The 142,374-nt window shown below is 37.9% G+C and overlaps 2 protein-coding genes and 1 pseudogene across 6 annotated transcripts; 2 read left to right on the top strand and 1 right to left on the bottom strand.

Annotated features, from left to right (window-relative positions):
- Positions 1–21,124: 21,124 nt before the first annotated feature.
- Positions 21,125–28,796, bottom strand: LOC123645723 (annotated as a pseudogene). The gene is made up of 2 exons (XR_006737689.1): positions 28,769–28,796; positions 21,125–22,091 (listed from the first exon to the last, which is right to left on the bottom strand). The product of XR_006737689.1 is annotated as a glyceraldehyde-3-phosphate dehydrogenase-like (transcript).
- Positions 28,797–29,464: 668 nt separating this feature from the next.
- MFSD14B (major facilitator superfamily domain containing 14B) lies at positions 29,465–85,237 on the top strand. Of its 3 annotated transcripts, none has more exons than XM_045562281.1 (12): positions 29,465–29,873; positions 37,417–37,512; positions 58,641–58,703; positions 63,905–64,032; positions 66,835–66,949; positions 71,720–71,938; positions 73,928–74,041; positions 77,579–77,650; positions 79,108–79,220; positions 80,666–80,763; positions 82,643–82,785; positions 83,490–85,237. In XM_045562281.1, exons 1-12 carry the CDS (start codon positions 29,745–29,747, stop codon positions 83,736–83,738), a joined length of 1,539 nt encoding a protein of 512 aa, XP_045418237.1. In that variant the 5' UTR covers positions 29,465–29,744; the 3' UTR covers positions 83,739–85,237. The 3 variants fall into 3 exon arrangements, with proteins under 3 accessions (XP_045418237.1, XP_045418238.1, XP_045418239.1); XM_045562282.1 differs by lacking the exon at positions 29,465–29,873 and adding an exon at positions 29,910–29,999; XM_045562283.1 differs by lacking the exon at positions 29,465–29,873 and adding an exon at positions 30,104–30,117.
- Positions 85,238–100,223: 14,986 nt separating this feature from the next.
- On the top strand, positions 100,224–125,976 carry LOC123645920 (zinc finger protein 383-like). Of its 2 annotated transcripts, XM_045562444.1 has the most exons (5): positions 100,224–100,584; positions 100,933–101,005; positions 107,104–107,230; positions 108,448–108,543; positions 124,583–125,976. In XM_045562444.1, exons 2-5 carry the CDS (start codon positions 100,973–100,975, stop codon positions 125,770–125,772), a joined length of 1,446 nt encoding a protein of 481 aa, XP_045418400.1. In that variant the 5' UTR covers positions 100,224–100,584; positions 100,933–100,972; the 3' UTR covers positions 125,773–125,976. The 2 variants fall into 2 exon arrangements, with proteins under 2 accessions (XP_045418400.1, XP_045418401.1); XM_045562445.1 differs by lacking the exon at positions 100,933–101,005.
- The last annotated feature ends 16,398 nt before the right edge of the window (positions 125,977–142,374 follow it).

The raw sequence follows: 142,374 nt of genomic DNA, 5'->3' as shown, positions 1-142,374 counted from the left end.
TCCGGAAGAGAGGTGACTTGCTCAAACCACAAACTGATTTGGGAGATAGCAGGTGGAACCTTGAATCCTTGTTCATAAAGCCCTACTTAGAATTGGTTTTTCATCTTAATGCAAATTCTGTAGAAAAAAAGGAATACACACCTGGAAAAATTGAGCTATTTGTAAATACTTTGAAGATGAGAGAAGACAGTAGTTTAAAATGTAAACTGTATCCTTATCATCATCATCATCAGAATCAGAATCACTCAGTCAACGGTGGCACTTCATTAATGTGAATAGGGTCGATATCAAAAGACAAAGTGTAGGGAAGTCACCACACCCAAATAAATGATGTGCAGAATTTCCGTGTCATACTTCCCTGTTTCATTTTAATATTCCTTGAGCTTTTCCCCCATTCTAAGTAACACTTCTATGGAAATTTTTGACTATGTATTCTTTGTAGTGTATACTTGAAAATATTCTGTGTCCTCAAATTTACAAGACTGCTTCTACGTTTTTTGTTTCTTTGTTTTTGTTTTTTGAGACAGGGTCTTGCTCTGTCGCCCAGGCTGGAGTGCAGTGGCGTGATCATAGTTCACTGCAACCTTGAATTCCTCGGTTCAAGCAAACCTCCTGCCTCAGCCTCCTGAGTTGCTGGGACTACAGTTGTGTGCTACCACAACCTGGCTAATTTTTATTTATTTATTTATTTTGTAGAGACAGGGTCTCACTCTGTTGCCCGGGCTGGCCTCAAACTCATGGCCTCAAGTGATCCTCCCACCTTGGCCTCCAAAAGTGCTGGGATTACGGGCATGAGCCACCATACCTGGCCTGCTTCTACTTTTAATATTCCATAACTTCTCTCACATTTGAGCTGCAGTGGGTAAAGTAGTATCTCTATTCCTTTATCAAAAATGTATTGAGTGGTTACTCCATGCTAGGCACAGGCCTGGGCACTGGGAAACAGATGAATATAATCATGGCTCCATCTTCCTCAACATGAAGTTTATAAGACAGGGTCTACTGTGTTTAAGAATATATTTACTGGTGGTTCTGTTTACAGCTGTTCATCTTACCTCACCCTTTCTCCAAATAAAAAATAAGCACTGTTCAATTTTAAGACTTACTGTAAAGCCACAGAAATCAGGCAGTGTGGTATTGGAGAAGAGATACACACATAGATCTATGGAACAGAATAAAGTCCAGGCATGAATTCTCACAAATTGGCCAATTGATTTTTTAAATTGTGGTAAAATACACATAACATAACATACGCATAACATAAATACACATAACATAAAATTTACCATCTTAACCATTTTGTTAAATATAGTCACGTTGTCATACAGCTAATATCCAGAACTTTCTCATCTTGCAAAACAAACCCTATACCCATTAAACACCAACTTCCCATTTCTCCTCCCCCTACTCCCTGGCAACCCCCATTCTAATTTCTGTTTCTATGAGCTTGACTATTTTAGGCACATTATACAAGTGGAATCATACAGCATTTGTCTTTTTGTGATTTGGTTTATTTCTCCCAGCATAATATTCTCAAAGTTCATCCATGTTGTAGCGTGTGTCAGAATTTCCTTCTGTTTTAAGGCTGAATAATATCCCATTGTATGTACATATCGTGTTTTGTTTATCCATTCATCAGTTGATGGACACTTGGGTTGCTTCTACCTTTTGGCTGTTGTAATGCCTCTATGAACATGGGTGTACGAATATCTGTTCAAATTCTCTGATTTTAATTCTTTTGGATATTGTGATATTGTAAAATATATATTTGGTCTTTTTTTCCTATTTCCTGGCATACAACTCCTAAAATCCTTTGACTCTCCAAAGTGATGTCTTTTTGTATGTAATATGTTATGCTAATAAGTTGACTTGATGGATTGCTGGAGGCTTAGGGGGCGAGGGGGTAGGGGTGGGTAGCTGGTCATTTGAAAAGATTAGAGGATTTTTGGCCTCACCTCCAACTTCTGGGGAGGGAAGAGAGGCTGAAGGTTAAGTTGATTGGATGGCCAATGGCTTAATCAATCATGCCTACATAATGAAGTATCTATAAAAACACAAAGGACAGTATTCGAGTATCTTCTAAATAGCTGAATTCGTGGAGGTTCCTGGAGGGTGGTGCACCTGGGGAGAGCATGGAAGCTCTTCCCATACCTCACCCTATGCATCTCTTCATCTGGGTCCTTTGTAATCTTCTTTATAATAAATTGGTAAATGTCTGTTAAGTGTTTCCCTGAGTTCTGTGAGCCATTCCAGCAAATTATGCAAACCGAAGGAGGAAGGGGTCATGGGAATCCCAATTTATAGCCAGTAGGTCAGAAGCACAGGTAAAGCAACCTGGGACTTGCAAATAGCATCGAAAGTGGAGGGCAGTCCTGTGGGACTGAGCCCTCAACCTGTGAGATCTGACACTATCTCTGGGTAGATAGTGTCCAGGTAGATAGTGTCGGAACTGAACTGAATTAGAGGACACCCAGCTACAGAATGGGTTGCTTACTTGATATGTGGAGAAACGCCCCACCCCCACCCACTCACATCTGGCATCAGAAGTATTCTGTGTTGTGAGAGTATAATAGGAGGAACTGGGTTTGGTTTTTTTCCTCAATGTGATTACATGTATATACCCAGAAGAAGAAGAATTCTATTTTTAATTTTTTGAGGAACCACCTACTGTTTTCCTTAGTGGCTATACCATTTTCCATTCCCACCAATAGTGCACAAGGGTTACAGTTTCTCCACATGCTCACTGACACTTGTTATTTTCTGTCTTTTGTTTTGTAGTAGCCATTCTTATGGTATGAGGTGATGGCCAATTATTTTTTGACAAATGTACAAAAGCAATTCAGGGGAGAAAAGACAGTCTTTCTGAAAATAGTGTTGGAACAAACACCTGGAAATCCTGCAGAAAAATGAACCTCGACCTAAGTCTCACCTTGTACAAAAAGTAACTGAAAATTGATCATATATGTAAATGTAAGAAGTAAAACTATAACATTTTAAAAATAAAACACAGAAGAAAATCTTTACAAACTGAGGTTAGGCAGAAAGTTCTTAGATGTGACATAAAAAGCATGATCAATTCAAAAAATGAAAAATTGGAATTCATAAAATTAACAATTTGTTCTGCAAAATACAATGTTAAGAGAATAAAAATGCAAGCCACAGACTTGAAGAAAATGTTGGCAAATCATTATCCGACAAAGACTAGCATCCAGAGTATATAAAGAAAAGAACTCTCAAACAGAAAGAAAACAAAGTGCTTTTAAAAATGGGCAAAAGACTTGAGCAGGCACTTCAAAGAAATTGTATGGATGGCAAATAAGCATGTAACAAGATTTAAACATCATTAGCCATTGAGGAAGTGTAAATAAAAACCAGAGTGAGATACCACCATTGGAAGGGCTAAAATAGAAAACGCTGGCATGACCAAGTGACATCAAGAATGTGAAGCAACTGGAACTTGCATGCATTGCTGGTGGGAATGGAAATGGTGCGGTTACTCTGGAAAAAAATTTGGTGGTTTCTTATAAAGTTAAACATACCGTTACTATATGACTCACCAGTCCAATTCTAGATATTTATCTAGGGAATATGAAAACTTATGTTCACACAAAGACCTATACAGCAATGTTTCATAAAGCTTTATTTGTAATACACAAAAATGCAAAACAAAACTTCACCTGATGAACAGATAAACACTTTCTGGCACATCCGTATGAGGAATGGAATACTACTCAGCAATAAAAAGGACCCAACAGCTTGGTTAGATGTGAAAGGCGTTATGCTGAGTGAAAGAAGCCCATCTCAAAGGTTTACATCTGGTATGATTTCATTTATATGACAATCTCAAAAAGACAAAACTATAGTGATGGAGAACAGATCAGTGGGTGCCAAAAGTCAGGGTGAAGGGCAAGACCACCAGGGAGCAACACAGGGCATTTCTTAGGGTGATGGAGCTGTTCTGGATTGCAGTGGTGGCTACAGGAATCTATATTTTTCAAAACTTACAGAACTATACACCAAAAAAGTCAATTTTACTGTGAGTTAGCTTAAAATTAAAATATATAAAATAACAGTAATAAGTTCATTACATGTTAATATGAATAACATAGTTTTGTGAAAAATAACTATATTTCCAGAGGAAAAAAATTATTTTTATAATTGTTTTATAATTTTACAAATCTCTTTAATGTCTGCCTTAGTAGGATACAATGGATTCTCATATCTGCTTCTGCATTTAATCTATTTTGTTTTACATGTCTTGTAGCCCCAGGAAAACTTTACTCATGAGACAATGAGAACGAATTAGGCAAATCATTCCTAGTCTTGTCTTGTCCTTTTCTTTTCTTTTCTTTTCTTTTCTTTTCTTTTCTTTTCTTTTCTTTTCTTTTCTTTTCTTTTCTCTTCTTTTCTTTTCTTTTCCTTTCTTTTCTTTTCTTTTATTTTTTCTTTTCTTTTCTTTCCTTTTCTTGAGACAAGGTCTTGCTCTGTAATCCAGGCATCCAGGCTGGAGAGAAGTGGTGCAATCATACTTCACTACAACCTCAAACACCTGGGTTCATGCGATCCTCCAGCTTCAACCTCCCAAATAGTTAAGACTACAGGTGTATGCCACTGTATCTGGCTAATTTTTTACCTTTTTTTTTTTTTTTGGTAGAGACAGGGTTCTCACTGTGTTGCCCAGGCTGGTCTCAAACTCCTGGCTTCAAGCAGTCCTCTCGCCTCTGCCTCCCAAAATGCCAGGATTACAGGCATGAGCCACCATGCTTGGCTGTTGAGAATACTTTTGACCTCAGGGAACCACCCCCTAAAAAAAGGTTTGGTGATTCCCCAGGGTTCCCTAGACCACACTTTGAGAACCACTGGCCTGTGTTATAATTTGACATTAAAGGAAGTGTTTTTCTTCTTATGATTGGTATTAGAAAAAAAATACTACTTTATTCTCCACATAAATAAAATCATCTTACATATCTATTGCTTGAATTATGATATACAGTCATAATTTTTAAAGATAATTTCAAATGTTTAGTATAGTTAAATGGTCACTTTGTTTATGATTTCTGGCAATAACCAGTCCTAGGGACATATCAAAAATGTTGTTTTCATTATATGGAGTAGGAATATTAATTATTAACTGTCAAAACCTTTCCATTTCTTTTTTTAAGTGACTAATATGATTCCTTGTGAGGAGTGACCCTCCATGGTTGAAAAGATGCTTCCATGTCCCATTTCAGGTCATGTTGCAATGTTACAGAAGCAGCACTGTTCCTCTTGGAAGCCACTTACAGTCTATAAGGCAGAAAATTTTACTTCCTCAGAAACTACATGAAATCTATAAGCAGCTTAGTTGAGGATGGCCTTTTGTAATCTGCATGTGTAATCTGAAATTGTGACCAGGACCGATTGCAGCATCAGGAAAGAATTTCCTGCCTCTGTGGTTGGGCAATGCAGAGGGTGGGGCAGAGGCCAACGCCTTGGGGCTGCAGCTCAGTGAGTTTGCCTGGAACCCAGCTCTGTGAGCTAAACCAGTATCTCAGGTGATAAAGGCTGTTACAGAGGACAATTTGATCTGGTCTAAGCTTTCTTTGGAGTTGGCTGTGTTTCCCCAGTAAGCAGTCTCATTCTCCAGACTTGGAGGGTTATCATCTAGCAAACATTTGTGGGTAGTTAGAATACTTTTCCCAGCCAGTCTATTGGAAACAGTTAAGGCAACCAGGGCTTTGGTGGATAAAGGAAAGAATCTCCTTTGTCCTAGGGAATTGTGAATAAAGGGAAAGTTTTTCTACCTTCAAAAGGCCTTGTGGAGACACTTGGGGAGTCTGGCCTTTCAGTGAGCACATGCTATGGTTTGAATGTCCTCTTCAAAACTCATGTTGATACTTGATACCCAATGTGGTGTTGAGAGGTGATTGGACAAGGAGGGCTCTGCCCCTATGAATGGATTAATCTATTAATGGATTGATGGATTAAAGGGTTAATGGATTAATGGGTTGTCATAGGAGTGGCTTTAAAAGAAGAGAGAGACCTGAGGCAGCACATTAGCACACTCAGCCCCCTCCTTGTGATGCCCTGCACTGCCTGAGGTCTCTTCTGGGAGTCCCCACCAGCAAGAAGACTCTCAACAGATGCAGCTCCTCAACCTCGGGCTTCTCAGCCTCCATAACTGTAAGAAATAACTCCTTCTTACCCAGTTTCATGTATTCTGACATAACTAACAGAAAACGGACTAATATAGTACCCATGGTCCAAGATTTCCTTTACAGGGAGATCTTGGGTCTAATATCCAGAATTATAACTCAACAACAAAAACATTAAAATATGGGTGGTAAAGAACTTGAATAGACATTTCTCCAAAGAAGATACACCAATAGTCAACAAACACATGAAAAGATGTTTAACATCATTAGTTAGGGAAATGCAAATCAAAACCACAATGAGATACCACACCATACCCAGAAGGATAACTCTTAATATAATACTTTTTTAAGAATGGAAAATAAATGAGGATGTGGGGAAATTGGAACCCTCTACACTGCTGGTGAAAAACAATTCCACTCCTAATATACCCAAAGAATTGAAAGCAACATTCAAGCAAAAACTTGTACATGAATTTCCATAGCAGCACTGTTCATAGTAGTCAGAAGGTAGAAACACCCCGAATGTCCATCAAATAATACATGGACAAACAAATGTGACATATACATATAATAGAATATTACTCAGCTTAAAAAAGAAGAAAATTTTGACATATGGATGAACCTTGAAGACATTATGCTAAGCAAGTCAGTCACAAAAGGATAAATACCATATAATTCCACTTATATGAGGTGCCTGGAGCACTTGTGATCAGAGAGACAGAGAGTAGAATGTTGGTGGCCGGGGGCTGGGGCTGGGGCTGGGGAGTCCATCTTTAACTGATTCAGAGTTTCAGTTTGGGAAGATGAAAAAGTTGAGATGGACAGTGGAGATGGTTGTCCAAACATGCCAATGAGCTTAAATGCCACAAAACTGTACACTTGAGAATGGTTAAAATAGTAAATTTTGTTATGTATATTTTATCACAATTTAAAAGGAAGAAATGAAGTACTGATACATACTACAATGTGGGTGAACCCAGGAAATACTATGCTAAATGAAAGAAGCCAGACACTGAAGGTCATACATTGTATGATTCCATTTACAAGAAACATCCAGGATAGGTAAATCCATACAAACAGAAAGCAGATTGGTGGTTGCCAGAGCTGGGGAGGAGGGAACAGGTGGTGACTGCTTGATGGGTACAGGAGTCGATCTCCTCTGGTGTGATGAAATGTTTTGGAACTAGATAGAGGTGATGGTTGCCACAACCTTGTGAATATACTAAATGCCACTAAAATGTGTACTTTAAGATGGTTAATTTTATGTTATATAAATTTCACTTCAGTTTTTTGCAGGAGAGTCTCCTTCAGGGTGAGCAAAGGCCTACAGACCAGCATGCAAATCAAAAAAAGAAATAAAAAGAGAGAGACCATCAGTGCATGTGGGTGTCAGCTGGCTGGGAGCTGAGAACAGGCACCTGTGGAGGCACCTGGTCTTTGACCCCAGCCTTCCCTTACAAGGCGGGCATTAACCTTATCGTCCTTATCTGAAGCTTGGATTTTATTTTGTTCTTTTCTTATCTTAAGTATGTAGTGCTTTCCCTAAGCCTGTACTAATATTTTCTTAATTAACAACAGCCAGTATCTCACCTTCAGAACTGAGATGCTCAGGAAACCAAGGCAAGGAAGAGTGTGTTGCAAATAGCATCACCCTGCAGAGAATGGAGCAATAGCTGAGAGCAAGAAGCAGAACGAAAGAGAGCCAGAAAGTTAGGCAACGTCCTGGAAAGACCCACGGACAAGCGCATATTCAGAGGCTTGATAAAAAGCTAGACTTCCAGCCCCACTCAGATGGGGCTAGATGCATTCGTATATGGAAATTAAAGACTCGAGAACTCAGGGACATCTTACTTATACTGAGAAACACACACACAGCAGACGTCTGCCTGTGGAGTGGAGTTTTGGAAAGGCTCACGGCCCAGAACATAAAGCAGACTCCCCCAGCCACAGCACCTTCCAATCCTGAGAAGAGTGTTGATTCTCCATTTGGGCACCCACTTTCCCATAACATCAGGGGAGACGAATTCACATAAGGGTCAGACCAATGTCTCCAAATCAAGCTCTGCAATCCTTGCCTCTTGGTGGTGCTTGTGAGTGAAGAGTGAAATTCCCAAAGTTGCTGGTGAGGGGGTATGAAAAGACCCACCTGGGCAGGTGGGCTTGGTGGAAGCTGTCATGTGGTCTTTTGGGAGGCAAATGTGAGGTTTGGCATCTTGCCCTGGCATCAGGAACATGAACCTCTCCAGTGTCCAGGACTGTTGACAATGACTTCAAATTACAGCTGGGAGACCCACGCCGCCCAGGCCCCATGCAGGCAGAGCTCAGCTTTAGTTATAGCAGGGTTCCTGGTGCCAAGAACACCATCGGCACATAGCCGGTGATCAAAATCACTGTGTGTAGCTGAATGAGTGAGAGGTAGGAGAGAGGACTTGAACCCAGCTGCACACTAAGAGACCTGATTAAAACCTAACTTGCGAGTCTACTAGGTAGAGTTGAAAAGAAAGCTAGTCTTATTGAGTTGGGATCCAACTCCACCTCCATCCAAGGTGGGAGCATCCGTACAGCTCCTTCATTACAACCCACTCAAGGTTTTTTTGGTTTGTTTTGTTTTAATCCTTTTATTTTCTGATACTGGTTTATTACTTAATGATCTATAAAAATTCCCTTCACACACAGACACAAAATAGGAATCAGAAAAATGACTTAAGAAGATTTATGTTGTGTTTCTTGGACACTCAACAAACTGCAACAACAGGTCCTCTTTTAATATTGGATAAGTTCTAGCTGTGGAAATTGAATTCTAAGTACAACCTCACTGTCCACACACCATGAAGGCCAAAGCTGGGTTGAGAAAATTATGTGTGTCACAGGTGCTGTATGCTATGAGCTCACCACAGCCCCACAGGATTACTCCTGCTTTGCACATGAATGAGGACCATCAGGGAGGGTGAGAAATTCCTTTAAGTGGTAGTGAAGTAGGGAAGTCTGCCTGACTCTCCTACCCCATCTGTCAGCTTTGCCACCCAGTGATGTGGGATCCTGTGTAGTCTTCCATTCTAGAACATCTTCTGCTCATTTCTCAGACAAAGGTCTACATTTTCATTGTTAAACACTGTACATGCATATTGGCAAGTCTATAAGAGTTCCATGACTACATTTTTGGGAAGGCAACTTGGCACTATTAATGAATTACACTTGATAACAGACCTTTATCCCAGACACCATGCCAGGAACTCTGAAAGTGATAGTACCTGAGGATATGTGCAGTCTGATTGACTATGGCAAAACAACCAAAAAAGCAAACAAACAATTAGGAACAAGTTAATGCTGACAGATGGGATAAAGATGAGCAAGCGATGATCTAAGCATAATGTGAGATAAATGGACACTGACAAAGATCCTCTGCTTGGTCAAACTTTAGTCAGGCTCTTGAATTTTCTCCTAGACCCAAATGTGCACATTGTGTAAAATCCAGTTTTAGCAAAGAATCTTGCTTGGTCAGTTTGCCAAGAATCCTCCACTCTTGATATCTGATTACCTGCCATATCTGTGTGGGTTCCGCATCCCCACCCTCCCCCATGTGATGTCTGGCCACCCTAGCCTGTCTTCAGCAAGAACCTGTCAGGTCAGTTGAGCCAGAATCCCCCTTAGCCCTGTTGTTTCCTTTTAATCACTTTCCGTCCCCTGACCCTGTGCCCAGCTCCTTGGCTATCAATTCCCCCTTGCCCCATGCTGCATTTGGAGCTGAGCCCCATCTCTCTCCACCACTGCAAGACCCCATTGCCGTGGTCCCTACAGCTCTCACAATGGTCCTGAATAAAGGCTGCCTTACTGTGCTTTAACAGGTATCACTGAATAATTTTTTTTTTCTCTAACAACTCTCACAAGAATGGATTGGGACCCAAGGTTAGCTCTTGAGAGGATAACTAGACTAGGCTTTCAGATGACTTGGTGCCTGCTCTCTTGCTGAGCCCATCCTGCTCTGACATCCATAACCGTCCCTTGTGTCCCTTGCCTACCTCTGTCACCACCAGAGGAACCACGTCCAGCATCTTCACACGTGCAAATCCACATACTCTGCTCGCTCCGGTCTGACTCTGACTCACATCCCATCCATCAGGCTCTTCCTCCACACACTTTCAGAAGTCAGTGCTCAGCCAGCCACTGCCACTCCTCGCCTGGACCCTGGTGTCATCTCCCAACAGGTCTCCTTATGTCCACTCTAGCCCCCGCATCCTATTCTCCCCACTAGAATTGAAGAGATTCTGCAAAGTACAAATCAGTACGTCGTTCCTGAAGCCTTGGAAGGTCTCCGGCACACATGGCGAGAAGCCGGCTCCCCTTGTGGAGGTCACTCCTCTTGGCCTTGTCTTCCTCTGCATGGCACTCGGTCACGATTTGACAGCCATACTGGCCTTTGTCCGTCTCTCAGCCTCCCCAAACTTATTCCCTTTCTGGGCCTCGGGCGAGCTGTTCCTTCAGTTCTGGATGCTTTTCCAACCCCCGTCTCCCCCAGGTCCTCCCTCATCCTCATTCAGATCTTAACTAAAACATCTGCCCTTTGGAGAGGTCGTTTCAAACACCACGGAAAACCACGCCACAGACTGCTTTAGCTATTGCGTGATACTTATCAGTGCCTGTAGTGATCTTATTTCTTTGTTCAAATGTTTAGTCCCATCTCAGCCGAGTACAACCTCCTTGTAGGCATACTCTATCTGGCTTGTGTTTAGAACAATGCCCAGCTCACAGCAGGGAATCAATACATAGAGGAATAAACAAAAAGTAACACATCAAATTGTTCACGTTGGTTTTCCTGATCATGGAGAGGGCAGAGGAGATGAGAAAAATAAGACTGTAAAACAAAAAGAATGATAAGAATGCATGCATAGTGATAAACGTTTTGCACACACATAAAATGGAGTATGTATGAGTGTGAGTATGTGTGTGTATGTATTTATTAAGAAATAAACCAAAAGATGATCCAAAAATGTCAGTCGTGCTTACTATGGTGCTGAGATTGCAGTTGATATCTATTTCCTTAGTTATATTCTATGATAGCAGAAAAAGAAAAAAACGCAGTGCAGTTCTATATTCATTGTGGGGAAAAAACAGCATGACTTTTGAGATATACATGACTGTCGGGTGTCGGGTTCAAATACAGGCTCTGCTCTTTCTGGCTATGTAATATGGGGCAGGTAAGGTGACCAAGCTCAGCCTCAGCTTCTCCATCTGTGAAATGGGCTCATTTCAGTATCTACCACATAGGGCTGCCGTAGGAATATATGAATTCATGTTTGTGAAACATTTAGCACAGTGCCTAACACATGGTTTTCAGTAAAAAACTACTGTTATTATTATAAAGTGCTTTGCAGTTTGGTTTTTGCAAAGCTAACAATGATTGCTATCTGTCTTTGAAGTTCTCTTGAGCTCTGAGAATGAGGAATGCCCTTTTAAAACATCAACACTCCTGGAAGAGGTCACACCTTGAGCTTTAATAGGTGGCATGTTTGTCAATTAGTTAACAGTATGCTGAGAGCAAATCCCTGTAGGGGAATGTCCTTGCGCACAAGTCACAGGGAATACAATGTAAGGGCCTATGGGGGTAGGAGCTGAGAGGGTCAACAGGGAATGGACAGAGGACCATAGACAAAAGTCACCCAGGATGGCCCTGCCTCAGCTGCCTGGCAGCAATCTGATCATCCGGAGACAGAGTTGGTGACATCTCTATTGCAAGTGGTGGATGCCCCAAAGACGCGGCTGATTCCCCTTCATCATGCAGCTCCATGACTGCGTGGAGAGCCTTACATGAAAGCAGGAAAATCCCAGGATAAAGAACATGCAGATCTTCTGTTTAAAAACAAACTAGGGGGGTGGAGAGGACCAGCCGCCCTGGTATGTCAGGGGCTGCCCTGGTTTTAATGCTGAAGGTCCCACACCCTGATAACCCTTAGTCCCAGACAAATCAGACCAGTTGGTCATCAAATTGGAGGTCATGAGACAGGAGGTGGATTTCAGCATCCCCTTGCCCTCCCTGTTATACTGATACCATGAGATGCAATTGAATAAACATGATTTAGTTTCTGCAACAAAGCCAGCTGTAATTAAAGTGGACTATATACAGCTTGCATGTTTACCTTATTTTCCATCATGTGATGATACCAAATATCACAATCATTTTTAAAAACTAATATATTTACTAGTGCATTACTAGATGTTGAAATCCTTTATAATATACTTATGAAAACATTTGCACAAAGAACTTATCCTCCACTAATATTTAGGAAAGTTTACTCTGAAATTCCTCTACTGAGAGTTCTTGGGGATGGAGGAGTGGGCGGCAGTATCTTTCGGCTGTTACATTTCTTATACTGCAGTGTCAGTGAAACTATATCATCCTTTGTAAAATCAATAAAATCCCTAATAATTTCTCTGTCCATTTAATATCTTACCATCTTTCATCTTTCAAGACATCTATTTGGTTGAAGTGTATTCACCAATTGATGGACTTTACATCTGTCTGATTTGGCAGTTTACATTGTGTTTTCCTCCAAGTTTATCTAGTCTGTTGTATGGGCTTCAACAGGGCCAATGTTTGTCAAGTTGAATTAAAAGAAACCCCAGCTTTCCAGGCAGGGTAAAATTGGTGATTGGTCTTAACTCAGGTCATGGCAGAGCAATTGCATTTCTATGGAAACAAAGCTAAACTTGGGGTTGCACTCTGACCAAAGACTCACTAACATCAAATAAGTCGTAACATGATATGTAAGGTCTTAGAGGCAAAAATCAATAGTAATCCACTTTGAGCATTTAAAGGGTCATGCTCCCAGTCACTGTCTTTGAGGTTATGAAAGGATAATAGAAAACAGTGCATCCAACTACCTTATTTAATAGATGAGCCCGTGGAGATGAAGTTACTCTGTCAGAGTGACATTGGTTTCAGTGGCTGAACCTGCAGGAACTGGACAAGAATGGGAGTATTGTCAGAGCTTTACAGTAGTATTGAAATCTGGTTTCAAGCCACTGAATCAAGTAGGAGGGTATTAGCTTCATAAACTCAACAGAAAACATACCCTAAGAGGAAAAGAAAGATAATTTTACTTAGCACTACTTTTTTTTTTTGAAAAGATTTAAGATAAGACTAGATTAAAAAAATGGAGAACTATGGAATACTTCCATAAATTCCTGAAGAACTGTGGTGAAACCAGGGTATCCCAAGCTTCCTCAACCTAAGTGACAGTGCTACCACAAGAACATGAAGCTGCAAGCTCACAGCTCTGAGCCACTTCCCTGATCACATCTGCTCATGCTGGCATTCAGTCCCTCCCAAAGTGTGGCTAAATACCCCAGGACTCGCCCAGAGGACTCAAGTGTAAGTCCACCCATACACTTGGACCTCTCTCTAGTGATGGTGTCCCTTTGCTGCGATGTTCCTGTGCCCTTTGAGCGCGGGACACAAGGCCAAGTTGCCCACAGCCCCTAGCTGCTGCTGCAGTTCTCCACCCTGCAGATGGGAAGAATGCCCCTCTCCCATGCTGGTTCACAATAGGTCACTTGGGCCCTGGTTGTCTGAAAGCCTGTTGAATCCAAGTTAGTAATATGAGGCTGTTTTGTTCACTACTCATCTAATTTGACAAATCTGATTTATGAGACAGTATTGACTTGTGATCAAAAACTTGGGGTCATTCTGCCCTGGCTTGAATCCTGGCACCACCACTTACTGGCTGTGTGGTCTTGGAGGCTGTAACTAACCTCTTTTATTCTGTTTCCCTGCGTTTAAAATGTAGACAATGCCCACAGGGGTGTCCTAACGACTCAATGACTGCATATTAAAGGGCTTACTTAGTATAGGCCTGGCTTGAAGTTAGCTCTCAATAAATGTGCTACTATTCTTTCTCTGTGTTGACACTAGGTATACAATTGCAAATAAGACACATACTTGTCCTTGAGATGCTTGTGGTCTAGTGGGCCAGCTGGATTTATTTCAATTCAATTATTTGTTGACAGATAAATGATAAAAAGTATTGTTCTCAGAAAGATGCAAGTCTACAAAGAAACAGAGACTGTCTGGTACACAAATAACTGCAATAAGTACAACAAAAAAGAACTATGTACAAGGTAAGAAGTCACAGGGAGAATGACCAGGAAGGCAGAATGACCAGGAAACTTAAAACAATAGCAATGTGATCCAGGCCACACTGACCTGTGTTTCCCATGCACTCTCCACAGGGGAACCAGGAGGGGCCCAATGCTAGGACCTTCCCACTCATCCAACTAGAGGTAGTGAGGAATGGGAACACACAGAAAGTGAGTTTTGAGCCAACACTCAGTGTTAAAATCGAATTAGTGGAAAAAGATCACCTGCTCAGGCTGTAGGGAGAGGAGGCACTAAAGAAAGGAGGCACCACAGTGCTCAGCAAGACGACATCGAAAAGATGAGGGTCTTGCCTGTGGCTTCAACTGGAGTTCAGATGTCCAGAATTTTCCTCCCATGCAGTGGTCTTCAGTTTTTTGTTTGCTGACCTTTAAAAAAATGTTTAAAAAAGCAGAACTATTTAATCCTCCAGGCACTTTTAAGTTGACATTTAAATTTCTTTATCATTAGTTCATAGATGCAAAGAATGTATTTTCCAGGATATTGCAGACAGGCTTTCAATATATTTATTTTTAGACTTTTTTTTTTTTTTTAGAGACAGGGTCTCCGTCTGTCGCCCAGGCTGGAGTGCAGTGGCCTGGTCACAGCTCACTGCAACCTCAAACTCCTGGGCTCAAGTGATCCTCCTGCCTCAGCCTTCCAAATAGCTGGGACTGCAGGAATGCACCACTTGCCCGGCTAATTTTTGTCAGACTCCTGAGGCCCATTTGGCTCTTTCACTTAATGGAAAATAAGCACCGTTTAACCTACTTTCCAAAGGCAGTCCTTATTGTCAGCCAGTCTGCCAAATCCAGGTTACATTCTGACAGAAAATTCTTATTTTATAGTTTAATCTAAATAAACATGGCATTAGGAGTCTCTGTGCCTACGAACTTGCCAAGAGTCTATTGCTTAGATGAAAGGAGGCTCTCAGGGCAATGCTTTCTCACACTGTCCCTTTTCTGGCACTCTGGAGGTGTTTAGATCCCTGGGTGCACTCCCTGATCAGGCTGGGATAGGTGGGAGGCTTTGATGAGGTGGCAGAAGGGTGACTACATGGGGAGGTGGGAAAGAACTTGCAGAACAGAGACACTTTTGAGTGAAAGTTTGCTATAAGACAGAGTAATGCCTAGGGGGAGGACCTGGAGATTTGTCATCTAAAAGCTATCCATGGCTATGCAACCCCTGAAAAAAAGTCTTCCCACAACCCAAGGGGTATCCATACTCCGTTCAAACACCAATTCTTAAGTTCCCTCAAGTTCACAGTGTGTGCCAGAATGAGTGAACTAACAAGTACAGCATCAGGGCAGACAATGATAATGCTGGGAAAAAGTACTCAAAACTTGGAAATAAAGAAAAAAGATGCCATTTCCATCAATGTCGTCTAGAAGACAATTGTCCAACAAGCCCACCCAAGGGTCATTTGACTCTAGGAAAAAGTTTTGACAAGTTATTATTGATTAGGCCCAGATATTTTAAAGATATATGTAAAGTTAGAAATTATCTCATAAGAAACTGATGAGGTGATTTTCTTTTCTGTGATGGAGAAATGAGATAACCCAAATGCTACATTTTAATTGGCCTATAGGACATTAACTAGGGTGACATCTAATTTAGCAATCTTAATTCATCATTCCATTTTGTTCACATTCATTGTAATAATCCTCATTTTTTCAAATTCTCTTTTGGACCCACTTTATGGGTTCCCTTATTAATGAGATAAATAAAACGTTGGCATGTGCTCACTCTTTGGGTAAGAATTATGTTTTTAACATTTAGAGAATTATGTGTTGGCAGAGAAATATACACAAAGTGCACAGAAGGTGCAAGGACAGGGTATGTGATGCAGAAGAGGGGACATGGAGAAGACCTGGCGGAGACGATGCCTGAGCTGAGTCTTGACGTATAAATAGGAGTTGGATCAGTGGCTGGAGGTGAGGGAGAAGGAGACTATTCCGGACAGAGGGAGCCTCACAGGAATGGAGGCACAGTGACATGGGTGCAGGATGTGACAGGAGATGAGGCTGAGAGGTGGGGTGAGGCCAGAATGTGACCCACGCATGCATGCAGGAAGAGAGCTGGACCCTTATCCTGCATGGGAACCGGAGACCTTGAAGAATTGTTAGCAAGGCAGTAACATAATAAGATGAATTTGTGTTTTAGAAAGACTTATTTTGTGTGAGGAGTACATACACAGGTGGAAGTGAACCCAAAGCTAAAGACATATGCTACTGAGCCACAAGAAGGCAGTGGCAGTAGGAATGAGCAGCCATTGAGTGATGGAACAAATAGGGCAGGGCAGTTGCTAGGATGTAGGAGTGGGGAAAGAGAGGTAGGAGGTGAGAGAGGGTGTAAGTCAGATTTGATCATTGATTATGAGGGAGTGGCAAGGAAAAAGAAGGGCTGACCTACATCAGCAACAATTCCTGCTTCAGGCGTAGAGATCACATCACTTCTGTTGGCACTGACTGATCGACACTAAGGTGCTCACACAGCAGTAACATTCTTTGGGGGTAGGGAGCTTAGGGGTGGGTAAACTCACAACTAATGGACGCGATGAGCATTGTAGGGGGGAAAGGGCATGCCTCAAATCATGGTCTGGATGTGGCAAAGTCATAACATGTAACCAAAATGTTTGTACCCCCATAACATCCTGAAATAAAAAAAAAAAAAAAAGGAGTGCAGGGAGAGCTGGGCAGCAGCACATATTTTCAGCATGTGAAACAGGGAGATGTAGGGCAAGGAAAAAGATCCTCAAATTCCTAACTTTTTACAGGGTTCACCCACATTGTAGAATAAAACTTTTATCTGCCTGAGTTACTCAAAATTCCACCCTTTCTTATAAAACATTTGGACAATAAATCTGATTCTGAATCCTCTGGGTATGTATAACATACCTAACATACTTTTTTTCCAGAAGGTCAGTCACATCTGCCTTTTAGCCTGGTGCTGGGTGAAATGCAAAGCACTGAGGAGATGCAGTAAGGACAGTTCTTCATTAAAAAAAAAAAGCCAGCCTAAGTGAATCCTCTCAAACAGTTTGTGGTAAATATAGAAAATAAGTTTGGATTACAACTTATCTTTAATTAAAATTCATTAAAATAAGTTTGACACATTAGGCTATAATTGCAATTATGAACCAATTGCTGGATCCTCCCCCATGAGTAAAGTGTGTTTTTATTTTATTTTAAAATTTTATTTATTTATCTATTTACAGAGTTTTCCTCTGTTGCCTAGGCTAGGGTGCAGTGGTGTCATCTTAGTTCACTGCAGCCTCAAACTGTTGAGCTCAACGTATCCTCCTGCCTCAGCCTCCCGAGTAGCTGGGACTACAGGCACATGCCACCATGGCCAGCTAAACTTTAAAGTTTTTTGTAGTGACAGGGTCACAGTATGTTGCTCAGGCTGGTTTCAAACTCCTGGGCTCAAGTGATCCTCCTGCCTCACCCTCCCAAAGTGCTAGGATTACAGGTATGAGCCACCATGCCCAGCCTAAAGCGTGTTTTAAATATGGTAAGACAGTTTGATATCACCTTACACAGGGGATGGTAGGGGGTAGAGAAATAGACCAACAAAGGCCAGGTGTAGCTTCATAAACTTTGGCTTGGATCTGAGCTGTGCAGGTGTCACCTGTGAATTTACTTCCCAGCAGACATTTGGCAATGTCAGGAGACTCCTAGACATTACTGAACAAGCCAATTACATTATACTTTTAAAAAGATTCAAATTATATAGAAAATGATAAATTGAATAAAATGTTCTCCTTTCTGTTAATTACAAAGTGACCACACAGGGGAATTTTTAGGGTGAATGAATTATTCTGTAGGGTCTTGTGGTTGTGGACGTGTAACTCTAGCCATTTATCAAAACCTACAAAACTATATACCACAAAGCGTTAACCGTACTGTATGCAAATTAATGAGGGATGCCAGGATAGAATGATCACTGTGACAAATGAACATAATTATATTACAAAGGTATGGCATAACATCACCAAAGGGAGTGGTGAAAAAACAAGCTGATTCAAATAACTTTGGAGAACTGTTTTGATTGGATACTATAAGGATAAGACAAAAAGAACTGTATATAAACACTACAGTTGGTAAATTTGTTGCCACAGAGTTAGAATTTCTGAAACTACTTTACATGTATACTAGGGTGAAGAAAGAAGTTAAATATATACATATGTGTGCATATATATGTGTATATATATATATATAGAGAGAGAGAGAGACAGAGAGAGAGAGAGAGAGAGAGAGAGAGAGGCAGAGAGAGCATGTCAGATTTCTCCCCCTCAAAGAAGTTACAAATACGCAAGGGGGGAGGATTCAATGAATCTTATGGTACTGGATTAGGGACAGAGACATGAGCTGACATTTATACACACACAGACACAGAAATAAATGTTTATGAGTATACATGACAGAGTCTAGAAGCATTGACATCTCATTAAGCAGAAACACACCCAGCACCCAAATCTTGGTGTCTAAATATCATTCTTTAATAATGGGAACCAAAAATGCTGATTGTAAGGCTGGTCTAAGAATATAGAAGATGACCCTGGAGCATCTTATAGTGTCAGAAAGCAAAAAGTTCTAAAAAAGAAAGTAAATTATCAAATAGACACAGGAGAAAACCTGAAAGAACTCACAATGGCCAAAGATAGAACTTGAACAACAGAGCAACAAAATAGAACTTAAACAACAAAATAAATAATGATGTAATTCTAGGTTGACCTTATTTTTAGTTTTAAGACTCTAAAAGATGTTGCTCAATTGTCTTTTTATTTGCATTGTTTTTATGGAAAAATATGCTGTCAACTTTATCTTTGTTGCCCCATAAAGAATGTGTCTTTTTTCTTGGGCTGCTAGTTTTAAGCAATTTGATTATGATGTGCTTTGGTGTTTTCTTCATGTTTCTTGTGCTTGGGGACTACTGAACTTCTTGGATCTATGCGTTTATAGTTTTTGTCAAGTTTGCAAAATTTTGGCCATTATTCCTTCGAACACTTTCTATCCCCCACTCCATTCTCCCTTCGATATTCAAATTATGTATTAGGCTGCTTAAAGTTGTCACACACTGAGGTGCTCTTCACTTTTTTCCAGTCTTCTTTCACTGTTTCATTTTGCAAAGTTTCTATTGCTATGTTTTTAAGTTCACTAATCTTTTCTTTCAAGTCTAAGCTGTGATTATTTCCATCCAGTGTAATTTTCATCTTAGATATTATATTATATATTAATAACAACTCCAATAAAAATCACAGCAGGATTTCTTTGTGTAACTTGAAAGGCTGATTTTATGATTCTTCTTAGAAAAGACCTGGTGTTTTTTTCAGCACTGGTGTTTTCCCAGCAGCTTTGCCTTTGAATAAGAAGGAAGACTGCAGGCCTGTGTATGAGGGTGCGGAAGTATGTTTGGGTGGCTGTGTATGTGTTTGTTTGTCTGTTAAAGAGCAGGTGGTGGGGAGTGGGGAGACACGCTGGGGTACCAAAGGAAGGGGAACCACGCTTACTCTAGGGTGGTGGAACCCTAGTGTGTTTGCCTCTGCACTCCTGTGTACAGCTCCTTTTAGTTTTTACTTTTTTTTTTAATTTGAAAATATTACGGGGGTACAAATTTTTGGTTACATGGATAGCTTTTGTAATGAGTCAAAGTTAAAAGTGTACCTGCCACCCAGGTATTGTTCATTATACTTCTTAGGTAGGTTTTCGCCCATCTCCTCCTCCCCCATTTCTCACTTGATTTCCATTAAGTTTTATTTCCCTCTATGCACATGAGGGCTCATCAGTTAGTTCCAACTTAATAGTGAGTACTCCTTTTACTTTAAATTTTTTTCTCAATGTCTGTCATGGCAGCTCACTCATCAAATCTCAGTAACTTCCCTGTTTCTCCTTCAAGCCCTGGGATTCCACTAGCAGCACCACTGTCATTAGTGAGCAGTTCCCACACTTTAGCCTCAGTGCACATGCCGCTGTTCTAGGTATTCCACTCTACACAGAGGGACTGAGCAACCTGGCTGTTCTGAGTGTACTTTCATTAATGCTCCCACATCCAATCCACAACCAGCCCTCTTGTTCTGTCTCCAGTTGTTCCTTTCTTTCCATGCCCATTGCCATCGCCCTGTTCAAGTCACCATACCTTACTGGGACTGCGGAAGTAGCCTTGTGTATGGCTCTTCTTTCTGCTCTTGCTCTCCTCCAACCCATTCCCTACAAAGCTACCAAATGAGATTTTAAATATAGATCATATTGTGTTATTCTTTTGCTTTATGCTCTTTTATGATTTTTTATTATAATTAAAATGGCCTATATGAACCTATAATTAAAATGGCCCTATACAAACCAGCCCCTGTTTAATTCTCCAGTATCATTTGCTCTCAATCTCCTGCCAACTCACTCTTCTTTATCTACACTACCCTTTCTGTCCTTGAACAGAGGGTCTTTAACATACCTTCTTCTGCCTGGAACATCCTTTTCTCTCTGCTAATACCTCTCATTCTTTAGGTCTCTGCTTAGTTGTCATGTATTGAGAAGGATTCCTCAACTACCCTATACAAAATGACACAATTTATCCCCGTCATATCCTGTTCATTTTCTTCATAGCACTAATTACAATCTATAATCATATTCTTTAAAAAATATTTATTACTTTAGTTATGATTTTGGGGGGTATAGAAGACTTCATTGATGGTGTATCACAATATGGGGCTCCCAAGGCCACTCCCATTCTTCAGGCATGGAAACCATATGGAGGGGAGATTCTCAGTGTGGTGGAGGACTGAGTTGTGCAGGGACTCCCCAGCAGCTGAGGGCCACTCTCTTTCTCTTGTGCTCTCATTGAGGCTGGTGGTCCAGAGGCTCTACTCCTTGGAGGCCATGTGGACCATAATTTGCTATAGCCAAATTCATTGGCATACCAGGGAATGAGCTTGACAAAGTGGTTGTTGATGGCAATGCCAGTCCCAGCCTTGAAGGCAGAAGAGTGGGTGTTGCTGTTAAAGTCAGAGGAGACAACCTGGTGCTCTGTGTAGCCCAGTATGCTCTTCAGCCTTCTAATGTCTGCTTCACTACCTTCTTGATGTAATCATATTTGACAGGTCTTTCTGGATGGCAGGTCAGGTCCATAACTGACAGGTTGGCAGTGGGGACACAGAACGCCATGCCAGTGAGCTTCCCATTCAGCTCAGGGACGACCTTGCCCACAGCCTTGGCAGTGCCAGTAGATGCAAGGATGATGTTCTGGAGAGCCCCGTGTCATGCCACAGTCTCCCAGAGGGCCTGCCCACAGTGCTCTGGGGTGGTATGGTCTATGGTCATGGGTCCTCCCATGATGCGAAAGTTGTCATGGATGACCTTGGCCCCGGGGGGCTGAGTGGCTGGTGGTGCAGGAGGCATTGCTGAGGATTGTGAGGTTGTTTCCATACTTCTCATGGGTCACACCCATCACAAACATGGGGCATCAGCAGAGAGGGCAGAGATGATGACCCTTTTGGCTCCCCTTCTAGGGAGCCCCAGCCTTCTCCAAGGTAGTGAAGACACCTGTGGACTCTACAACATAATCAGCACCAGCATCCCCCCCCATTTGATTTTGGTAGGATCTTGCTTACGGAAAATGTATGCAGGATGTCCATTGATGATAAGCTTCCCACTCTCAGCCTTGACTGCACTATGGAACTTGCCATGGGTGGAATCATACTGGAACACTGTAGACCATACAGTTGAGGTCAATGATAACAACAATATCCACCTTGCTGGAGTTAAAAGCAGCGCTGGTGACCAGGTGTCCAATATGGCCAAATCTGTTTACTCTGGCCTTCACTTGCACCACTGTGTCTCAGGGACATTGCTGGTGCTGCACAAGAATATGTGGCTGTCTGTGGAACAGGAAGAGCACAGCAGTCATGATTTTGTTTTATTCACATAAATTTAAGTATCATGAAGGCGAGGACCTTGTCTGTTTTATTCTTGTATTGCCAGTGGTCCTCATCATCCCTCTGCTTTTGTTTCCCTGTGCTCGAGTGATCCTACCCCCTTAGGCTCCCAAAGTACTGGGATTGTAGGCATGAGCCACTGTGTCTGGCCTCCTATTTGTTGTACATTATTATCATTAGTCCACACAAAGCCCTTGCCTTGTATTATTTTCTTTTTCAGCCCTAGTCCTTACTGCAGTTGCCCTCCCTACTGGCATCCACTCTAAGGACATGCTGGATATATGTCTTTAATATATCTTACATTTACCTTTGTAAAACACCTAATGTGGGTTTTCTTTTAGTGTATGTATTCTCTGTTTACTCTTTCTTATTTATGATCTACTCACATTATTGTATTAATATGTACATAGTGTGCTGCTTCTTACTGTTGTGTAGTGTTCCAAGTATACATCTATCACATTAAATTTATCCATCCTGCTTCTCATGGAGATTTAAATTGTCTCCAACACCCTCCTCCCACAAATACTGTCACAACAAGAATTCTTGTTAATGTCCTTTTATGGATTGGCATGACACTATCTCTGGGATTCATAAGCATGGGATATTGTGGTCACTGGGCAATGTACTTTTACTTCACTAAGTACTGACTGATTGCATTCCAGATAGGCCTTATCAGCTTAAATTCCCACCAGTATAAGAGTACACTATTGAGACTTGTGTCTTGTTTGGGTACTTACTGGCAGTAAAGCCCAAGCAAGTTTCTTAATATGTCTTACTGAGTTTTCTCTGTACATAAAATGGAGATAAAATACCTACCTTATAATGTTGAAGTAAGGAGTAAAGATAATATAACATGTAAATCACTTAGCACCAATCACTCACTGCATGCTAGCTAGCATTATTATTATATTTCTCTTATTAGATTGTATACTTTTTAATGGTATGCATAAGGCTTCAACTGCTTTTGCCGCTCTCCCTTCTCCCATCCCTAATTGCCATGAGAGTATCCTTAGCCACCGATGATGTGAGTCTAGTAGGGGAGGCAGCTGAACTTGTCTTGACAAATACAGTAGCAAGAGTCTTGATTCTAGAACACATCTTAAAACATTTTGGTAAAAACAAATCACATTTAAGTAGTTTATTTTATTAAACTCTGTGCAGGAAAGGATTTTTTTATTAGATTCTGTGCAGTAAAGGATTAACTTAGCAGGCCAGAGTTAAAACCCTGCATATTTTAAAGAAAGGTCGGGCTGTTGACCAGTTCCTGGGAGATAACCTCTAAGTTCTTTGAAATATCCTGCCTGATAAGTATGTCCTTGTTTACCTGTGGCCTTATGCTAACAATGTGATTTATGTTGGAGGCTTTGGGCCACATGGCACCAGTTTGCTCTTTGGAGGGCCTAAAGTTAAGCTACATGACTGCTCCATGCCTACATGACTGACCCCCAATAAAAACCCTGGACACTAAGTCTCAGGTGAGTTTCCTTGTTGACAGTACTTGTCTGTATTGTTGCATATCATTGCTGGGAGAATTAAGTGCTGTCCATAGATTCCCTTCAGAGTGAACAACTGGAAGCTTGTGCATGGTCTCTCCTGGACTCTGCCCTATGTGACTTTTACTATTGCTGATTTTAATTTGTATTATTTCATTGTAATAAGCCATAACTATGATAGCTTTTCTGAGTTTTTCTAGAAAATCATTAAACCTGAGGGTTGTCTTGGGGACTCCTGACTGTAGACTCAGAATCATTACATATCTGATTTGAGCATAATGCAACATTAAATTTTCCCCAATCTGGCCAGGACATGGTCACTTGAGGCTAGGAGCTTGAGACCATCCTGAGAAACATATTGAGACCCTGTATCTATAAAAATAAAAAATTTAGCCAGGCATGGTGGCATGCATCAGTAACCCCCGCTACTTGGGAGGCTGAGGCAGGAGGATAGCTTGAGCCCAGGAGTTCGAGACTGCAGTGAGCTATGATGGTGCCACTGTACTCTGGTCTGGGCAACAGAGTGAGACTCTGTTTCAAAACAAAAGATAAAAAAATTTTACCCCCATCTTAAAATCTATCTATTAGACTACATGATTATTTAAATGAATAAAACTCAACAAAAATATGAAATAGAAATTAGCAAACTTCTTGAATTCTTCCTTTCAGGAAAAAGAACTGTATTAGCACATATTTCTCTAAAATGACAATATCAATCATCAAAATATAATGGCATCATTATCTTGTAATAATTTTTAAAATTGCTTTAGTAGAATCATACCTTCTTCTACAGTTAAAAACATATACTGCTAATGTTATAGCAAATTTTAGTGGGTGTTGTGATAAAGAAAAATAAACTTCAAAAATCTCCATTGTTCCCTCTATAGCAACTCCACTGTGACTCTATTTAAGAAAACAGTGTACAAAATTTTCTATTTTATAGACCTTAGAATCAGAAAATAATACCCTAGCTCTTAAGTGATGTAAACATGATAATCAAACAGCATTATATAATGCATGTATTTTCTTTTGTGTTTTGACAACTATTTGTTGGAATAAGACATTCATTGAGGAAAGTAGACAAATTGTAAGCATATAACTGATTAATTTTCACCAATGTATACATCTGTGTAAGTAGGACCCAGCTCCAGAAACAGCATCATCAGCCCTTGAGAGACCTTCAGGGTAGTGATTACGTTGATACCTAACACCAGAAATTAATTTTTCCTAGTTTTGATTGTCTTGTAAGAGGAATCACATTGTCTATATTCTTTTATGTTTCTCTTCTCTTGCTCAACATTTTCTTTGTGAGATTTAGCCATGTTGTTGCAAATAGTTATAGTTCATTTATTTTCATTGCTGTATGGTATTCTATTGCATACACATATCATGATTTATAAGAAAACACATATCTTTTATTTCTAAAACAATATACTGACTGCATTACACTGTACAAATTTCTTTATAAAGAAGGGCTTCTCAACCTTTGAACTACTGACATTTTGGAGCAGATAATTCTTTGCTATGGGGAACTATTCTGTGCATTGAAGGGTGTTTAGCAGCACCCTGCCCTGTTAACACTCCTCCTTGCCCTCCACCATGCTCACGCCCCTCGCAGGTCACAATAATAAAAAAAAATGTTCAGATATTGTCAAGTGCCTCCTGGGAAGCAAAATCACCCCTGGTTGAGAGCCACTAGTTTGAAGAATGGGACAATATTAGAACTTTGAGATTTGTACATGTGCCACTGGAGAGAACCTCATCTTAATAAAAAGGTTTCCTCTTGTTCTTGTTTTTGCTTAAATTTAAGCATGTGACCATATGTAGACCACCCACACATCGGTAATGAAACAAATAGCAAAAGTCAAGGCTATTTCAACAAAGGAGGAAATGTAATAGCACATTAAAAGAGGAAACAAAGTCAAAGACTTCTGCAAAGTGTGCATGTGCGTGTGGGTGTGTGTGAGAGAGTGAAATAGAGAGAGAGTTTCACATGCTATTCAACTCTTCTCATAGTTACTAGGTGGGAACAGAGAATATCCAGGAAGAAATAAAAAATAATAGCAAACACACTGTGGGCATACTCTGCTAAGAGCTTTACATTATCTCACTTAACCATGATAATAGCCTTATAAGATAGATACTTTCTCCATTTTATAGATGAGAAACTGATATTTAGAATGATTAGAAAGCTCAAACATTAGATAGGGAATTGTAGAAAATTCACTGAAGCAGAGAACATTTCCTTGGTTTCTAGCTCAGAATAATTCTATCAAGATGAAAATTAGAAACTGATAAATAGGACTACAGAAATATACTTGATAAAGTCTTGTAGATCAATAAAGACTTTCTACCACTGCAAATAGAGAGGACGAGAGTTCAATTGAAATACAAACTCAGATACAAGGAGGTGATGAGGTGTGTAAATACAGAAGAGGAGCCACAGACAGTGATGAATGAGGTTGATGTAGAGAGAGAATTCTAACAGGACCAGCACTTGGAAATAGCTGAGTAAGACATCAGTGCCGTTTAGGGACTGGAAATCAACTTCAGAACCACTTTATGTCGCTTATAATTGCAGCATATATTTGCATACATAAAATCACTGGTATTGACTTTATAAAAATAGTAAATAATAACTATGTAAATATAATTACGTGATATGTTTTATGTAATTAATCTTCACAACAATCTTAAAAAGCTAGGTGTTAATATCTCAAATATATAAATGAGAAGAGCAAAGATTAGGGAGGTAAAGTAACTTTCCCAAGGTTATACAACCCTGTATCTCACACACACACACACACACACACACACACACACACACACACAAGTGTACATACCTTGTATAATCATCTACATTTGGGTGTGGCAAGACCAGTGAATCTGATGGGATATCACTTCTGTGATTAGGTCTCTAATCAGTTAACTTTGACTTAATCAAAATGGAGATTATCCTGAATGGGCCTGACCTAATCATGGGAGCCCTTTAATAAAAGGTGAAATGTCAGACAGACATTTGAAGTAGCAAACTTCCATGTCGTGGAGAGAACCATGTAGCAAGGACCTCAGTGTGGCCTGTAGGAAGTCAAAGCAGTGGCTGACAGGTAGCAAGAATATGGGGACCTGAGTCATAGGACCACAAGGAAGTGAATTCTGGCAGTAACTTGAGGGAGCTTTGAAGTGGATCTTTACTTAGTCAAGTCTCCAGATGAGTATGTAGTCAGCAGACACCTGAATTTCAGTCTCATGAGACCCTCAGTGGAGAATGCAAGTAAAATTGTGTGAGACTCTTGACCTACCAGCACTGAGGTGATACATTTGTGTGATTTAAACCACTACACTTGTTGTAGTAATTTGCCATATAATAATAGGAAACACAAAGTATATAATTTGTTATGTTTTTCAACATCTTTTGTAAGCTGGAAAATAATTTATTTTCTTTTTCTGATTATAAAGGTACATTATTACATATTCATAGCAAAATCAGACATTTCAGAAATCTATATGAAAAATATTCTTACTTCTAGAACCACTGTAGATAGAAACACTTTCATTCTTTTCTATTAATGTTTTTAAAAAGATCAAAATAGATTTTTGTTTTATAGTAAACAATACTATATGCTTCAGTAGTAAATGCTTTCAAATTCAATAAATATAAAAAGGCAACACTTTCCAAACCGTGTTCTACACATTCTGCAAGATATTAATCAATGTTTCAAGAATAAAAACTGCTCTGTTCAAGTAGGTTTGGGAAATAATGCTTATTATATTCTTCTTTTCTTGGAAAATTATACAAAAACTTGAGGAAATCTGGCAACAAATAAAACATTTTAATTTTATTATTTAACATGAAGTTATTTCCCACCAGGGGACTCTACCATTTTTCATTAATAACATAAATTCAAACGATGGATAGATTTAAACTACCCCTGGATGAAACAAGGTAACACACATATCTTCAGTGAGTGCCATTACTTTCCTAGAGCCTAGGATGTTGAATTAAATTATGTGGAATCCCATGTCTTTGACTTCAATTAATGCATAATTACTTAGAAGGTAAGGGTAAAAGTCTATTTAATTCCTATGGTATAGTTGTCAACATAATGCAATAAACAACCTCTTAAAAATTACTTTTATGACTCTAAATCAAGGGACCAGACCTCATAGTACAATCATCAAATATTTAGTGTTATATTTTTTGCACTGCATTTTAATTGGAATTTACACAAACTGGCATGTGTTTGGAGGCTAATCAGAGAAGATGACAGGCTCACCTTGGCATTTTAAACAGGTGGAATTAGACATTTTTGTAAAGTCAGGAAAGGCAGAACCAGAATCAAAGCATGGCTGAAATAGTCTTTGGCTCAATAAAAGGATATACTGTAATTCCAAAAAATGACAGCTACCCTTACGTGCGGGCCAAACCAATGTATGCCTTCCAAGTATTGACTTATGACTACCTGTAACCTGTCCCCCTGAAAAGTATAAAACCAAACTATAACCCAGCCACAGCGAGTCCACTTGCTCAAGCCTTCTTGGGCGTTGCTCTGAGTCATGGTCCTCAAATTTGGCTCAAAATAAATTTCTTTAACATTATTTTACAGAGTTTGGTCTTTTTTCCGTTAACAAGGATAGGGGACAACCTCCTTGAGGTATTGTTGGGGGAATTTCCTGCTCTCAATGCAAGGCTTGTGGCGTCTAGAATCCTATCAGTTGCTCTCCTGCTGTGGACTAGAGCGTCCTCAACCAGGGCCAAGTAGCAGTAAAGTCTCTGCAATAGCAGGCAGTCTAGGCAGATTACCTAAACTCAAGAAAGCAATATCTGTGTTTTTACAGAATGGCCTTTGGACAGCAATGTACTTTGGGAAGAAATGTGTGAACAATGAGTATAAACTGTAACTCTGTACACCAGTCCAAGGCTTGGGCGGATGCGTTATAACACAGCACATAACTATTTGAGATTCTTGTGCACAACTTGTGTGGAAGGACAACAGTACAATATGCAAATCAACAGTGGACTGATCGGACTTAACAGGATATGGTATCTCACGAGGTCCTTTTGGGCTAGTAATAATACCGTTTATGGAGCCAAGATTTCTGTACATCATCACCTTATCCAAAGTAGGTTATTGTCCTCATTTTACAGATGAGGGTCATAATTCACACTATTGGTACGAACAAGTGGCTCTTGACTGAAACAAGCGCCTGTCTGTTTCTAAGATTGTGCCCTTCCCCGGCATCTCACGGCTAAGATAAGCTCTCCGTCACTTTTTCTTTGGATTTTGGAAAGGAGCGGAATGTTACAGTTACGAGCATATGCCGCTTTCCCAGTTCAGGATTCCAGACCCAGGGGCTCTCCTTCTGTGTTAGGACGTGCACATCTTTATAACTGCTGAGGGCATCAAGAATCGTTCACTTGCTGGGTTGGCATCAGACCAAGACCAGAGCTGTAGTCACTACAAAATCCCAGCATAACTACCCCTAATCGCTCACTACCCGCGGCTCAGTTCGGCTCTGTAGGCTCTCAATCTCCTAAAAAAGAAAACAGAGCCGAGAGGCGCTGGGCGATGACGTGTTCCCGGCGCGCCGCGAAGTCCGGAAGCCAGGGCGGCGGGCGCGAGGTGGAGGCGGGGCCTGAGGTGGGCGGGGCGTCGTCGGAGGCGCCCCCGGCGAGGCACGTGAGCTGGAGGCGGGAGCTGAAGCGGGGGGGCGGGGCCTCTAAGCCGGCGCCGGCCTGTGGTGAAGCGGGGCGGGCCGAGGCGCAGCCTCCTCGCCGCCCAGCCCGCCGCTGACGCTGTTGCCGGCAGCCGGTAGAGCCCGTTTCTGTCCGGTCCGCGCGGCTGCCGGCTCCCGGAGCTGTGGTTCTCTCCCTGCCTCCTCCCCGGCTTCAGCCTCGGCCACCCCGTCAGCCCTCAGCGCCGCAGCTGGCGCCGCCGCCCGACCCGCAGGCCGCCGCGGGCCGCGGAGCCCATGAAGGCGCGGGCCCCGCCGCCGCCTTCGCGGCGTCGCTGTCCTCCCGGAGCTCCCCTGGCTGGCGCGGGTATGGCCACGGCATGAGCGTGCAGCTGCCGAAGGAGCCGGAGGAGAAGGCGGTGTCGGAGTCCGAGGCGGGAGCCATGCCGGAGAAACGCGCGGGCGCGCAGGCCGCGGGCGGCGGCGGCGGCGGCAGCAGCAGCAGCTGGGTGAGCGCGGGCGCGGCGTGGGATCGCCTGAGTCCCAGGCAGGCTGGGTGGGGTCGCGACTGGGGCCCGCGGACCCAGTGCGCCGGGCAGGGGACTCCGGCTCTCGGGAAGCCAGTCTTTTTCTGGGTGAGCCTAATTCATCACTAATACAGGTTTCCTAGCGACTCCACACCGCTAGACAAAACTTCAGGTGATTTGCTTATTGTTTCAAAAGGCGCCATACATATGACTATATGCAGTGAATGTAAGTAGTAATTTGGTTATTTCACAGTTCTCCATCCCTGTGACAGTTGATGCAGTTTTCATGGCGCAGTTGCGCCCAAAGCTATGCAGACAACCGGTAGGGAGTCTTTTGAACCAGATTCGGTCCTACACTACCAAATAGTAGGCTGGGAAGTTGGCAGTGAAGGTTGGGAAGCGCCTTCCTGCTCCTTCCGCGTTCTCCAGGCGTCCGAGGAGCCGTCGCGCCAATGGGGAGCAGTTTCAGGGAAAGCCACCGATCCCAGGATCCGCTAAGGAGTGAGTTCAGGCTGGTCTGTTTCTCCAGTTTTCCTTGAAATTGAAATGGTTTCTGAGAGCAGTACAGGGAAGCCCTCACATAACTGGCCTGGATTCAGCAGAACAGGCCTTGCCGGTAGTGCTTTGGTTTCAAATAGTGGAATACTAAGCATAGAGTGTCTGTCGTTTCTTCAAGGCCTAAACTTAAGGATTTGTTGGGGTTTATTTAGGACCTGCAATATAGAAAATGTTACAGTGAATAGAAACTGACACCATGGAAAAGTTTTTCCAGAGATAAATATAAATTTTATGAAAAATATATGCGATCAGCTTTAGGTTTTTAGCTTGCATATCTGATTTTGCTTTAATGCAAAATATGCATTAAATGTGCGTATTTGGAGATGTGAATCCGCGTTAGTAGAATTGGGAAGGAGTGTGAAATAGAAGGAGCAGTAAGTAATATGGAGCCAGCCGAGCTAGTTTCTAGTCCTGGTTCTACCGAAATAATGCCCACTACGGGAAGGGTATTCACATACCCTTGCCACTCAGTGCTTAAACTGTGAAATGAGCACTTAGTAATCTTAAAGACCCCTCCCAGCCCAAATGACTCCTTATTTTTGAAAAAGCCTTAGGGGCCCTTCATTTCGAAGATAAAATCTCTGTAATGTAGAAAGTATATCTTGTTAGGGGGAGAGAAATTGTATAGAATTGGTTTCTCTCATTTTGATTTTGATTAGGTAGACTTGTCCTCTTCTTGCCCCTAAACAAAATTAAACCACCAAATCCTTCTTTCTGTCTTTCTTAAATTGATGGACAGCAATTAGTAACCAGTGGCAAGCTAGTAATTGGAGAGGTAGCTTCCTTCATCCCTTCCCATACATATAACAACCAGCAAGTCCAGCTAAGTTTACCAGGTACAGATTTTAGGTTTTTATCCTATCCTTTGCATTCCTGTGGTTCATTTCTTCAGCATTTTTGACCTAGGCTTTGACTATCTCTTTTGAGACTCTTGCTTACCCTTCTACTTTGCTGACTAATGTGATCTAACATGAAAATGATCATTATTGCTGTTCTTAATTTTTTTCATTGGCTCCCTATGTCTCACAGAATAAAAAATAAACTGGCAGGTTGAAGCATTGTTAGCATAGTGATTAGGTGAGCATGCTTGTAATCCCAGTTTCCACCTTCATTACTGGTGCAACTTTGGGTAAGTTGCATACCTTCTAATTAAAAAGGTTATTTACCTTATGGAATTGTGAGGGTTGCTGTAAGCTGACACCTAGTAAGCCCTTACATATTATCTGTTATTACTTATCAGTGTTTTTTGCATGTATAAATTGAATGATCACAATCTATAGGTGGTCCCCTGACTGTGATAAAAGAATTTGTTCTCTCCCATTTCTTAATCTAGACAGGAACTAGACCCCTACCTAAAATTTAAAGTTGCTTATTTTATGTGCTTGGAGCAGGAACTTTTGAGAGATGTTTACTCAAAGAAATCTAGGCTTAATTTATTCTCCAGTTTCTTCTCCTTTGTATCCTGGTGCTAATCTGCTAATTTTGGGCACAAGTAGATTCCTGCCCAGTCTTCCCTTGTCTCTCAAAGTATGGAGTCGGTATTGATAAACTGCAGTGAATACTGAGAAAGTTTTCTTGGTGTTTGCTGTAGTTAGTGAGATAACTAGCATGGACAGGTGGCAGTGCTTTCCTGAGTGTGTGGAAGCTGGGAAAGCAGTGAATGCCTTTAATCATATATGTTCATGTCATATACGAGTACCCTCAAATTATGCATTTTTCCCACTTGCGGTTTCTGTCTGATATCACTTCCAGGTGCCTGTCCTACAGTCCCCATGACTGTATTTGTTTTTAATGTGTTGGAATTTCCTTATAGCTTGGTTCCAGTGACACTCAATGGTTTTCAGATGCTACCAACAGTCACAGGGATGACTGCCCATGTGCAGGGAATCAGCTGACAACTTTTGTCTACCTTGTTTGGCAAAGAGATGTATTGACTTGAAAAAGATACTGGCAAAGAGATGTTATGATCTCTTATTAGGGTGTCAACTCTGAAATCATTTCCCTCTACAATAGGGAGGTGTGTATCAAGAAGCTCTTATTTTATCATACTCTCTTTGCTCTAGCCCTCCCTAAATGCACATGCACACTTTCAGATGTTCTATCAGAATTATTTGTATATCATTGAATGTAGATTTGCCAGTACACTTATCCTTCACAACCAAGTGAAGGAAAAGTCCTTAATGGAGTTATTTACCCTTCAGCATTTGATGAGAATTAAGGATTTGTTGCAAAGACATACATTTCAGATTGTTTATGGACTCTCAGAAGCCAATACTTGGAGACCAGTTAAGGGCACTGATGTGGGGCCTCAGAGAATCAGTGTCTCTCTTAAGACATTTGATGTCTCTTGAGTTCATTTTCCTTAGACTGTTTCAGAGGAGACCCTGTGAAGGTTAATGTTGACTTTTGAGAACAAGGTTATTATATAGGCAAAATGGAAATAATACTGAGGGGTAGCTTCTGTTTACAAAAAGGCTAAAATGACTAGGTATGTTTTGTTTGTAAAGAGTGAAAGGACTTAGGGACATATTAGGGGAAAAAATTGTAATGATCATTTTTTCAGTTTTTCCTTAACACTGTTAGGAACCAGTATGATCATTTCAATAAAAATAAAATAGTACTGGGACATTGGCATAGCCAAACTCTGTTAAGTAAATTATAGCAGATAAGGGGAGAAAGGAAAAGCATTTATAAGCAGTCGGTATGTTGCAGTTTATAAGAGCAAATATGTCATGCATTTATGGCAGGAACATTTGTATTTCCTGTTTAGAGTTATGCAGCTCTTTAGTTAATTCATCATCTTTAAGCCCAGCCTTTGTCATGACAAAGACTTGTTGCTGTTGTGTTGTTCTTAGGCCTGGTATAGGCAAAATTTTGTAGACCTTGCTTCTTAGGATATTTGAGCATCCTTTCTCACCATTTTTCTTAACTAGATTAAGTGTTTCTAGACAGGGACTACAGCTGTGCATCTTTGAATCTGAAATAGTCCTTTAGGAGGTGATCAATAAATATTTGTTAATGAAGAAATAAATCAATCGAGCCTTAAATCAGTAATTATGCTTATCAGTGAGATTTAAGGTGTTCGCTTACTTTTGTATAATGTGCTTTGGTTGGCCTTATTAAACAAATTGGAGAGTTCTGGTTTCTTCTATTCTCTGGAAGAATTTGTATAAGATTGGTAAAACAGTTCCAGAACTTTATAGTTCTTGACCTTTGGGGGGTTATTTAGTTCTGAAACCATTCAGGTTTTCTATTTGATTTTTGGTTTTTTTCCGTTAGTTTTAGTCAGTTGTATTTTGCTAGGAATTCTGTCTTTTTTATCTAAAATTTCAAATTAATTGGCATAAACTTGTCCAGAATAACCTTCTCTTAGATTCTTTTTACCTTCTGTAAGATCCTTAGTCTACTTTTTTATTGCTGACATTGGTAATTTGTGCCTTATCTTTTAAAAAAATATTTAATTCTTGAGGATCCTTTGGATGAATATTCACAAATATTACAAGTGATGATAATTTTATGTCTTATTTCTATATTACATGAACTAGAATATCCAGGAAAATGTTTAGTAATAATAGTAAAACTGCACACAACGTTCTCTGCATTAACAGGATACATTAATTTTTTTCACTGTTAAGGATCTTGTTAGCTGTATGATATAAACATGCTTTATTACCCTAGGAAAGCATTTTTGAAATTTCTCATTCATTTTCTTGCATGTCTCTCCTTCCCCTCCTCCTTTTCCCTCCCGTTCACTGTCTCATAGAACTTTGACAAGTGGGTTGTGAAATCTGAGATGTGCTATGAAGAAAGAGGTTATAGCATAGTAAGGTCATTGTTCTGATTGAGAATTGGAGAGAAACCTATCCTTAATAATGTATAATCAACTATAATAAATGACATCTTTTAACCCTGCAAAAACGTATGTATGAAGTTGGATCAACTTTTTATTCAGCTGCCTGATATTTTAATAGTTTTGTATTTGCTTGTCTTTTTAAAACAGTTTTATTCAAGTATAATTGACACAAAATAAACTATATGTATTCTGTGTCTATTTGTATACCTCTCTCTTTATTCACCCTTCCCAGGCAATCATTTATCTACCTTCTGTTACTACATATATATTAGTTTGCATTTTCTAGTTTTATATGAATGGAATCATATACCATATCATCCTTTTGTTTGGCTTTGTTCAACCCAGTATAAATTTTTTGAGATTTTTCAATGTGCTTATTCCTTTTTATTGCTGAGTAGTATTGCATTATATGGTTGTACCACAATTTGTTTATACATTCACCTGTTGATGGACATTTGAGTTATCACCAGTTTTGGGCTGTTGCAAATAAAGCTGCTGTGAACGTTTGTGTACCAATCTTTGTACAGAATATACTTTCTTTTAAGTAAATACTTTGGAGTGGAATGGCTGGGTCATATGGTAGATGTGTTGTTTAATTTTTTAAGAAACTGCCAAACTGTTTGCTAAAGTAATTGTACAGTTTCACATTGCCACTAGTACTGTATGAAAATTCCAGTTTGTCCACATCCTTGCCAACACTTGGTCAATTTTAGCTCTTCTAATAGTTCTGTAGTGGTGTCTGATTGTGCTTTTAATTTGTACTTCCTTATGGCTAATTACATTCAACATCTTTCCATAAGCTTATTTACCATCTGCATATCCCTTTTGGCAAAATGTTTGTTCCTTTTTTTTTGCCTATTTTTTTTGTTTGTTTTTGTTTGTTTGTTTTCCAGTAATTAAGTTTTGAGAGTTCTTTGTATGTTGGATTCAAGTCCTTTCTCAGATGTTTTGCTTATGATTATATACTTTTTCTCTATGGTTCATCTTTTCATTCTCTGAGCAGTGTCTTGAAGAGTAAAAGTTTTAAATTTTGATGAAATTTATCAACTTGTTCTTTTGTAGACCATGTTAATCCAATAGCACAGGGACTTCTGTTTATGCTTTTATAAGTTTTATAGTTTTAAATTTTACAAATTGGTTTTATGTTCCATTTTGATTAATTTTTTTTATATGGTGCAAGGTACGGACAGAAGTTCATTTGCTTATGGATCACCAGTTGTGTCATTTACTGAAAAGACTATTCTTTTTTTTTTTTTTTTTTGAGACAGAGTCTCACTCTGTTGCCTGGGCTAGAGTGCCGTGGCGTCAGCCTAGCTCACAGCAACCTCAAACTCCTGGGCTCAAGCGATCCTTCTGTCTCAGCCTCCCGAGTAGCTGGGACTACAGGCATGTGCCACCATGCCCGGCTAATTTTTTCTATATATATTTTTAGTTGTCCAGATAATTTCTTTCTATTTTTAGTAGAGACGAGGTCTCGCTCTTGCTCAGGCTGGTCTAGAACTCCTGAGCTCAAGCGATCCACCCGCCTCGGCCTCCCAGAGTGCTAGGATTACAGGCGTGAGGCACTGCACCCGGCAAAATTTTTAAAGAATAGTACAATGAATGCTTATATTCCCTCGGTCTAAATTCAGCAATTAACATTTTGTGACATTGAAGTTAGAAAGTATATACACACCAATTTTTTTCCAAGCCTTTTGACAGTAAGTTGCAACATCAAGAATACCTAAGAAATCTAACATTAATGCCATAGGATTATCTAATATGTAGTTCTTTTTGTATTTTTCCTGTTTTTTCCTTTTCATCCAGGATCTAGTCCAGGAGTACTACTTTGGTCATTCTATTCTCCTTTAATTTGGACTAGTCTCCTTGTTTGGACTAGTCACTTTGTTTTTTGTCATTGACATTTTTAAGGACACCAGGCCAGTTGTCTTGTAGACTCTTCCAACAATCTGCATTTGTTTATTTCCTCATGATGAGATTCTAGTCAAAGCATGCAGATGTACATTTTGTCTAAGAGTTGCAAATGTATGCACATGGGAATAGTGTGGGTTTTACAAAGCCTTTTGTAAATATCCCCTTGCCTCCATTTACTACCAAGTAGTAGCAAAACACCTGATCTTGCAATAAGCATTGTTACATTGAAAGAAATTTTAGATTTTATCCCTGGAAGTCACAGACTGCTGAAAACTAGCAAATTAGGCAAAGTCTTTAAAATAAAAGAGAAACAGGCCAGGCGTGGTGACTCACGCCTGTAATCCTAGCACTCTGGGAGGCCAAGGCGGGTGGATTGTTTGAGCTCAGGAGTTCGAGACCAGCCTGAGCAAGAGCGAGACCCCGTCTCTACTAAAAATAGAAAAGAAATTATACAGACAGCTAAAAACATATATATATATATATATATATATATATAGAGAGAGAGAGAGAGAGAGAGAGAGAGAGAGAGAGAGAGAGAGAGAAAATTAGCCGAGCATGGTGGTACATGCCTGTAGTCCCAGCTACTCAGGAGGCTGAGGCAGGAGGATTGCTTGAGCCCAGGAGTTTGAGGTTGCTGTGAGCTAGGCTGATGCCACGGCACTCTAGCCCGGGCAACAGAGTGAGACTCTGTCTCAAAAAAAAAAAATAAATAAATAAATAAAATAAAAGAGAAACAGAAGGCTGGATTTGACACCTTTAGATATATGAAGTATGTTTTCAATTTGACCTAGCCGCCAGTATTTAAATCATCTGTGCTGCCTCTGAGGCTTTTGAGTATGTGACCCCCATACTCATCTCTTATAATGTGGCTAAAGAAACTTCAGTCCTAGAGAGGTTAAGTTGCTGAGGAACACATAATTAGCAAGGGACAGAACAGTAGGTCCTCAAACCTCAGGTAATTACCCAGGTAATTTTTTACCAAAGCTTCAGTGATTTGCATTTATGGGACAAATACAAAGTAGAATACTAGCACCTTCAATGATTAAGGGAGGCAGAGTCATCAGGGATACCACAGAATGAAATTTTGTCTTAAATACTATAGGTAGATCCTATATTTATTTTATACACTTTTATATACCATTTAAGATGATATTTTCTATCTCTTTGCTATTTTTCATAATAACTTTCTTTCTTTTTTAGGTACAAGGCTTTGGCCGACCAAGTGTATACCATGCTGCTATTGTCATCTTCCTTGAATTCTTTGCATGGGGCCTATTGACCACTCCAATGTTGACTGTAAGTATTGCTGAACTGGGTTCTTATTTATAAAAGTGTTCTTAGCCATACATCCCCAGGTCTATATGTCTAGGTATGTGTTTGGGAATAGCTCTTGATGGTGATTTAAGACTGCTTATTTCATTGGGTTGTTTGTACTGTGTGGTTTGTGAACCACCTATGACAAAACCACCTCATTAAATATTCCTGGGTAGCACTGCATTCCCACTGAACCAGAGTCTTGGGGGTACTGTTATACAAATGAACTGTGTATATTTAGGAAAATCTTTAAGATACCCTATAGGAAATAATTGAAGATCATTGTTGAAGTTTGTAACTTCTTTATGAGGATGTTAATGGCCTTTGACTTAGGATTTTACTAAAATAGGAGATTGGTAGGTAATTTGTAGCAATAAAAGTAATGTAAGAATGTCCATATTTCCATTTTGATAGCTTATGTACAGCCATTTCTTCAAAGGTGGTATTGAATTTCCTAGCAAGAACTTGGATGTTTGATACTGTGGTGTGGTTACAGGAAAGAGAGATGCCAAAGAAAACATTAGGGGGCTTGTAACTTACACTTAATTTTAATAAAGATGTTTTAAATTGGCCTTAAGTTTCAGTTGTCTTAAATTGTTCTTTTAAAATCATTGGTGGGCTGGATGCCGTGGTGTGTGCCTGTAGTCCTAGCTACTCGGGAGGCTGAGGTGGGAGCCCAGAAGTTTGAGTCCAGCCTGGGCAATGTAGGCAGAACCCTGTCTCAATCAATCAATCAATCAATCAATAAAAATAAATTAAAAAATAAATAAATAAATAAATAAAATTAATCCATTCATTAAAAAAAAACTCATTGGTGGTTAACTCTTCTCAGTCATCATTTGCCTTACCAGAAAATCCCTTTGAGTACAGATAATCTTTGCTCCTTAATTAGGTTTTGAAAATAGAGAACTTTAGAGTGTGGCTATTAGCCGATTAGCCTTACATAAAACCTTGCTATGACCCTTTAAAGTTTTTGATTCATCTGACACATTTAAAATACAATTTGGTTAATTAAAATTATAATTTGGGTGGAAGAGTATACTTAAAAAATTGCCTGTATTTCTAGTCCTTTTTTATTCTTATTGCGTTATGTTTTCCTTCATAGTGATTTACTACAGTAGGTAATTAGTCATTAGTTAATGGGGATAGTTAGTTCCATTTTAAGTTTCATGAGATCCTGTCTTTCTTCACTATGTCCCTAGTGCCGCCTAGGACACAGTTGGTGCTTGATATAACCATTTTCTTTGAACAAATACATGTGTTGCAGGTATTCGTGTGTTCTCATGTCATGTTTCTCCAAGACACATTTTTAGTACGAATATAGACAAACCAGGCCACTTTTTTTTAAAATTGTGGTAAATAAAAGACACATAACAAATTTACTATCTTAACCATGTTTGAAGTGTTCAGTTCGGTGGTATTAAATATATTTATGTTGTGCACCTGTCACTACCATCCGTCTCCAGAACTCTTCATCTTTTAAAATTGAAACTTTGTGCCCATAAAACAGTAACACCTCATTTCCCCCTCCCCTCAACCTTTGGCAACCACCATTCTACTGTCTGATTTTGACAACTTTACTAAGTAGAACCATATAATATTTGTCTTTTTTGTTACTGGTGTATTTCACTTAGCATAATGTTCTCAAGATTCATCCCCATTGTAGCATGTATCAGAATTTTTTTTTTTTTTTTTTTTTTTTGAGACAGTCTCGCTCTGTTGCCCGGCTAGAGTGAGTGCTGTGGCATCAGCCTAGCTCACAGCAACCTCAAACTCCTGGGCTTAAGCGATCCTACTGCCTCAGCCTCCCGAGTAGCTGGGACTACAGGCATGCGCCACCATGCCTGGCTAATTTTTTTCTATATATATTTTTAGATGTCCAGATAATTTCTTTCTATTTTTTTTTTAGTAGAGACGGGATCTTGCTCTTGCTCAGGCTGGTCTCGAAGTCCTGACCTCAAGCGATCCACCCGCCTCAGCCTCCCAGAATGCTAGGATTACAGGCGTGAGAGAATTTTTTTTTTTTTATTTAAGGCTGAGTAATATGCACTGCTATGAACATGAATGTGTAAGAATCTATTCAAGTCCTGCTTTCAATTCTTTTGGGTATTGTTTTGGGAAAAACCTGGGATGGGATGGTATAGAAAAACTTCCCTCTGAACTCAGATGGTGCTGAGAGATCAAAGAATGATTTGGACAAGTCCATCTTGGGGAGTTAAATGAGTTTATTAGAGGTTACTTACAAAGGGCATTCACTCCTGGATGACAGAGGATTTCTCTGGGGATTAAAGTCCGTACTGCTTGCCCATTGTGGCACCTTAAATTTCTTCTTAGTGAATGATGTGGAGTCTTTCCTGACATCTCTGTATTTACACAGGTAAACATACTAAGCATGTACAATATATCCATCATGTATCTTTATGTGGCCCATGTTATGTTAATGATATTATAATTTTCCCCTAGGCGGGGATGGATTTTAGTAGTAAAATGAGCCAAAGGGTACTGTAGGATAGCAAAAGTGATTACAAGCAGTTTCAACCCTTTTACAAGGCTGTACTTACAGGTGCCCTTTCTTGGGCCTTGTGGTTTTTCTTGGTATTTTTTGTGTTTATCTTGGGCCATTGCTTTTCTCTTAACCCTTGGATATCAACTATTCCTGCGGGGGAAGCTCTTTTTTTCCCCTCAGATGTATGTATACTCAGAAGTAGAATTGCTGGATCACAGAGTAATTCCATTTTTATTTTTTTAAGTTATTTTTAAAATTTTTTGTTTTTAAATACTATGGGTACATAATAGTTGTATATCTTTTTAAGGGACATGTGAGGTTTTGATACAGGCATACATTGTGAATTAATCAAATCAGGATAATCAGGGTGGCCATTCCCTCAGTCATTTAATATTTCTTTGTGCTAGGAACATTCCAATTCCATTCTTTTAGTTATTTTAAAACTAAAAATTATACCGTAATTTATTGTTGATTATAGTCACTTTGTTGTGCTATCAAATATTGTTCATTCTATCTATTATATCTAACTATATTTTTGCAACCATTAACCAGCCGCACTTTATCTTTCCCTCTCCACTATCCTTCCCAGCCTCTAGTAACTGTCATTCTACTCTTTGTCTCTATAGGATCAATTTTTTTTTAATATTTAGCTTCCATGTATGAGTGAGAACATGCAAGATTTGTCTTTCTGTGCTTGGCTTATGTCACTTAACATGATGTTCTCCACTTCCATTCATTTTGTTGCAAATGGCAGGATTTCATTCTTTTCTGTGGCTATATAATCCATTGAGTATATGTATCACAATTCTTAATTCGTTTATCCATTTATTGGCACTTATGTTGATTCCATGTCTTGGTTATTATGAATAGTGCTGCAGTAAACATGGGAGTGCAGATATCTTTCAGTATACTGAATTCCCCTTTTTTGGATATATTTCCATCAGTGGGATTGCTGGGTCAAAGGGTAGTTCTATTTTTAGTTTCCTGAGGAACCTCCGTACTGTTTACTGTAGTGGTCACACTAATTTACATTCCCACCAACAGTGTATGAGGGTTTCCCTTTCTCTACATCCTCCCCAGCATTTGTTGTTGCCTGTCTTTCTGATAAAAGCCATTTTAACTGGGATGAGATGATATCTTGTAGTTTTGATTTGCATTTCTCTGATGACTAATGATGTTGAATGTTTTTTCATATACCTATTGGTCATTTGTGTGTTTTCTCTTGAGAAAGGTCTATTCAGATCCCTTGCCCATTTTAATTGGATTATTTGATTTTTGCCTATTGAGTTAGAGCTCACTTTATATTCTAGTTATTATTCCCCTTGTCAGATGGGTAGTTTTCAGATATTTTCTCCCATTCTGTGGGTTGTCTCTTCACTTTGTTGCTTGTTTCTTTTGCTGTGTAGAAGCATTTTAGCTTGATGTGATCCCATTTGTCCAATTTTGCTTTGGTTGCCCGTGCTTTGGGTATATTACTCAAGAAGTTCTTGCCCAGAACAATGTCCTGAAATGTTTCCCTAATGTTTTCTTTTAGTAGTTCATAGTTTCAGATCTCAGATTTAAGTCTTCAATTCATTTTGATTAGATTTTTGTATATGGAGAAATAAGGGATTAGTTTCATTCTTCTGCATATGGATATCCAGTTTTCCCAGCACCATTTGCTGAAGAGACTGTCCTTTCCCCACTGTATGTTCTTGGCATCTTTGTCAAAAATAAGTTTGTTTTAGGTATGTGGATTTATTTCTGGGTTCTCTATTCTGTTCCATTGGTCTGTGTGTCTGTTTTATGCCACTACCATGCTGTTTTGAGGACTACAGCTCTGTGGTATAATTTAGTCAGATAATGTGATTCCTCTAGTTTTGTTCTTTTTGCTCAGGATGGCTTTGGCTATTCTGGGTCTTTTGCAGTTTTTAGGATTATTTTTTCTGTTTCTATGAAGAATGTCGTTGGTATTTTGATGGGTATTGCATTGAATCTGTAGATTGTTTTGGGTAGTATGGACATTTTAACAATATTGATTCTTCCAATCCATGAGCATGGAATATCTTTCCGTTTTGTTGTGTTCTCTTCAACTTCATTTATCAATGTTTTATAGTTTTATTATAGAAATCTTTCACTTCTTTGGTTAAGTTTATTCCTAGGTATTTTATTTGTAGCTATTGTAAATGGGATTAATGTATTGGATTCTTTTCAGATTGTTTACTGTTGGCATATAGTAATAGTACTAATTTTTGTATGTTGATTTGTATCCTGCAACTTTACTGAATATAAATTTTAATAGTTTTTTTGTGGAGTTTTTAGGTTACTCTAGATATAAGACCATATTGTCTGCAAACAAGGATAATTTTATTTCTTCCTTTTCAATTTGAATGCCCTTTATTTCTTTCTCTTGTCTGATTGCTCTAGCTAGAAATTCTAGTACTATGTTGAATAACAGTGGTGAAAGTGGGCATCCTTGTCTTGTTCCAGATCTTAGAGGAAAGGCTTTCAGTTTTTCCCTGTTCAGTATGATACTAGCTGTGTGTCTGTTATATATGGCTTTTATTGTGTTGAGGTAAGTTGGTTGTATACCCAGTTTTTTGAGAGTTTTTTTAATCATGAAGGCATGTTAAATTTTATCAGATGCTTTTTCAGTATCAATTAAATGATCATCTGGTTTTTGCACTTCATTCTGTTGATATGATGTATCACATTGATTGAGTTGCATATGTTGAACCATCCTTGCATTCCTGGGATGAATCTCACTTGGTCATGATGAATAATCTTTTTAATGTGTTGTTGAATCCTGTTTGCTAGTATTTTGTTGAGGATTTTTGCATCTCTGTGTTCATCAGAGATGTTGGCCTATGATTTTCTTTTTTTGTTATGTCTTTGGTTTTAGTATCAGGGTGATATGGGGGCCTCATAGAATGGGTTTGGGAGTGTCCCCTCATCCTCTATTTTTTGGAATAGTTTAAGTAAGGTATTAGTTCTTTGAATACTTGGTTGGATTCAACAGTGAAGCCATTGGGTCCTGGGCTTTTCTTTGATGGGAGGCTTTTCATTACTCCTATTTGATTACTTGTTATCGGTTTATTCAGGTTTTGGATTTCTTCCTGGTTCAATCTTGGTTGCTTGTGTGTGTCTAGTGATTTGTCCATTTCTTCTACAGTTTCCAATTTACTGACATGTAGTTGCTCATAGTAGTCTCTGATGATCCTTTGGATTTTGGCAGTGTCAGTTGTGATGTCTCCTTTTTCATCTCTGATTTTATTTATTTGGGTCTTCTCTTTTTTTTTTTTAGTATGGTTTAAGGTGTGTCTATTTTGTTTATCTTGTCTAAACCGCATTTGTTTTGTTGATCTTTTTGTATTTTTTTGGTTTCAATCTCTTTTATTTCTGCTCTTATCTTTATTATTTCTTCTAGTAATTTTGGGTTCAGTTTGCTCTTGTTTTTCTAGTTCTTGGAGATGCAATAGTAGGTTTTTTCTTTAAAGCTTTTCTACTTTTTTGATATAAGCACTTATTATTATAAACTGTCCTCTTATTACTACTTTTACTTTATCCCATAGGTTTTAATATATTGTATTTTCATTTTTGTTTGTTTCGAGAAATTTTTTATTTTCTTTCTTAATCTCTTCATTGACCCACTGGTCATGCAGGAGCATATAGTTTAATTTCCATGTGTTTTTATACTTTCCAATGTTCCTCTTATTATTTATTTCTAGTTTTATTCCAGTATGGTCAGAGAAAATACTTGGTATAATTTCAATTTTTTTTAAATTTTTTGAGACTTGTTTTGTGCCCTAATATATGGTCTATCCTTGAGAATGATCCATGAGCTGAGGAGGAGAATGTGAATTCTGTAACTATTGGTTGAAATGTTCTGTAAATCTATGTTAACATCCATTTGGTCTATAGTGCAGATTAATTCCAATGTTTCACTGTTGATTTTCTGTCTGGATGATCTGTCCAATGCTGAAAGTGGAGTGCCGAGGTCTCCAATAATGACTGTATTGGGGTCTCTCTCTCTCTCTCGCTCTGATAACATTTGCTTTATATATCTGGGTGCTCCAGTTGTGGGCACATTTATATTTTAAAATTGTTATACCCTCTTGCTGAATTGACCCCTTCCTTATTATATAATGACCTTCTTTGTCTCTTTTTACAGTTTTTGTCTTGAAATCTATTTTATCTGATAAAAGCATAGCTACACCTGTTCTTTTTTGGTTTGTATTTTCATGGAATATCTTTTTCCATGCCTTTATTTTGGAATATCTTTTCCATCCCTTTATTTCAGTCTATGTGTGTCTTTATAGGTGAAGTGTGTTTCTTGCAACATATAGTTGGCTCTTGTCTTTTTATCCATTCAGCCATTCTGTGTCTCTTGATTGGAGAGTTTACTCCATTCACATTCAATGTTATTATTGATAGGTAAGGACTTACTGCAGCCATGTTGTTATTTTATTTCTGATTGCTTTGTGGTCCTCTCTTTCTTCCTGTCTTCCTTTATTAAAAGTGATTTTCTCTGGTAGTGTGTTTTAATTTCTTCTTATTTTTTGTGTATCTGTTGTAGGTTTTTTTATTTGAGGTTACCATGAGGCTTGTAAAAAAACATTTATAACCAATTATTTTAAACATATGACAACTCTGCTTACAAACAAAGAAAAATCTAACAGAAATTCTATCCTTTAACTCCATCTTCCCCTGCTTTTTAACTTTTTGATGTTTTTATCCATATCTTTTTATACTATCTCTCAAAATGTTATTTTTGATAGGTTTCTCTTTTAGTCTTCCTATTCAAGACATACGTGGTTTATATATCACAATTATAGCAACTGAATATTCCATATTTGTTTTCTTACTGTTACCAGTGAGTTGTATACTTTCATAACATTTCTTACTGTTCATTAATGTTCTTTTCTTTCAGATGAAGGAATTCCTTTTAGCATTTCTTGTAGGCCAGGTCTGGTGTTGATGAAATTCCTCAGCTTTTGTTTATCTGGGAAAATCTTTATTTCTCCTTCATGTTTGAAGAATATTTTTGCAGTATATAATATTCTAGGGTTAAGGTTTTTGTTCTTCAGCAGTTTGAATATGTCATGCCACACTCTCGTGGTCTGTAAGGTTTCCACTGAGAAATCTGCTGCCAGACATATTGGAGCACCTTTACATGCTATTTTTTTTCTTTTTTCTTGCTTCCCTTAGGACCTTGTCTTTATCTGTGACCTTTGGGAGCTTGGTTATTAAATGCCATGTGGTGGCCTTGTTTGGGTTAAATCTGCTTGTTGTTGTATGACCTTCTTGTACCTGAATATTGGTATCTTTCTGTAGGTTTGGAAAGGTTTCTGTTATTTCTTTGCGAAACTTTCTACTCCAATCTCTCTTTCTGTCTACCTCCTCTTTAAGGCCAGTAACTCTTAGATTTGCTCTTTTGAGGCTGTTTTCTAGATCTTATAGGTGTGCTTCCATCTTATTCTTTTTTCTTTTCTATGTATTTTCAAATAGCCTATCTTCGAGCTCACTAATTCTCTCTTCTGCTTGGTCAATTCTGTGTTGAGAGACTGATGCATATTTCTCAGTTTGTCAATAAACTTCTTAAGCTGTAGAATTTCTGCTTGAGTTTTATTGTTGCAATTTCTTTGTTAAATTTCCCTGATAGGCTTCTGAGTTCCTTTTTCTGTGTTGTCTTGAATTGAGCTTCATTGAGCTTCTTCAGGACAGCTATTTTGAATTCTGTCTGTAAGCTCACCTATCTCCATGACTCTGGGATTGGTCACCAGTACCTTATTTAGTTCAAGTGGTCAGGTCATGTTTTCCTGGATGTTTTTCATGCTTGTTAATGATTGGGCATTGAAGAATTAGGTATTTATTTTAATCTTTACAGTCTGGGCTTGCTCGAACCTGTCCTTATTGAGAAGGCTTTCCAGATACTCAAAGGGAATTGAGTATTGTGGTTTAAGTCTTTGATCACTGCAGCTGTGGGGCACTGGTGCCCCAAGCCCAGTAATGCTGTGATTCTTGCAGACTCCTGGTGGTACCGCCTTAATGAGCTTGGATAAGATATAAGAGAATTCTCTGGATTACCAGGCAAATTCTCTCACTCTCTTCCCTCACTCTCTTTGCTGGGCTGCTGGAGTTTGGTGAGGAGTGACGTGGGCACTGCCTCATGGCCACTAGCACCACGTCACACCTGAAGCCGGTGAAGCCTCACCCAAAGCCAGTGGTGACTATTGCCTGGCTACCTCTGTCGCTTATTCAAAGTCCAAGGGCTCTTTAGTCAGCATAAGGTGAATCCTGCCAGGACTGAGTCCTTCTCTTCAAGACAACATGTTTTTTCTGGCCCAGCATGGGTGCAGAAATGCTATCCAGGTCCTAAGGCCTGGACTCAGGGGCCTCAGGAGTCTGCTTGGTACTTTATTTTACTGTGGCTGAACTGGTACCCAAGTTGCAAAACAAAGTCCTCTGAGCTCTTCCCTGTCCTTTCCTCAAATGGAAACTCCTCCCTTTCCTGAGCCATACTGCCTGTAATTGGAGGAGGAGTGACACAGGCACTGGCTTGGCTGCTGCAGCTATTGTCTCACTGGGTCATGTGTACCCCAGGTCCACTTGCTTTGAGTCAGCACAGTGACAGGAATTGCCCAAATGTTAGCAGCCTCCAAGTGGAGGGTTTTTCCAGGTTTTTGGTGATCTTTAAGAGAGAAGAATTTCAGGATGCACCATGTAAGCCAAGCAAGTAGTGTTTTATCAAAAGATTGAAAGCGAATGTATGCTCTCAAGAGAAGAGAGTAGGCAGGCTTGAAAAGAGCAGCTCCCCCAGGTGAGAGTGGTTTTGATCTCTCAAAGTCTTTCCGAAGGAAGGAATATTCAAGGCTAAGGGGTTGGCTTTTACTAAGAATTTTGGTAGTAATTTCTAGAATTGGGTAATTTCTAGAATTGGGTTCTTTCTCATTTTCATAGTTTGTGTGGTTATATGGTTGTTTTGGAACTGTCATGGCAATATCAAGGGTGGACAAATTTTAAAACCGCAGGGCAACTGATACTGTAATTAGCCAAAGTACAGGTAGAGTGACAGAGATAGCTGACAAGGTGGTTGCAGTGGGTTCTTGCCTTTGGTTATCAGCCCCCTTAGTTAGCTTCTGCCTGAGGGTTGTTTACTTTAACAGCTGTACCCACTCTGTAAGCTCCTGTATCCAGTTTCGGCCCTGTCTCCTAGCCTTTTACTCTAACACAAGGACTGCAGCACTTCTGGCCTGACTGCCTTACGAATTTAGTCCAGGCCCCACATTTGTTTTTTTCTGCTGGTGGTGGGGAGCTAATGGGAACTCAGGCTTCAAGGTGGAGGATTTCTCTCTGATGGGGTTGGTCAAAATGTTCCCTCTGTGGGCACTGGCAGAATTCTGCCCTGTGCTGTGTTCCCCTGTGCCATGGGGGCCCCGAGTTTCAATTCAAAGCCTCACAGTCACTTCGCTCTCCCTTCCCCAGGCACACAGATTCTCTCTCCACTGGGGTGCTGCCGGGGGATGGGGAAGGGTTGGCAAAGGCAATGCAAGATGGTCTTTTCTGCCCTCTTACGTGCCTCTTTCCTTGATATAATGTTAAAGCCAGGTAGTATGATTGCTCACCTGATTTTTGGTTCTTCTGAAGATGCTTGCTTGCATGGATAGTTGTTGAATTAGGTGTTTGTGTTCGAGGTTTCCATTCTACCATCTTCCTCCAAGAACTCTCCATTTTTAATTTTTTGTGGAACTGCCAAACTGTTTTACATAGAGGCTGCATAATATTACATTTCTACCAACATACATTCCTTTACCCTTCTCCCCCTTCTACCCCCTTCCTTCTCTCCCTCCCTCCCTCCTCTCTCCTTCCTCTCCTCCTTTCCCTCTCCCTTCCTCCTTCCTCTCCCTCTCTTCCCCTTTCCCGTCTCCTCCTCTTCCCCTCATCCTCCTCTTCCCCTCATCCTCCACCTTCTCCCTGTCCTCCCCCTTCCCTTTCTCACCCTTCCCTCCTTCTCCTATTCTCTGATTCCCCCTCCCGGCAACTCTTTTAGTTTACAAAGTTGAGAGTTTTGTAGTCAGTTGCTTGTAGTCTATTGTAGTGGCTCAGCAGTTTTATTAATGTAGAAATAATCCTGTGATTTGGAAGAATTCAAATTGAAATGAAGAAAGAATACCTTAATATATTTGATGCCTTGTCAGAAATTCCAAAACCTCCTTCTAGGCAGGTGAAATCCTTTGGCTGTTCTGACCCTCAACCAGATTGTCAGATCTCTTTTTATTTTAATTAATTAATTTTAATAGATTTTGCTGATGCATCTTGTAACTACCCAAAGGAGATAATTTTTCTAGGATTTTTGTCTCACTGGTAGACCCTGGAAGTAGTCTTCGAGGCAGTTAAAATGCTGCTCTACGACTACCTCTACGTTTTCTGAGTAGATAACTCAGATAATGCTGCTTGCAGAGATCTGGTTACGATGAAGTGTCCTGGTAGGAGTATTGCTGAGTTAGTAGACGTGCTTATTCTGTTGGTGTAGGACTAGTGAAAAATAGTAGTTTTTGAAGGTTGTGCTGATACGTTAAGGGCCTTTTGATTTTTTTTGAGTTGTTAGGTGCTTAAATGATTCTTTTGTTTTTCTTTTAAACGTTGTGAAGTGCTTTCCATTTTGCAAACGTTTTTTTATTGAATGGCTTTAAAACAACTTATTGTTAGACATTGAGAAATTTGCAAGTTTCAGTATTTAATAACAATTGTACTTAACTCTTTTTGAAAAAATCTCAAAACTACGAAAATTTTAAAGAAAAATGGACACCCATATTCCCTTGATCTAAATTTAGCAAATTTATAAAATTGGGCTTACACAGTGACTGTACATTCTAGTAGTAGTAATGATAATAGTAGTAGTTTGTACATAAAATGGCCTCTCTCTTATGTTCCTGCCTGACATTCTACGCTATAGTCAAAATATGCATCCTCTTAAATGCCCTAACCTTAGTTTATTGTAAAAGAAGTGATCTAATTAAGCTAATTTAAATGTCTTCAGATATATTTAAATTAAGTACTTAGTTCCTGTAAGTAAAGAATTTTTTATAAGCTTACTTTGAAATCCTGCTAAAGATTCAAGGACTCAGTATCCCCTACTATACTGCCCCTTCATGTGGTGATCTGATGATCCAAGGAATGCTCTCTGAATGCTTTCCTGCCACATTCAATTTTCTTATATGTTGAAAGTCAGGAAGAAGGGATATGTCCATTCAGCGGCTATGGCTTCTCTCATCAGTCCCTTATTTGCTCTGCTGTCCAGTTTTCCTGTATCCTTCACTTAATCATTGTTTCCTTTCAGGAGTTGGAGTGGCCGGAATGGGATAGGACTGCTTGGTAGGCATTTTTGTCACAGTACACAGGGACTTTGTTGAGTAATTTGCTCTTCACATGAAAAAGAAGTAAAGTAAATTTTCTAACTACAGGCACATGGAGACTGTCTTGCTTTCTGGAATCAGAAGGTGTTCTATGCTTACCTTGGTTTTGATAGTTTTCTAATGGTGCTATGACCATTACTGCCTGCTTTTGTGATGTCTGTGTGCTAAGAATGGTTCTTACATACTTAAATGATTGCTAAAAAATCAAAAGAAGGTATTTGGTGGCACATGAGAATTGTATAAAATTCAGATGTCAGAGTCCATAAATAAAATTTTATTAGACAACAACCATGCCCATAGAATTTGTCTGCTATTGTGCTACAGTGGCAGAGTTGAGTAGTTGCAATACAGACTATGAAATATTTATTATCTACCTTTACAGAATAGTGGATCAGTCCCTCTGTGGTAATTCATTTTTTTCTCTGGCTGCTTTAGAGATTTCCTATTTGTCTTTCTACAGTTTGTGCTATAATGTGTCTAGGTGTAGATCTCTTTGTGTTTATTTTACTTGGGGTTTACTGAGCTCCTTGATTCTGTAGATTATTGTTTTTCATCAAATTTGGGAATTTTTTGACGATTATTTCTTCAAATACTTTTCCTGCTCCTTTTCTCGTTTTGGGACTCCCATTACATATGTGTTTTTACACTTGATAATGTCTCATAGATCTCTGAGGGTGCTATTCATTATTTTTGGCCAATTTTTTTCTCTATTCTTCTGGGTGAAGAATTTGTTCATTTGTCCTTAAGGTTGTTGGTTCTTTCTTTTGTCATTGTAAATCTTCTGTTGTGTCCCTGTAGTGAATTGTTCATTTTGATTATTTAATTTTTCAACTCCAGAATGTCCAGATTTCTTTTTTTATAATTTTTGTATTTTTATTGAAATTGCCTATTTACTGAGTAATTCTCATGTTTTCCTGAGATTCTTTATTCTTTAAATGTCAATTCCTTTAGTTCTTTGAACATATTTATAATAGCTGCTTTGAAGTTTTTGTCTGCTGTAGCATCTCGGGACACTCAGAAACTGTTTCTATTAACTGCCTTTTTTCCTGAGTGGGTTATATATTCTTGTTTCTTTGTATGTCTCATCATTTTTTGTTGAAAGTTGTACATTTAGATAATATATTAATATTTTTGCAACTTTGGACCCCCCCCCTCCCCCCCACCGAAAGTTGTTTTTGTTTTGCTTGTACTAAATCTGTGAGGTCTTCTGTGCAATATATAGCTGCTGGTGTCTCCTTTCAGTTTTTCTTTTTTTTCTTATTTTTACTTTTAAGCTTTGCCCCTTGGGATCTCTATGTCCATAATTTGGGGATCAGCCAAAGATTGGTTAGAGATTATGGTTAAACACCTCAAGCCAGCGAAGTTTCCACTCTCCACTGATGGATCTGAATGTGAGTTAAAAGTGCATTCTAACTTCAGGCCATTTTCAGTTCTTTCCTATCTTTTGCCCTCTGTCAGATTCTCTCAAAGTCTCCTTTGTGATTATGTGCAGCATCTTTCAGCCAGGGATGTGTGGGTGACTTGAGCCTGGGACTTCTAGGCTCTAGTTAGCTTCCCAAGTAGACAATACTTCACATGGCATTGCTGGAGCAGTTAAATACTTCCTGCATGATCGCATTGGGAAAGAGCTCTTAGAAGCATGGACTTGGTTCCTCCAGACTTTGCTTGATGTCCCTTTTCCCTTTGCTGTTTTGCTTTGTGTTTTCTTAAGCTGTAATAAACTGTAAATATAATGATTTTTGAGTCCTCTGAATCCTTTTAGCGAATTACTGATCTTAGAGGTGATCTTGGAGACTGTTCACACAAATTCATTCTGTTGTTGATGGATTTCCAGTTTTTGTCTATTAGAAATATTGCTGCCGTGATATTTCTTGCATATGTCTTTTGGTAAACACGTATAGGTGTTTCTTGGAGTATGTATGTAGGAGTAAAATGCAGGGTTGTGTTCAATTTCAGTATGTACTGCCGAAAGTTTTCCACAGTGGTTGAACCAGTTTACCATTCAACCAGGCAGGCTCTATAGCTTCATCAACAATTTATATGTCATTTTAACCATTCTGGTGGGTACATTGTGGTCTTAATTTGCATATTCCTAGTGATCATTGAAGTTAACCTCCTTTACATATTTATTGGCCATGTGACTATCTTTTTATGAAGTTCAGTTCAAGTGTTTCATCCATTTTTAAAAAATTGGATTGTTTGCCTTTTTCTTATTTTTTGTAGGAGTTCTTTATATACTCTGGATACAAATTCTTTTTTGGCATGTATATGTGTGTGTTTATACAAACACATATATTTATTATTGCTAATATCTTTTCCTCATCTTTGGATTGCTTTTTAATCTTTTAATAGTGTCTTTTTTTTTTTTTTCTTTTTTTGAGACAGTCTCACTCTGTTGCCTGGGCTAGAGTGCTATGGTGGTGTCAGCCTAGCTCAGAGCAACCTCACAACTCCCTGCTCAAGTGATCCTCCTGCCTTAGCATCCTGAGTTGCTGGGACTACAGGCATGTACCACTACACTCAGCTAATTTTTTATATTTTTAGTTGCCTGGCTAATTTCTTTCTATTTTTAGTAGAGATGGGGTCTCGCTCTTGCTGAGGCTTGATCTAAAACTCTTGACCTTAAGCAATCCTCTTGCCTTGGCTTCCCATAGTGCTAGGATTATAGGCATGAGCCATCATGCCCAGACTAGTGTCTTTTGTTGACACTAAGTTTAAATTTAATTTTTATGTATTCAGCTAATTTTTCATTATTGTTAATGCCTTCTAAAAATCCTGTTCAAGAAACCTTTTTCTACCCCAAAGCTTTACTGGTTTATTGTTCCCATGTAGATTTATCCTCCATCTAGAAAAGATCATTGCATTTGGTAGGGGTTAAAGTTAATTTTGGTTCCATAAGAATATATAGTTGAACCACCATAATTTATTGAAAAAATTCTTTCCCTGCTGTACTGTGTCAAATCCATCATAAATCAGGCAACCATGTACATACAGGCTTGTTTCTAAGTTTTGTATTTTATTCTATTTATCTATATGTCCTTGTGCCCACACAATCCTGTGTTAATTTCTATAGTAATATCTTGTATAAGTTCTGTAGTGTGGTTCTTCTTCCTCAAGATTGCCTTGGCTGAAGCCTTTTTTATGTCCACATATTTTATTTTAATTAATTAGTTTTTTTTAGAGACAGGATCTCGCTCTGTCCCAGGCTGGAGTACGGTGGTGCCATTATAGCTCACTGTAATCTTGAACTCCTAGGCTCAAGGGATCCTCCTGCCTCAGCTTCCTGAGTAACTAAGTGTGTCAGCCTCTGAGTGCATCACCACACCAAGCTAATTTTTAAATTTGTTTGTAGCGACGGGATCTTGCTTGTTTCCCAGGCTGACCTCAAGTGGTCCTCCTCCCTTGGCTTTCTAAAGTGCTGGGATTACAGGCATGAGCCACCACACCTAGCTGAGAAATGCCTTATTATTCTTGGCTTTCCAGGGGTACTATAAATTTAATTTCATATTTTTTCTGTTATATCTGTAGAAGTGGAGAACCACAGCTGTGTGTATATTTGTATATAATGTTTACATACATACAGATATTTCTAAGCTGTGCTGTATTGGAAGACAGATCAATTCTCAAAACTTTCTAAAGTTATTTTTAAAAAAATAATAAGAAATGCCATTTTATTTTATGTTTAATTAAAAGAAATATCTTCCCTGAGATTTGTTTTTATGTGGAGAGATGTTAAAAGTGAAAGCCTTGATCTTATCTGAAATATTTAGCACACCTATTCTCATTAGGTTTACTTTATCCCGATAATAGTTGTCTTTTGTAGTTAAATTATTTATATACTTTATTTTGGTTTTTATACTTATCATAATAGTCTGAATATAGTATGTTGTTTTCTTTAAAACTGCTTTAATTTATGAAGGTTAGCCTTTTAAAAAAAGGTGTTTAAAAAAATTTTTAAAAGCCTTAAAATTTTTAAAAAATTTTTAAAAATTCTTTTTAAAAAAGAATTTATGGGCTTGTTTTACTTATTTCTCCAATAAGATTTCACTGTGTTCTTTTTGAGGAGGGAGGTAAAGGAAGCAATGGAAAAGTTTTTAAAAGTACATATTGAAAGTTTTTAGAGGAATTGCCTGCATGGTGGCTTGATTGCCCAGAAATGGCCCCATACTGCCAGAAATTCCATTAGATCTATTTAGTTTAATGTGCAACTCAATAAACACATAAACATATAATCTATCATTCATAATCTATCATTCATTCTTTTTTTTTTTTTTTGAGACAGAGTCTTGCTTTGTCGCCCGGGCTAGAGTGAGTGCCGTGGCATCAGCCTAGCTCACAGCAACCTCAAACTCCTGGGCTTAAGCAATCCTACTGCCTCAGCCTCCCGAGTAGCTGGGACTACAGGCATGTGCCACCATGCCCGGCTAATTTTTTCTGTATAGATTTTTAGCTGTCCAAATCATTTCTTTCTATTTTTGGTAGAGACAGGGTCTCACTCTTGCTCAGGCTGGTCTTGAACTCCTGACCTCGAGCGATCCACCTGCCTCGGCCTCCCAGAGTGCTAGGATTACAGGCGTGAGCCACCGCGCCCGGCCTATCATTCATTCTTGAGTATTGTTTTGCTAAATTAAAAAGATTGTCTCTTATTCCTAGGTGCAGAGAATGCATGTTTGCATAGTGTTCCATGTAGAGTTGTTATAGGGCAGGTCTGAAGTAGGGGTAGGGAAGGACCAGCACTGCTGCCCCTTTGACAGCATGAGGGACACCCCTGGAATTGTTGGGGCAGTTGTCACCAGCACTCCCCTGACCTTCTGTTTCCCACTGACAGAAGCTAAGAGGAAGCCAGTGGGCAAGGGGAGACTGAGAAATGTCTATAGGCTCTTAGACTTGGTCTGCCTGAGTAGAGTATAGAAGGGAGAATGTGGGGCAGAGAGACAATGGATTAATAACTGGCATACTCATGATGAGAGAAATGTTTTTTTAAAAAATGCTGACTTCTGTGTTTTGTGTTTGACCATAATTTTGTGATGCATGTGACAGATTAAGTTATTGAACAGTTCTAATATTGATTTGTATTAGTTTTTTCTTTAAAGAAAATTTCTATATCTCTGTATCCGATGGAATTTGTTATTTTGGAAGATTTTTCTGAGAACCTTATTATTTCCCTTTATATGTTTGGTGTCCTTTATTTGTTTTTCTTCTGTACAAGTAGAGTTCAAGTGCTAAAAGCAGAGATGACAAACTTTTTCCAAATGTTGAAAGTAATGTTTTAGAGGAAATGTTGGAAGTAATTTGATTGGATTTTAATTTCATTGTTTTAAAGACTTTATTTTTTTAGAGCAGTTTTAGGTTCACAGCAAAAATGAGAGTAAGGTACAGTGGTTTCCCAAATATCCCCTACCCCTACACTTGTACAGCCCCCTCCATTATCAACATCTCCCATCAGAGTGGGACATTTGATACAGTTGATGAACCTACATTGACAGGCCATTATCACCCAAATTCCATAATTTACATTAGGGTTACTCTTGGTGTCCATTATACATTTTGTGAGTTTTGATAAATGTAAAATGAATGTATTCATTGTCATAGATAGTATCATACAAAGCATTTTTATTGCCTTAAATATCCTCTTTGCTCTGCCTATTCATCCCTCCCTCCTCAAACCCTGACAACCACTGATCTTTTTATTGCCTCCATAGTTTTGTCTTTTCCAGAATGTCAACTATTTGAAATCATGCAATACAGCATGTAGCCTTTTCAGATTGGCTTCTTTTACTTATTAATGTGCATTTAAGGTTCTTCTATGTCATTTAATGGTTTCATAGGTAATTTCTTTTTAGCAAGAGTCTGGATGTATTACAGTTTGTTTATTTATTCACCTACCGAAGGACACCTTGGTTGCTTCCAAGTTTTGGCAATCATGGATAAATTTATTATAAAAATCTGTGCGCAGGTTTGCGTGTGGACATAACTCTTAACTCCTTTGGGTAAATACCAAAGCAGCACAACTGCTGGATCTTATGGAGTAAGAACATGTTTAGTTTTGTAAGAAACCACCAAAGTGGCTGCACCGCTTTGTATTTCCACCAACAGTAAATGGAGTTTCTGTTGCTCCACATCCTCCCTGGCATTTGGTGTTGTCAATATTCTGGATTTTGGCCACTTTAATAGGTGTGTGATGGTATCTCGTTATTTTAGCTTACATTTTCCTGATGACATATGATGTGCCGCCCCTGCTTATTTCCCATCTATCTATCTTCTTTGGTGAGGTGTCTTTTAGGGTCTTTGGCTCCTTTTTTAATTGGGTTGTTAGGATTCTTATTGTTGAATCTTAATAGTTCTTTGTAAAATTTAGTTAACAGTCCTATATCAGGTACGTCTTTTGCAAATATTTCCAGTTTGTGGCTTGTCTTTTCATTCTCTTAACAGTATCTTTCACAGAGTGGAAATTTTTAATTTTAGTGAAATTCAGCTTATCAGTTTTTCTTTCATGGATTGTGCCTTTGGTGTTGTATCTAAAACGTCATGGTCAAACCCAGGGTCATCGAGATTTTTCTCCTATGTTATCTTATTGGAATTTTGTAGTTTGGATTTTACATTTATGTCTATGATCTTGGGTTAATTTTTTTTTTTTTTTTTTTTTTTTGAGACAGAGTCGCATTCTGTTGCCTGAGCTGGAATGCAGTGAAGTCATCATAGCTCACCTCGAACTCTTGGGCTCAAACAATCCTCCTGTCTCAGCCTCCTGAGAAGCTGGGACTACAGGCCTGTGCCACCATGCCCAGCTAATTTTTCTATTTTTTGTAGAGACAGGGTCTTGGTATGTTGCTCTGACTGGTCTGGAACTCCTGGCCTCAAGCAGTCTTCCCGCCTCCGCCTCTCAAAGTGTTAGAATTGTAGGCATGAGCCACTGCGCCCAGCCATCTTGAGTTAATTTTTGTTAAGGGTGCAAGGCCTGTGTTTAGATTCACTTTTTTGTGTATTGATGTCCAGTTGTTCCAGCACAGTTTATTGAAAAGACTGTCTTTTCTCCATTGTATTGCCTTTGCTTATTTGTTAAAGGTCAGTTGACTATGTTTTTATGTGGGTGTATTTCTGGGCTTTCTATTCTGTTTCATTGATCTATGTGTCTATTCTTTCACCAATTCCACATTGCCTTGATTACTCCTGCTTTATGTTAAGTCTTGAAATCAGGTTAGTGTTAGTCCTCCAACTTTGTTTTTCTTCTTGAATATTCTGTTGGCTCTTCTAGGTCTTATGCCTTTTCATATAAACTTAATAATCATTTTGTTGAAATCCACAAAATAACTTGCTGGGATTTTGATTGGAGTTGCTTTAAATCTATAGATAAAGTTGGGAAGAACTGACATCTTGACAATATGGAATCTCTGTATTATGAACATGGAATAGCTAGCTCTTCATTTATCTTTGATTTCTTTTGTCAGTTTTATAGTTTTCCTCATATAGATGTTATGCATATTTTGTTAGATTTGTACCTAAGTATTTCATTTTTGGGGGTGCTAATGTAATGGTATTGTGTTTTTAATTTCAAATTCCACTTGGTAGTTGTTTTGTTTTCATCATTTCATTGATGATAGCATATTCCTTGTCTGCGTTCTCTTGTTGCTGTTAAGAAGCTATAAGTCTAACTAACTGTTGCTCCTTTGAAGGCAGTCTGTCTTTATTTCTCTGGCTCCTTTTAAAAATTTGCCTTTTGTTTTCTGCAGTGTTAATTTGATTGTGAGTGTGTATTTCTTTTTATACACCTTAGAATTTGTTAGGGTATTTTAATGTCTTCAGTGATGTCTTTCATTGGTTCTGGTACAGTTTCAGTCAGTGGCTCTCAAAGTATCTCTGCCTTATTCTCCTTACAGAACAAGTTTACTAGAACCTGTGTTGGACTTATTAGATCCTCTGTGTCTCTTTTTTATATTCTTTTTGTCTTTCCATACTGCATACTGGATACTTTATTTTGGCATATGCTATGGTTTGAATGTCTGTTCCAAAACTCATGTTGAAATTTAATTGCCATTGTAATCGTATTAGGAGTTGGGACCTTTAAGAGATGATTAGGCCATGATGGCTCTGCTCTCATGGGTGGAATTAAACCCTTATAAAAGGGTAAGTTTGGCTCCCTCTTGCTCTCTTTTGCCCTTTTGCAATGCAATGATGCAGTAAGAAGGCCCTTGCCAGATGTAGGTCCCTTAACTTGACTTCCCAACCTCTAGAACTGTGAGCCAGTAAATTTCTGTTGATTATAAGTTACCTGGACTCAGGTATTCTGTTACAGCAACACAAAACAGACTAAGCCTACTTTAGTGTTTAGTAATTCTCTCTTTAGCTGTTTCTAATCTTATGTTAAACATACCTGTTGACTTCTTAAGTTAATATATTTTTTTCTGCTCTGGATTTTTTTTGTGTTCTCTTTTAAATCTGCTAGATACTTTTGTATAGATTCTAGTTCAAAAGTTTCAAACATGTCTTCTATATCTTAGAACATAGTAAGCATATTCATTTTAAAGTCTTTTGGGTAATTCCAAAATGTGAAGTTGAAGAGGGTCTGTTTTTGTGCGTTTTTTTGGTTTTACTTTTGTTTTATTGTTTGGTGCTTGTTTCTTGCTCATAGTGTCTTTACTTCCTTTTGTATATGGTTATCTTTGTGTGTTGGTCATTATATTTTAAAAACATATTTGTATGGTTGATTTGAAACCCAGAGTATAGTGTCTTCAGAAGTGATTTTAGGTTTTTTCTACTAGGGATCTGGAGGTGCTACCTGTTTAAAATGACTATAATGCAAATTTAAGGCTTGAGGTTTTTTTGACTACCTAGGTATCATGAAGCTGGGTCCATACCACAGTTTGTATAACTCTTTGCTGGGAGAGTGGGGGTTGGGGGGAATGGTAGCCCCTTAAAGTTGTTGGTAGTTGAGGAGAGTAGCCAATAAATAATTTATTTTACTGCAGGTGTTTTGTGACAAAGGCAACTTTGAATGCTGGACTTACCTTTTTGGGTTCTTGCCTTCAGATTTTGCCTCACTATTTTGTTGCCTCTTGGCACTTTTAAGATATTTTGTGTATTTCATTGATATTTTGTAATTTTTCATTACAGGGTTCATCTTTTTTATGTAGCCTGCCATCGACAGAGGCAGAAATCTTTTCCTTTAACTTGCATTTAAATTTGTCTTGATGTTTGTTTGTTTTTTGTAGGTTCTACATGAAACATTTCCTCAACACACATTCCTTATGAATGGTCTCATTCAAGGTGTGAAGGTAAGAACAATTTTTGTGTGATTCATAATGAACCAAAGCCAGGAATTTTAACTCTGGAAGTTTAAGTGTGACTTAAGCAAACAATTACTATTTATTCTGGAGACTGAAATGTAAATTTTTAGCTGGGTACCAAAGTCAGAATAAACTACAGCACAAATACATTAGATCATTATAGAATGGTTTATTGGCAAAAACAGTGTATAATACTTTATAGGCCTCCCTTCATTTTTATTAATGTGTACACATCAGTTTATAAAGGGTTTAGTTATTATGTGAACTTTTAACTGCTCTGCCTATCAACAGAATAAGGCAATTGCCACTGTCTTCTTTTTAGATAGACTTTGAGACTAAGGGAGAAAGATAGATCAGGATTTAGTTGGATATTTAGTCTTTTGGCTAGGCTCAATGCTCTAGCCATGACTTTGAGTTGTCAACCACTTGATTTAATTAGCATTAAGTTATTATTTCAATTGTAATGTGATATATGTCAGAAAACCTTTTAAATAGGCTGTTAAAATATAGTGGTACGTTCCAGTCTTACTTTACAGTAAAGTATATGGGCATAGGGTCTAAATTGTCTTTTCCACTTTAGATAATGTCAGTCTGTGCATAATTATACTTTGTACTGAACAACACACTTATTAATAAAATTATGCACTAGTAATTTGCTGAATTCAGTCATAGTAATTTGTTGGATTCACAGCCTTGAGCAATATTAATTGAATTGTTGTGAATATTATTTATTCTTTGCCTACTTTCAAAAAGGATTTGAAGATGCTTATATGTAAAACAAAGCAATTTAAATAAAGGTTGAAACTGAAGTTTTTGATACTCATTGAGAGGAAGAGGAATATCTTCAAGAATCTGGCGTGAGGTGGTTTGAGTACCCATTTATAAGCAGTGTAGCTGAAAAGAAAAACTAAAATTCATGAGAGAGCACTGATAAAGACATACCATGGAAGTTTGTCCTTCCAGATTCTTAGGGAAGTTACTCCACAAATCTTTTGTGCTGTGGAGAAGCTGATAAAATTATTTTAGTGTGGTTCTGTAAAATAAAACCAACTAAGTTTACACCCTAAAGATGAGTAAGTAGCATGCTATGCTTTTGCCCATGGACATCCACAATGTTATCTAGAAAACAGGAAAGAAAAGGTATTTCACTTTATTCAAGATTTTGATTAAGGACTTAACTGAACTTCAGTAATTATTGAACTTTAATTATTGAGCTTCTGTAAGGACTTAAATACTTTAATGTTTGGTTACTGTTAGGAGTGACCTAATCACCTCTTAAAGGTCCCAACTCCTAATACTGTCACATTGGCAACACTTGATTTTTGTGGGGGACACATTCAAGCCATAGTGCAGGTGGTTTTTAGTGGTGAGTTTTAGAAGTTCTTGATATATTCTGGATATTAATCCCTTATCAGATATATGATTTGTGAATATTTTCTCCCATTTTGTGGGTTGGCTTTTTACTGTTGATATTATGTTTTGATTCACAAAATTTTTTAATTTTCATGAAGTCCCAATTTGTCTATATTTTTAGTTGTTGTTATCTGTGCTGTGGTGTCATATTCAAGAAATCATTGCCAAATCCAATGTCATGACACTTTTGCCCTATATTTTCTTTCTCCCTTTCCCTTTCCTTTTCCCTTTGTCCTCTTCTTTTCTTTTCTTTTTCTTTTCTTTTCTTTTCTTTTCTTTTCTTTTCTTTTCTTTTCTTTTCCTTTCCTTTCCTTTCCTTTCCTTTCCTTTCCTTTCCTTTCCTTTCCTTTCCTTTCCTTTCCTTTCCTTTCCTTTCCTTTTTCCTTTCCTTTTCCTTTTCCTTTCCTTTCCTTTCCTTTCCTTTTCCTTTCCTTTCCTTTCCTTTCCTTTCCTTTCCTTTCCTTTCCTTTCCTTTCTACCTTTCCTTTCTTTCCTTTCCCTTTCCTTTCCTTTCCTTTCCTTCCTTTCCTTTCCTTTCGTCTCTCTCTCTCCCCCTCCCTTCCTCCCTCCCTCCCCTTCCTTCCTTCCTTCCTTCCCTTTCCCTTCCCTTTCCCTTCCCTTTCCCTTCTAACAGTATTTGAAGCAAATTAAAAACTATTTTTAGTTTAGTTTTAGTTTTAAAGCTTTTTAAGGATATTGGCCTAAATTGTTTTAGTATAATATTTTGCCACTGCATATGTTAAGGAAAATATATGCTTGAAACATTTATGATGGCTATATAAATTATAAAATTTATATATATTTGTTTCAGATAAATTGTATTTGCCATTCTTTGTATGCTTTTAACAATTTATTGGATAATTGCATTTAATTGAACAAGTTTTAATTGCTATTTTGTGAATTAGAACCTATAAGGCCATGTCAGAATTACTGGCCAATTAATTATGCCATCTTAAAACACACTGTTTGGAAGCTTACTTTACTAAAGTGACTATGATAAACTGTTGGTTAATTTTGCCATCCACACCGTGTTTTATTCAGATACTTGTTGGGCTATGGTTGCATGATATGAGTACAGTCGATCCTCATTACTTGAGGATTCCATATTTGTGAATCCATCTACTCGCTTAAGTTTATTTCTCACCCCAAAATCAGTACAGTGCTTTTGTCGTCATTCACAGATGTGCTCAGAGTAGGGGAAAAATTTGGGTTTCCTGATGTACACATTTCGTCTGAGGTCTAATAAGACCACACTCTGCATCCTTGTTTTCCTTAGAAGCAGTGGTTCTGTATTCACTAATTCAGTGTTTGTGGTGATTTTATAGAGTATAACTACTATGAATAGTGAGAATTGCCTATATAAAAGGTTAAGACTGGGGCTTTGGTGTCAGTCTGGTTTTAATGTTTAAACATTTTGTTCTTGCAAATTGTGCTCTGCAACTTTAATACTGATGAAGTACTTGCTCAATTAACAAATGACAAAGTGTCTTGGTCAGTCTACAGCTCTGATAATATGGCCTAATGGGATCTAGGGTCAGTTTGGGTATTAAAGAAATAGCTCTGGACAGAAAAAAGTATTTGATATTTAGGAAATATAAATTTTCCACAGAGTCAAGTATTTTAGTAAATTGTATTTTGGCATCTTAATAAAACAGTAGGTTCTCCTAGAAGATATTTTTAATGTCTGTTTTGGTCAGTGGTAATTTAAGATATATTATTTAAAGAATGGAATACAATAAAATTTAAATCAATAATCTAGAAGATAATATCTTTTTTTCTATAAAACTACATTATTTTAAATATATAAAATATAGTTGGCCTTCTCATATCCTTTTTTTAAAAAATCACATACATTCCATGTTTGAAGCACTGTATGAAATCTGAAATTAGGACTGTCCAAAAACTTTTCCTGGGTTCTTTGTGCTTAAAAAGTTTTTGTTACTGTTTTGTGGTGATTGTGGTAGTGGTCGTCGTTTGTATTGCCTTTCTCTCTTAAAATTTTTTACATTATTTTCTGGACTAGTTTTATACTACGTAGGTACTCAGGTATTTTGATACTTAATTTTGAAGCAACGTGAAAGGTTTTCTTTTTTAAAATTCATGAAGCTGATTGTCACATGTCTTAAAGTTTAGCCTTGCTTCTGCAGTCTTTTAGTGCTTAGTTAAAGGAAAATTATTTATTCCTCCATCTGTTACTGTCTTGATACGAGAGCAGGGCACATGCAGAAGTCTGCTGTGACTCGAGATCTACAAGGTTTGATTCCTGGGCCATGGATAAATTTGTTTTTTCAGAGGAGCCAAAAAACTTTTCTCTTCAGCTTGCCTCTCCTCCATTGTGTCCTTCTCTTAACCTTACTTCAATTTACCTTCAGTTTGCAGTGTCTGCTGTCCTGGGTTAACTGGTGGCCAATAGGGGATTAGAATCTATGTGACCTTGTTAACTTCTACAAGTTGATTTCCTCTTAGAAGTTCTATTCAAGTCACCAAACAAATTTGAAAGCCTATATTCACCAGGCTCTATGATAGGCACCAAGGAAGGGTACAGAGATGAAAAGAAACCTCATCTCTCTGACCTGACTCCCAATTTCTAATCCAACAGAAAAGATAGATGAATAACAAGTGATTGTAATGGAGTGTTGAAATTAAAACAGAAGAGATATGTACCAGGTGGGGGAAGTTTGTTTTGTCCCTGCCCCAGTAGTATGATTTACTGTGCTTATGTAGCTAAGGGACTAGAGAGAGGAAGAAGTGCTTCTCCCCCAAGCTTGGAATAATGACTAGCAGTTTTTACTGAGTCCAAGCGTGGGAAGAACACGCAGGCACAGCAAGGGCCTGTGCACAAAGGAATGTGGTATGTCCAGAAAATTAGAAGTATTGCATGCAGCTACAGAATAGGACGTGTGCCAGGGGCCAGATTTTAGAGTGTCCTATTAAATATTTATATGCTATGCTGAGTAGTTTTTTAAATGTATTTTAATGAAAATTCAAATACACAAAAGTAGAGAATAATATAACGAATACCCATGTACTCATGTCCTGTTTCATTATTTATTAACATTTTCTGCTCTTATCCACCCCCATCCATATGAAAGTGGCCAGCAGCAGAGTGACTGGCAAATAGTGGGGCAAGTAGTGAATGTGAGTTACTTGACTTCCTTTCTTCTGTGGTTACCTGTCACCACACAGACTTCCCCCAGCCTCAACTCTGTTGTAGTTCAAGTTGAATTATCTCCTTCATCCTAAACTCATCAGGCAGAGAACCTTTATTTTCATTGACAAGGACTCTAGTTTTCTTTTGGACATTTAGCATATGCACATTCATCCTTTTTATTTCTGTGAGGCCCTTGGAGTGTGTATGGCATATATTCATTTGGGTGTCCTCATTGCAGCAGTTAATGCAGAGACTTGTGCAGAATACATATGCCATATGTATTTATTAAAATGATTTAAGTTTCTGACTTATATGCTTGGTGTATGTTCATCTTAAGGGCTAAACGTGGGTGTGTTTGTGTGTGTGTATGTGTATCTCATGTTATTTCTCTTTTCTAATTCCTTCTAGAAAACATGCTCTTTCAACCTTTCCTTCTCTTTATAATAGCACATTTAAAATTTTGTTAGAATGTTTTTTAAAAATAGCAGCTTGTATTTAGTGTTTCATCTATTCTGTTTTTGGGCCAATAAATTGAATTAGAGCTAATGCATTTAGAAAATAATAGTTACAAATAATTGGGGGATCATATTATAGATTTAACTGTTGCTTCTGTTTTCTTCTCCAGGGCCTGCTCTCTTTTCTGAGTGCCCCGCTCATAGGTGCTCTGTCTGATGTGTTGGGGAGGAAGCCCTTTCTCCTCATTACTGTCTTCTTTACCTGCTTCCCAATTCCACTGATGAGGATCAGCCCATGGTGAGTGGCTTGGGCCTTCACATTGTGACTGTTTTTGAGTCATGTGTAAGTTATACTTCCATCTGCAGAGCACTTAACCAAAGCAGTTTTAGCTGTGTTTTCATTTGCTGTCTTTGGTAATACTGAAAGCCAGTTTGGGTAGTTGCCATCATGTTCATTTTATAAATGGGGAAATATAAGACATTACAGAGATAAGCTACTTAGCTGAAGAAATAGAAATAAAAGATGTCTGTAAGGTGGCTGTTGTTGCCATAATGTCAGTTATAGGAGCTTAATCCTGGGGGTGGGCTCATCACTGTGGCTCAGTTGACTTTGTAAATATATTGTTACTGTCAGCTCATTGCTTTTGGGGCATTGACGTGAACAGTTTATATTATAATAGGCGGAGTCACTTTTGTATATAGTATAGTCAGACTGATAGCCTATTCTAAATTATAATATGAATTTGAATTTGGGTTCATTTTCCCCCTGCAACATGATAAATTGGAGAGAGCATTTAGCTTGTGACCCAAGTCCATGTAGTTACCAAAGGTGGGTTGCAATTTGCATGTGAGATGTAACTTAGTTGTTTTCTGGATGCCAGAGGATGGTATTTTGGCCTGTGTTCATGTTGATGACATACTCTTCGTATGTGAAGAATACACTTAAATATGGAAGTTTGTTTTGGTTTTTAATGCTATTAATAGATTTCCTTTTTGAGGTCATGTGAAAATATTTTCATTTGATTATCTCATAGGAATTTTATGTCAGCATTGTCACATTCGGAATTTGTTGGGTACCCATAATCATTTTATTTTTTACCAGGTAGTGAGTTGTTTTTTTTTTCTTTTTTTGAGACGCAGTCTCACTCTGTTGCCCCGGCTAGAGTGCTGTGGTGTCAGCCTAGTTCACAGAAACTTCTAACTCCTGGGCTCAAGCAATCCTACTGCCTCAGCCTCCTAAGTAGCTGGGACTACAGGCATGCGCCACCATGCCCGGGTAATTTTTTCTACATATTTTTAGTTGTCCAGCTAATTTCTTTCTATTTTTAGTAAAGACAGGGTCTCGCTCTTGCTCAGGCTGGTCTCGAACTCCTGAGCTCAAACGATCCACCTGGCTCGGCCTCCCAGAGTGCTAGGATTACAGGTGTGAGCCTGGCCCCAGGTGGTGAATTTTTATAAAATACTTTTTGGTATTGAGTCTTTTTGTCCAAGAACATGTCATGTTATGCTTTTCTAATGAGTTAGGGCTTTTTAAATATCCTTTGGTAGATAACTTAAAATTTTTTCTTTAGATCTTATACATTTCTTGTTAAGTTTTATTCCTATAAATTTTATTATTTTTGTTCTATTAAAGAATGGGCTCTTTTCTTCTAATTGCTTGGTTTTCTAGGTATGTTGTCATCTCTCAAAAATTTTACCTCTTTCCTTCCAGTTTTCATGCTGTTCACTGCTTTTGCTAATTATATTGACTAATGGATAATGTTAAATAAAAGTGATGATTGTGGGTGTATCTTCTTATATATAAAGGAAATGTTGTAGTGTTTCATCATTAGGTGTTAGGCTAGCTTTTGGGTTGAAAAATACTTATTCTATCCAGAGATTATTTTTTTAAAATCAAGAATGAATGTCAAATTTTATTAAATGACATTTTAACATTAATGGAGATTATTTGCTTTTTCTCCTTAGAGCTATTAATGTGATTAATTAATAGATTTTTCTAATATTTTTAATTTATTTTACAAATATTTTCATATTCTTTTATCCTGGAATAAACCCTGCTTTTTGTCTGTAAGATTTTCTGTGCTAATATTTTAACTAGGTTTCTAAAAATCATCTATGTATATGATAGAAATTTTTGGTCTCAATTACATTAATTTTTTTTTTTGTTATACTTTCTGCTTTTGTGTAGATACAGCAGTCCCTACCCTTTTTGGTACCAGGGACTGGTTTTAAGAAAGACAATGGACTGGGGGTTGGGGGGGAGATGGTACGATGCTCACTTGCCACTATAAAGCCTGCCACCAGATGCAGTTTAATTGTCACTTGCCACTCACTTATAGGGTTTTGATATGAGTCTGCAACCAATTGATTTATTATGGTCTTTGTACAGTCAAACCTCTTTGCTAATGGGAATCTGTATTTGCAGCCCTCCCCAACGCTAGTATCACTACTTCAGCTCCACCTCAGATCATCAGACATTAGATTCTCATAAGGATCATGCAACCTAGATCTTTCACAAGTGCAGTTTAAGTAGGGTTTGTGCTCCTATGAGAATCTAATGCTGCTGCTGATCTGGCAGGAGGCGGAGCTCAGGAGGTGATGGAAGCCATGCGGAGTGGCTGTAAATACAGATAAAGCTTCATTCCCTCACCCCCTCTTCCCGTGCCTCACCTCCTGCTGCATGGCCTGGTTCCTAATAAGCCACGGACTGGTACCAGTCCTGGCCTAGGGGTTGGGGACTGCAGTTTTAAAATTATTTGTTGTGTATGTCTTTTTCTTACTTAAAGCTAAGAAATTTGAAAAATTTTTATTCTGTTGGCTACCTTTAAAACTATAACTTTTACTTAACTCCCCTTATTCTTTCACTTTTTTCCTACTCTTTTCTGTTCTTTTGTAGACTACATGTATTGACAAAATTAGTATGTATCTACTTCTTCCTCCCCATTTTGATTTTAATTTTTCTATCTTTAAGTATATACACATATACATGTATATTTATTTATTTATTGAGTTGTAATCTTTACATGATATATTTGGCTTGGGTTATAAAAGTGCACATACACTGCCTCTCTCCTGGGTAATTAAACTAATCTTTTTATAGGTGGTATTTTGCGATGATTTCTGTGTCTGGAGTCTTCTCAGTCACGTTCTCTGTGATATTTGCCTACGTAGCTGATGTCACTCAGGAGCACGCACGGAGTACTGCTTATGGATGGGTAAGATAGTAGACTATATTTTTTTAACCAGAATAATAATTAATATTCTATTAAAAATTCACCAGAAACTGAGATTTAAAATAAGTGGTAAATATTTATTTATATAAAAGGAAATCTAAAGCAAATAAAATAAAAAAGGGCTCTTACAAAAAGTTAAAAATAGCAAGATAGTAATTGCTAGTAATTTATTCCCTGGTTTTAGGGTTGGAAGATTGGCAGGAATATGTGAATTGTCAGTTGTAAAGTTTTTTAAAAAGTTGGTTTGATTTGTTTCTTGTTATCTGATCTCTTGAGAAACCTTAGACAGTCAACAGGCGTTAAGATCAGAAGTCTGTGTGCACCTAATTCTAATTGGAGAAGTGCTGGAATCTCAGCAATGTTAATACATTATAACTTTATTGGTAGTTGTGTGGAGCACCCATTTGGGACATACTGTGGAAAAAGGACTACATTCATTCATTCAACAAATACATAGTTGTTGAATAGATAACAAAAGTTATAGGAGGCCGGGTGCAGTGGCTCAGGCCTGAAATCCTAGCACTTTGGGAGGCCGAGGTGGGAGGATTGCTTGAGGCCAAGAGTTCTAGACCAGCCTAAGCAAGAGTGAGACCCTCATCTCTGCAAAAAATAGAAAAATTAGCCAGGTGTTGTGGCGCTTGCGTGTGGTCCCAGACACTTGGAAGGCTGAGGCAAGAGGATCTTTCTAATTTTCCCAGGCATGCTAAGTGGTATTGTGGTTATGTAGGAGAAGAAAGACCTGTTAGAAGATGGCAGCCGAAGCATTTTGGATCAGAGTGCTATAACTCTGCAAGTTACTTTAAAATGGTTTGGGGGAAAAGATAGCGTGTGAGCATGTGGATGCTCATGTGTTGTCATGTGTTCCATGCCTAAAGCTGTAGGGCATGGAAGTGTGCTTTGTAACCTTCTCCCACCTTCCTCTGTGTTTGATAATGTTCACAATAAGAAGGTAGAAAATGATGATCTGGCTGGATTGTGGGGAATAGATTGGAGAGGGATTGAATGCCAGAAACTTAGGTTATTCCTCACCTTTCCCTGAGTCTTACTCTTTCTTTTAAATTCCACTTCCTGGAATAGAGTAAGTAGTCATTCACTGCTGATTGACCTAATGAATAACTTCATGAATCAGTGATGGACATGTAAGTAAATTACTGCTGTTCCACAAAACACAAAATTTTTTACTTTGTTCACTTTAGACATAGTAGTTTGAAAACTTCTCTTTAAACCACACTTCCCCTTCTGACTACTGCCTGCTTTCTCCCTGCCTTCTTCCCTCCACCCCTGAATGTCCACCTCTTGCCATGCCCTAAAACAGAGGCGTCTTCAGAGTGCTGTGGAGGAAGACAGAGGGAGAAGGAAGGCATTCAAAGAAGAAGGATGTTCAGAGTGGGCTTGTAAGGGTTGGCCAACAGAGAGAGGTGAAAGATAGCTTTCTTCTACACTGGGGAAAACCCATTGAGCTACCCATTTCTCTGCAATTTTGTTCAGTTTTTGTTCCTTCCTTTCAGCTGGAAAACCATTCACAAAGTTGTTGTGCCGAGCAGTAGTGCTTTAAGGAAAGAGTTCAGAGGAGTTCTAACTAGAAGTGACTATGACTTAATTACCCTCTCTAACTTAGCTCCTCCTTGTAATATGGCAGTTAGGCTTAATGCCTGTTCATAGGGGCATTGAGAGAAGTGAGTGAGCATGCACATCAAGGCCGAGACACTGCTTAGCTGAAATGTGCTCCTGGCCAGCATCAGCAACTCAGCATGTAAGGCTGCCTGGATTTGTCACAAGACCTAGGATCTTGGCCAATGACTACTTTACATTTACCCCTAATACTAGATGTTAAGATGACAGAATTAAAAGAAGCAACTTGCAGCTTACCTACCTATCTTACAAATATAGGAGAATTTCTTGCCAATTAATTATAGTCAAGTATTAAGGAGCATTTTGAGACCTGTTAAAGAACAATATATAAAATATGTACACCTTCCTTCCTTATTGAAAATCTGAAGATGCTGCAGCAGTGTTTCCATAGTACCTGAGGATTCTGTAGCAGTGCTCTCATAGCACTTGAGGATGCTACAGCAATGCTTCTGTATACATGAGGATGCTGTAGCAGTGTTTCTGTAGCACCTGAGGAGAGTGTAGGGATGCTCCTATAACTGTTTTCTAATGCAGTTATATGGTTGCCTTGATCTTCTCAAAGTGGGAAAGCCTGAAGGGCAGGAGCTTTATCATCTTCATCTGGTTCATAGTAGGTACTAAATAAATACTGAATGAAAGAATGCCTGTTCCCCAAATTAGAATTCTCCACACTATTTTTTTCCTCTCTAGAAATTTTTTTTTGATTTATGACTTTTACAGTATTTTTAGCATAATACTAATTTCATATTATTGTATTTTTGTATTCAGTTGGGGATGATGGATGAAAACAATGTCATTGGCATACTAGGAATCATAATTACAATCACAGATAATGATTTATGTGGTTTCTAATAAAATCCATTAGAAGTTTAAATAGCTGACTTATAGATATGCTTTGACACTCAGTCTGGTTATAATTTAGAGACTGCTATTAAGTTTCTGAACATTCAGATTGCATTCTAAAATACAGCAGGCATTTGACATGCTTCTAGGAGTGCAGTGTGAAGAGGCTCAGTGTGGCTTCAGGTTGCAGCTGTGGTCAGCTGACTCTGTGGTCTTTGTGCTGGACAGCAGTCATGTGGTGACAGTGTGACAGAAATCCACAGCCCTCTAGTCAAAAATCTCCAACCTCTCCTTCAACAAATTCTTTTTTCTTTTCTTTCTTCTTCTTCTCCTCCTCCTCCTCCTCCCTCCTCCCTCCCCCCTCCTCCCTCCTTCCTCCTCCTCCTTCCTCCTCCTTCTTCCTCCTCCCTTTCTTCTTCGTTTTTTTTTTTTTTTTTCTCTTTCTAAGAATACCAGTTTTGGGATTTCTCCCCCTCCCCCGCCTCAGTGTAACGAAATGGCCACCAAATGATAAAATGGTGAAACAGTACACTGTTTTTGGAAGATGAAACTAAGTAATTTGTAGATTTATCATCAGCTCTGTAAGAATGTTCTTTATCCATTATCTCACATTCCCATCCTCCAGTTAAAGAAGACCAAAGAGTGAATGTTTTATTTGTGGGGAAGGTTTTCATAATTTTTATTTCTAACAAGATCATTATTAGGTTATTAAGTATGAAATATCCAATTTCCTTAAGTACTAAGTTAGTTGATATCTCTGGAATTTCACTTTGACACTTCTTACTTTATTTTTATTGTGACGGTACATCTTCAGTCTTTCAAATGCACCTTTTGGCTTTCAAATTTTCAAATATTTTTTTCAGAGCAATTTTTGTGAAACCATGGATCAGTGAAAAATTAGTGTTACTTTTGAATACGAGTTCCGTCGTGGAACCAATGCAGCATAGACAGCTTGAAATACCAACAAAGTGTTTGGGAAATACGTGGCTAATGAATGCACAGTACCTCAGTGGTTTGAGAAGTTCCATTCCGGTGATTTTAACTTGAAAATGAGCCACATGGGTACCCTGAGACCAAGGTAGATAATGATGAGTTAAAAGCTATAGTGGAAGTGAATCCATCTTACCCTACACATGAATTAGCAGCAAGATCTGATGTTACTATTCCAATAATATTGGACCATTTGAAACAAATTGGCAATGTGAAGAAGCTGGATAGATGGGCACCACATGAATTAAATGAGCATCAGAAGAGAAAGCATCTCAAAGCTTGCCCTTTTTTGCTGTCACAACATAAAGGCAAACCATTTCTACACCATGTTATTACATGTGATGAAAAGTGGATTTTGTTTGACAGTCCCAAGTGTTCATTCAGCACAATTGTTGGACAAAGATGAAGTGGCAAAACAGTCCAAAACTGAATATTCTTCAAAAAAGAGCTCATGATGTGTGTTAGTGGTCCAGCGCTGGTATTATCTATTACAGCTTTTCATGAAACCTGGTCAGTTGATGACAGTGGATGCAACCAACTGGATGAAATGATGAAGATGCTTGCAATTGAGTAGCCGAGATTGGTCACTAGAGACAGGCCAATCCTCTTGCAAGACAATGCTCGACCACATGTCACACTAACAACACTGCTCAAACTACAGAAGCTGGACTTAGAAGCTCTCTGTCAGCTGCTGTATTCACCAGCCCTTGCACCAACTGACTACCACTTCTTCCAGGCTTTGGACCTCTTCTTATAAGGGCAAAGTATTCAATTCTCAACAAGCTATGGGAAATGCCTTTTGTGATTTCATGGCCACTCACTCTCCAGGCCTCTTCACTGCTGACATAAATAAGCTACCATTAAAATGGCAAAACTGTGTCGATAGTTTAGGCATATACTTTGATTAATTGTACAGCTGCTTGTTTGAGATACAATAAACTACACTTATGATTCAAAATCGGACATTTCATACTTAATGACCTAATCTATGTATCTTTTTAAACTCTTGTAGCTCTGGGGGTATCTCCAATTAGTTAATAGTTTGTGAAAAAATTCTTAAAACAGAATTGCTTTAATTAATTCTCTTTCATTCTTAAAAGTTGTATGCAACACATTCATTTTATCTTGCTTACAGCCATGGAAAGTGGCCATAGCTATGCACCTGTGGGACCTTGGGTGAGTGTGCGCTTTCCCACAGCTATGCACCTGCAGCACGTGGGACCCTGGGTAAGGATATGCACAGGTGTTCACCTGTGGGACCCTGGATGAGAGTATGCTTTCTCGCAGGTCTCAGCCACTTTTGCGGCTAGTCTGGTCATCAGCCCCGCCATTGGAGCATACCTGTCTGCCAGTTATGGAGACAGTCTCGTTGTGCTGGTGGCCACAGTGGTGGCTCTTCTAGACATCTGCTTCATCTTAGTGGCCGTTCCAGAATCTCTGCCTGAGAAAATGAGACCAGTTTCCTGGGGAGCTCAGATTTCTTGGAAACAAGCAGACCCTTTTGCGGTAAATAAAAACATGAAAGTATTTACTTTTCTAAATATCTTTCTAAGCCAAGCAAATAAAAGAATATATGTGTAGCCTCAAGAATCCCAGCAGTTGTTGATCCATTTCTATTTCCGGTAAAAAAGAGAGAAAAATTAATTACAAGTAAGGCAGTGAGGTAGTCGGTGCACCAAGAAATATGTATAATTGGTACTTAAGCATGTCATAAGGAAAGAAAGAGAAAATGTCCAGTTAATCCCTGATCAAAGTTTGGGAAGGAAGTTTGTCTTTTGTATGGTTGTTTTCAGTCTTTTTAACAAAATAAATGAAGGTGGTCATTTGAAGTGGGCATTTTCATTGACTTTGATTCAAAAAGGATAAATGCATTTGGTCTTACTAAAGGAGTTATTTTCTAAGCTGTTAATGTACCTCCACTTTGACCAGAGACTTTGAACTTGTGTTTTGCAGAGTGAATAGATTTTTTTATATATATAATGAATGTATTTATATATATATATATTTTTTATATATGGGTGTGTATGTGTCACACTAACAACTAGGAAAAAAGTAGCTTATCTCTCATCTTCTTCCCACCTTACCTTTGGTTTGGAATTGTTCTTGAAAAAGATATATACAGAAAAAAACAACCAGAGATTTGATTTTTGCTTTTTGTCCCCTAGTTTACCTTTTAGGAAAAGTATATATAATAAGAAAGTGAACTCAGAAATTCTTTTCTGAAATATCCACTTGGGACATGACCAGGGGACCCTTCCTGTTCTGTTTATGCCACAAAGTCAGACAACAAAAGAAGTGTTTAGAGAAAGAAGCCAGGAGTGGACTTGGAGCCAGCCAGTTAGGCTTCCCACCTTCTTGTCATGTAGTGATCAAGTTATGCATGGAAGCTCCTCTGTGAAGTGGAACTACTGTGGCTTTTCAGGGCATTTGTGAGGATTACACTTAATGTGTGTAAATTAAATAGTTTAGTGTCTGATATATAGCAAGGTCTCGATAGACATTAGCTTTTATATATTATTAAATATGTCAAAGTTATGACATGATGACCTCTAGAAGCTCTGCAGTCTTTTCCACTCCTTTGGTAATAGTATACCTTTTGGTTCTATGGAACAATTCTATGTATATAAGAAGGATTATTAAAAATTTATTTCAAAATATTAAGGGGGTACAAATGTTTTTGTTACACGGATACCTTTTATAATGCTTAAGTCAGGGCTTTTAGAGTGCCCATCACCCAAATAGTGTTCATTGTACTGAATAGGTACAGTGTTTACCCCTCCCCTCCCCCATTTTCTGATTTCCAATGACCTTTACATCTCTTTGTGCCCATGTGTGCCCATCTGTTGGCTCCCAGTTATTAAAGAGCACCTGTGGTGGTTGTTTTTCCATTCCTGAGATACTTCATTTAATATAATGGTCTCTAGTTCCATCCAAGTTGCTGAAAAATACACTGTTTTATTCCTTTTTATATAAGAAGGATTCTTCAGCAAGGTTGTAGCATTCAGAAAGTTCTTACCAGTCTGACCCCATGGCTAGAGCATACTTATTTGTCTAGCAGGTTTACAGGCAAATTGAATATTAACATTTTGAAGAATAGAGTGAATTTATGTGTAATGAAAACCTCGTACTGACTGTGGCCTTAAAGAAGTTGTATTGTGAATCAAGAGAGAGAAATGATTATCTTAAAAGGTTCTGTAGGCATGTATTTTCAGGATCTGTTCATAGGAAGTTCAGGATCTGTTTAGGGATGTGAACCAATGTTGTTAACAAAGATGAGCAAGTGTTTTTTTTTTTTAAGCTATAATATTTGAAATATATACCTCTGAAATTAGAACTTATAAATTCTATAGAGAGATGATGATAGATTTAATATTAAAGTTCACTTCCTTTTATAATCCATCTTAATACGTCAAAATAGTGAAGCCAATGTCCCAGAACATTGGTGATATTTGTGTCTATTGGCTTTTTATGTGTTTTCTTTTTGCTTATTCCCAGTCACTGAAAAAAGTTGGAAAAGATTCTACTGTCTTACTAATCTGCATCACCGTGTTTCTTTCATACCTTCCTGAAGCTGGACAGTATTCAAGTTTTTTTCTCTATCTCAGGCAGGTGAGTGTTGAGTGCCTAGTAGCCTTTGGACATGAGGAAAATCAAAGATTGGGATCTGTCTAAAGAAATTTTGAGAAACCACTGTAGAGAAAAAAAAAACATGAACTTGCTTAGTTATAAATGTAGGTACTGGCATATAACTAGCAAAGAGGGTACCTTTAATACAATGATGATTTAAAATATAGTAAGATATTTACTGTGGAAAAATTTTTCCTGAGAAGTATTCAGAGAGAATTAGCAGAAACTGAATTTACCACAATATTGTTTTTAAAGACTTTTTTTTAGAACAGTTTTAGGTTCACAGGAAAAGTGAGAGTAAGGTATAGAGGTTTCCCGTGTTTCCTCTTCCCCTGTACAGGCACAGCCTCCTCCACTATCAACATCCCTCACCAGTGTGGTACATTGTTATAATTGATGAACCTATATTGACACATTAGTATCACCCAAAGTCTGCAGTTTATATTAAGGTTCATGCTTGGTGTTGAATATACTATGGGTCTGGACAAATGTATAATGACATAATGACATGTATCCGTTGTTACAGTATCATACAGAGTATGTTCACTGCCCTGAAAATCCCCTGTGCTCTGCCTATTCATCCCTTTTCCCACTCCAAACCCCTAAGAACCACTGATCTCTTTACTGTCTCCATAGTTTTGCCTTTTTCCATACACTATATAGCCTTTTCAGATTGGCTTCTTTGACTTAATAATATGCATTTAAGGTTCCTTCATGTCTTTTTATAGCTTGATAACTCGTCTTTTTAGCAATTGTTTGGATGTACATGCCACAATTTATCCATTCACCTACTTAAGGATACATTGGTTGCTTCCAAGTTTTGGTAATTATGAACAAAACTGCTATAAACATCTATGTAATTTAATGTTTTAAATCTTTAATATCCATTAAATTTCATAGAGAGGTATTTTATTTCAGACGTATTCCAACCTGGGTCCAATTGCAGCCAGCTTGCTGAGCTGTCTCCAGTATGCCATAACTCAACTGTTGCTATAGACTTCAAGGTGGCTCACAAGCAGTAATAAAAGTTTTCCCTCTCCTCTGATTTTTTTCTGTTTAAAATTTTATATAACTGTTGTGTCCCTTAAGATAGGTAATTGATTTAAGGCAATGTTAAAAATAAAAAATAAAAAACTTCCCTTTTCCAACTGTCCTTCAGGCCTCTGGGATTGCTGAGACCTAAGCTGCCTTTCCATTGCATCCTGCCCTGGTTTTTTTCTGATTTCAGTGGAAGAAGGGTCTTTTCCTAATAGTTTACTCCACTTTGACAAAACAGGCCTCTTCTTAAGATAAATTCCTCTATTTTTAGAGAGATTTAAAAATGTAATTTGTTATAGTCTCCATTCTGATAGTTTTCCCTGAGAGTATGAGACTAATATTTTATATGGCGGCATGTAAGTAAAGCTTTTTTTTTGAAGCATTTCTATTTCTGTTTGCTCATGGTGGATGATGGATGCTAGAGATTTAGAGGCAAGAGTGGTGAGATAATGTGTGTTTAATGGAGAAAATTATACATGCATTTATAATTAATTTATACATTAAATTAAATATGCATTTAATATAGAAAATAATGTAGGAAAAGTGGGAAAGTCCAAGGAAGAAAGCAAAAAAAAAAAAAACAAACAAACAAAACTCTTTACACAGATAAACAACTGTGACTATTTTTTCTTCTAGCCTTTTTTCTTACATGTGTGTTCATGTCACCGCCACCACCAATTACAACAAATCAGAATGATTCCATGTTATTTTATATTTGTGCTTGCTTTTAAGAGTGCTTAATACACAAATTTTAGTTAAAATTTCATTTGATATTTGAAAATCATATATTTGAGAAATAACTTGTGTTCAGAATATGTATATAACTCTTACAATAAAAGACTCAATAATATCTGATAATAACAACAAAAGGCAAACCAATTGAAAAAATAGGCAAAGGATTTTGAATAGATTATTCTTCAAACCCACAAAGGAAGATATATAAAAAGCCAATGAGCATATGAAAAGATGAATAACATTATTTATCAAGGAAATGCAAATCAAACCAACAATGCCACTTCAAATGCACTAGGATGGCTTTAATCAAAAAGACAGACAAGAGAAATCAGAACTGTCATAAATTGTGGTGGAAATGTAAAATGGTGCAGCCGCTGTGCAAAAGAGCCTGGCAGTTCCTCAGAATGTTCAACATTATGAAAACACATCTAATGTAGAAACTTGTACACAAATCATTCTTCATAATGGCCAAAAGGTAGAAACAACCCAAATGTCCATCAACTGATGAATGGATTAACAAATGTGGTTTATCCATACAATAGAATGTTATTATTTCATAGTAAAAAAGTAATAAAGTACCGATGTGTGCTACAACATGAGTCAACCTTGAAAACATGGAAGGACCACTTAGGCTGGGGGAGTGGAACTCTTTGATGGGTACCATATTTCTCTGAGGAGTGATGAAAATCTAAAAGTGATTGTGGTGATGGTTGCCCAAGTCTGTGGATATACTAAAACCATTGACTTGACCACTTATAATGGGTGAATTGTATGGTATTTAAATTCTATCTCAATAAAGGTATATATAGGTATATATAGGTATATAGAGTTATTTACAAATATAGGATGAGAAATAATCCCTACATCTACGTTTTGAGGTTTCATTTTTTAAAACTGCATTTGATTAGATAGTAATAAAATATTGTTAATGTCAGCAGCATTGGATTGGGTTCTCCAAGCCCTACCTCTTTCATTAGCTAGTTGTGTGCCTAGTAGCAAGATACTCATTTACGAAATGAGAAGAATGTATAAAATAATTTTTAAGGTCCTTTTCTTGAGTTGTATAGAATTTCAATAGAGGGCAAAATAATTAACTTTTTAGAAACTTGGTATTTAAAACTTAGAAGTTTTAGGCATTTCAGAGATACTGTTAAGGCCAGAGGCTTAGAAATTATTGCCAGCTAACTTTGGCTGCTCATTGGAATTGCCATGAGAGTTTTTAAAAACATACCTGTGCCTGGGCCATACCCCCAGAGTCTGATTTAATTGGTCTTCTGTGGATTCCAGTATCTCATTGCTTCCCCCCCACCCCCTCTCCCCTTCTGTTCTGCCTCTGTGATTTTAATGTGCAGCCAGTTGAAGGCCACTGGCTTTGCTGATGAGCAATTCTGTTTTGGCAGCATCAAAAAGTCAAATCATTTTCTTTCAAATTCTATTACTTGATATCATTGTATTTGTCAATTTGTGGACTGGGGATGGAGATAGAATATGAAGCAATAGGTAGACATCTAATAGAAAATATTATCTAAAAACTTTCACAATTTAAATTTTGTCTGCTTATAGTGATTTCTCAGATTTAGATATAAGTTACTGGTTAAATAGTTTCAGCACTGCCTTAATTTGCCAAAGTTTTATCAGATTTCCTCAACTATTTTATCCTATCATTTTAATTGAACATATTAATAATATTTCGTAATTATTTTATAGTATCTAACTTACTAAAGTGTTTTCTTTCCATTTCCATAGGTCATAGGTTTTGAATCTGCTAAAATTGCAGCATTCATAGCTATGGTAGGAATTCTGTCTATTGTGGCTCAGGTGAGTGTCATTTTACTCATAATTTTTCTTCTTTAAACATTTTTATCCTGATAACCATAGATTCACAGGAAGCCACATATGAAAGTACAGGGAGATATTCCCTGAACTGCTACCTCAGTCTCTCCTTCCCTGCCATGGTAACATCTTGTACAACTATAGTATACTATCTACTATCTTGTACAACTATAGTATACTATTTAACATCTTGTACCACTATAGTATGCTGTCAAGTCCAGGAAACTGACTTAGATATGGTTCACAGAACCATTTCTTTGTAAGTAAAATGTTGCGGTTATGATTTAGGAGGAATTTAATACAACTTTTAGTACTTTTGAGAATATTTGTTGTAACTCTACTGGGTCAATTCTTTTATTTGCTTTTGCAACAACCAAAATTATAAATAATTACAACATAAGTCTAAATACTGCAAAATTAAATTAACCAGGAAAATGTTTCAGTGTTATTTTAATGTTGAAAAGTAAATATAGATGAAAAGCAGCAGTGAAAATCAGTAAGTGCTTGAAACCCTACTGTCTTCAGACTGAAGAATGTGAACTAGTACACTAGAATACATGCAACAAATGATGAGCATTAAATATTTCCCATCTGTTACAAATATGGGACCACAAAAGGCGGGGCATATGTCCTTCAGATTACTTCACTGTTGTGCTTAGGTACATTCACTGCATCATATGGGACTCCCTAGAGGCTGTTTCCCTGAAATGGCTACCAGGCCGAGTAGAGTACCCTTCTGTGATGACTATTTCTCAAGGATAAATAAGAAAGCTTCGAAACTGCTTCACCCAAACAGTAGAATAAATAAGACTCATGGGACTGCATCAAGGCAAAAGGCCTTTTATTTTTGTTAAACCGTATTAGCAAATATAAATTGTTAAACTTTCAAGTTCATCATGATATTGGTTTGTTTTTTACATTAACCCTGGTCGATTAGCCCAGAGTTGTCTTTAACTTTTTTTTTAGACTATCCCAACTAGTTGTATTTAGCAGAGTATATATTTGTTAAAATCAAACTTACATCAATTCCAACTTTTTAAAACTGTTAACCTCCAGCAAAATCCTTCATATTCTATAAATATTCAGCAGGAGTTTGCAATTTACAGATAAGTGATTGGCATTTCTACAGAGAGACTGAGAAATAATCCCTTTCAATCATGATAACTGACGAACGGCTATGATAACCTTTTGGGACGTCCCAGCAGAGCACCAGGTGGTAGACAGGCTTCTCAAGGAGAAAGCTGAAGACTCTAAGCCTCAGTTCAGCCCCTGAAACTCTACCCTTGTAGAGATACATTAGTAGTGACCAGACTCTGAGGCTGCAAGTCAGGCACTGTGCCCTCACAGGTCCTTGGTCATCAGTGAGTAGGCTTTACTCACAGAGCTTGCATTCAAATTCTGTGTTGGCATGGTTTCTCAGGGTTGTCTTTTTTACTTTGCAGACATTCTTTCTTAGCATCTTGATGAGATCATTAGGTAATAAGAATACTGTCCTCCTTGGCTTGGGCTTCCAGATGCTCCAGTTAGCCTGGTACGGTTTTGGATCTCAGGCCTGGTAAGCCTCACCCTTAGGTTATCATGAACTATCAGACAGATGTGTCTTAGAGGAGCTTGAGCTGGTTGGGTGTGGTGAGAAGGAGGCAAGGGTTACTTAACTGGTATGGTGTATTTAACTTTGCAGAAACCATTAGGCTTTACTTTGGGGAAGGGTGGAGCTAGGTAACTCAGGATTATTTATAAAGATTGCCTTCATATCACTTTGCTTAATTGAATGTGTGTCACTCTTTCCCCAGGCCCCTACTAAATTTCTATATTGACTTTTTAAAACACATTTGTTAATTTTTTGGGACATTGCATATAATCATCAATAAAATAAGACAAGGCCAAATAACTGGTTATAGCAAGCCTCACTGCTATCATTAACTGAGTGATCTTGGGGCAATAACATAACCTTTATAAAATAAAGGATTCGAGTTAGATGAACACTAAAATCTCTTCCAAAACCATGTGTATCCTGCGGCTGTTATTACTGCTAGCATATTAGATTCCCACAAACAGGAAGGGAGGTCAAAATAAGCCCTGTGGAATAAGAAGAAATAGAAAGAATCCTCAGTTGTATTTTGCTATGTGGCAAGTTTCCCCATGTGCTTGGTCACCAAATGCAGAGTGCCTTCTCCATTTTAGATCTTAGAGCTGGTCTTCACTTTGCACGTAAACAGACGACATAATTTAGGGGAACTAGAAGAACTTTAGCGGTCCATGTGAAATTCCAAATTTTATTTGAACCACTTGCTCTTTCTGTGTGACTTTTTATGAGATTAACTTGGTTGATTCTTGTTCTTTTTGATTTTGGTCCTGTGAAATTTGGTTCAGTAACTGATTCAGTGAAACTCTGCAGTGTTGAAAAGACTTGTCATCATGAATGAGTTTTTTCAGTTAAAGACCATCTACAAGGAAAGCCTGACCAAGCTGGTTACAAGCTCATTTGTGGCCTCACTTTACTCACACAAACACTTCATACTGACACACACTTAACCCTCTTTCATTGAGAAAAGGGGCAAAGATCTAAGGGAAGCAGACTTTGTTTTTTCAATTGGTGGCACACTACGCTCTGTGGAGGGGTAGCAAACTGCACCGCTCAAGGGCAGTGTGAAGGTGAGCCTTTGAGAAATACAAAGAAAAAGTAGAAAGTTAGTGGGGAAGATGTTTTATAGAAACAAAAGAAATCCCCTTATGAACATCGTTGAGCTTATGTCTAAAGATAGTAATACAGAAACCAGGAAGAAGAAAAGATTTTGAAAGACCTGTCTCCTTCTCAGCCCCTGAAGTAGAGATTGTTATTAATGGTGTGATGTATATTTTAAAAAATCCGTTTTTAAAGAGGGAAAAATAATAGGAGAAAACAGAAGGCATTTGTACTTTTGCTACTGATTGCAATCTGAATAGTGAACTCTTTGGGGCTGGCCTGCTGCCTGACTGCAGCCTGTCTTGTCATTTCAGGATGATGTGGGCAGCGGGGACTGTGGCCGCCATGTCCAGTATTACATTTCCAGCAGTCAGTGCTCTCGTCTCTCGGAATGCAGAGTCAGATCAGCAAGGTAAGGTTGCTGTCCTCTCCCTGTTTTCGTCCTTCAGCTGAGACCTCTCCCCAGAAGCACGAGAGGCTCTGAGCTCTCCACGTTCAACAGCAACAGTTGACAGCCATGTGGTCCCTTCTCAAGGATCATACTTAGCCAAATGGAAAGATTCTGTTTTCCTCCCTGCTTTGATCTTACCTCATATTTTTAAATCCTGGACTTAGAATTCATATTACTAAGAATTAGAAATAGAACTATCTATTTTCCCTTCTCAGTTTTGACACTTGTTTTGTCTACTACCATCAGAATTAACAAGACCATAACCACATTTTAACAGATATCTATTAAACAATGAATGGCCAGTTAGCCATGAGTTATTTAATCACTTTAATCACTAAAATGTGTTTTATTTGGAATAACGCAAAGCCCATGAGCTTAATTTAGAAAATGGTTCTTTCAGAGGGTAAAGAAAACATAAATCTGTGTGGTTGTTGACAATTGGCTGCAGAGTGATAGATGAAATTAAATTTAAGACTGCTATGTGAAGAGTAGCATTCCACCATCTAGACTCTTCCATCCTTCCTGTGCTTTTGCTTCCTTCTCAGGCAGTTTCCACTGTCGAGTTTTATCCTTTTCTGTCTCCATCTCTCCTAATGGCTCACCTTACTATACTTAGGAAGGTAGAGAATTTTAGAGGGAAAAAATTTTTACATGCCTGAGAGACTTGTAAAAGTTTCAATAAAAAACTAGATTGGAAAAAATGGTTTATTCATTGCACCCATTTTTCCACATCAGAAATTAGCCATCCTAGGCTGGGTGCTGTGGGTCACGCCTAATACCAGCACTTTGGGAGGCCAAGGCAGGAAGATCGCTTGAGGCCAGGAGTTCAAGACTAGCCTGGGCAACATAGCGAGACCTTGTCTCTACAGAAAAGGAAGGAAGGAAGGAGGGAGGGAGGGAGGAAGGAAAGGAAAGGAGGGAGGGAGGGAGGAATTAGCCATCCTACTCATACCCATTTTTAAATAGTGTGACTTGAAGATCACAAATTCTGTGTGTCACCGCTGGCTATGGTAACTCAGCTGGCTGCATCCTTGGGGTTGTGTTCTGTCTGAAGTGAAAGATGTGAGCCATCCATGGAGGACTGTCCCTGCCTTGGCATCTGACAGATACAGTCCTGTCATTTGGAGCATGAATTTTCTTTGGCTGTTTTTATGCTGACACATATTTTTGTATATATATACCGTGTTAGGCTAAATTATATTCCATCATTTTTGATTTACAGAGACATCCATTCCATGTGGTTCAAGCTGTTTTTTACCTGCCATATAGAAAGCAGAGATAACAAGAAATTGGCACTACTAGGATTTTTTAATTCAGGTCTACAGGGAGATGGGCCCACAATGTATGTGTGAGAATGGGAGTCTGCCTGGGGCAACTGCTCTATATCCATGTAGCCTGGGCTGCCTAAAGTAAAGGGCGTATATTTATTGTAAAAGCACCATTAAATCAGCAGAACCAGGAAATCTCAACCTGCAGAAAAGGGGAAATTTCCTAAAATGGGAGAATATTACAGTTTTGCATTTTATTCCCCATTTATAGGCAGATCTAGCTGATGTGAGAAATTTGACCCAAAACAATTTCAGAACATCATTGTCATTTCATCTCCTTATAGATCTTACAGAGAGTGAGGACAACATTAAGTGGACATAGTAAAACCAAGAAAACATTTGTACAATGAAAGAAAGTATGGTGGATTCAGTCTTCCTAATCTGCTTTCCTCAGCATGCTTTCTACTTAGTCTAGCTGAATCGGTGTATCATTGTAAGAAAGTACTGTTCAGCTCTAAATCTTGAGCTTCTTTTCTGAGAAAACTGGCTCTGTTCTCTTTGTTCTGATTTAGGAGTTGCCCAGGGGATCATAACTGGAATAAGAGGACTATGCAATGGCCTGGGACCAGCACTTTATGGCTTCATATTCTACATGTTCCACGTGGAACTGACTGAATTGGGCCCCAAATTGAATTCTGACAATGCTGCTCTTCAGGTAATTTGTTAATAAGTCTAGTTTTGTAACAGTGGTTGTGTCTGATTATGGCAAAATCTTGTGACCTTAAATTTGGAAGGCATCCTTACTTGTATGTTACTATTGTATTTAACAACAGTTAAGTGCTGTGTTTGTTGCTTCCTAGGGTCAGAGTGGGATCATTTTAGTGATTTAATAGGTTAATGTAAAAGATTTTTCAACTTTGTTCAGATTCTGTTTTCACCCACAGAATCACTATTCTATTCTCTTGCTAAGCCCAGCCTAAATATAATATGAAATGACCTAAAAATCCAGCTAAAAATTAAGGTAGAGTGTTTTTTATACTATTTATTTGAAATTTCTTCCTGCCTTCCAAGTGGTAATTAGTATAGATTTCTGTACAAAGCTGGAATTAACGTTCATGTATAGAAGTGCATGATCTGAGGTCACAATATGGGATTATAGATAAGCGACTGTCACTTACAGGCTTACAGGTTTGGTTAAGCAATTTAGAAGTGGTACAAAAAGCAGTGATTGGTTGCCCTCTGTCATATTCCAAATACCAAACTCTATTAGAGTTTGCCTTGACATTTAATGAAACGTTTGCTTATGAGAAAATGATTCACTCTTTGGTGGTGTGGTTTTTTTGGGGTCATCCAGGACTAATTTTGAGTTAAAAATACTAACGGAATTCTTTGTCTTTATTTGTTTTCTACATCCATCAGGGAGTTGTCCCAGGCCCGCCATTTTTATTTGGGGCATGTATAGTTCTTATATCTTTTCTGGTTGCCTTATTCATCCCTGAATACAGTAAAGCCAGTGGAGTTCAAAAACATAGCAACAGTGGCAGTGGCAGCCTGACCAATACCCCAGACCGGGGCAGTGATGAGGACATTGAACCACTGCTACAAGACAGCAGCATCTGGGAGCTCTCTTCCTTTGAGGAGCCTGGGAATCAGTGCACTGAGCTGTAAACTCAGCAGAAAAGGGGATTCTGCAGATGCCATCTCTGAGAGCTGAGCCGTGGAGGGAGCCACACCACATGGAGACCTCATGGTGCTGGAGGGGAAATGCTAGCAGCATCCTTCAGGGCCAAGTTTGATAAATGACCCCCTCCATCCTTTTGGCTTTCCTCCTCCTATTTCTTTTCTTCCATTCTTTTTCTTTCTATGTGTACATTAGCATAAGGTAAGATATGAAGTACTTCCTTGAAAATAATGTGCAGTTCTCAAGGTGAAACTCAATAGAAAAAACAATGGCTTTCCTGTAGTAACTCCAGAATAAGAATGTCAGCAATCTTTCGATGCCCTTCTCAGCAGAAGGTGCAGGATTGTAGTAGGACTGCCATCTCTGGCAAGATTGCAGGTGAAGAATTCCTTCTTATTTTCTTTCTTCCTGTTTCTCTGAATTATTCCTGCTTAGCCCATGGGTGTTGATGAGTGGTCACTCTTAAGAGTCACTCAGTATCAGGGATTTATTGTCTTTGTTCAAAGGTCAAATGAAAACCTAGTTTTACTTTCCTTTTATTGTCTCTACTTCCTATTTTTGGCTAGAATGAGATTCAACATATATACATCTATGGACACTAATAATACCGATCAATGGTTACCTTAACTACATGAAGGAAATTTTTCTTATAAATTAAGTCACGTAGAAATCACAAGTCAGATTCCTGGACCTAGTGTCCTAGTCAGATCCAAGGTGATTTTATAGAAGAAAAAAATACATCTAGCATTCTCATGGCAACGTAGAAATTGGGGGCTGCTTCTAAGAAAGTTTTTTAACAATTTGAAAATTCCTAAGTAAGGGCGATTGTAACTAGATACCAGTGGAGTTTATATCCAAGTTCAGACTCATAATGCATTATTACTGTTGGCTCTTTCCCACATCTCCTATGTCTCCTTCTCAGTTTTTCTCCTCCATCACACTCCTGCCTTAACTGCTCTGTAGTATGCATTTGTTTTTAATTAATTTTTATTTCAAGCTGTTTATTTGACTTTTGAATCTCATGGGAATATGCACATCAAATTCCTTTCTAAAATATTATGGTTTAGTGAAGCTCAGTTTTACAAAAAGTGTCTTGCTAATTTTTTGAGGTATTTTATGGACAAAGAAAACTTTACAGATTTATATGTATTTTGCTGCATCAGTAAATGGACCATTATCTAGAGCCTACCTTTAACAGAGCACTCCTTTGAAAGTTTTATAGCTATGACATATATGTAGATATTTGTAAGGGGTTTTAATTTTTTTGATGCTGTGTAAATCTTGTATTTATAAATGTAATGAAGGTATTGACAGAAAAAATATATACAACTTTTATAAAGGATTGTGTACTGACTGAATACATTTAAAAGAAAATATATTTTGAAACCTGTTCTGCTATGAACAGAGATAACATATCTTTTTACTATGCTGTTGGTTTTTAGGTTAAGCTTCCTAATGCATAATAAATTTGCAGTGGATATTTTTATGTCTTTTGTGTGGTTTTTTTTTTTTTTAAGCAAACAGTATCATTGCTCTTTTGGGTTCCCTTTTGAGTAGCTTTCGACTAAACTAAATTATTAATCCCTCAGCTAATGGAAAAGATGTGTGTATTTTCAAAATATTTTTAACAAACTTCCTTCAAGATCTCCCTTTAAAAACATAATTACACATGCTCCTTAATTTACAGTGGGGTTATGTCCTGTTAAACTCATTGTAAGTCATAACTTGGAAAATGCATGTAATATACCTTAAAAGCTTCAGCACCTTCCTTCAGTATTGGTACTGTAGAATGTCGGTTGTTTACACTCGTAATCACTGCCACTGCCCAGCATTGCGAGAGAGTATCATACCAGGTATCACTAGCCTGGGAAAAGATAAAAATTCAAAATTTGAAATACAGTTTCCACTGAATGCTATTGCTTTTATACCATCATAAAGTTGAAAAATTGTAAGTTGGATCTTCATAAGTCAGAGGTTGTAATTTTATTTTCAAGAAGTAGGGACAGAACAGATACGTGTATACCTATGTTCATAGTAGCATTATTCACAGCAGTCAAAAAATGAAAAAAACCCAAGTGCACATTGACTAATGAAGAATGAACAAGCAAAATATTTTCACATATACGTACAATGAATTATTATTCAGCTTTAAAAAGGAAGGAAATTCTGACACATGCCATGAAATAGATGAGCATTGAAGACATTATGCTAAATGAAATAAGACTGTCACAAAAAGACAAATAATATATGATTCCACTAATAATGATGTACCTAGAGTAGTCACATTCATAGAGACAGAAAGCAGAATGGTGGTCACCAGGGGCTGGGGGAGGGAGAAGTAGGAAGTTATTTAATGAGTACAGAGTTTAATTTTGCAAGATGAGAAGAGGTCTGGGATGGTGATGATGGTAGGTTGTACAACAATGTAAATGCACTTAATGCCACTGAACTCTACCCATTAAAATGGTTAAGTCTTATGTATATTTTATCGCAATTTTAAAAAATGCGCTCATGGCATTATTGTTTTTTACCACTGCTTACCACAATTGTAGGTACTTTACCCATTTTAACAAATCTTAGCATAACAAATGTCATTTAATTAATTTTTTAGTTAGTTTTTCAAAGTTGTAGTAAAATTGACTTTTAACCATTCTAAAGTGTAAAACTCAGTGGTTTTTAATACAGTCACAAAGTTATACAATCATTAGCCCTATCTAATTCCTGAATATTTCCCTCACCCTCAAAAGAAATCCTGTACCTATTAGGAGTCACTCCCAATTCTCCTTTTGCGCATCCCCTGGCAACCAGTAATCTCCTTTTTGTCAAGCCATTTGCCTATTTGGGGCATTTCATATGAAAGGAATCATACAATATGTGACCTTTCATGTCTAGCTTCTTCCACATAGCATGTTTTGAAAGTTCATGTTATAGCTTGTCAAAATTTTATTCCTTTTTAAGGCTGAATATTGCATTGTATATGCTACATTTTACTTATTCACTTATCAGTTGATAGACAGTTGAAGCTTTTTCCTTTTTTGCTACTTGAATGATGCTGCTGTGAACATTTGTGTACAAGTTTTTGTGCAAGCATATGTTTTGAATTCATTGAGTAGAATTGCTGAGTTATGTGGTAACTCTGTGTTTAACTGAGGAATCACCAAACTGTTTTCCATAGCAGCTGCACACTTAAATTCCCATCAGCAATGTAGGATAGCTCCAATTTCTCTACATCCTTGCGAACACTTGTTATTTTCTGTTTTGTTATTAATACTTATAGCCATCCTAGTGGGTTTGAAGCAGTCTTGTTGTGGTTTTGATTTGTATTTCCCTAATGATTAATGATGTTGAGTATCTTACTGTGCTTATTTGCCATTTGTATATTTTCTTTGGAGAAGTCTATTCAAGTCATTTACCCATTTTTAAATTGGGAATGTTTGTCTTTCTACTTTTGCATTGTAAGAGTTCTTTTATATTCTGGATACTAGCATCTTATCAGATATATGGTGTGCAAATATTTTCTCTCATTCCATGGTACCATCGAAGCTCACTACAGCCTTGAACTCCTGGGCTAGAGCAACCCTCCTCCCTCAGTCTTCCAAGTAGATTGGACTATAGGCACACACTACCACTTCCAGCTAATTTTTCTTATTTTTAGAGACAGGGTCTCACTATGTTGCCCAGGCTGGTCTCGAATGCCTGGCCTCAAGCAATCCTCCTACCATAAGTCTAAAGTTTTAAATTTTGGTGAAGTACAATTTATCCATTTTTTCTTTTGTTGCTTTTTGCTTTTGGTATCATAGAGAAGAATATATTAGCAAGTCCAAGGTCATAAAGATTTATCCCTAGGTTTCTTCTAATAGTTTTATAGTTTTAGCTGTTATATCTAGGTCTTTGACCCATCTTGAATTAATTTTTGTTTTTGTTTTTCCTCTCACCTCTCCTATACAATTGAATTAATTTTGTAAATGGTGTCAAGTTAGGGGTCCAGCTCCATTCTTTGGCATGTAGATATTTAGTGATCTCAGTACCACTTGTTGAAGAGACTGTTCTTTCCCCACTGAATGGTCTTGGCATCGTTGTCAAAAGTCAGATGACCATAGATATGTGGATTTGTTTCTGGACTTTTAATTCTATTCCATTGACCTATATGCCTAGTCTTTGCCAATACCACACAACTTTGATTACTATAGCTTTATATATAGTAGGTTTTGAAATCAGGCAATGTGAGCCTTCCAACTTTGTTCTTTTTCAAGGTTGTTTTGGCTATTTAGTATCCCTTGTAATTCCATATGAATCTTAGTTTTGGCTTTTCCATTTCTGCCAAAAAAAAAAAAGTTGGGGTTTTGATAGAGATTGTATTGACTCTGTAGATCACTTTTGATAGTATGGCTATCTTAACAGTATTAAGTCTTCCTGCCCATGAGGTATCTTTCTGTGTATTTATGTTCTTTCAGCAATGATTTGTAGTTCTTTCTGTGTATTTAATTTCTTTCAGCAATGATTTGTAGTTTTTAGAATACAAGTATTGCACCTCCTAGTTTAAATTTATTCCTAAGAATTTTTTCTTTTTGATGCTATTGTAAATGGAATGTTCTTGATGTCATTTTCTGATTGTTTATTGCTAGTGTATAGAAATACAACTGATTTTTGTGTGTTGATATTGTGTGCTGCAACTGTAGAATTTATTAGTTCTAATAGTATTTTTTTTTTTTTGTGGATTCTTTAGGACTTTCTATGTATCAGATGATGTCATCTGCAAATAGAGATAGTTTTACTTTTTCCATTTCAGCTTGGATGTTTTTATTTTTCTTGCCTGATTTTCTGGTTAGAACTTCCAGTACATTGTTGACTAGCAGTGGCACAAGCAGCTATTCTTGTCTTATTCCTGATCTTAGGGGGAAAGCTTTCAGTTTTTTATCGATGATTATATTAGTTGTATGTTTTTCGTAGATGCCCTTTATCATGTTGTGGGAAGTTCCCCTCTGTTCCTAGCTTGTTGAATGTTTTCTATTATGAAAAAATGTTAGATTTTGTCAAATGCTTTTTTCTTGGAGCAGTTGAGATGGTTGATCATTTGTGTTTTTTCCGTCTACTCATGTATTGTATTACATTGACTTTCATATGTTGATCCACCCTTGTATTACTGAGATAAAGCCCACTTGATCATGGTGCATAATACCTTTAATATGCTGCTGGATTCAGTGTACTAGTATTTTTTGATATTTTCATCTATATTCACAAGTCATATTGGTCTATAATTTCTGTTCTTATATCTTTGGCTTTGATATCAGGGTAATGCTTGCTTTATAAAAATGAGTTAGTAAATGTTCCCTCCTCTTCAATTTTCTGGAAGTGTTTGAGAAAGATTTATGTTAATATTCATTTAAACTTATGGTAAAATTTACCACTGAAGCCATCTGGTCTATTTATTTCTAACAGCTACTGTTGCCAGGAGATGCTGATGTTGCTGATCCTGGGACCACAGTTTGAGAACTGCTCCTCTAAGGTATCATGGGGTTATCAACTGGAGTTTCCCCAAGGCTGAGGGAATTAAGGGTATAGATTTTATTTATCGAAACTTAGAATTTTAGAGAAGGGTCCCTGTGTCATTGAGTCAGAAGAGGGCCCTTCTGAAGAGGGGTCACCTGCTGGCTGTTGGTGGTGTTTCTAGGCTTAGAGGAAGCATCCACGGGGGTGGTGGTTGGGGCTGGCACAGTGTACCTTGTTGGCATGTGTTGGAAAACCTGTTAACTTGGTTCAGCTGCAACTATGGGAAGGCACTGCCACTACCAGCGTAAAGAAGCATTGCTGGAATTAAGCTGAGGGAAGTGAGAAGCAGACAGGAAGGAGTGAGTCAGTACTTCATCCTCTTCAGTTTGCAGTCTTCCTCTAGCATTCTGTGTTGATAGAGCTATCAGAAAGCCAGCTGCAAAGCAGAAATGGGTATGCCAAGTACAGAAGGGCAGATGGGAACAGAGATTTAATAACTGAATCTCTGGCACCATCAGTGCACCTGCTATATATATGTGAACTTCTGTGCAGCCATCAACCAGTTCCATTTTCTATTGAATGAGATGCAGCTATCTTACATATAAATGATGTGCTCATCCTCTCCCCAAAACAAGGAGATGCAAAATCCTACAGTCATATATCCATCACTGGACTATGTTTACTCCTTCCAAAACCAATCATTCTCCTACAAAAACATAAAATAAACCTCAAAAAAACTTATAAAACAAGGATAAGGAGGAAAGGGAAGAAAATTCTCTATACAAACAGACACAAACCAGCAAAGAAAGAGATGTGTGCAGCTACTCTGTCCTTGTTTCTGTGACTGGTCATGTGGCTGCTGTATTTACATTAATAACTTATGCTTCCACCCCTGCCATATTTTCTAGGTTCTAACTGAAACCTCAACTCATTGGGGTTTTCTACCTGATGAGTGACCCAAAATCTCTATTCTTTTGCTTGGCCTGGAACTACCAAGAGATGTCTCAGAGAATCCCTTGGGTTCTTGACATAGCCCTCCTTCTCACTGGTGGCAGCAAGCCATTTTCTCCTTGATAATTGAGATCAGTCATGCCAGCCAATAGTAACCCCTTATTTGCCTCCTGCCTCAGTGGCTTGAGGAGGCCAAAATGGCCAAGTGGCAGTCTCATCTTCCAATGCAGTGGAACCATTATTGTCACCTTGTGGTAACATTACCCCCTGACCTCCCACCAGCACTGCTCAGAGTTGCAGAGATGTGTTAGTAGTTGTGACTGTGAGAGAAGCTACTCCACTCACCCCTTGATCCTGAACCCATGCATTCTGAGAGAGAGGGTGCACCATGTTATCTTTGACTCAAAGCAGGTGATACATCCTGTTAGAGCCTCATCCTTTAAGATTTTGGGAAGTTTTTTATTTTGAATTTTAAAATTTTTTTCTTTGTTCAGGAAGATACATTTTATTATATAAAATATTTGAAATAGCTAGTTTCCAAGACCAAGTAAGAGGCTCAAGGAGGTTCCTTAGCTCATCCAACAAAGACTAGCCAAGCACATTGTTGGAAATGTAGATGGAAGAAACAGCCACTGTGCTAAGACCATTGATCACCCAGCAGTGGACTCACTTAAATGCCTTGGTGAGATGCTGAATACAGCAATTTATTCTGTGAACATGCACACATTAACAAAACAGGGAGGAAAAGACCTAGCAATACCCTGCTTTACCAACGTAAAAGAGCAACCCCTTCAGATGTGTAATACTCAGAAAGTACCATAATATGTAAGTGTTCTGATGTTAGATGCATACATATTTGGAATCGTTATATCCTTTTGATAGATTGCCCTCTGTATCACTTGTATAATGGCATTGTCTTTTGATACATTTTGATTTAAAGTACCTTTTATCTGATATTAAGTATAGCTACCCCTGTTCTTAGGGCTTCCATTTGCATGAAATATCTTTTTCCATTCCTTCACTGTCAGCCTATGTGTGTCTTAAAATCTGCAGATGTTCCTTGACTTAAAATGAAGTTACATCCTGGAAAACTCATCATAATTTGAAGTCAAAAGTGCATTTAATATACCAAGCCTAATGAATATCATAGCTTAGCGGAGCCTATCTTAAACTACCCATCTACTGAATATGTATTGTTTTTGCATCATGGTAAAGTGGAAAAATTGTAAGTCAAACCATGGTAAATTGGAGAACATCAGTAAAGTGAAATTCTTGAAGGCAGCATATAGTTGGGTTTTGTTTTTGCATCCATTCAGCCACTCTCTGTCTTTTGATTGGAGAATTTAATCTATTTACAATTTAATTATTGATCGGTAGGGCCTTGCTATTGCCTCTTTGTTAATTGTTTTCTATTTCATACTTTGTTCCTGTCTTGCTGTCTTTCATTGTTATTTGATGACTTTTTGAGTGGTATGCTTTGATTAATTTATCTTTGGTGTATCTGCTACAAGTTTGTTCTTTATGATTACCATGAGGCTTACATAAAACGACTAATAGTTTTGTTTTGTTTTGTTTTGACATAGTCTCGCTCTGTTGCCCAGGCTAAAGTGCCATGGGATCAGCCTAGCTCACAGTAACCTCAAACTCCTTGGTTCAAGAGATCCTTCTGCCTCAGCGTCCTGAGTAGCTGGGACTATGGGCCAGTGCCACTGTGCCCGGCTAATTTTTTCTATTTTTAGTAGAGATGGGGTCTCGCTCTTGCTCAGGCTGGTCTCAAACTCCTGACCTCAAGTGATCCTTGTCCTTGGCCTCCCAGAGTGCCAGGATTATGGGTGTGAGCCACCGTGCCTGGTCAGTATAATAGTTTTAATAGTCTCTTTTAAGCTGATAACTTCAATCACATATAAAAACTCTACACTTTCACTCTTCACCATTTTATGTTCTTGATGTCACAATTTACTTCTTATGTATCTCTTAAAATTGTAGCTATATTTTAATACTTTTGACTTTTAATCTTTATGATAGCATTAAAAGTGATTTATACACCATGATTAGAGTATTATTCTGATGTGATTATATATTTACCTTTACCAATGAATTTTTAAAAAATTTGTTTTTTAAGAGACAGAATCTCACTCTGTTGCCCAGGATGGAGTGCAGTGGTACAATCATAACTCACTGTAACCTCACGCTCATGGGCTCAGACAATCCTCTTGTGTCAGCCTCCCAAGTAGCTAAGACCACAGGTGCACACCACCACACCCAACTAATTTGTCTTGTGGCCTTGCATTGATGTCTGCACATTTGAGGGAGCAGTCACCTCTTCTAGACTTTATGTCTGGTTTCAGTGGGGAAAGACCTCTACCTGCCGGTGGGTGCAAGGGCAGTGGCTCTGTGGAGTGTGTTGGCTCCAGTTCTGGGGAGGGTGCAGTAATGTAATCTCCATGCTGCTCCATCAGCTAAGTTCAGCATCAGTAAAGACAGTGGGAGTCCTTTGCAGCCTAGGATGCAGGCTCCTTCTTTGCAGGCTTTGAGGACTGCTGGGGGCCTTGGTAGCAAAGGCTATGGGGTCCTCTTGTTCTTCTTTTCCCCTCAGGGGAGAAGTCAGCCCGGGGAATCTTCCTGGCACCAGGTCTGGCACACAGGTACACAGGTAGCTGCGGTAGCACTGGGATCTGGAGCACAGACAGTGCCAGCAGAGCTGAGGTCCTGGGCTCAGGTGTGTGGGACCACCATGGTGGCTCGGTCCTTAGGCATAAACACATTCACTACACTGGTGGCACCAGTGTTTAAGGCACAGGTGTGTGCAGACTGCCTACAGAGCCAGGATCTGTGTCTCTGGGGCAAGCCACAGCAGCTCCAACCCTGGGAGGCAAGGTGTAGCAGTGGCCCGGGCCTTGGGAAATGGGACATAGTGGCAACTTGAGCCCAAGAAATGGTGCAGTTTTGTAGCAGTTTGGACTCTAGGGGGTGCAGCACGGCAGGAGTTTGGATCCTAGGGATGGTGGAGTACACTTGCAACTCAGGCCTTGAGGGGCACAGCACCACACACCGTTGGTTCCAGCCCCCTGCGATGGACTTGGCAGCTTGGTCTTGGGGAGGGGAATGCAGTGGTGGCTATTACTCTGAGGGAAGCACAGTGGCCTGGACTCTGGGCAGCTCTGCCGGTTCAGCTCAGCATTAGTGAAGACTAAAGGCTTCCTCAGTGGCAAAGGCTGTGGGTGTGTGTGGTGGTAGTAAGGGGTCCTGTGGTCCTCCTTTCCTTTTCTCCCCTGGACGAAATCCCTCATGGCACCAGCGTTTCTCAGGACAGAGGAAAATGTTCCCTATGCTTTTCTATGGAAAAACATGTGGCCATCCTTGGCTTTTGTGCTCCACAGGGTTTCTACTGCTGCTTTGTTGTATTCCAGAGTTCTCCCAGAGCTATTTTCCTAGGTATGTAGTTATTTATTTGTTGAATTTTTTGTTGTTGTTGTTGAGGCAAGCATTGGGACCTCCTCATCTGTCATCTTGCCGATGTCACCTGGAACTTTTACATTTTTAAATGGAAAAAAATTGGAATTACGTGGAAATGAGCATTTTAAAATACTTCCCTGTGAACACTTTTGAACAATAATATTAAGACAATAAAAACGTTAAAGCTATATATACTTCCATTTTTCTTTTCATTGTTCTTTCCTGTGTTCAGTGTCAGTCATAACTTCGCATTAAATGTACATGATACTAAAAAAGAAGTGTAAGAGGGAAAACTGGTACTAACATGCAAGGATGCTCATCTTTTTCCTGTTCTGACCATGGTAATACTATTATAGAAGAAAGGATTGGCCTCTTTTGTCGTGAAAGAGTTCTTAAATATTCTCTGTTCTCATCTGGCTTTTCTATCAGTGTGGTAAGCTGCTAAAAGTCCACTTAAGGGAAGTTTTGAGTTTGGCCAACTGCTAGTGATAAAATGGAGATTTTAGGCTGTTAAGATAATTACAGGCCAAATTGCTTATGGATATTTATTATATGGATATTGGTTTCCTAATATAAGAATCCAGAAGCATTTTGTTTGAATAGATTTAGAATCTATTTTCCTGCATTATTTGTTTAAAGATAATAATCAAACATTTTTTTCCTCAGAGTTTTCAACTGACTAGTATTCAGTTTACTATAATCCTTTAAAAAGTCATTTTTCAATTGGGTTCTGAGATTCCACTTCTTTAAATACTGAATGAATAGATACGCTTCATTTTCTAATTGAATGTGGGTCTGGATCAGCCCTGAGAACGCTGTTGTGACTCTCATTCTTGGTGTAGCACTAATAAGCTCTCATACTTTTGTGGGTAAAACTGAATCTGACAACAGCCATTCAAAGAGAAATTTGAATATTCCCCTACTAAAGAAGGATGAATGTAGGGAGACTGAAGCTCCAAATCAAACATTGCATTGCCCCAGGAAATAAAGGGATCCTTGAACACCTTACCAGTTACCTAAAGATTGAGAACAAAGGCTAGGGCAAAAGATGAGGCTGTCCGTGATGATGCTGGTCAGACACAAAAATATGTTGGAGGGGAAAAAGAGTCAATTTCCAACCCCAGAGAGGTAAAGACTTCCACTACCATATTCCATGGAGGCCAACAGGTTGCAAGACTGCCTCAGTAACCCTGCAACATAAATGTCCACTAGACTCTTCAGCTTTTATCAGGATAGGCTCCCAAGAAACTACCTAGATTGCTAGAATGACTCAATCCAGCCCACAGAACTCATTTAGTGATTTACTCATTTAACTTTCAGTTACTGTGGGCTCTGTGTGTATTAAGCATTATTCTAGGAAATAGGGGCACAAGATAACACGTGGTCCTTATTACCCTAAAAGAACTCTGTCTTGATGCCTTGTTCTGACCTTTCCCCAGCATCACCTTCCGAAATGCCTGTCATTAAGCTGACTCAAGCTTACTTTAATTTTGATGAAATCAATGAGCTGATGATGATTACAAAAGAAGCTTCCATTTGGCATTTTCTATGTTTATTATTTCACTTAATCTCCACAAAAGCCTTATGAAGTGCTATTGGAGTAAATAAAGCCTTGTTCAGTGGAGCAAAGCTAAGATAGATTGAAACCCAGTGGTTGTTTAACTGATTTCTCCAGAGGCCTCAGGTAAGACATTTAATTTGATTTTCCCTAAGAGGTGGTGGTGTCTTACAGGAATTATTTTAATGTTTTGATGCTTGAATTGATCTTTCTGACTTCAAGTCTGTTAGTTTCCCTTATACAATGGGATAAAATGTTGAAAGTACTTTATAACTTTGTTTCCAGCATTCTGATTCGAATATAGAAACTAATACTGTCATCTGAGACTATCAACCAGGGTGGCTACATATGGCTTTTGCAGAATCAGTTTACATGATAGCTCAGGACTTCAGAGTGATTGTTCCAGGAACAAGGCCAATGACCTTTTATGACCCAGCCATAGAAGTCACAATGCATAATTTCTGCCATACTCTATTGTTTGACACAGTTGCAAGCCCACTCTGATTCAAAGCGGTCATAGAGCCCACCTCTCGATGGAAGCTATGTCAAAGAACTTGCAGCTAGGTTTGAAAACCACCACATGCTGTTAATGAAAGGGTTTCAAGATGAGATTAACATCACCAGATTTACATGTTAATTATGAAGCAATAAATATAGTTTGGCTTATAACGTATGAATATATATAGCAATGGCAAAAAGAAAGAAGAAATAAATAGAACTATATTGGAGTAACGTTTTTATATTATACTGGAACTAAGTATTAACATGAAGTAGATTGTGATAAGGTGCAACACTGTAATCCCTACAACAGCCATTAAGAAAATAACTCACAAAAAAGTTTACAAGTAATGAAAGGAATTACAATGGTACACTGTATCTATTTAATAAAAGAGAAGATAGTAGTAAAGAAGGACTGGAGGAACAAAAAAGGCATATAGAAAATAAATCACAAAACGGCAAATATAAATTCCATCATATCAATAATTATGCAAAATGAGTTGAGTGAACATTCCATTCAAAAGGCAGAGATTATAGCTACTCTGGAAAACAGTTTGGCACTTTCTTATGAAACTGAACTGCAATTGCCATATGACACAGCAATTTTATTTTGAGCATTTATTCCAGAGAAATGAAAATTTATGTTCACAAAAAGCCCTGTACACAATGTTCCTACCAGTTTTGTTTGTAACAGCCCAAAACTGGAATCCACCCAGCCGTACTTCACCAGGTGAACAGTCAAACTGTGATACATGCATACCATGGAGTACTATTAATACTCAGAAATAAAAAGGAACAAATTATTGATACAGGCAATAACTTGGATGAATCTTGAAGTAATTATGCTGAGTGAAAAAAGTCAGTCTCCAAAAGTTCCATACTTTATGATCCTATGTATATCACATTTTTGAAATAACATTTTAGAAATGGAAGACAGGGTTGTCAGGGGCTAGGGAGCTAGAAGGGGGGACATGGTTATAAAAGACCAACACAAGAGAATCCTTATGGTGATGGAACTGTTTCGTATCTTCACTGGAAACACAAACCTATACAGCGAAATACACACAGATGAGTACAAGCTGTTGACCCAAGTAAATGAGGCAAAAATCTCAATCAATATAGGTTTATTAAGCCAAAGTTGGGGATGTGCCCAGGAAAAACATGAACTGCAGACAAGCTGTGGCTGTTTTTCCAGTGTTTTCCAAAGGGAAAGTTGGAACCTTTAGCATTTTAAAGGCATACAGAGAGAAGGAAAAAAAGGGAGAGGGGTAAGGGCTGATGAGGCAAGTTACATTCTTGTGAGGCCTAGGAAATCTACATTTAACATAAAATAAGGGAAATGTTAGAAGGGAAAAAGGAGTGAAAGAAGTATCAATTATGTAGCTGTCCCTGGGTAGGTGGAAGAATGTCTGATACTGTCTTATCTCCAGTTCTGGTACCTGTAAAGATAAACTTCTAATTCATTATTAGTATAGGATCCAATAGGCTTTAGTTTTAGGTACAATTTGTATGTCCTCGCTTATGGGAGGTTAGCAAGGAATTTTCTTAAGGAATGATGTGTGGGGCCAGCTCTTCACAGGTGCCGGAGGCCTTTACCTTCTCTTCTGCATAAGGAGTTGTGGGGAGTGGCCCTGAGACTTTTATTTTCTTTTTACAAAGGAAAATTGGGGCAATTTGAATAAGATTAGTGGATTGTAGCAATGTCAATATCCTGGTTATGTTATACCACAGTTGGGAGAAACTGAGTAAAACGTACATGGGAATCTCTCTATTATTTCTTAAAACTGCACGTCAGGCTGGGCCTGTAATCCTAGCACTCTGGGAGGCCGAAGCAAGTGGATCGTTTGAACTCAGGAGTTCAAGACCACCCTGAGCAAGAGTGAGAACCCGTCTCTACTAAAAATAGAAAGAAATTATATGGACAACTAAAACTATATATAGAAAAAATTAGTGGTGCATGCCTGTAGTCCCAGCGGCTCGGGAGGCTGAGGCAGTAGAATTGCTTGAGCCCAGGAGTTTGAGGTTGCTGTGAGCTAGGCTGACACCACGGCCCTCTAGCCTGGGCAACAGAGTGAGACTCTGTCTCAAAAAAAAAAAAAAAGAAAGAAAGAAAGAAAATGAAAACTGCACGTCAATCTACATTATCTTGGTAAGAATTTCAGGTTAAAAAGATTTTCAGACAATAAACTATCCACCTATATGTTTATTGTCCACATGAAACATACTTTAGAGTCAAAGATGCAAATAGGTTGAAAGCAAAAGAGTGGAAAAAGGTATACCATGCTATCAGTCACCCCAAGGGAGCTATATTAATACCAGCCAAAACAGTGTGTCGATGGAAAAGAAGCCAAACTCTGTAAAAATAATTTAAAGACATTTATTCTGAACCAAATGTGAGGACCATGACCCTGAGCCATGCCCAAGAAGCCTTGAGGAAGTGGACCCGCTGTGGTTGGGTTACGGTTTCGTTTTATGCATTTCAGGGAGACAAGAGTTACAGGTAAAGCAATAAATCAATACATGGAAGGCATACATTGGTTTGGCCCCAAAAGGTGGTCCATCTTGATGTGGGGGCGGGGCTTACAGGTTATAGGTGGGTTTAAACACTTTGACTTGTAAGTGGTTAAAAGACATGAAGCTTTTGTCTAAAGGCTTGGAATGTTTTAAGGTAAGTAACTCTGTTAGTCAGAGACAAGCTATTGAACGTATTTGTTGTGTAAAATGAGGACCTGCAGGTTTGTCTTGCATAGCCTTAGGCCTATCAATGAGTTACAAAGGATATTTACAAGAAGGGTGGGGTGCATGATGAGGCATGTCTGACCTCCCTCCTGCAGGCAATTTAGTTTTAGGATCTCCCCTTGGCCAGGAGGGGGTCCATTAAGTCAACCTGTGAAGGTAAGCCTTAAGATTTTATTTTAGTTCACAAGTGCTAAGGATAAAAAATGTTACTAAAAGCAAAGGGAGACATTTTATAATAACAAAGTGCCAATTCATCAGGAAGATACAACAATTATCAACATATATGCACCTAACAACAGAGTTCAAAAACATACAAAGTAGTAATAAAATTAAAGGGAGACATAGACAATTTAGCAATAAAAGCTGAGAAACTTCATAACCCTCTTTCAATAATGTATATAACAACTAGGCACAAAGCCAGTATATAGAAGACTTAAAACTCCCAACAAATTTGACATTAACTGTTATCTATACAACATTCTGCCCCAGACTGCAGACTGACTACACAGGCAGTGAGGCAAACAGTTACATTCTTGTGAGGTTTTAATTAGTGCTCAGTAAATCTACATTTTACATAAGGTGAACAATCAAAAGGGAGTAGAGGGAAAGAAATCAATTATGTAGTTGTCTCAGGGTAGGCAGAGGAGTGATCTCATCTCATCCTTGGTCTATATCTGTGGAGATAAGCTTATAATTGGCATTGTCAGCATGAAACTTAACACAGGATCAAGAATTTAGGTTGTAGTCCTAAGGTTATAATTGGCATGTGCTTGTTTTATAGGGGTTATAAATCCTGAAAGGTTTGTAGCTGCTCCCCTCATTGAACAAATTTCAGTGACCCCTATATAATCCTCTCCCTTAACTACTTGGGTTTTTGAGGTTTTTTTCCCCAGAAATAGTGGATTTTCTGCAAAACAAAGGAGGTGAGATTCTGAAGGCCCTGGGGCAGACTTCATGACACCAAGATTCATCGTCCCCTAGAACCTGCCCCCAATTCTTGTAGCCTCTTGTGAGATACACCATGACCTGCTCTAGGGCCCTCCTTTAAAAGCCCATGATCTCCCTTAAGTGGCAGACAGATTTGAGGCAGCTTCTCCCCGTTCTCCTGGCAAGACATCTGTCATATTAAAAATTCCTCTCTTCCTTGGCAATCCTCCTTGTCTCAATAAGTGGATCTTTGTGCAATAGCAACTAACTCTACATAGAAACCCCCTTGTGGTTTTGACAACAGATTTACAGGTAACAAGGCACTTCCCTGTAAGCAATATGTGAAGAAAGCCATCCAGAGAGGCAAAGCACTTTTGTTGTGGGAACCTGGTTTACACGCAGTCGTGACACAGGGTTGTGAAATCACAGCTATTCACTTGGATGGCAATGCTCTGTGAGACCTTTTCCTCGGACACTTACTTTTGGTTGACATTCCTACAGGCCTGGCCTGGGCCACAGCCTGTCCTGGGCTTCCAGATCCCGTTCACCCATTCACCTACCCAGCTTCACATCCTTGCCCCACACAAGCCACCAGTCCGCAGAGAAAGGCCTCAATAGTGCGCACTTGTGTCTGAACCGCAAGCTGCACCAGACTCTCAGGCTTCTTCCAGGGCGGCCGGGCAGCGTCACTGATGCAATCGCAGGCCAACTGCTCAGAGGTGGGACAAACACACCCCTCGCCGGTCCTTCAGCTTTTACAACTCTGCGCGACATTTCCCATGAGGCCCTGCCCTGCGAGCCGACCGCCCCCTCACCGGTCCCGCAGCTTTTACGGCTCTGCGCGACATTTCCCAGGAGGTCCTGCCGCGCAAGCTGCAGAGCAAGGCTTTACGGGCTCCTCGGAGAGGGGGCTGGGCCCGCATGGAGGAATTTTCTAGAGTCCTCTGGAAGGTTGGCTTGGTGCTGGCAGGGTTCCGAGGACCAACCTCCGCCTTCGAGCAGCCGCCCTCGCGCTGCATTACGTCCCCATAGGTTCTGCTTCACAGCTCTAGCTTCCGCGGGGTCTCGGCTGCCTCGTGGAGTGGGCAGGCTGATCGCACCTCTGGGCGGAGGACTCTGAAGTGCAAGCGTGTCAGGTCCCCACGGCAGTTTGGGTCGTTCCTGAGTGTCCCCGGGGGAGGCCAAAAGCAGGGGTTCCCGGATCCCTAGGACGGGTGAGGCGATGGGGCTCACAGGCCTGCTGGCGGGGCGGGGGCCGAGGCGCGATCGAGCCGCGGCTGTGTGTAGGGCAAGTAGCGGCTCCGCCAGGGCGCCGGTCCCGCTGCCGCGCCGGCGGCTGTGTAGGTTGAGGGCCGTGCGGTGAGCGCGGCCCTGCGCCTCCCGCGCTCCGCGTCAGGGGCCGGCTCCGCCGACGCCGCGGCGCTGGCGAGAAGGCCCTAGGCGCTCACGTGTGTCTCTGTGGTTGGGCGGCGCGGGCGGAGGCTGGAGCTGCGGCGATTTTCACACTTAATCTGGACTCCACGAAAAACCTTGGCGCCTCATGAGGCATTTCTACTTCCCAGTTCTGCTCTTCTCCAAGAGAGGCGCCTGGTGGAGGAAAGAATGGCTGTTGCGTATCTAAAAACCACGTATGAGGTAGCTTGGTATTTCTTTTTCATTTTCTTTTTGTAGCATTCATGTTTGCCCTCCAGCCTTGATTTGCTTTCCTTCTGATTTTTTTTTTTTCTTTTGCCTGATTCAGCCCATCAAGTGTCGCGGGTTTTAGCATTACCATTTAAGAGACTGTTGGGGGTTGTAAAGAGCCCGGTATATCTCCCCCTTCCCCAACACTCTGAAACTTGACCAATGTTTCGGCTTTAGTCTGTTGTCTTTCTAGTTTAATACATTTTTTCTGATTATAAAATTATCAGTTTAGAGAATTTGAAAAATGCACAAAGTAACAAAGGAGAACATTAAAATCCCAACCTCTGAACAACCATTGTTAATATTTTGATGTAGTTTTATTTCGTTTTCAATTCATAAGTAAGGTGTACATTTATACCGTGTATACGATTTTATGTCCTACGTTATTTAAACTTGCATTGTGACTTTTCCTGTGTTTTAAAGTTCTTATTGAAAATACCATTTTTATAGCCACAATATTTCTTTGACTGAATTTGTAATAATTTTTTTCCTTTAATTATAAGAATATGTGTAAAGCTTACTAAGAACTATAGAGAACAGACTCAAGTAACAACCACCCATATCAAGACATAAAACATTGCAAACACCCAACCAAAATCACCCACCCCTAACCTTCATGATGATTAGTTTTTCCATTATAGTTTTACCTATGTAAGCATGTGTCAATAAATGATACAGTTTATTTTTACTTTTTATTAACTTTATATAACTTTCTATCATTTTGTATCATGCTATTTTTGAACATTACAATTGTGAAATTAGTCTATTTTTTTCATACCATGTAGTACCATTATATGAAATAGGTTAATTTGTATGTGCATTATATTGATTATGGTTGCTTTGGCTCTTTTTAATTTGGGGCTGTTACATACAAGGCTATTGGAACGTTTTTGTACATAATTAGTGGTATACAGGTATGCATATTTCTCTAGGGTATATATTTAGAAATGAAATTGCTGGGTAATTAGGTATGTCTCTTTCAGCTTTCTAAAAATATGCCAAATACTTTCTGAAACTAATTTTGCCATCTTCCCATCAGCAGTGTATGAGAGTTTTCTTGTCTATTCATTCCTTGGTTCTACATAAGTATTTATAATTGTTTCTGTTCTCTTGTGTGGTAATGGTATGTCATGTGGTTTCCTATTGTAAGTATAAATAAGTGCAAAAATCATGAGCATATAGCTTGTGAATTTTCACAAACTGGATCCCTGATACCATCACCCAGGATCAAGAAATTGAATATTACTAATGTCCTTTGTCATCCCTATTTCTACTTGCCCACCTCTCTCCCAGGGATAACCTGATTCTAATATCAGATTAGTTTTTGAACTTCATATAAATGGAATTATGTAGTGTGTGCTCCTTTGTGTCCAATTCCTTTCTCATAATATTCTGTTTCAGCATCATCAATGTTGGTACATTTACTTGCAGCTATACATCTTCATTGCTGTGTGCAGTGATCTTGTGTACTTTGTATTCCATTGTTCGAAAATACCATTCTCTCTGTTCTGATGTTGGCAGGCATTTCCATCCTTTGGTTATTATGAAGAGTGTTGCTGTGAGCATTCTGTGTTTAGTCTGGTGAATGTATATATGCATTCCTGTTTGGTAATGTTAACTAGGTGTGGAATTGTTGGGTCATATATTATATATATGCTCAATTTATACATCAGCTTATTAGACAGTGACAAACTTTTCCAAGGTGATTGTACCAATTTATATTTTCATCATTTTGTATGAGAGTTCCAGTTGTTTCACATCCTTACCAACATTTGGTATAATCAGGCTTTTTAATTTTAGTCATTCTGGTAAATGTATAATGGCATCTAATCTTGGTTTTAATTGACATTCCCTGATGACTAATGAGGTTGAGAACCTTTTCATGTGTTGTTTGGATAAAGGATGTCCTTTGTAAAGTCCCTGCTCAAATCAATGGAATAAAATTGGGTTGTCTGTTTTTTTCTTACTGATTTTAGTAGGTCATTATATATTCTTGATGCTAGTCCTATGTTATATGTATTGTATCTTTTTGTAACTTTTTTTTGATTCTGTATGGTATCTTTGAGTAAACAGAAGTTCTTAATATAATCAAATTTATTAATATTTTCTTTTATAATTACTGTGTTTTGTGCTCTGTTCTTTATATCCTTGAAGATATTATCTGATATAGGATTATATATTAAAAACTTTATTGTTTTAGATCTTCAATTTGTCTTAATCCATCTGGAACTTATGTTTGTGTATCATGTGATTTATAGGATCAATTTTAGGTGGGTTGCCTCCCCAGTATTTGGGTACTGCATGGTTCCACTAGAATTTATTGAAAAATCATTTTTTCTTCCTAATTTGATGACAGTTCTTTCCTTAATGATAGGACAATATACACATGGGTTTTGTCCTGGGCTTTTCTGTTCTATTGGTCTATTTATCTATCTCTGAGATAATACCATACTATATTAAATATACCTTTCTGATAACTCCTTATATCTAACTGACAGGGTCTCCCACTTTATTTGTATACTTTATAAGTGCCTTGGCTATTGGTCCTTTGATTTCTTTGCACTTTTTTCAATATACGTTTTAGAATTAGCTTATTTTTCATTAAAAAATCCTGCTGGGATTTTGATTGAGATTGTATTCTACTTGTAGGTTAATTTGAGGGAAATTGATATTTACTTTATGGAATCTTTTAATCCCTGAACATGCTATATCCCTCTATTTACTTAGGTCTTCAGTTTTATTACAGTTTTTAATGTATAGGTCTTACATATCTCTTGTTAAATTTACTCTTAAAAATTTCATTTTTCTGATGTCTTTAATGATATTTTATAAATTTTCATTTTGCTGCTGACATATAGAAATGTAATAGGTTTTATGTATTTATCTTATATTCAATGAATTTGATAAATATATTTACTAGTATGAGTTTGTTTATAGCTTCTTTTGGACGTACAATAATGTTCATTGAAGTAATCCCAATGCCTATGAGGAGTAAAGTGGAATTTTAAAATTGTTATATTTTCATAGGGAGAATACATTTGTATGACACTATACAGCAGTGATACAATATGAAAAACTAATTTACAGACCTTATTCCAATTTTGTCAGTTTTCCTCCTAATTTACTTTTTCTGGTCCATAATCTAATCCACACAATCACACATTGCAGTTAGTTGTTCTATCTCCTTAGTCTCCTTGAATCTGTGACAATTCCTCAATCTTTTAATAACCTTGGCACTTTTGAAAAGAACTGGTCACTTATTGTAGAATGGCCCATACCTTATCATGATTAAATTGAGGTTATGCATTTTGACAAATATACCACAGAAGTGATCTTGTGTCCCTTGAGAAGCATCTTACTAGGGGATATGTAATGTTGATATGATGGTATGTCTTTATCTCTGGCATTGTTAAAGTATATCACTTTGTTAAAGTAGTGTCTAGTTCCTCTACTGTAAAGTTAGTTTATTCCCTTTGTAATTAATATCTTGTGGAGAGATACTTTGAGACTGTCTAAATATCCTGTTCCTTATATACATTGGCCCACTAATTTTAGCTTCCATCAGTGCTTCTTGCCTGCAACAGTTTTTATTGTGGTATTTGTGTAAAAATATGTTTCCCTATTTCTTCTGCTTGTTAATTGGAATTCAACTATAAGAAGAAAGAGCTGTTCTTTTTGTTTGTTTATATCAGTACAGACTCACATTTATTTTTTCCATTCTTATTTGTTTTGTTGCTCAAATTGACCAAGCTTTGCTGATTGGAAGCTCTTTCAAATTAGTTCCTGCATACTTTTGATATCCCCGTTATTTTTTGATGACTTCTTTACTTTCTGGCACCCACAAATATGTTCCAGACTTATTTTGCATTTTCTCAGTCCTGGAGTCAACATGTTCCCAAGCCCTGTTTCTTTACATTGAAGAATAGCATTTAGAAACCAAGATGTGGATGATAGGTGTGCTTACTGTTTCTGAGGTGTCATTGCCTCTATGCCCAAGCAGACAGAGGCATATATATACTAATACACATTCACATGTATCTATGTTTATATGTCTGTCCCTATCTATATATATTACTAATAAAAGCCATGAGGTAATACTGATCTCTAATTCTAATCTAACACCGTAAGGTTCATTCTAGCTGTCACTGTTTCCTTATTTGTAATCAGATAATAAAACATGATAGAGCTGTAATAAGCAAACTTGATTAGCCATCTTCCTGCAGTCTCCAATTGTTTGGAAGTTACAGTTTTTATTTTATAACAGAAAGTTAAAAAGGGACAATCTCTGTTTCAGTTTTGTCTAAGGTTCTAGAGATGGAGAACAATAGGTGTTAAGGTTTTAAGATACATTCATATGATAGAATGTTATACAGCCAGTAAAAATGGTGCTTACTAAATAATTTTTCATAACAAGGAACACTTTATTATAGTATGACATAAGAATGTATTAGTTAAAATTTTCTAAGTTATATGCACATTCTATTTTCTAAGCTAGAGGTTATTTAAAGCAAAAGCATATTCCTGCCACACAACACAGTCTCCATGCAAAGAGTGGCCACATCAACTCTTAGTTGATTCCTCTGATATTTAAGTCCATGTTCCTAATTTATATTCTTAGCCTGGTATTTCTTAATCAGTTTTAGACATCATCTGCTAACTTCCCATATGAGTTTTATTTTTATTTTTCAATCATTTTCTGAGACAGGGTCTTGCTGTTTTGCCTGGACTAGGGTGCAGTGGCACCATCATAGCTCAGTGCAGCCTCAAACTCCTGGGCTCAAGTGATCCTCCTGCTTTAGCCTCCCAAGTAGCTGGGACTACAGGCATGTGCCACCACCACGCTTGGTGCATATGAATTTTAGAGTTTCTCTACTACACCTGCACTTCCCTTTCACCTAGTAGGGAATATATAAACTTATTTTGTTAAATCAGTAGTGTACACATGGTTATGATTACACATTACTAAGATATGTAGTACATGAAGCTCATAGATTCTTTGAAGTATAACTTTTTCTTCTTGGAGCTATTTGCTATGTTTTTAAAAGAAATCCGTCATGATCTATCACTTAATTTTTCCAGTAATCAAACAATACTGTCACATGCTTATCAGTAGTATTTTTCATATGGCCACATGCATTAGTTCTTTTGTTTTTCTTCTGAGACTTTCTTTATAGAGCCCTTAATGGACAGATTGACTAACAGTGGCTGCTACAAGATTTGTAGCTGAGATGTCACTTTCACATCTTATCCTAGGACTTTGCTTCAACAATCTCTGTGATACCTCCTCTTTTAGGGGGGAAGAAGGGAGGTATTCTGTGTTTTCTCATGCTTGATTTATCTCTGTATTATGACAGAGCTTGTATTTCACTAGCTTTCTAAGAAGGGGGAATATGCATTTGATAATGATGCTTTATTTATTTAGTCCTTAAACAGGAGAAATGTCTTTATTCAACACTTGCACTAAGTTAGTAGTTCGATAGAATTTGGATCAGTGTTGATTTTCCTGAGTATGTTGGAAGAATTGTTCCTCTGTCTCCCTCATTCTAGGGATGCTATTGGGGAGCCCCTTGCCATACTGCCTCTGCATCTGTTATTGGACCTACATTTTCTCTCTGGAGGTTTTAGGATTTTGTGTTTATACCAAGTATAAAAAATCTTAATGTGATTGTATAAAGAATCCCAGAATTTCTTCTTTCTAAAGTATAGAGAGATGAGAGAAAAGAGGAAGCATTTATTAGGATTTACTCTGCTAAGAAATTGTCTTGAGTTGCTTGCATATATCTTTTCATTGTAAGATGTCACAAAATTTGGTTTGGTACATACCCAGACCTGTTGGGATCATGGAGATGCCCATTTTATACGGAGAACTTTGCATGGAGAAAATGGAATGTTTAAGGACACAAACTCTTACTGTTTGTCATTGATTTCCTTAGAATTCTCCATTTCCAGATTGTTGACACACAGTAGTTCCCCTTTCATTCATTCAATACCTCTTCCTTCTCTGTGCTCACCTCATTTCCTTCTGCCTCTCTCCATGTTTGCTTTTGCAGGGGGTGGTGGTGTTCAGTGATGTGACTGTAGATTTCTCCCAAGAGGAGTGGGACTGCCTGGACTCTGTGCAGAAAGTTTTATATAGAGACGTGATGTTGGAGAACTACAGAAACCTGGTCTCAGTGGGTAAGGACATCTGTCCCCCAAATTTTAAAATCTGCCCTTAGGAATGTCTGTTTCCTACACCGTGAATTATTAGTTGCCTTTGCAGCTGAATTTCTGCTTTTTGTTCACAGAGTTTGAACTTTTGTGGAACTGGAAATATGTGGCTTCATTAGATTATAAGCTAATGGTTGAAGCTTAACATTAGATCTCTTGACTTGTTTATCCTACGTTTCTGCTATTTGTTTCCTTTGACCTACATCTCCCCATTTCCTACCACCCACCTTAACCCTGGTAACCACTGTTTTATTCTCTATCTCTACATATTTGACCTTTTTAAATTCTACATATAATTGATATCATACTTTTTTTTTCTGTATCTAGCCTATTTCACTTAGCATAATGTTCTCCACATCCATGGTGTTGGCAAATGACAGGATCTCCTTTTTAAGGCTGAATAATATTCCATTGTGTGGATAAACCACATGTTCTTTGTCCTTTTATCCATCAGTGGGAATTTAGGTTGTTACCATATCTTGGCTAATGTGAATACTGCTGCAAAAAAACATGGGAAGAGCACATATCTTTACAAGGTGGTAATTTCATTTCCTTTGGGTATATGCCCAACAGAGGAATTGCTAGGTCATATGGTATTAATAATTCTATTTTTAAGTTCTTTAGGAACCTGCATACTGTTTTCCATAATGGCTGTAACAATCCACATTCCCACCAACAGTAACTAGGGTTCATTTTTCTGCATATCCTCACCAACATTTGTTATCTCTTGTCTTTTTGATAATAGCCATCATTACAGATGGGAGGTGATATTTCATAGTGGTTTCAATTTTCATTTCCCTTATGAATAGTGATATTGAGTACCTTTTCATAAACCTGTTGGCTATTTTTATGTCTTCTCTGGAGAAATGTCTGTTCAGGTCCTTTGTCCATTTTTCAGTTGGGCTATTTGTTTTTTTGCTGTTGAATTGTAAGTGTTCTTTATAAATTTTGGATATTAACTCCTCATCAAATAGGCAGTTTGCAAGTATTTTTTTCCCAGTCTGTAGGTTATTTTTTCATACCGTTGATTGTTTCCTTTGCTGTGCAGAAGCTTTTTAGTTTCATTTAGTCCCATTTATTTATTTTTGTTTTGTAGTCTGAGCTTTTGCCTATTTATTTCTTGACCAAAGGACGAGATTTGAATTCTCGGACATCCCAGCATAACTGTTTTTTCTTGTGAGCAGGACTTTCCATTTCTAAGCCAGCTGTGATCTCCTTACTGGAACAAGGGCAGGAGCCCTGGATACATGACAGAGTGCCAGCTAGAGGCCAGTGCTCAGGTAAGTGAGGGAAATAAGGTATTGGAGGAGAGTATTTCAGGTAGTAATCCAGCTGTCAGGAGGTGACACCTTTGAGTCTGGAAACAGCCTTTGGTTTATGGAGACAGAACTGCTCTGAGTGACTTTCCATTCACCTCTCCTTTTTTTTTTTTTTTTTTAAGACAGGGTCTTGCTCTGTCATCCAGGCTGAGGTGCAGTGGCACAATCACAGCTCATTGTAGCCTCGAACTCCTGGGCTCAAGTGATCCTCCCACCTCAGCCTCCCAAGTAGCTGGGACTATAGGTGTGTGCCATCATGCCTGGCTAATTGTAAAATTTTTTGTAAAGAATGGGTCTTGCTGTGTTGCCCAGGCTGGTCTCAAACTCCTGGCCTCAAGCAATTTTCCTGCCTTGGCGTCCCAAAATAACTGGGATTATAGGCAAGAGCCACTGTGCCTGGCCACTTCACCTCTCCTTTACTCTCACCCATCCCATTTTTACTTTTGTTTTTTAACCATTCAACTTTCTTCCTCACCCATGAAAATTATTTTATCTATATTTTGTATTTAAATCTTTCTTTGCTTATTTATTTTGTATTTAGAATTGTATAAGTGATGTTCATTTCTAGGAAAAAGTATGTGTGTGCGTGCATAATTTTCTATATGAGTCTTCACTTAATGATCTGCCAACATTTTCTTACTTTTTTTTCACCAGTTTTTCTTGTTCACCCATGCATTTGTTGTTTTAATCAACATGTATTGAATTTATAAATTATACAAGGTGATCTCTTGGGTACAAGAGATTACAAAATGTGTAAAATGTTAAGGATTTCTTAGCCTAATGGGGGCTGATAACATGCCTATAAATAACTTCCACAAGGTAGAATTTACCCCAAGAGGAATTTGCCTCAAAAGAAAGGGAGGACTGGAAATGAAGAAGTGGAGTTGGTCCACGTAGAAATAATACTTGGAGCAAGTAGAGTTGCCTATGGTGAGAGTGTTGGGAATGCAGAATCTGTACTTGCATTGAGAAAAAGAATAAAGGGAGACCTAGGAGAGTACATTAATTCAGCATATATTTATTGGGCACTATTATGTGCCAGATTACAGCAGGGAACAAAATATTTACAGTTCGTGTTCTCTTGAAGCACACATTTTAATAGGGGGAAAATTAATAAGCAATTGAATACATAACATCAGATTCTCTTAAGTGTGGTGAAATTTTTTTTAAACAAGGGAAGTGTATGATGTAATAAAGGATTTAACTGTACCCAAAGAGAGGTCTGGCCTTTGCCCTTGGCTTCTGGGAGGTAATTTCTAAGCCCTTGGAGTGTCATGCCCAAGAAGGTGTCTTCATTTATGTTGGGGGATGACCATATCAGAAAGTCTTAACAGTGTGATTTATTGTGGATCGATATTGTGTATCAATTTATGATGTATCATTAACTTGATGCCCAGAGAGGCTAGAGATGGGTTAGTCACACAGGCAGTTGACTGTGGAGCCCCAGTAAAGATTCTGGATACCAAGGTTCAGGTAAGCTTCCCTGATCGGCAATACTACGTGCATATTGTCGCACATCATTGCCAGGAGTGAATGCTAACTGTGATTCTACAAGGAGAGAAAACCTGGAATTTCTGCATTTGAAACCCTCCTGGATTTTGCCCTATGGTTTTCTTCCCTTGTCTGAATTTAATCTATATATTTCCCCTGTGTAAATCATAACCATGAGTATAACAGCTTTCAGTGAGTTCTGTGAGTCCTTCTAGTAAGTTATTGAACCTGAGAAGGTTTGAGAATTCCCCCTCCCCAGACTTGGAAATGCTGTCAGAAATTAGGGTCTTTGGACTGTGTTTTCTCTAACTCTGAAGTTGGTATCAGAAGTGGAATTTTCTAGAATGACCCTGACACACTGAAACACGTGGTTTCGGGAGAGAAAGGATGAGGAGTGGGTGATAACTTTCAATCCCTGGGTGGCCATGGGGTCACCCACAGTGTGGAACTGCACCTATGTTGTAGTCAGTTACAGGAGGTAAATGTTACCAATGGCATTTAGAAATGGATCCAACTTCACTCACTGGTTGCACAAAGAAATGCAGATTAACAAGAAACATGCCAGCTATACAATACCTTGGTTATTATGGCTTGTAATATTAATAGATAAAAGTAAAGGAGAATATTGGGGTGGATCCTGACACTGAGCCAAGCTTAGATTGTGGCTGGTCCATGCTCTGGCCTCTAGTCTCAGTGCTAATGGTAAAGTTAGAATAAAATAAAAGTAAGAAAAGCTTTGGGCCAGCCTTGAATTCAGCTGGTCCAAGCCACAGCTGTTAGCCTCAGGCCTGCTTTCAAAGGGAAGGTTATGCTGAAGGGACAGATACTTAAGAAGGTTAGAGTGATTTGTAAGAGAATGGGGAAAGACAAAGGGAGAATCAAGGGACTCCTCTCAGAAGGTGGAAATCCTGTTTGTTTGTTTTTTAGATTTGAGAATAGTATGAGGGTACAAATGTTTTGGTTACACAAATTGCTTTTGTACAGTTCGAGTCAAAGTTCTAAGTGTGTCCATCACCCATATGGTGTGCATTGTACCCATGAAGTGTGAGAAGGTGGAAGTCTTTAAAGAGTTTTTGAAAAATGAGAAGGATAAAAGGAACATTGATGGAGCAAAAAATGGTCTTAATGCAGCACTCTTAGAGATTGGGTAGACATATAAGATCCCCTGCTAGCCCCTCAACTTTGAAAGGTCCTATATAAACCTACTGTATTTACTCTAGTTTGGAGGAGTTTAGAAAACCAGAATACAGAGGGATAATGAGAATGTGACCTGGAGAATCACGAAGGGTGATGGTTTTGTAATCTAATCAGCGTAAGGATTGATGAAGGTTGCAGGGTCCTTTGGCCCCATCCCTGACTGGGGATTCAAGGCCACGTGCACATGAATGGGTAAAATGGTCAAAGAGTGAAGAAGAGACTTTGCTGGGACTCCTTGACATGGGAGCCCAATGTACTGTGATTCTAAAACCTGTTGGTGAAGTCTTAAGGGTGGGGAGGTGGAGCTACATTTAGATTGAGAGGCTATGGGAATATAGTGTTTGATGGGATTAAGGGGAAGGTTTGGTAAACCTTGTAATATTTGAACAGATACTATGTGAAATGATTTTATCTCCTTTGTCTGAGTGTATTATGAGTATAGACATACCTGGCTGGGGACCATTTTCCTTACCTAGTATTGTAAGACAAAAGGCATATAAACCCACCCTTTAGCAATATTGACTGGGCATGCTAAAAGGGAACCATTAAGATTGTCTGAGTCAGGCCAGGCGTGGTGGCTCACGCCTGTAATCCTAGCACTCTGGGAGGCCGAGGCAGGCGGATTGTTCGAGCTCAGGAGTTCGAGACCAGCCTGAGCAAGAGCGAGACCCTGTCTCTACTAAAAATAGAAAGAAATTATATGGACAGCTAAAAAAATATATATAGAAAAAATTAGCCAGGCATGGTGGCACATGCCTGTAGTCCCAGCTACTCAGGAGGCTGAGGCAGGAGGATTGCTCGAGTCCAGGAGTTTGAGGTTGCTGTGAGCTAGGCTGACGCCACGGCACTCTAGCCCGGGCAACAGAGTGAGAATCTGTCTCAAAAAAAAAAAAAAAAATTGTCTGAGTCTACACAAATTGTTAATTTGAAAGATTGTAGAATATGTGATGGACAAAAAAGAGATTACCACTTTAAATAAAGCCCTGTTAGAAGGTGGATTACTGGTATAGGCAGATTCTCTGTACAGTGCAGCTTGAGGCTTATGGCAAAAGCCAGTGGGCACCACCGAATAGTAACTACTGGGATTTTGGACTAGACAGTTTCTATTTGAGAGACAGTTGCTAGCTTGAAACTGCCACTATGACTAAAAGTCTAAATAATCTTGAAACCTGAAATACCCCTAATGCCTTGGTGGTGGAGGGCAGTGTCCAGAAGAGTTCCATGGTATAACGAAAATGGTTTGTGCAGGAACATGCTACTGGGGAATGCAAGGAGGTACTCATAGTCACAGCAGATAGCTCCTTTTTTGCCTAGGAACAAATGTGCAATCACCTGAGGAGCTTCCAGATCCTATTGCCACTTGTAGTGCCTTATTAGCAGTTCTATATAAACTAACAAAGTTGCTTGGTTTATGGATGACAGTTCCAAGATGAATGGACAGCATTTGTTTGGCCACACTAGGAATTACTGATGGAAAAACTCGGGTTAGAGGTAAAAACAAATCAGCTCAGTGAGCTGAATTTTATGCTGTACTCTCCTAGTTTGGGTTTTTATCAACTCATGGCTGATGGCTAATGGCCTGACCATATGGTCAGACGATATGCAGTGGAAAACTGGACTATTAAAGGGATGCTTGTATGGAAATCACTATGGTAATTTAAGGCACACATTAAAGTAGGACTTGTTGAAACCCATCAGAAGAATCCTTCCAGGGTCAGCAGGTGATTAGAACTGTCAGATAGGTATCCTGGTGAGTTCACTGGAGGTCGCCACACAGGTCCGTGAGATGGACATGGAAGAGCTGTGGCAATGCAGAGATAGGCTGAATCTCAATATATCGCTCTCTCTGCTATTCTGTGGCACAAAATACCAAAAACTTGCCATTAAGAGAGACACTGTAGATGGTTATAAGGCAGATTTTCCAGGAGAAAGGCTCCACACAATGTTGCCTACATTGGACTGATGCTGATAGCCCTGGGTATCTATTTGACTGTACAGTTCTTCCCACATCACCTCAACTTTTTCTGTTCTCATCTGGTGCACTGATTCTGGGACCAGGGCTGCAACTGTGGGTGTTGGAAGTAGAGATGATCCCTAAGCAAGAAACCATAACTGTACCATTAAACCTTTGTGTCAGAATTCCTAAGGGTCTGACTGGGTGAATTTTAACTTTATCCTGTCTAGCAAAATTAGGGTTGGCTGTGTGGTGTACAACTCCTGGCACACTGACCACAGTGTAACTATAAATCTTGGTGATCAAATACTTGGAAACATCCCCGGTTATCATGTGCAAAATATAGCACTGGCATGCTTAGTGTACCACAATGTGCTGTGCACAAATACACATCATTTTTGTTTTTGTGGATGCCAAACAAACAGAATAGAAAAATAAAATGTGCTGCTGATGTGATTAAAACCACAAGCATTACATCATGGGTCTGAATTTCCCTGGGGAAAGCCCCATCATAAGACAAGGAGAGCTATGGGAAGCCTTCTGCCACACTCAAACTAAATTACATGTAGGTGTGACTACCATTCATCTAACCCTAGAATGGGGGACCTAACATTTTGGGATGCAAATTGTGTATCCTAACCACACTCAGGCCCTTATTACACAGTGGCAACAACGTGTGGTGATTTAAACATTTGTCTACAAGACAGAAGAGGGTTTTACAGGAGCTAAGTGCCAGTCTAGGCATCATGCGACAAGCTGAATTCACATTTATTGAGGAGCAGCATTTAGAAGAAAATAACTTATTAACTAGAATAAGCAGATTAGAAGGGATTTGCTTCCAGGAGGAAGGTAAAGGATGAGATTCAGCCTTGAAAGAAGATGAGGCTTTTTAGGGTCATTATTATAGGTTGAATTGTGCCCCCCAAGAACATATTTTGAAGTCCTAACCCCCCAGTACCTGTGAGTGTGAACTTTTTTGGAAGTAGGGTCCTGGCAGATGTAGTCAAAATGAGGTCATTAGGGTGAGCCCTAATCTAATGTTACTGGTGTCCTTAAGAAAAGAGACACAGAGACATGGAAGGAGAACATTATGTGACATTGGAGACAGAGGTTGGAGTGATGCACCTACAAACCAAGGAACACCAAGTTGCCAGCAAACACCAGAAGCTAGGAAGGATCCTCCCTCAGAACCTTCAGAGAGAGCATGACCCTGCCAACACCTTCATTTCAGACTTCTGGCGTCCAGAATTGTGAAATAATAGACTTATGTTGTTTTGAGCTATCCACTTTGTGGCATTTTGTTATAGCAGCTCTGGAAATAAATACAGTCAGAAACATGCAACAAATAATGCTAGGACTCAGTGTTGGGAAACCACTTGTATGCTGACCCAACAGACACAAGTGGAGGCTGAAGTAGCCATAGGCCAATGGTCCTCTATCCTAGTTTCTGAGATTCAAGAGATATACCTATGGCAAACCTGTGGACTTCAAAATATTGAAGTTCTTTGGGACACTTATAATGTATAATGATGCGCCCTGACTCCCCTTGCCCAAGAATAGGTCAGAATAATACATATTTTGTAGTATAATTAGCAGGAAAAGGAACTAGACTGAATTCCACCCATACGACTGTAGGACAGTTGTGAACAACCCTGCTGTATGATAGCACACAATAGAAGCCAGTCTCAGTACAAGCCTGTGAACTAAGGGTGGCTGACTTTGTTCCCAACTGACTTGGAACCCAGAAGTAACCAAGTCATGACCAATTGTGATATCTGTCCGTAATATTTGGTATATGGACATGGGCTAATTGGAAAGGCATAACAAATACTTTAATTTTTACTGATTTGCTCTATAATAAAACTGAATGGTACTATGACTATATTGCAATTTGTTGTAATACTGACATTACTGATAAGATTCAGCTACCTTCTGTAAATGTCATTATGATAATAATGATACTGATGATTAAATGTATTAAGTGATTGATTTAAAGCTTCCTTGGGATGTAATACCAATTGAAAATGATTGGCCTGAGAAAGTTTAGCTAACCATCAGCTAAGTTCTATGCCAATCTGTACAAGATTATCATAAGGCACAAATAGCAATGGATCAAGGGAGGAAGCAAGTATTGAAATTACTAAAGAAATAAGGAGATGTGGTCAGGTGCAGTGGCTCACCCCTGCAATCCTAGCACTCTGGGAGGATTGCTTGAGCTCAGGAGTTCGAAACCAGCCTGAGCAAGAGTGAGAGCCTGTCTCTACTAAAAATAGAAAAAAATAGCTGGGTGTAGTGGCATCCACCGGTAGTCCCAGGTACTCGGAAGGCTGAGGCAGGAGGATTGCTTTAGCCCAGGAGTTTGAGGTTGCTGTGAGCTAGGCTGATGCCACAGCACTCTAACCTGGGCGACAGAGTGAGACTCTGTCTCAAAAAAAAAAAAAAAAAAAAAAAAAAAGACAAAAATGTGTTAATGGCTTTATGTGGTGAATTTTGTTTGTTTAAATCTACCACTGCCCTACACTAACTTCTCCAAATGTTAGTCATAGTCATACTGATGCTATTGTTGTACATATTACATATTATCTAAAAATGTTATACTTAATGTAGATGCCCAGACAAATATCATTTTGCTATAGGAGAGTCTATGTCAAGGGCTAGGGGCTGGCTTGTGCAGTGAAGGATTGACCTTGCCTAAAGAAATGTTTGGCTTTTGCCCAGCTCTGGGAGGTAGCCCCTAATGTCTTAGAATATCCTGCCTGATAGAATACTTTACTTTGGGGATTTGGGCACACCAGTTAGTCTGTGCTAACAGTGTGATTTTTGGTGAGGTCCTTGAGCCATGTGGTATCAGCTTAATGTCTAGAGGTGCTATAGATAGGACAACCACATTGCCAGTTAGAGATAGGCCAGGTAGAGATAGAGGTGCTATAGATAGGGCAACCACGTGGCTGTGCCTATATGACTGGCCTCCCACGAAAACCCTGGACACCAAGATTTGGGTGCACTTCCTGGTTAGCAATACTCCATGCATATGGCCATACATTGCTAGAAGAAAGTACTGTCCTCACTATTCCACTGGAAGGGGACAACTGGAAGCTCATGTTTGGAACTCTGCTGGACCCTGCCCTATGTGCTTATTTTCTTTGCTGACTGTAGTCTATATCCTTTTCCTTTAATGAACTGAAACTATGAGTATAGTAGCTGTTTTGAGTTCTGTGAGTCATTCTAGTGAATCATTGAACCTGAAGTCTTGGAGACCTCCAGAACTACAACCCTAATTACTTTTGGGCAAGAAGGTGAAAAAATTAACTCATTCATTCAATGATTCTCTGGGTAAAACATAACATGTAAAATATCTGGCATGTAAGCAATGTTTATTCTATGGTTACTGTTATAATGGAAGAATTTTTTAGCTCAAATAGGTGTAATAAGCAAAAGGCATGGGTTGAAGACATTAAAATGGACCCCAAGAGAACCAGAGGAGAACTACCCTGAAAAAGAAATCCAGAAATCTACATAGTGGTCCCCATGAAACCGTTGCTGAGTACCAAACCACACATGCACAGAATGAAGCTACATCAGGGCCAGGCAGAGAATAACAGTGAAGCTGTAATCTGAACAATTTGCAGAAATCACACAAGAATAAGGGGTATTTGAATTTTGAATAGCCAGTGGAGAGAGTTCACTGAATAACTCAGGCTCAGTAAAGAACCGAGAATGGTCACTCTCTACTAATAAAAGCTTTGACAGGATCAAACATCCTCAAAGGACTTCACTGTCTACCAGAACAAAGTCCAACAATCTTTACAGGACATTAACAAAACTCAGCATTAATAACATAGCATTCATTATTTCTAGCATCCAACTATAAAGTACTAGATGTGGGGGAGGCAGGAACTATGACCATAGTCAGATGAAGTGAATAGTCAATGGAAATGACAAATGATGAAATTTGCAGACAAGAATGTTAAGCAGCTATTGTAAATATTTTAATAAGCTTATGAATTAGAAGAAACTATGAATATAGTGGAGAGAAAAAGTTATAGCAAAAGAACCAACTGGTATTTCAAGAGCTTGCAAATAATGATTTTTAGCAGTAGATTATGCAGTTCAGAAGAAATTGGTTTTCAAAACAAAGAGACAGAAATTATCCAAAATAGAGCACAGAGTGAGTGAAAAAAAAATCCCAGTAATCTTTGGGACAATATCAAATGGTGAAAAATGAATAACTGGAATTCCGAATGAGGAGGGTCAGAAAAGATTTTAAAGAAGAATGGCTGATTATTTTCCAAATTAGATGAAAACTATGAGCTCTTAGATCTGACTACTTTAAGTAACCTATAGCAATATAATGAAAATCTAGCTAGGTCCATCAAAGTCAATTTTTGAATAGCAATGATAGCTTTATAAAGTAGCCAAAGAAAGAAGACACTTTAAAGATGCAGCAACAAAGAATTCATCAGAAACTATTAAAGTGTGAAGATAACTGAGATATCTTTAAAAGTACTGAAAGAAACTGTCAAGATAGAATGAACTGTCAAGATAGAATAGTACTGAAAGAACTGTCAGGATAGAATTTTATATCCAGCAAAAATAGACTTCAAAATGAACGTACACATGCTCTGAGAATTCTACTTCCACCAAGATGGAGTAACAGGAACTTGTTTTACTCTTCTGCCCCCAAAATAAAAAAATACATGACCAATGGTTTTTCAGAAACATATTTGGACATCAGGCAATAAGGAACAGTGATTCTTGAGAGATAGGAAACAAATGAGGCTCTATGATTATCCCTTCTTATGCCTTGAGAGAGATTCTGACGCAGAGAAGTGAGGCAAAACCCAAGAGATTTCCTGAATGGAGGAGATGGAGCTGAGAGTTGAGGGTGATTAAGGCAGCAAATGTTTGGGAGGAGTAGTAAAGAAGAGGAAGCTGCAGAGGAAGGGAACCTTAAAGATCTGCAGAGGATCTCGTTTGACAGTTCATCAGAGTACTTGTAAGCATGAGGGAAACTACCTGAGGCTGCCCAAAGAATCATTCAAAAGAATTAGAAGGAACTGTGCCCAGCACCTACGCAGCCAGGAAGATACTTGCTCCCACCCGTCAGACCAGAAAACGTCATAATTTATCCTGTATTGGTTAGATTACTCAGCAATGTCTTGCCTTAGTAGTGAGGACAGCAGACTTCTTTGGGTCTTCCTAACAACTCATAAAAGGAAGACCTGAAAGAATCAAGCTACTTTCACTAATTTAACTGGATCTCAGAACAAAGCTCAAGAAGTTTTAGAAGATTACAAAATCTGGCACTTAACAAGGCAAAATTCAATCAAAGGATACTGCATGCAAAGAGACAGGGAAAGGACCCATAATAAGAATTTTCAATTAATTAAAACTGACCAAGAAATGACAAATATTAGAATTAGCAGAAGATATTAAAGCGATATTATGAGGGTACAAACATTCGGGTTACATTTTATGTCTTTGCCTCACCCAAGCGAGGATTAGCGGCATGCCCTACCCCTCTACAATGGTCACTGCGTCCATTAGTTGTGAGTCTACCCCCAAGCCCCTAATCCCTGGAGAGTATTACTACCGTGTGAGCACCATAGCATTGATCAGTCAGTGCAGTAAGTGCCAATTTGATGGCAAGTACATGTGGAAGCTGTTCTTCCGATCTTGTGATACCTCACTTCGCATAATGGGCTCAAGCTCTATCCAGGAAAATATAGGAGGTGCTAGATCACTGTCGTTTCTTACTATTGAGCAATATTCCATTGTATACATATACCAAATTTTAATAATCCACTCATGAATTGACGGGCACTTGGGCTGTTTCCACATCCTTGCAATAGCGAATTGTGCTGCCATAAACATTCGGGTGCAGATGTCTTTATTATAGAATGTCTTTTGCTTTTTTGGGTAGATGCCTAATAGTGCTGTTGCTGGATCAAATGGTATTTCTATTTTTAGCTCTTTGAGGTATCTCCAAATTCTTTTTCACAGAGGTTGCACTAATTTGCAGTCCCATAAAGCAGTTATTATAACTATATTCCAGATGTTCAAAAGTTAAGTAGAGACAGACATAGAGTATATTTTAAAACACCCATATTCAATGCTGGATGTGGTGGCAGTTGCCTGCAGTCCCAGCTACTTGGGAGGCTGAGGCAGGAGGATTGCTTGAGCCCAGGAGTTCAGGGGTGTAGTGTGCTATGGTGGCATTTGTGAATAGCCACTGCAGTCCAGCCTGGGCAACATAACAAGACCCCATGTCTAAAGGCAAAAAAAACAAAACAAAACAAAACAAAAAAACTGCATTTAGTTTCTAGAGTTGAAAACTATTTAACCATGTATTGGACATTACACTGAAGAAAAAAAGGATTAGTGAGCTTGAAAGCATTGCAATAGAAACTTATATAATATGAAAAGAGAAAAAAATTAAAGGAAAAAAGATTAGTGAGCTTTGGGATAACTGTAGGTCACTTAATATATGTATATTTGGAGTCCTCCCAAAAGACTGACCTCACCAAAAGACTGACAGCAGAAACAATATTTGAAGAAATAATTGCTGAAAACTTGAGAAACAACCAAGCCGATGACCATAATGAACCCCAAGTAGAAGAAAACTATACAGTACACCACGTAAAGGCATTTTAGTCAATGATGGATTGCATGTATGACGGTGGTTCCATAAGATTATAATACCATATTTTAATATACATTTACTTTGTTTAGATACACAAATACTTAGCATTTTGTTATAGTTGCCTACAGTATTCAGAACAGTAACATGCTGTACAACTTTGTAGCTTAAGAGCAATAGGCTACTATATAGCCTAGGTGTGTAGTAGGCCATACCACCTAGATTTGTGTAAGTATACTCCATGAAGCTTGGACAGTGACAAAATTCTTTTGTCAGAACAATGCATTTCTCAGAACATATCCCTGTCACAAAGCAACATGTGACTGTATATTTTTTTTAAAACTCAGCAAGACCCATCATAATCAAAATGCTAAAAAGGAATTACGGGCAATTTAGGATCCAAGATTTTAATAATGGAAGGATTCAGTCATGGGGCAATTACAATTAGGCAAGCAAATAAATGTCTCTCAAATGGTGTATACTGTACCACAAGATCTGAAAATTTTCTCATCCAAAATTTAACTGGTTTCTGCTAGGTGGCATTCACTGGGTTTTATAGTATGGCCCAGTCTCTAGTCCACACAGAGTTATTGGACAGAATTTGTCAGCAGAAGCATTATAGCTTCTAACAAGTCATTAAAATGGTAATCTCTTTTTGTCTACCAGTTATTCTATTTTGTTTCAAATTAACAACCCGTGTGAGCTTGGGCAATTCTATTGGTTACCAATTAGCATGTCCAATCAATATTTGGTATACATCTTCTGTTTAACAGTACTTCATAAAAGAAGTATTCCCAGTCAAGCATAATGTCCATTCTTGTAATATATTCAGGTAGACGAGATATAATCACTTCACATAAAGCCTGTTCATTCATTCAAAATGTTGTCCAATCTTTCAACTTAATCCCATCAATTGTTCATATTCTCCCAGTCTAACTGGAGCCCCCGGTAGAACTTTACTGAAGGGTTTTTAAATCGTGTTGCATTGGGCTTCCACATCAAAGAGTCCCAAAAAAGTTTATTCCTCACCCCTTCAGCATTTTACACATGTGCATTGCTGCACATAGTGAATTTGGGTTCCTAGCTAGGGGTTTTGCCAAGGAATGTTGGCCTGTTTGTCAGTCTTTTCCCTGATTAGTTTGTTTGCCCCAGGTGATTCGAGGTCAAGTTCCTCCTTGCAGTCATTGCAGCTTTCTAAAAAAAAAAAAAAAAAAAAAAAAAAAAAAATTAGTTGACAGATAAAAATTGTACATACTCAAGGTATACAACATGATGACTTGATATATGTATATGTTGTGTAATGATTTTGCCTTACAGTTTTTTAAGTTCTTCCAAACTAGGGTAAATGAAGCAATTTGTTTTCAGGAATCTTCAGTATCAAAGGACTACACAGGCTTCTCTTGATCCACCCCACCTCCAACTGTGCTGTTTTGAGATCTTTGTTTGGCTCCCATGAATGTCCACTTTATTCATCCTATTTCTTAAAAACTGTTTCAAGTACCAGGAGTTGAGCAAGGGCAAAACCTTTCTTTGGGCAAGATTAATCATTTACTGTGCTGGGGATTAGGGTGATTTACTTATTTGCCCCTGAATTTTAAACTAGTGTTTCAATGCTGGGTTACAGAAAAACCCAATTCTTCTAATATTCCTGCAATATCACATGACCATTTTATACTTTTCCCATTTATCTGAACTTGTAGCTGATTCCTCCCACAGTCTGTCACCATTGTAGCCTTGGCTGAACAATGTCCCCTGTGCTAAGATTGTGTTTTGTGGAATTCTAAAAACAGATAAACAAACAAAAAAAAAAAACACAGTATTTTCACTGAGCTTCACACATTTTGAAGTCTAGCTACAGCAGAGTTTTTCCTAAGTCCGTTCATTCCCGACTCCTTTGATGTCTTTTTCTTAGGTTATAATCAGTCTGGATTTCTACCTTCTATTAACCTACTTTCAGATCATTTCTGATATATTATTTGTTAACAAGCTCTCTGTCCTTTTACCTCAGAAACATCCTGTGGTTATACTTATTTATCACATTATAATACAGCAATGATATTCCTCCCCTTTTCAGAATATATAGTTTGATATTATATGTGTAGAAATATATACAGGCATACCTTGAAGATATTGCAGATTCAGTTCCAGAACACCATAATAAAGTGAATATCATAATAAAGCAAGTGACACAATTTTTTGGTTTCCCTGTTCATATAAAAGTTATATTTATAGTGTAGTCTATTATGTGTGTAATAGCATTATATCTAAAAATGTATTTTTTAGATATGTGTATTAAATTATTTAAAAATACTTTGTTGCTAAAAAATGCTAGTGATCATCTGAGCCTTCAGTGAGTCATAATCTTTTTGTTGGTGAAGGGTTTTACCTTGATGTTGGTAACTGCTGATTGATCAGGGTGGTGGTTGCTGAAGGTCAGGGTGGCTGTGGCAATTTCTTACGGTAAGACAACAATGAAGCTTGCCACATTGATTTGACTCTTCCTTTCATGACAGATTTCTCCATAGCATGTGATGCTGTTTGACAGCATGTTACCCACAGTAGAACTTCTTCCAAATTGAAGTAAATTCTCTCAAACTCTGCCACTGCTTTATCAACTAAGTTTGTGTAATATTCTAAATCCTTTGTGGCTATTTCCACAGCATTCACAGCATCTTCATGAGAAGTAGATTCCATCTCAAGAAACCACTTTCTTTGCTCACCCATAAGAAGCAACTCCATTTATTCAAGTTTTATCATGATATTTCAGCAATTAAGTCACATCTTCAGGCTCCACTTCTAATTCTAGTTTTCTTGGTATTTAAACCACATCTATAGTGACTTCCTCCACTGAAATCTTGAACCCCTCAAAGTCAACCATGAGAGTTGGAATCAGCTTATTCCAGACTTCTGTTAACGTTAATATTTTGACCTCTCATGAATCATGAATGTTCTTAATAGCATCTATAACGGTGAATTCTTTTCAAAAGTTTTTCAGTTTGCTCAGATCCATCAGAGAAAACACTATCTATTGCAGCTATATCCTTACCAAATGTATTTTTTAGATAATAAGATTTGAGGCCTGGTGTGGTGGCTCATGCCTTTAATCCCAGCACTTTGGGAGACCAAGGCAGGAGGATCACTTGAGGTCAGGAGTTCAAGGCAAGCCTGGCCAACATAGCAAGACATATTGTCTTTACAAAAAATTAAAAAATTAGTTGAGTGTGTCAGTGTCATACACCTATAGTCCTAGCTGCTTGGGAGGCTGAGGTGAGAGTATCACGTGAGCCCAGGAGTTTGAAGCTACAGTGAGCTGGGATTGTACCACTGCACTCCAGCCTAGGTGACAGAGTGAGACCCTGTCTCAAAAAAAAAAAAAATTACAATAAAATAATAATAATAATATAAAGACTTGAAAGCCAAAATGACTCCTTGATCCATGGGCTATAAAATGAATATTGTGTTAGCAGCCATGAAGATAACATTAATCTCCTTGTACATCTCCATCAGAACTCTTAGGTGACCTTGTACATTCTCAATGAACAGTAATATTTTGAAAGGAATCTTTTTTTCTGAGTAATAAGTCCTACCAGTGGGCTTAAAATATTCAAGTTGGGCACAGTGGCTCACAACTGTAATCCTAGCACTTTGGTAGGCCCAGGCAGGAGGATTGTGTGAGGCCAGGAGTTTGAAACCAGCCTGGGCAATAGTGAGATACCCTCTCAACAAAAAACAAAAGAAAATTAGCTTGGTAGAGTGATGTGCACCTGTAGTCCCAGCTGCTAGTGAGGCTAAGGCAATAGGATTACTTGAGCCCAGGAGTTGGAGGCTGCAGTGAGCTATGATGCTGCTGCTGCACTCCAGCCTGGGCGACAGAGCAAGACCCTGTCTCAAAAATAATACTCAGTAAACCATTCTGTAAACAGATGTGCTGTCATCCAGGCTTTGTTGTTTTATTTATAGAGCACAGGCAGAGTAGATTTAGCATAATTATTGAGAGCCGTGGGATTTTTGGGATGGTAAATGAGCATTGGCTTCTAATTAAAGTCACCAGCTACATTAACCCCTAGCAAGAAAGTAAACCTGTCTTTTGAAGCTTTGAAGCCAGGCATTTATTTCTCTCTAGCTATGAAAGTCCTAGATGGCATCTTCTAAGGCTAATTCATCAAGTTTGAACACAAATCATCATAACAGATATATTAATAATGAAAAAGTTTGAAATATTATAAGAATTACAAAAATGTTACACAGAAAGATGAAGTAAACTCATGCTGTTGGGAAAAAATGGCACTGATAGACTTTCTGAATGTAGGGTTGCCACAAACCTTCAGTTTATAATAAAACAAAATACAGTATCTTCAAAGCTGAAAAAAGTGAAGTGGAATAAAATGAGGTATGCATATATAATTAACCAAGTCTCCCTTCAATTTGGATGATCACTCAGGACAATATTTATCAAACTTCCCAAATATTTCTGAGTCATACAAATATTAGAGAATCATTGTAATTTCTTACTTATTTTACTTATGAAATTTTTCATTCTCTGCTTTCCTTATTCATTTGTTGAGATGGATAGCTGCATTTTAGTTGTTTCTTAGCCATTCACTATTAGAGGTTTATTTGAAAATGTTTCCATTTTATTTTTACCTTTCCCACTATAGAAGTTTTGTTACCCCCAGATTAAAAAAATAGGCAAATATTTCCTCTTTATTTCATTTCAGTTCAACCATCAACATCTGTAACCAAGAAATCATCTTTAAGGAAAAAAATTAGTAATGTAAAATCATTCCAGTTGGAGTTAATGAAAAGAATTATAAAGCCAGGATCAAGTGTCAGAGATATTTGGGAATGTAAAGATCAGCCTGAGAGAAAACAGTTACTTCAGAAGGCACATTTCAGCCAAGTAATAATCACCCATGAAGATGTACCTGCTTTCAATCAGCGTGTATCTCTTACTCTACACCAAAGAATTGACAATGAAGAGAAATCATACGAGTGTAAGGAATGTGGAAAGGCTTTTACTCGTGGCTCACAACTTACTCAACATCAGAGGATTCATACTGGTGAGAAACCCTATGAGTGTAGGGAATGTGGGAAGGCCTTTAGTTGTGGTTCGGCACTTACAAAACACCAGAAAATTCACACTGGTGAGAAACCGTATGAATGTAAGGAATGTGGTAAATCTTTTAGTTGTGGCTCAGACCTTTTACGACATCAAAGAATTCATACTGGTGAGAAACCCTATGAATGTAGACAGTGTGGGAAGGCTTTTAGTTGGATCTCATACTTTTCTCAACACCAAAGAATTCATACTGGTGAAAAGCCTTATGAATGTAAGGAGTGTGGGAAGGCATTTAGAACTAGCTCATACCTTTCCCAACATCAGAAAATTCACACTGGTAAAAAACCATATGAATGTAAGGAATGTGGAAAAACATTTTGTTGGAGCTCCTATCTTACAAAACATCAGAGAATTCATACTGGTGAGAAACCCTATGAATGTAAGGAGTGTGGGAAGGCCTTCAATAAGAATTCAAAACTTGTTCAGCATCAAAGAATTCATACTGGTGAGAAGCCCTATGAATGTAAAGAATGTGGAAAGGCCTTTAGTAGGAGGTCAAGCCTTATTCAGCATCAGAGAATTCACACTGGTGAAAAACCCTATGAATGTAAAGAATGTGGGAAGACTTTTAGTTGTAGCTCATACCTTTCTCAACATCAGAGATTCCACACTGGTAAGAAACCCTATGAATGTAAAGAATGTGGGAAGGCCTTTAGTTATCGCTCTAACTTTACTGTGCATAAGAAAATGCACACAGGTGAGAAACCCTATCACTGCATGAGCTGTGGGAAGGCCTTCACTAGGAGCTCAAGCTGTATTCAACATCAGAGAATTCATAATGTTGATTAACCCAGTGAATACAAGGGCTGCTTAGGGGATTTTTTTCATGGTTCAGAGTTTATAAAACTAAAGGTAATCAAAATAATAGAAACATCCTGTGAACAAAATAAAAATTGGAAAAATTATCAACATCTTCAAGTTAATTTGCATCAGAAAATCAGATACATTTTACCCTTATAATCTTATGGTGTATATTAAAAGGTTTATATTTGAGAGTGACCATGTGAATTTATCTTTTAAAATTAATGTTTATACTTTTATATTCAGCTTTGAAGCCATTTCAAATTTTATTCCAAATTATGAAAGTGTCTAAATTTATAATTTATCCTCACATCCTTATCTGAGAACTAGGTAATCATTAATTTCTTTATTCTACATGCTTGCATTGCCTCCTGGTCATTGATATGTTATATTTTTATTACAATTAGGCTATGTGTTAGGACCCCCTTTTCTATTACAGTTTACCCTTAAGCCACGCAGGAGTTAGTGATGCTGACTGCTTCATGAAGCTGAAAATCCACACATTACTTCTGATTCCCCAGCACTTTACTACTGATAGACTACTGTTGACCAGAAGACTTGCCAACAACTTAAACAGTCAATGAACACATATTTTGTGTGTTACATGTATTATATACTGTATTCTTACAATAAAGTTAGCTAGAGAACAAAATATTAAGAAAATCATAAGGAAAGAAAATATATTTATTCACAAAGTTGAAATGGATCATCATAAAGGTCTTCATTGTCTTTACATTGAGCAGGCTGAGGAGCAGGAGGAGAAAGAGGAGAAGTTGGTCTTGTTGTCTCAGGGATGGCAGAGGTACAAGAGGAGGAGGAGGAGGTAGAAGGGGCAGCAGGGAGGCAGGCACATTTGGTGTAACATTTATTGAAAAAAATCCTCATATAATTGGACCTGCACGGTTCAAACCCTGTTATTAAAAGATAAACTATACTTTGATCCAAAAATATCTGTACTTGTTCTATTTAAATATCTAAATTTACTATTTTATATAATGGATATATTTATATCTCTTTGTTTTAAAAGCTGGCTTTATTTATTTTGCCCTTTATAAAAAGAATATCATAAAATTTTAGTTGAAATAGAGAAGCACAAGGAAAAAAGATTATTTGCAGTCCTATCAACCAGAGAAATCCACTGGCAAATAATTGTATCAAATCCAGGTTTTGTGCTTAGGAAAGATTAACATACTATACTTTTACCTGCCAATCCCATGCCAAAGAAATTTTCCTATTAATGGATAGAAATCTTCCATAGTTATTAATGGCTTCCTTGTATTCCCTATGGGACTATATTTACCACATACCTTCAAATATTTGCCTCTGATTTGGGGAGATCATGAAAATTTTCCTAGATTAACATTTTTAAAGACACATCTTTTTATGCTTATCTACTTTTTTCTTTTTAGGGAAGTTTTTATTGCCAATAATGCACAAATACATTATTCTTGCGAAAAAGATTTAAACATGACAGATTCTTAAATTCCTGTTTCATGTCTATGCTGAATCCCTGTACACTCTACATAGGCAATCATTCTTATCAGGTTAGTTTTTTATCTAAGTTTTTTAGTAATATATTAATATGTTTTATGATATTACATGTATACATTATAAAATAGGGAGAGATTCTACCTCATGTGTGAGTGTGAAGTTCAAACGAGTTAATAAACCTGAAGTACTTAGAACTGTACCTGTCATATAATAAACACACAGTAAATATTAACCATCATGATAACTATTTGTGGATAGGAATTTAAATATGTTGTATACCACATTCAATCTTAGAATTTTGGTGGTTATTATGTTTTCAATGTAATAAATATTGGGAAGACTTCGTTCAGTAGTTTTAAGTTATTGAACATGAAAGAATTTGTTCTGAAAAATTGAGAAAAAACTGAACGTAATGTGTGTGAGCATTTTATTTAGACCTCTTCCCATAGGCTGGAGAAAGATACCATGTCAATATGAAACTCTGTAGGGTATATGTGAGCACACCTATCTAAAGATCAGAGAAAGATGTTGAAATGTATCTCTATAATCAGTTTTTGAAAATGAGACTGGATGTATAGCTCATGCTTTTTGATCAAAATCATAGTAATAATAAAATCCTTGACAAAAATATAGCCTACAACATCCACATATCCATTTAAGGTCTATCTAAATTTAAATTGAAATCAAGACAAAAATTACAAAGTCTTTGAAGGAAAATGAATGTCAAAAAGTCCACTATATGGAAAAACCTAAAGGTTATGAGAAATGCTGTAACCTATAAAATATGCTATCCTATAAATACATAAGGCTAAAATGCATGACACAGAGTATTGCAAGAGTAATTAATAATTACTAACATAACAAGTAGCTTTTAAAAAGGACAGTAAAATAAATCTAAAGGAGAAAGAAGGATATAGAGACAGAAATAATTGGCATAGAAACATGAAAAGTAATGAGTCAAAACTACAAAAAATTACTGGCTGTTCTATAAAGAAACTATAAAAGTTGAGAAGTTATGTCCATAAGGTGGCCAACTACTAGGTCCTAATGTTTGCCCCCACCCCACCCCAAAGCAATGAATACAACTATGTTCTGGCAAAAATGGCTCTGGGAGAGCTATGGAATACAAAGGAAACTGCAAAAATGTGGGGTACCCAAAACAAGAATTGCTGAATAGAAAAATATAGGAAGCATTTTACCTTTGCCACCCCATACTACAATCTGGCACAGTTCAGCACCCAGAGGGATCCCCTTGACACAACTTCCTCCTATGGGGTAAAGGGAGAGCAAGAGGACTGAAGAAGCCCTTGTCACTGCTGCCAGCTGCCTGGAGTCCATGTCACTCTGTCTCTCCCAGAAAAAGATTTGCCACTATGCCCCCCACCAGATCCAGATCACCACTGCATAATACCCCTCTCCCCCAGGCCAGGCGTACCTCTGCATGCTGACTTCCCTCCGAGGCCTGAGCCACAGCTACACATCACTCCCTTGGCACCAGAGCCACCAACATCCACCACTCCTTTGGGGCCTAAGCACCCCCCCACAGGGCTGTAGCCACTGCTGTGCACTGTCCCAATCTTCCAGCATCAGTGCCACTACCACCTCCCACACGCATGTACATACCCTAGACCCCAGCTTTGCAGCAGCCTCACATTACCTGTGCTTCAGGCACTGGTGCTACCATTGCAGTGGGTACATCATGTGCCAGGTCTGGTGCCAAGAGGGATCCCCAATGGCCACAACTTACCCAAGCAGGAGAAAAGGAAATCAGAGGCCCCTACTGCCCTTGCCACTGTCATGGATATCAATAGACTTGGCCATGTAGGACCACCACAGTCTTTGCTGATGATCACCTAAGCTATGTTGCTCCATGAAGACTATGCTTCTGTGTCCTTCCTGAAACCAACACTGCTGCTGTGCTTGCCCAGAAGCTAGAGCCACTGCACCCCACCCAGCCAGCACCCTCATACACACCCACATGTGAAGGTCTTTCCTTTCCAAAGCCAATCCATAAAGTCTGTAAGAGGTGACTGCTTTCTCATATGCATAGACATCATTGCAATGCCACAAGAAATGTAAAAAATTAAAGAAATATGACACAGCCAAAAAAGCACGATAATTTTCCAGCAACAATCTCAATAAAATGGAGATCAGAAATTACCTGTGAATTCAAAATAATTGTTTTAAAGAAGCTCAAAGTGCTCCAAGAGGACACAGACAACTCACTGTATCAGGAAAAACAACACATGAACAAAATAAGAAAAGTTCAACAAAGAGATAGAAATCTTAAAAAAAGAATCAAATTCTGGAGCTAAAGAATACAATGAATGAGATAAAAATTGAAGAGAGCTTCAATCTCAGATTTGATCAAGCAGAGGAAAGAATCTTTAAACTGAAATACAGGTCATTTGAAATTATCCAGTCAGAGGAAAAGAAAAAATGAAATAGAAAGCATGTGGGATTTTTGTGACACCATCAAGCAAACCAGTATTCACATTAGTGAAGTTCTAGAAGGAAAGAAGAAAGAGAAAGAAACAGAAATCTTACTTTAAGAAATAATGCTTGAGGCTGGGTGCGGTGGCTCACGCCTATAATCCTAGCACTCTGGGAGGCTGACACGGGAGGATCACTCGAGGTCAGGAGTTTGAGACCAGCCTGAACAAGAGTGAGGCCCCGTCTCTACTAAAAATAGAAAGAAATTATCTGAACAACTAAAAATATATAGAAAAAAAAATTAGCCAGGCATGGTGGTGAATGCCTGCAGTTCCAGCTACTTGGGAGGCTGAGTTAGAAGGATTGCTTAAGCCTAGGAGTTTGAGGTTGCTGTGAGCTAGGCTGAAGCCATGGCACTCTAGCCTGGGCAACAGAACAAGACTGTCTCCAAAAAAAAAAAAAAAAAAAAAAATGGTTGAAAATGTCTCAAATCTTGGAAGGGAAATGAACATCCATATTCATAAAGCTCAAAAGTTCCCAAACAGGATCTTAGTCAAAGAAGTCTACACCAAGACACATTATAATGAAATTATCAAAAGGCAAAGGCAATGTCAAAGAGAATTTTGAAATCAGCAAGAGAAAAGCTACTCATAAGATAACCTCCATAATATTATCAGCAGATTTCTCAGCAGAAACCTTGCAGGCTAGTAGAAAGGGTGATGATATATTCAAAGTGTCAAAAGAAAAAACACTGCCAACCAAGAATACTACACTCATCAAAATTATCCTTAAATTGAGGGGACAGAGAAAATTTTTCCCAGAGAAACAAAAACTGATGGAATTCATCACTACTAAACCCATCTCACCAAAAATTCTGAGGAGGGAACATTTTCAAATTGAAATGAAAAATGTGCTAAATAGCAACATGAAAGCATAGGAAAACATAAAGTTTTTAGTTTAAGTCCCATTTATTTTTGTTGTTGCTGTATTTGCTTTTGGGTTCTTAGTCATAAATTCTTTGCCTAGGCCAATGTCTAGAAGAGTTTTTCCTGTGTTTTCTTCTAGAATTTTTATAGTTTCAGGTCTTATATTTAATTCTTTAATCCATGGCTTTAGCATTATATAATTCATCCATATAACAAAAAACACTTGTACCCCCTAAATCTATTGAAGTTTAGAAAAAAAGATAGCATAAATTTCATAGGTAAAGGTAAATATATAGATTTATACAGATTAACATAAGGCTGTAAAGGTGCATAAATTACTTTCAACCCTAATATAAAAAGTTAAAAATTTGTTAATGAGTACACAATATAAAATGAAACAATCTCTGTCTTTAAGAACACAAAGTGTGTGTGGATGGGGAGTAAAGTATAGAATTTTTGTATGTGATTGAAGTTATGTTGTTATCAACTTATAATGAGAATGTATGATAACAAAATATTTTATGTAAGCTTTGAGCTAACCACATAGAAAAACTACAACAGATACAAAAAAATTAAAAGGAAAAAATAAAAATAAATCACTACAAAAAATGATCAGAGAATAATAATAAGAGGAAGAGAGGAACAAAGCAACTGTAAGACAGAAACCGTGAACAAACAGCAATAGTAAGCCTTCCCTTATCAATAATTACTTTAAATATAAATGGATTAAACTCACCAACCAAAAGGCATAGAGTGGCTGTATGAATTAATTAAACAAGATTTCACATATGTTGTTTATGAGACTCAGTATAAAATGAAAACACACATAGGCTGAAAGTGAAAGGATGGAAAGAGGTATTTTATGGTTTTATAACAATAGAAAACAAAGTGGTTCTACTTATATCAGACAAAATAGAATTTAAATATAAAACTGTATTTAGAGACAAAAAATATGATTATGTAATGATAGAAGAGTAAATTAAACAGGAAATATAACAATTATAAATGTGTACCAAACATCAGAGCACCTAAACATATAAAGCAAATATTGACAGATCTGAATACAGAAATTGAAAGCAATGCAAAAATAATAGGGGGCTTCAACACTCCAGTTACAATAATAGAACATCCATACATAAAATCAATAAGGAAACACTGAATTTTAATTGTACTTTAGACCAAATGGACCTAATGAACATTTATAGAATATTCCATCCAACAGCAATAGAGTACACATTCTTCTCAGGCATGGATGGATTCCCTAGTATAGATGACATATTAAGTCACAAACAAGTTTTAACAAATTTAAGAAGACTGAAAACATTCCAGGTGTCTTTTCTGACCACAGTGGAATAAAACTAAAAATCAATAAGAGTAAGAAAACAGAAATTCACAAATATGTGGAAACTAAACAGGACACTCTTGAACTATTAATGGGTCAAAGAGAAAATCAAAGGGAATTTTTAAAGTATCTCAAGACAAAATTAAATGAAAACATAACATACCAGAACCTATGAGATGTAGCAAAAGAATCATTAAGAGGGAAGCTTATAACAATAAATGCCTAAATTAAAAAGAAAGATCTTAAACACACAACTTAACTTTATGCCTCAAGGAACTAGACAAAGAACAAATTAAGCCCAAAGTTAGAAGGAAGGAAATAATAAGGAGTAGATCAGAAATAAATAAGAATAGAAAAAGTCAGTAAGACAGAGTTGGTTTTTTAAAAAGATATACAAAATTCACAAAAACTTTGACTAAGAAAAAGAGAAGACCCAAATAAATAAAAGCTACAATAAAACAAAAGGAATTACAACAAATGTCTCAGAAATAAAAAGGATCATAAGGGACTATTTTAAACAATTATATGCTGACAAACTGGACACCCTAGAAGAAATGGATAAATTCCTAGAAACATACAAACTACCAAACAATTAGGAAGAAACAGCCTGAATAAACCAATAACAAATAAGGAGATTAATCAGCAATAAAAAATGTCCCCACAAAGAAGCCCAGAACCTAATGGCTTCATGGGTGAATTCTACCAAACATTGAAAGAGGTATCAATACTTATCCTTAAACTCCTCTGAAAGTAAAGTAATAGAAGTTACACTTCCAAACTCATTTTATGAGGCTAGCATCACCATGAAACCAAAAGCAGGCAATTACTACAAGAAAAAAAAAACTATAGGTCAATATCTCTGATGAACATAGATGCAAAAATCCTCCACCACATACTGGCAATCCAAATTCAACAAAACACAAAAAGGAGTATACATAATAATCAAGTGTGATTTATCCCTTGGATGCAAAGAAGGTTCAACATATACCAATCAATGTGATATAACATGTTAAATTAAAAAATAAAGCCAGATAATGCTCTCAATAGATGCAGAAAAACCATTGCCTAAGGTCAACACCCATTCATGATTAAACTCTCAAGAAAATAGGTATGGAAGGATCTTGACTCAAAAAAATAAAGGCCATACATGAAAAGCCCACAAATAACATAATGAAAACCTTCCCTCTAAGATCTTGTACAAGGTAAGGATACCCATTGTCACCACTTTTTTTCAACATAGTTCTGGAGGTCTTAACCAGAGCAATTAGGCAAGAAAAAGAAATAAAATGCATCCAAATTGGAAATGAAGAAGCACAATTATCTCTGCAGATAACATAATCACATACTAATACATAGAAAACCTTAATGACTCAACAAAAATTTGTTAGAAGTAATAAATAAAATCAATAAAGTTGCAGGATAGAAAATCAATGTACAAAAATCAATCATGTTTCTGTACACAGACAATAAGGTATCTGAAAATGAAATTAAGCAAACAATCCCATTCACAATAGCAACAAAAGATTAAATACTTAAGAATAATGTTAACCAAATAAGTAAAAGATTTACAAATTAAAAATTACAAAACATCAATGAATGAAATTAAAGAAGATACAAATAAATGAAAAGACATCCTGTGTTCATGAACAGGAAGAATTAGTATTGTTGCCCAAAGTGATCTACAGATTCAATGCAATGCATATCAAAATCTCAATGGCATTCTTTTGTTTTTTAACTTATATAATATATGTGGAACCATTCTGGATTCTTGTTTTTTTTTTTTTTTTTTTGAGACAGAGTCTTGCTCTGTCACCCCAGGTAGAATGCAGTGATGCCATGATAGTTCACTATAACCTCAAACTCCTGGGCTCAAGCAATCCTCCCTCATTCTCCCCAGTAGCTGGGACTATAAGCATGCCATGATGCCTGGCTAATTTTTCTATTTTCAGTAGAGGTGGGGATCTCATTCTTACTCAGTTTGGTCTGGAACTCCTGAGCTCAAGCAATCCTCCTGCCTCAGCCTCCCAGAGTGCTAGGATTATAGTCATGAGCCACCACACCCAGCCCCTCAATGGTATTCTTTATAGAAATAGAAAAAAAATTCCTAAAATTCATATGGAACAACAAAACACCCACATACCCTAAGCAATCTTGAGAAAGAACAAAAGGTGGAGGCATCACACTTACTGATTTCAAAATACATTACAAAACTATGGTAATCAAAGCAGTATGATACTAGCATAAAAACAGACTTATGGAACAGAATTGAGACCCCAGAAATAAATCCACCTATTTACAGTCAACTGATGCTCAACAAAGGTGCCAAGAACACAAAATGGGAACAGAACAGTCTTTTAATAAATTGTGTTGGGAAAACTGGATATCCACATGGAAAAGAATGAAATAGGACCCTTGTGTAGGACACCATATACAAAAATCAACTCAAAATGGTTTAAAGACTTAAACATAAGACCCACAACTTTAAAACTACTGGAAGAAAACATAAGGAAGAAGCTAATTGACGTTGATCTGAGCAACATAACACCAAAAGCATAAGCAAAAAACCCCCCAAAATAGACAAATGGGATAGCATCAAACAAAAAGACTTCTTCGCAGCAAAGAAAACAACAGAGTGAAAGGGCATCCTATGGAATGGGAGAAAATATTTGCAAACCATATATCTGACATGAGGCTAATATCCAAAATATATGAGAAATGTGTACAATTTAATAGTAAAATTACAAATAACCCAATTTAAAAATAGGCAAAGGACTTGAATAGATATTTCCCAAAAGAAGACATACAAATGGGCAACAAGCATATAAAAAGGTGCTTAACATCACTAATCATCAGGGAAATTCAAACCAAATCCACAATGAGATATCATCTCACACCTGCTAGGATTGGCATTACCAAAAAGTCAAAAAATTACAAAGTGTAGATGAGGATGTGGAATAAAGGAAACCCTTGTACACTGTTGGTGGGAATGTAAATTGGTGCACCCATTATGAAGAATGATATGGTGTTTCCTCAAAAAACAAAAAATAGAACTACCATGTGATCCAGCAATCTCACTTCTGGGTATATATCCAAAGGAAATGAAACCAGTATCTCGAAGATGTATCTGCATTCCCATGTTCATTTTAACACGATTTATGACAGAGAAGATATGGAAACAATCTAAATATCTGTCAACAGATGAATGGATAAAAAAATATGGTATATTTTTTACCATGTTATATTGGAATATTATTTAGCCTTAAAATATAAGGGAATCTTGCCATTTGCAGCATGCATGAACCTGGAGGACGTTATGTTAAGTGAAATAAGCCAGGTACAGACAAGGATAAATACTGCATGATCTCACTTATATGTGAAATCTAAAAAAGTTTGAATTCATAGAAGGAAACAGTAGAATGGTAGATAACAGGGGCTTCAGGAAGGGAGAAATGGGGAATGTTGGTCAAGGGATATAAAGTTTCATTTATGCAAGATGAATAAGTTTTTGAGAGCTAATGTACAACAATGTCAATATAGTTAATAGTGTACTGTGTACTTAACATTTTCTTAGAAGATATATCTTAAGTGTTTTCACCAATAGGAAGGAAGGAAGGAAATGGTAACTATATGATATGAGAGATTTTAATTAGCATGATTTTGATGATTATTTCCCTAAATATGTATATTAAATCACCAAATTGTACAACTTGAATATATAGAATTTTTTCATTGTCAAATACATATCAATTTTTAAAAGTTGTAAATCAACAATGTAATAAATGAGAGCAATGAATATGACAAATGGATGAGAATTTAATAGTTTCAAAATTAGTACGTTTACTTTTTCTAATATATTTAAAGATCTAGACAAAATTATAACATTCTAGAAAATGTAAATCACTAATATTGATCTAAGAAAAGTAGAAAATCTTATTAGGCCGATAATCACAGAAAAAAATGTAAATTAATGTTAAATGCCTACCCCCAAAGTCACTAAACAAAACATGTAGGGATAGGAAATTTGAAATGTATAATATTTAAGGAACTATTCTAGGTCATATAAATATGTGAAAAGCTTGCCATCTCCCATGATAAATCTAGCTGTAATGTCAAAACTTGACCTAGATAAAAAACAAAAGGAAAATCAAACCTATTTTATTCATGAAATTATGTTCACGCATCCTAAATATGTTAGCCATATAAATTTAGTTAACCAAAAATAAAGCACTATAACCCCAGAGAATGTGACATATCTCAGATTAATGATATTTACAGTTACAATAACAGCTAAGGCTCTAAGGCAAATGATTTTTAAAAGTTGTGATCGAGCCCCAGGATCTTCTAAATATGTTCTCTTCATTTGATTTAGAATTAAAAGGGAAAAGTATTTTATATATACATATATATCCCTTCTTAATATTTAAACACACATACAACTAGCATTCAAATTTTTAATCATTAATTTTAACCCAACAAAACCAATGAAAGAATGACCAAAACCTTCAATAATGAGCAATCTACCATATTTATTATAATCTATACCACCCTGCCTTTTTCCCTTGCATTGAGCAGTCCTGACATCACTGATGAATCTTTAATCTGTCATAGTCCAGAAGATTCCACCACGGCCACACACTTTAGTAAATAGTTTTTATTATGATGAACACAAAGCAGAACATAGTAAATGCTATTATAAAATAAATCACTGTTAATATAATAATGGGTGGCTTGGAGTACTCATAGGTCACCTTTTTACCCATTTCAAAAACTATGCTCACAGGCATGTGATTCATTATTTTGAGTGTGTCCTGAGGATCACTGCTTTCCCAAGGTGCTTCTTATAGAAAGGATTCTGTGATGAAACAGACTAACAGCCCTATAATAAATTTTTCTCTGGGAGAAAACAAGTGCATATTAGCATATCAAAAGGCTCAAAAGTGTTGCAATTTAAGCATAAAAAGAAAACCAAAAAGCACAATTTACATTTTTAAACCCAGGATAACTCAAAATAATTTGACTTTGAGACCCCCTTTACCTCTAATAGATATTATTATCTTCGGTATTTGAATATAATTTAGTACATATTTACCTAACTCAGAAGTATGGCTGGAAGGATTAAAATTTGGATTAGAAAAGCAAATCACAGAGAAATGTGTGTATCATAATCTTTCAAAATTTGAAAGATTCAAAGAATCTTTCAAAATTCTTTAAACTAGTGATATAATTATTTGGGCACTAAATAGTATCCTGTAACTTGTATTGCAGACAGCAATCTACCTGACCTATGTGTGGGCTGATCCTTTTAAGGAGAAGGAAAGTGCATATAATCAATGTTTACATAGGTAATTTTTCCTTTCTACTTCCTTATTGGAAAGTGCCATGAGAAGAGTTTTTAAAAATAATTTTAAATATTATTGTAGTATATTTTAATAGAAAAATATGAGATTTGCATGTGTTCATAAATCAATTTAAGAAATTCAGAGGCATTTAATGTGAAAAATGTCAGGAAATAAAAGAATGGACAGGATAAGTAACTAATTATAATATTGACTCTGTCTCTACTTCTGTTTCAATGTTTTTCATTACTATTATTAACAGTGATCAGAAATGAACATCTCCCTTTTTCTTTCTTTTTTTTTTTTTTTTTGAGACAGAGTCTCGTTTTGTTGCCCAGGCTAGAATGAGTGCCGTGGCGTCAGCCTAGCTCACAGCAACCTGACTCCTGGACTCAAGCGATCCTCCTGCCTCAGCCTCCCGAGTAGCTGGGACTACAGGCATGCACCACCATGCCCAGCTAATTTTTTCTATATATTTTTAGTTGTCCAGCTAATTTCTTTCTATTTTTAGTAGAGACGGGGTCTCGCTCTTGCTCAGGCTGGTCTCGAACTCCTGACCTCGAGCAATCCACCCGCCTCGGCCTCCCAGAGTGCTAGGATTACAGGCGTGAGCCACCGCGCCCGGCCTATTTCCCTTTTTCTTGTGTGTGAATATTGTATAGTCTTTTTAAAAAATTCCGTTGCCAATATTTTAAAATAACATATTTAAATTTATGACTAGCAGTGAAGCAATATATAGATAAGTGAAAAAGAAAATGTTTATCTCCATTTTCATTCTATAAACTTCCTACTGTAACCAAAAAAAAAACCAATCATAGTTTAGGGCTCAGTGTACACCTTTTCACAACTTTTCTGAATGCTCCTACAAACATTTACATACAAATGTTGCTTTATTTTTAATAAAAATACATTAGATTATGCTTTCTCTGTGATTTGCTTTTCTAATCCAAAACTGCATCTTGGACATTCCTTCAAGGGTGTGTGTATGTAATCTGGAAGTAACAGTTTGGGAGCAACATTTCTTGTTCTTTCCATCTCTTTTATTTATTAGAAGTGATTTCTTTCAGTGGTGAATTTGGTTTAAAAAATTTTGCAAAGGAGACCAGAATTGGAACTAGTGAGAAGATGGCAGAGTAGGAAGCACCAGGAATCTATTGCCTTTGTAGACAAAATTTGTACCAGCAGAATCTGTCTGATATAACTATTTTAGAACTCTGGAGAAGGATTGGATGATAAATTGTGGTCCAATTTTTTCAATGTCAGTTCCTAGTATGGTAGCAGTTACCCATCCACCATAACCCTAGACTCATGGCAGGCAGTCATTGTTCCAACAGCAGGCCAGAAGCAGCTTGTGGAGACAAAATGTGCAATAAGGACACTCCAAATAATCAAAGATTGGTGCTCTGACCACTAATTGATATTTCTGATCTGAGATGCAGACATAGAGGCAGGCACCTATTTTTGAAAGCACCTTCCCTTCTTGACAAAGTGATTTCCAGGGGATTTAAAGGAATGGCAATTTTCCCCCATAATTTTTTATTTTTTGTCATTTTTGGAGCCAGACATTTAAGAACTATGGCATCCAACAGCAGCCACATATATGAGTAAAATGTACAAAGTCACCAGGAATGCCCAGGAATGTCCAAGGCTCAGAAAAGACTTAAAAAGACCTTATGTTTACATCTCAGGCTTACCTTCGGAACAGAGACACCATGCAACAATTAAACAAAGCAGCAAACCCTGGGGAAGAGAAAAAAATCAGATCTCCACATTTACCACATTATGAAATTAAAATGTCCAGTTTTCAACAACAACAACAGCAGAAATACAGGCATTTTAAGAAGGAAGAAAGTATAACCATTGAAGGGAAAAAATAAATCAACAAAAACTGTTTCTGAGAAAAACTTTTATAGATGGTGGAACTTACTAGACAATGACATTAAAACAACTGTCTTATAGAAGCTCAAAGAGATAAAAATAAAAAAAAATATGTGGGGAAAGTTAATAAAATGATGTATGAAATGAACAAAATGGAAATACCAAGGACACCATCAAGCAGACCAATATATATATTGTGTGGTATTCCCAGCAGGAGAAGAGAGATAAAAAGGGAAAGAGAGAGAATTTAAAGAAATAATGTTCAGAAACTTTTCAAATTTGATGAGGGACATGAATATAAACATCTAAGAGAGTTCGGGCGTGGTGGCTTACGCCTGTAATCCTAGCACTCTGGGAGGCCGAGGCGGGCGGATCATTTGAGCTCAGGAGTTTGAGACCAGCCTGAGCAAGAGCGAGACCCCATCTCTACTTAAAAAAAAAAAAATTAGAAAGAAATTAGCTGGACAACTAAAAAAATATATATATAACGGCACTCTAGCCTGAGCAACAGAATGAGACTCTGTCTCAAACATCTAAGAGACTCAGTGAATTCTAAGCAGGGTAAACTCAAGGATACATATCCCGAGGCACATTATAATCAAACAAAGAGAGAATTCAGAAAGCAGCAAGAGAGAAGCAACTCACCAGATACAGAGATCCCTAATGGGGCATGGTTGTACATGCCTGTTGTCCCAGCTACTTGGGAGGCTGAGGCAGGAGGATTGCTTGAGCCCAGGAGTTCCAGGTTACAATGAGCTATGATTGCACCACTGCACTCCAGGCTGGGTGACAGGGTGAGATCCTCTCCCTAAAAAAATCCCCCCCAAAATAGGGACTCTGGGAAACAGAAAAATCCATGCTAAGGGGGGAATTTTATAGCTGCACATGCTTACATTAGAAAAGAGATCTCAAATCAACAACCTAAAGTTACAACTTTAAGAATTAGAAAAGAAAAAAACTAAACCCAAAGCTATCATAGGGTGAAAAAAATAATGATTAGAGCAGAAATCAATAAAATATGTAGAGAAAAACAATAGAGGAAATCAACAAAACCAAAATTTAGTTCTTTGAAAAGACTAACAAAATTGACAACCTTTAGTTAGACTAAGAAAAAAAGACAGAAGACCCAAATTAATAAAATTGGAAGTGAAAGTGGGGACATTACTACCAATTTTACAGAAATAAAAAGGATTATCAAAGAATACTGAACAATTATACTCCAACAAATTGGATAATCTAGGTAAAATGGACAAATTCCTAAAAACATGCAACATACCAAGAATAAATCATAAAGAAATAGAAAATTTAAACAGATCTATAACTGGTAAGGACATTGCATCAGTAATCAAAAACCTTTTGACAAAGAAAAGCCCTGGACCTGATGACTTCACTGGTGAGTTCCAGCAAATATTGAAAGAATTAACACCAATCGTTTTCAAATTTTTCCCCTACAATTGAAGAGGTGAGAACACTTTCAAACTCATTTTGTAAAGCCAGCACTGTGAAAAGTATCCAAACCAGACAAAGACACTACAAGAAAAGAAAGTTACAATATCTCTGATAAATATTGATGCAGAATTTCTCAACAAAATACTAGCAAACTGAATTCAGCAGCATATTAAAAGTATTATGTACCCATGACCAAGTGGAATTTATTCTAGGAATGCAACATAATGAAAGCAATCAATATAATATACCATATTTACAGAATAAAGGATAGAAACCACATGATTATCTCCATTGGTGCAGGAAAAGCATTTGACAAAATTCAACATCCTTTTATTTAAAAAAACTCAACAATTTAGAAGGAAACTACCTTAATAAAATAAGAGCAATCTGTGAAAAATCCCACAGCTAACATCATACTCAATGGTGAAAGACTAAAAGCTTTTTTCTAAGATCAAGAACAAGACAAGAATGCCCACTTTTGCCAATTCTATTCAACATACTGTTGAAGGTTCTAGTAAGAGCAATTAAGCAAGAAATAGAAATGAAAGGCATCCTAATTGGAAAGGAAGAAGTAAATTATCTCTATTATCAGGTGACATGATCTTATGTGTAGAAAGCCCTAAAGATTCCACAAAATAAACTGTTAGAATAAATGAATTCAGGAAAGTAGCAGGATATAAAATCAACATTAATAAATCAGTTGTGTTTCTATCCACTAACAATGAACATTTCAAAAAGGAAATTAAGAGAACAATCTCATTTACTATAGGATCAAAAAATTAAAATACTCAGAAAGTAACTTAATCAAGGAGGTAACAGACCTGTACATCGAAAACTACAAAATGCTGCTGAAAAAATTAAATGAGATATAAATAAATTGAAAGACATTCCATGGTCATTGATTGGAAGACAATATTTTAAGATATCAATATTAACATACATAGTGATATACAGATTCAGTGCAATTCTTATCAATATCCCAACGATGTTTTCTGAGAAATAAAAAAAATCCAGCCCAAAATTAATATGGAAACTCAAGGGACCACCAATAGCCAAAACAATCTTGAAAAAGAAGAAAAAAGTTGGAGGACTCATACTTCCTGATTTCACAATTTACTACAAAGCTACAGTATTTAAAATGGTGTGGTACTGGCATAAATAGAATAGAGAGTCCAGAAATAAGCTCTTGCATACGTGGTCAAATGATTTGCAACAAGGATGCAAAGGCCATTCAATGTAGAAAGGTTAGTCTTCAACAAATGATGCTGAGAAAACCAGATATCCACATGCAAAAGAATGAAGTTGAGACTTTGCCTAGCACCATGTATAAATATTAATTCAAAATGGATCAAATTGGTTGTTGGGTACAACGTGCATTGCTTCAGTGATGTATGCACTAACTGTCCTGACTTCACCACAATGCAATGTATCAATGTAGCAAAATTGTACTTGTATCCATGAATGTACACAAATAAAAAATAAGTAGGAAATGGGAAAAAATAGATCAAATACCTAAACATAAGAGCTAAAACTATAAAGCTCTTAGAAGAAAACAAGGAGAAAATCTTCATGACGTTGGATTTGGCAATGCTTTCCTGGATGTGACACCAAAAGCACAAGCAATAAAATAAAAAATAGAAAATCAGACTTTACCAAAATGGAAAAAAAGTTGTGCATCAAAGGAAACTATCAACAGAGTAAAAAGGTCTACAGAATTAGAGAAAATATTTGCAAA

The sequence above is a fragment of the Lemur catta genome, chromosome 10 (genome assembly GCF_020740605.2).
Source record: "Lemur catta isolate mLemCat1 chromosome 10, mLemCat1.pri, whole genome shotgun sequence".
Taxonomy (NCBI): domain Eukaryota; kingdom Metazoa; phylum Chordata; class Mammalia; order Primates; family Lemuridae; genus Lemur; species Lemur catta.
This window is presented reverse-complemented; position numbering and strand designations above follow the sequence as displayed.

Excerpts from the sequence above, each read along its gene's own strand:
- MFSD14B (XM_045562281.1), top strand. The coding sequence starts at position 29,745 with ATGAGCGTGCAGCTGCCGAAGGAGCCGGAGGAGAAGGCGGTGTCGGAG. Across the intron at positions 37,513-58,640 it reads TGACCACTCCAATGTTGACT|GTTCTACATGAAACATTTCC; the intron begins GTAAGTATTGCT and ends TGTTTTTTGTAG. Across the intron at positions 79,221-80,665 it reads GGTTTTGGATCTCAGGCCTG|GATGATGTGGGCAGCGGGGA; the intron begins GTAAGCCTCACC and ends TTGTCATTTCAG.
- LOC123645920 (XM_045562444.1), top strand. The coding sequence starts at position 100,973 with ATGGCTGTTGCGTATCTAAAAACCACGTATGAG. Across the intron at positions 101,006-107,103 it reads ATCTAAAAACCACGTATGAG|GGGGTGGTGGTGTTCAGTGA; the intron begins GTAGCTTGGTAT and ends TTGCTTTTGCAG. Across the intron at positions 107,231-108,447 it reads CAGAAACCTGGTCTCAGTGG|GACTTTCCATTTCTAAGCCA; the intron begins GTAAGGACATCT and ends TCTTGTGAGCAG.